Raw genomic sequence first — 144179 nt, 5'->3', positions numbered from 1 at the left:
GGCGAGCCCAGGTTGTGGTCGTTAAGACCGGCGAGAAGCAGCGCCTGGTCATCGACTACAGCCAGACAATAAATCGCTACACCCTGCTGGACGCTTACCCACTCCCCCGCATAGCTGATATGGTCAACCAGATCGCGCAGTACCGCGTCTTCTCGACCATTGACCTGAAATCAGCGTACCACCAGCTCCCTATCCGCCCTGAGGACCGCCAGTATACTGCCTTTGAGGCAAACGGCCGCCTCTATCACTTCCTTAGGGTTCCCTTTGGCGTCACCAACGGGGTCTCCGTCTTCCAAAGGGAGATGGACCGGATGGTCGATCAAAATGCATTGCAGGCCACTTTCCCATATCCGGACAATGTGACCATCTGCAGCCATGACTTGCGGGACCATGATGCAAACCTCGAAAAATTCCTCCGCACCGCCCAACACCTGAACCTGACGTATAACAAGGAGAAGTGCATATTCTGCACAACCCGCCTCGCCATCCTTGGCTGTGTTGTGGAACACAGAGTCATCAGTCCCGACCCCGACCGGATGCGTCTCCTTATGGAACTCCCACTGCCCCACTGCCTCAAGGCCCTGAAGAGGTGCCTAGGGTTTTTCTCCTATTACGCCCAGTGGGTCCCCTACTATGCGGACAAGGCCCGTCCGCTGATCAAGTCCACCTCCTTTCCCGTGACAGCAGAGGCCCGCTTAGCCTTCCACCGTATCAAGGAAGACATTGCCAAAGCCACCATGCACGCAGTGGACGAATCCATCCCCTTCCAGGTGGAAAGCGACGCGTCCGACTTTGCCCTGGCCGCTACCCTTAATCAGGCGGGGAGACCCGTGGCCTTCTTTTCACGAACCCTCCAGGGCCCGGAGACCAGACACTCTGCTGTTGAGAAGGAGGCCCAGGCTATTGTGGAGGCCGTGCGTCATTGGAGGCACTACCTGGCCGGAAAATGATTTACCCTGCTCACTGACCAGCGTTCAGTTGCTTTTATGTTTAACAACAAGCAGAGGGGCAAAATCAAAAACGACAAGATCTTGAGGTGGAGAATCGAACTTTCCACCTACAATTACGAGATCTTGTACCGGCCCGGGAAGCTCAATGAACCCCCGGATGCTCTATCGCGTGGCACCTGCGCCAGCGTGCAGATCGATAGACTGCGGGCCCTCCACAATGACCTCTGCCACCCGGGGGTCACCAGGTTCTTCCACTTCATCAAGGCCCGCAACCTGCCTTACTCCATTGAGGAGGTCAGGACCATGACCAGGAACTGCCAAGTCTGCGCTGAGTGCAAACCGCACTTTTATAGACCAGACTGGGCTCACCTGATAAAAGCCACTCGCCCCTTCGAGCGCCTGAGCGTTGATTTTAAAGGGCCTCTCCCCTCCTCCGACCGCAATGTGTACTTCCTCAACATTATTGATGAGTACTCCCGTTTCCCGTTCGCCATCCCCTGCCCGGACATGACCAGTGCCACGGTCATTAAATGTCTGAACGACCTCTTCACCCTGTTCGGTTTCCCCAGCTATATCCATAGCGACCGGGGCTCATCGTTTATGAGCGACGAACTCCGTCAGTACCTGCTCGCTAGGGGTATTGCCACAAGCAGGACCACCAGTTACAACCCCCGGGGGAACGGACAGGTGGAAAGAGAGAATGCGACAGTTTGGAAGGCCGCCCTGCTAGCCTTAAAGGCTAGGGGCCTTCCGACCTCCCGCTGGCAGGATGTGCTCCCCGATGCGCTCCACTCTATTCGGTCACTGCTCTGCACTGCCACTAACGCCACCCCTCATGAGAAAATGTTTGTCTTCCCAAGGAAGTCCACATCGGGGACATCGCTACCCGCCATGGCTGACGTCCCCAGGGCCGGTCCTACTGAGAAGACACGTGAGGACCCATAAAATGGACCCCCTGGTCGAGAGGGTCGACCTCCTCCACGCCAACCCCCAGTACACTTACATTGCGTACCCGGACGGGCGGGAGGACACAGTCTCCATACGAGACCTCGCACCCTCGGGGGCCGCAGTAACCCACTACCCACTACCACCACCCCCACGATCCAATATCCAGCCCCAGCAGACGGCAGGCCTGGGCCCCGCGACCCGCTCGACACCTACGAGGACTACACACCAGTGCCCCAGCCTACGCGGGACTCGACGCCGGAAGCTTCACTACCCCTGCCGTCGCCACGTCGATCACAGCGGCAGACAAGACCTCCAGAGAGACTCCAATACACTAACATTTAATACACTTCACTCCGCCGGACTCATTTTTAAACAAGGGGTGAATGTGGTAAACCACTGTTTGTATTCCACTGTGTACATGCCTGTACATGTCTCGGCTGACTCCTCCCACGAGTCCAGGTATAAAGGTGACTGCTCCACAGTCCCTCTATATTCTGGACCGGTCGACCACTCGAGGCACACCTTCATTCTCTTGTTAATAAAAGCCTGTTAGTTACTCGCTTAATCTCAGTCTTTTGAGTTATTGATAGCGCATCAATCAGGTATTCAGCGATGTTGTATTGTCTGTTTAGGGCCAAGTAGCAATTGAGTTTGTTTTGGGTTTTTGTTGTTTCTGCCCAATATGACAGGTATTTTTCCTTTTGCTTAGTGACAATTGTGTTGGGTTGAATTCTCTGTGCTACGATGTCACTGTCCTGGGGCTGGTTATTGTTAGTAGTGTTAGTGGTTGCTTCACTGAGTCCCAGGACTAGTTGACTGAGGGTATTCTTCTTTATGGGTCTCTCTTGGCATTTCAAGGCTTCGTAATGATAGCAGTGGGGGTTGCTCATTTTTAGGTGTTTCCAAAATTTGGTGGCTCTTTTTTGGATAGTAATTATTAATGGATATTGGCCTAGTTCTGCCCTGCATGCATTGTTTACGGTTTTCCTTTGAGTCCGGAGGATACTTTTACAGAATTCTGCATGTAGGATCTCAATTGGGTGTTTGTCCCATTTTGCAAATTCTTGTTGTGTTAGCGGTCCCCACACCTCACTGCCATAGAGTGCAATTGGTTCAATTACTGATTTAAACATTTTGAGCCAAATGCTAATTGGGATTTCTATTTGGATTGATCTTTTAATGGCATAGAAAGCCCTTCTTGCTTTCTCTTTCAGTTCATTCACAGCCAGATGAAAATTTCCCGTAGAGCTGATTTTTAAGCCCAAGTATGTGTAGTTAGTGGTTTGTTCAATTTTAGTTGTTCCTAGTGTGAAATTTATTCTGGGTCCCTGATGTCTGGATCTTTGCTGGAACACAAGGACTTTGGTTTTTTGGGGGTTTATTGTCAGGGCCCAGGTCTGACAGAATGACTCCAGCAGATCCAGGTTCTGCTGTAGACCCTCCTTAGTTGGTGACAGCAGAACCAGGTCATCTGCATAGAGGAGGAATTTAACCTTGGATTCATATAGGGTGAGGCCGGGTGCTGTAGATTGTTCAAGTAGTTTTGCCAACTCATTTATGTAAATATTAAAGAGTGTCGGTGAGATGGACGAGCCCTGCGTCACACCACGCCCCTGTGGGAAGTATTTTGTTTGTTTGTCTCCAATTTTAACTGCACATTTATTGTTTGTATACATTGATTTAATTACATCATATGTTTTTCCCCCTACACCACTTTCAATAAGTTTCAAGAATAGGCCGTCATGCCAGATGTAATCGAAAGCCTTCTGGAAATCTATAAAGCAGGCAAAAATGTTGCTTTTGTTTTGATGAACATGTTTGTCAATTAGGGTCTGTAGGGTGAAGATATGATCTGATGTTCTATAGTTTGGTAGGAATCCAATTTGGCTTTTACTCAAGACATTGTGCTCCTCAAGGAAGTTTATAAGTCTTTTGTTTATGATACTACAGAAAACCTTCCCCAGGTTACTGTTTACACAGATGCCTTGATAGTTATTTGGGTCAACTTTGTCCCCACTTTTGTATATGGGCGTTATGAGTCCTTTGTTCCAGATATCAGGGAAGTAACCGACACTCAGAACCAAGTTGAAGAGTTTCAGTATAGCCAATTTCATTTTATCATCCGTGTGTTTAATCATCTCGCTTAGGATGCTGTCTGCACCGCAAGCTTTTCCTGGTCGCAGGTCCTTGAGTTTTTCAATTAGCTCTTTTTCAGATATTATGGGGTCTATCGGGTTTTGGTTATCTTTTATGGCAAATTCTAGCTTTGCCAGTTTTTCGCATATTTGGTATTGCTCTGGGCTTAGTGTGTTTTTCTGCTATAATTTTTCAAAATGGTTTTCCCATGTGTCTCCGTTTTGAATGGCCAATTCGTCGTGTTGTTTTTTGTGTAATGTATTCCAGTTGTCCCAGAAACAATTGGAATCAATGGATTCCTCAATGGAGATGAGTGTATTCTTAATATACTGCTCTTTCTTGGTTCTGAGTGTGTTTTTGTATTGTGTTAGTGCCTGACAATAAGTAAGGCGTAATTCCTCGTTTTCTGGTTGTCTGTGTTTTTGGTTTGATATTTTTCTGAGTTTTTTCCTCATGTTCTGGCAATCGGAGTCAAATCATTTTTCGTAGTTTTTTGTTTTGGGTTTGTTCTTGCGAACTTTCAAGTTTGACATTGATGCCAAATTATCAAAAATATTATTTAGGTTATTCACTGCCCGGTTTACGCCTTCTTTATTGTGTGTGTATGTATTTTCCAGAAAGGTGTCCAAGAGAGCTTGAGTTGTTTGATTGCTAATTGCTTTCTGGTATTTTTCCATGCTGTTTTTGGCCCATCTGTAAGATTTTTTAATGTTGTACAGTTTACTGGGTTGTGTTTCTGTGTTGGTTGTTTTTGTCCTTTCAAGATATGCAGTAATTTGACTGTGATCTGACAGTGTTGTTTGTGGTTTGACTGTGAATGTTCTGAAAGAGGATGGGTCCAGATCCGTAATCATATAGTCTACAGTGCTGAAGCCAAGAGGTGAGCAATAGGTGGATCTTCCTAGGAAGTCTCCCAATAACCTACCATTGACAATGTACAGACCCAGGCTTTGACAGAGCTGCAGGAGCTGTTTTCCGTTAGCATTTGTCTGTTTGTCGCAGTTATGCCTGTGTGGATGGGAAGGGAGATCAAAGTGGTTACTCCCAAATATGTAATTATTCCCATGATCATTGGTGAAGTCTGGTTCTTCGCCTGTTCTTGAGTTGAGGTCCCCACATATCAACACATTTCCCTGAGCCTGGAATTGGATAATCTCCCTCTCTATGTTGGAGAAGGTGTCCTCTTTGAAGTACGGGGATTCTGTCGGGGGGATATAGAGTGTGCAAATGAAAACATCTTTCATGCTAGAGATGATGCCCCTCTTAATTTTGAGCAATAAGTGGTTTTCGCCTCTCCCCCCATCTCTCTCGCTCCCCATCTCTCTATCTCTCTGTCTCCCAGTCTCTCTCTCTCCCCAGTCTCTCTCTCCTCCGTCTCTCTCCCCAGTCTCTCTCTCTCTCTCTCCCCAGTCTCTCTCTCTCTCTCTCCCAGTCTCTCTCTCCCCAGTCTCTCTCTCTCTCTCTCTCTCTCCCCAGTCTCTCTCCCCAGTCTCTCTCCCCAGTCTCTCTCCTCTCTCTCCCCAGTCTCTCTCCTCTCCCTCCTCTCTCTCCCCAGTCTCTCTCCTCTCTCTCCTCTCTCCCCCCAGTCTCTCTTCTCTCTCTCTCTCCCCCAGTCTCTCTCTCTCCCCAGTCTCTCTCTCTCCCCAGTCTCTCTCTCCCCAGTCTCTCTCCTCTCTCTCCTCTCTCTCCCCAGTCTCTCTCCTCTCTCTCCTCTCTCCCCCCAGTCTCTCTTCTCTCTCTCTCTCCCCCAGTCTCTCTCTCTCCCCAGTCTCTCTCTCTCCCCAGTCTCTCTCTCCCCAGTCTCTCTCTCTCTCTCCCCCAGGCTCTCTCTCTCTTCCCCCCGTCTCTCTCTCTCTCTCCCCCATCTCTCTCCCCCAGTCTCTCTCTCTCTCCCCAGTCTCTCCTCTCTCTTTCCCCAGTCTCTCTCCTCTCCCTCCCCCCAGTCTCTCTACTCTCTCTCTCTCTCTCTCTCCCGTCTCTCTCTCGCTCCGAGTCGCTCTCTCTCTCCATCTCCCCAGTCTCTCTCTCTCTCTCTCTCTCCCCCAGTCTCTCTCTCTCTCTCCCAGTCTCTCTCTCTCTCCCCCAGTCTCTCTCTCCCTCCCCCAGTCTCTCTCTCTCTCCCCCAGTCTCTCTCTCTCTCTCTCCCCCACTCTCTCCCCCCAGTCTCTCTCTCTCTCTCTCCCCCACTCTCTCCCTCTCCCTCCACTCTCTCCCTCTCCCCATCTCTCTCTCTCCCCCCTTCGTCTCTCTCTCTCCCCCCAGTCTCTCTCTCGCTCTCTCCCAGTCTCTCTCTCTCCCCAGTCTCTCTCTCTCTCTCTCCCCAGTCTCTCTCCTCTCTCCCCCAGTCTCTCTTCTCTCTCTCTCTCCCCCAGTCTCTCTCTCTCCCCAGCCTCTCTCTCTCTCTCCCCCGTCTCTCTCCCCCAGTCTCTCTCTCTCTCTCCCCCAGTCTCTCTCTCTCCCCAGTCTCTCCTCTCTCTTTCCCCAGTCTCTCTCCTCTCCCTCCCCCCAGTCTCTCTACTCTCTCTCCCGTCTCTCTCTCTCTCCGAGTCGCTCTCTCTCTCCATCTCCCCAGTCTCTCTCTCTCTCCCCCCCAGTCTCTCTCTCTCTCTCCCAGTCTCTCTCTCTCCCCCCCAGTCTCTCTCTCTCCCCCAGTCTCTCTCTCTCTCTCCCCCAGTCTCTCTCTCTCTCTCCCCCAGTCTCTCTCTCTCTCCCCCACTCTCTCTCTCTCCCCCCCAGTCTCTCTCTCTCCCCCAGTCTCTCTCTCTCTCTCCCCCAGTCTCTCTCTCTCTCTCCCCCAGTCTCTCTCTCTCTCCCCCACTCTCTCCCTCTCTCTCCCCCCAGTCTCTCTCTCTCTCTCTCCCCCCAGTCTCTCTCTCTCTCTCCCCCACTCTCTCCCTCTCCCCCCATCTCTCTCTCTCCCCCCTCCGTCTCTCGCTCTCTCCCCCCAGTCTCTCTCTCACTCTCTCTCTCTCCCCCAGTCTCTCTCTCTCCCCCAGTCTCTCTTTCACCCTCTCCCCCACTCTCTCCCTCTCCCCCACTCTCTCCCTCTCCCCCAGTCTCTCTCTCTCCTCCACTCTCTTCCTCTCCCTCCACTCTCTCCCTCTCCCCCCAAGTCTCTCTCTCTCTCTCTCCCCCCAGTCTCTCTCTCCCCCAGTCTCTCTCCCTCTCCCCAGTCTCTCTCTCTCTCCCCCAGTCTCTCTCTCTCTCCCAGTCTCTCTCTCTCCCCCCCACTCTCTCCCTCTCCCCCCAGTCTCTCTCTCTCTCCCCCACTCTCTCCCTCTCCCTCCACTCTCTCCCTCTCCCCCCAAGTCTCTCTCTCTCTCTCTCTCCCCTCCGTCTCTCTCTCTCTACCCCCACCCCCCGGTCTCTCTCTCTCTCTCTCTCTATCTCTCTCCCCAGTCTCTCTCTCTCCCTTCCCCCATCTCTCTCTCTCCCTTCCCCCGTCTCTCTCTCTCCCTTCCCCTGTCTCTCTCTCTCCCTTCCCCCGTCTCTCCCCCAGTCTCTCTCTCTTCCCAGTCTCTCTCCCCAGTCTCTCTCCTCTCTCTCCCCAGTCTCTCTCCTCTCTCCCCCAGTCTCTCTTCTCTCTCTCTCTCCCCCGGTCTCTCTCTCTCCCCAGTCTCTCTCTCTCCCCAGTCTCCCTCTCCCCATTCTCTCTCTCTCTCCCCCAGTCTCTCTCTCTCTTCCCCCCGTCTCTCTCTCTCTCTCCCCCGTCTCTCACCCCCAGTCTCTCTCTCTCTCTCCCCCAGTCTCTCTCTCTCTCCCCAGTCTCTCCTCTCTCTTTCCCCAGTCTCTCTCCTCTCCCTCCCCCCAGTCTCTCTACTCTCTCTCTCTCTCTCTCCCGTCTCTCTCTCTCTCCGAGTCACTCTCTCTCTCCATCTCCCCAGTCTCTCTCTCTCTCTCCCCCCCAGTCTCTCTCTCTCTCCCAGTCTCTCTCTCTCCCCCAGTCTCTCTCTCTCTCTCCCCCAGTCTCTCTCTCTCTCTCCCCCAGTCTCTCTCTCTCTCTCTCCCCCAGTCTCTCTCTCTCTCCCCCAGTCTCTCTCTCTCTCCCCACTCTCTCCCTCTCTCCCCCACTCTCTCCCTCTCTCTCCCCCCAGTCGCTCTCTCTCTCTCTCCCCCACTCTCTCCCTCTCCCCCATCTCTCTCTCTCTCCCCCCTCCGTCTCTCTCTCTCTCCCCCCAGTCTCTCTCTCGCTCTCTCCCCCAGTCTCTCTCTCTCCCCCAGTCTCTCTTTCACCCTCTCCCCCACTCTCTCCCTCTCCCCCACTCTCTCCCTCTCCCCCAGTCTCTCTCTCTCCCCCACTCTCTTCCTCTCCCTCCACTCTCTCCCTCTCCCCCAAGTCTCTCTCTCTCTCCCCCCAGTCTCTCTCTCCCCCAGTCTCTCTCTCTCTCCCCCAGTCTCTCTCTCTCCCAGTCTCTCTCTCTCTCTCCCCCACTCTCTCCCTCTACTCTCTCCCTCTCCCCCCAAGTCTCTCTCTCTCTCCCCTCCGTCTCTCTCTCTCTACCCCCACCCCCGGTCTCTCTCTCTCTCTCTCTCTCTCTACCCAGTCTCTCTCTCTCCCTTCCCCCGTCTCTCTCTCTCCCTTCCCCGTCTCTCTCTCTCCCTTCCCCATCTCTCTCTCCCTTCCCCATCTCTCTCTCCCTTCCCCTGTCTCTCTCTCTCCCTTCCCCCGTCTCTCCCCCAGTCTCTCTCTCTCCCCAGTCTCTCTCCTCTCTCTCCCCCCCAGTCTCTCTCATCTCTCTCTCTCCCCCGTCTCTCTCTCTCTCCCCCCAGTCTCTCTCTCTCCCCCTCAGTCGCTCTCTCTCTCCCCCCTCAGTCTCTCTCTATCTCCCCAGTCTCTCTCTCTCTCTCCCCGTCTCTCTCTCCCCCCTCAGTCACTCTCTCTCTCCCCATCTCTCTCCCCCAGTCTCTCTCCTCTCTCTCCCCCAGTCTCTCTCCTCTCTCTCCCCCCAGTCTCTCTACTCTCTCTCTCTCTCTCCCCCGTCTCTCTCTCTCCCCCCCCAGTCTCTCTCTCTCTCCCCCCCCCAGTCTCTCTCTCTCCCCCTCAGTCGCTCGCTCTCTCCCCCCTCAGTCTCTCTCTCTCTATCTCCCCAGTCTCTCAATTCAATTCAATTCAATTCAAATCGCTTTATTGGCATGACAAGTTACATCTTATGTTGCCAAAGCATCGAAAAACATTCATGTTTGTACATAAAAATACAGATCTATCCATACAGTGTATAAACAGATATATCCCTGAGTGTATAAATATACATTCATATATTTTATATATACTCTTTTCTTATATTTAGTGGTTGTCCCTCTGTTTATGGCAAGCTGTAACATAGTGTGCCGCTAGTGTTACACAATTTCTCTCTTCCCCTAGTAGGTATGGGAGTTTTTGGTCGTCATTCAAATTTCTGAATTCCGGGCATATTTTTGTGAATTTTGGGTAGAAATTCTCCCTTATGCCCTGATATTTTCTACAAGCTGTGAAGAAGTGCATCTCTGTCTCCACCACTCCCTGACTGCAGTGAGAACATATCCTGTCCTCTCTTGGTAGCCGGGTCTGCCTGTGTCTACCTTTTTCGATCGCCAGGCCATGTTCACTAAGTCTGTACATTGTCAAGGTTTTCCTCAGTTTGCTATCCTTTACCATGGTCAGGTAATCAGCCATGTTGTATTGTCTGTTTAGGGCCAAGTCGCAATTGAGTTTGCTTTGGGTTTTTGTTGTTTCTGCCCAATATGACAGATATTTTTCCTTTTGCTTAGCGAAGATTGTGTTGGGTCGAATTCTTTGTGTTACGCTGTCACTGTCCTGGGGCTGGTTATTGTTAGTAGTGTTAGTAGTTACTTCACTGAGTCCCAGGACTAGTTGACTGAGGGTAATCTTCTTTATGGTCCTCTCTTGGCATTTCAGGGCTTCGTATTGATAGCATTGGGGGTTGCTCATTTCTAGGTGTTTCCAAAATTTGGTGGCTCTTTTTTGGATAGTGATTATTAATGGATATTGGCCTAGTTCTGCCCTGCATGCATTGTTTACGGTTTTCCTTTGAGTCCAGAGGATACTTTTACAGAATTCTGCATGTAGGATCTCAATTGGGTGTTTGTCCCATTTTGCAAATTCTTGTTGTGTTAGCGGTCCCCACACCTCACTGCCATAGAGTGCAATTGGTTCAATTACTGATTTGAAAATTTTGAGCCAAATGCTAATTGGGATTTCTATTTGGATTGATTTTTTAATGGCATAGAAAGCCCTTCTTGCTTTCTCTTTCAGTTCATTCACAGCCAGATGGAAATTTCCCATAGAACTGATTTTTAAGCCCAAGTATGTGTAGTTAGTGGTTTGTTCAATTTTGGTTGTTCCTAGTGTGAAATTTGTTTTGGGTCCCTGATGTCTGGATCTTTGCTGGAACACAAGGACTTTGGTTTTCTGGGGATTTGTCAGGGCCCAAGTCTGGCAGTACGACTCCAGCAGATCCAGGTTCTGCTGTAGACCCTCCTTAGTTGGTGACAGCAGAACCAGGTCATCTGCATAGAGGAGGAATTTAACCTTGGATTCATATAGGGTGAGGCCGGGTGCTGTAGATTGTTCAAGTAGTTTTGCCAATTCATTTATGTAAATATTAAAGAGTGTCGGTGAGATTGGCAAGCCCTGCGTCACCCCCCGCCCCTGTGGGAAGTATTTTGTTTGTTTGTCTCCAATTTTAACTGCACATTTGTTGTTTGTATACATTGATTTAATTACATCATATGTTTTTCCCCCTATCCCGCTTTCGATAAGTTTCAGGAATAAACCGTCGTGCCAGATGGAATCGAAAGCCTTCTGGAAATCTATAAAGCATGCGTAGATTTTGCTTTTGTTTTTGTTTTGATGAACGTGTTTGTCAATTAGGGTCTGTAGGGTGAAGATATGATCTGATGTTCTATAGTTTGGCAGGAATCCAATTTGGCTTTTACTCAAGACATTGTGCTCCTCAAGGAAGTTTATAAGTCTTTTGTTTATGATACTACAGAATACCTTCCCTCTCTCCCCGTCTCTCTCTCTCTCTCTCTCTCTCTCCCCCTCAGTCGCTCTCTCTCTCTATCTCCCCATTCTCTCTATCTCTCCCCCCTCAGTCGCTCTCTCTCTCCCCCTCAGTCTCTATCTCCCCAGTCTCGCTCTCTCTCCCCAGTCTCTCTCCCCCCAGTCTCTCTACCTCCCTGTCTCTCTCTCTCCCCCTCTCAGTCGCTCTCTCGCTCCCCCCTCAGTCTCACTCTCTCTCTCCCCCCTCAGTCTCACTCTATCTCCCCAGTCTCTCTCTCTCTCCCCAGTCTCTCTCTCTCTCTCCCCCCTCAGTCTCTCTCTCTCTCTCTCCCCCCAGTCTCTCTACTATTTCTCTCTCCCCGTCTCTCTCTCTCTCCCCCCAGTCTCTCTCTCTCCTTCCCTCTCTGACTCTGTCTGTCTCTCTCTCCTTCCCTCTCTCTCCTTCCCTCTCTCTCTCTCTCTCTCTGTCTCTCTCTCCTTCCCTCTCTCTCCAAACGGGGCGATACTGAATTTCTAGCCCTCTCCCTCGCTCTCCCCCCAATCTCTCTCTCTCTCCCCGTCTCTTTATCTCTCTCTCTGTCTCCCAGTCTCTCTATCTCTTCCCCCAGTCTCTCTTTCTCTCTCTCTCCCCATCTCTCTCTCTCTCTCTCCCAGTCTCTCTCTCTCCCCCAGTCTCCCACCCTCCTCCAGACTCTCCCTCCTCCAGTCTCTCTCTCTCCCAGTCTCTCACTCTATCTCTCTCTCTCCTCCAGTCTCTCCCTCCTCCCCCAGTCTCTCTACTCTTTCTCTCTCCCCATCTCTCTCCCCCCAGTCTCTCTCTCTCCTTCCCTCTCTGTCTGTCTCTCACTCCTTCCCTCTCTCTCCTTCCCTCTCTCTCTCTCTCTCCTTCCCTTTCTCTCTCTCTCCTTCCCTCTCTCTCTCTCTCTCTCTCTCCTTCCCTCTCTCTCTCGCGTCACGGGGGGCGTTTCATTCCATGTGTGGGCAGGCCTAATCTTGCAGCCTCCCGAAACGCCGCTGCCATTTTTAAAATACCGACAGCGACAGCACCGGCACAACAAACCCCCACAGTGCGGCTCCGGCACAGTATCGCGCTCCCGGCCCGCCGGAGGTGAGTTGGGGTCACTCGGGCCGGGCCTCACAACCGCTCGGCCCAAGACACAAAGCGGGGGAGCGGCAGCGGCCGGCCGTAAACCGCGCGGCCCTGTAAACTGCCGTTTTACTAAAAAGCCTTGGCAACGCCGGGCCCCCCAGCTAGTAAGTATATAAAAAGGAACAGATTAGTGAAAGTAAATGTGGGTCCCTTAGAGGCAGAGACAGGAGAAATTATAATGGGGAACAAGGAAAAGACAGAGATGTTAAACAAATATTTATCTGCCTTCGCAGAAGATGCAAAGAATATACCAGAAATTATGGGGAATCAAGGATCTAATGAGAGTGAGGAACTTAAAGTAATTAATCTTAGTAAAGGAAAAGTACTGGAGAAATTAATGCGACTAAAAGCCAACAAATCCCTTGGACCTGATGGTTTTAAAAGAAGTGGCTGCAGGGATAGTGGATGCATTGGTTTTGATCTTCCAGAATACCCTAAATTCTGGAATGGTCCCTGTGGATTGGAAGGTAGCAAATGTAGCCCCGCTGTTAAAGAAGGGAGGGAGGGAAAAAACAGAGAACTATCGGCCAATTAGCCTAACATCAGTAGTAGGGAAAATGCTAGAATCTATTATTAGGGATGTGGTAACAGGGCACTTGGAAAATCACAACATGATTAGACAGAGGCAACACGGTTTCATGAAAGGGAAATGGTGTTTGACAAATCTATTGGAGTTATTTGAGGGTGTAACTAGCAGGGTAGATAAGTGGGGAACCAGTTGATATAGTATATTTGGATTTTCAGAAGGCATTCAATAAGGTGCCACACAAGAAGTTGTTACACAAGATTAGGGCTCATGGGATTGAGGGTAATATATTAGAATGAACTGAGGATTGGTTAATGGACAGAAAACAGAGTAGCAATAAACGGATCATTTTTGGGATGGCAGGGTGTAACTAGTGGAGTGCTGCAAGGATCAGTGCTTGAGCCTCAGCTATTTACAATCTATATCAATGACTTAGATGAGGGGATCGAGTGTAATATACCCAAGTTTGCTGATGATACAAAGCTAGGTGGGAAAGTAAGCTGTGAGGAGGACGCAAAGAGGCTGCAAAGGTTAAGTGATTGGGCAAGTAGGTAGCGGATGGAATATAATGTAGGGAAGTATGAAATAATCCACTTTGGTCAGAAGAATGGAAAAGCAGAATTTTTTTTTTTTTTTTTAAAAAGGTGAGAGACTAGTAAATGTTGGTATTCAGAGGGATTTGGGTGTCCTTGTACACAAATCACAGAAAGTTAACTTGCGGGTACAGCAAGCAATTAGGAAGGCAAATGGTGTGGTAGCCTTTACTGCAAGGGGGTTTGGAGTGCAAGAGTAAGGAAGTCTTGCTGCAATTATACAGGACTTTGGCGAGACCACACCTGGAGTATTGTGCACAGTTTTGGTCTCCTTACCTAAGGAAGGATATACTCGCCTTAGAGGTGGTGCAACAAAGGTTCGCTAGATTGATTCCTGGGATGAGGGGGCTGTCCTATGAGGAGAGATTGAGTAGAATAGTCCTATATTCTCTGGAGTTTAGAAAAATGAGAGGTGATCTCATAAAATTCTTACAGGGTTTGACAGGGTAGATGCTGAGAGGATGTTTCCCCTGGCTGAAGAGTCTAGAACTAGGGTCATAGCCTCAGGATAAGGGGTCGGCTATTTACACCTGAGATATGGAGACATTTCTTCACTCAAAGGGTTATGAATCTTTGGAAGACTCTACCCCAGAGGGCTGTGGAGGCTCAATGGATGAGTATATTCAAGACGGAGGCCGATAGGTTTTTGGGCATTATGGGAATCAAAGGATATGGGGATAGTGCAGGAAAGTGGAGTTGAGGTAGAAGTTCAGCAATAATCTTCTTGAATGGCAGAGCAGGCTCGTGGGGCAGTATGGCCTACCCCTGCTCCTATTTTACATTCTCTTCCCCCGACCCTTCCCTAAGCTCGCTCCGCCTTTCTCCCGACTCTTCACATCAGCCGCTGAAACCCAAATCCACGCCTATACTGTTGTGTCCGTGTATAATAAGACACAGACTGCAGGAGAACGGTACAACAGGTGTTTACTCAACGTGGCTCACACTGGAACTGATCTGTACAGATTACTACTCAGTGCTATATACAGGTGTGGTCACTGCCGGTACTGCAGTATACATGAGCTGTAAAAGGTAGTTCCCCCCTTAAAGGTATATACATTACAATTCCTCCCCTTTTAGATTAACAGTACCATAACACTCATTTAGCAATTAAATATCAAACTAATTACAATTAACACTTTTAACATGCAACATTAGCTGAAAATAGTCTATTTATATATTCAGTCTTTGGGGAGGCTTCCTGATCCTTTCTGGATAGCGCCTTTCCCGAGTGTCTTGCTCTTGGTGCGGAGGCGATTCTGGCCCCCTGTCGTCGGTTGGTTCATCAGCTTCCGATGCTACTGTTTCTGGGGTAGATGCGACCTGTACATCGGGTTCATCACCAGGTACGTATGGGCGAGGCATGGGGTTGACTTGTTCCTGTGACTCTAGGATCTGGTCAGCATGGCGTCTCACGATGCTCTCCCCAACTTCCACTGTGTACATTAGTGGGCCCTGCCGTGTGCATATCGTTCCTGGCTGCCATTTTTCTGTTCAGTAGTCGCGGGCCAAGACTGGTTGCCCTACATTGAAGCTCCTTGTTGGCTTCTCATGGATGTGCTGGAATTGCTTACTCTCAACATCTCTTCGTACGTTTGGTCTGAGCAAATCCAGGCGAGATCTTAACCTTTGGTTAAAGAGCATCATGGCTGGGGCCTGGTTGTGTCGCATTCTGGTAGGCGAACAGGAAATTGTCCACCTTGTGCTGCAGCGGAATGTTGTCATTGTACATTGCTTTTATTGCCTTCTTAAAGGTTTGTACGAACCTCTCAGCCAATCCATTTGTGGCTGGATGATACGGGGCGGATGTGTAATGCCTTACCCCATTCTTTTTCAAGAACCTCCGGAACTCTTCGGACACAAACTGTGGTCCGTTGTCGGAGCAAATCTGTTCTGGCAAGCCATTCCTGGCAAAAATGGTCCGTAGGACTGCAATAGTTTTCTCCGTGGTGGTGGAGGACATTTTGATGACCTCAGGCCATTTCGAGTGCGCATCCATGGCTATTAAAAACATTGAGTCCATGAATGGACCAGCAAAATCAATATGCACCCGTTGCCATGGAGATGAGGGCCACTCCCATGGGTGTAGAGGGGCATGTGGTGGTGCATTTTGGACTTTCTGGCATCCTGAGCAACTCTTGGTCAGGTCCTCGATTTGTTTATCAATTCCCGGCCACCACACATAAGCCCTGGCTAGGCTTTTCATTTTTACCCCTCCCAGATGACCCTCATGAAGCTCATTGAGCACTCTATCCCTTAACTTGGGTGGAATTACCACTCGGGATCGACACATCAAGGTCCCCCGGCACACTGACAGCTGTTCTCTCCTTGTCGAGAATGCTGGCAACAGTGAGTCGCCATGTGCTGGCCATCCCTTCACCGTCAAATCATATACCCGAGACAGTGTCGGGTCATTTCGGGTTTCCTTTTCGATAAAAGCGTTAGTTACCGGTAGGTATTGAACTATAGTCGAATGGAATATTTCGACAGGATCCACTGCTGGTGCTTCCTCCGCAGTAGGCAGTGGCAGGCGTGATAGCCCATCAGCATTTCCATGCTGTTTTGTGCCCTTATATTCAATCTCATAGTGGTGCGCCCCTAGAAAAAGTGACCATCTTTGTAGTCGTTGCGCAGTCATCACCGGAACGCCCTTCTTCAGATTAAAAATGGAGACAAGAGGCTGGTGATCAGCCAGCAAGGTGAATTTCTGCCTGTGCAGATAGTGATTGAACTTTTTCACTCCCCACACTAGGCTGAGGGCCTCCCTGTCAATCTGGGCGTAGTTACGCTCGGCTGAGGTTAGTGATCGTGACGCAAAGGCTATTGGCCTCTCTGAGCCATCCGAGAATTTGTGCGACAGCACCGCTCCAATGCCGTAGGGTGATGCATCACATGCCAACCGAATTCGTAATGCTGGGTTGTAATGGGCCAATACCTCTTTCGATGTGATTAGTGTTTTGCTCTTCTGGAAAGCTCATCTACATTCGTCACTCCACTTCCATGGCACCCCAGTTTGCAGTAGGGTGTTCAGTGGGTGTAGTATTGTAGACAAATTTGGCAAGAACTTATGGTAGTAGTTTACCAGCCCGAGGAACGACCTCAGTTGTGACACATTTTCTGGTGCTGGAGCCTTGACTACTGCCTCAATCTTCTCTGGGGACTTATGTAACCCCTCTTTATCGATAACGTGGCCACAATACGAGATCTGTTTTCTAAAAAACTCGCATTTGGGGCGGTTAGCTCGGAGCCCATATTCCTGCAATCTAGTGAGCACCTGCTCCAGGTTGGCAAGGTGATCACTGTCATTTTCGCCCGTGACCAGGATGTCGTCCAAATAACACTGGGTCCTTGGGATCCCTTGCAGGACTTGTTCCATTGCCCTCTGCCAAATAGCCGGAGCTGATGCTACCCCAAATACCAGCCGGTTGTATTGGTAGAGACCTTTATGGGTGTTAATTGTGAGGTATTTTTTTGATGCTTCTTCTACCTCCATTTGTAGATACGCCTGGGCCAGATCAATCTTAGTGAAGCGTTTCCCTCCAGATAGCGAGGCGAAAATATCTTCAATCCGCGGAAGTGGATATTGTACGGTGTGAAGGATCGGGTTCACTGTTACCTTAAAGTCCCCACAGATGCGAACCTTCCTTGGTTCCCCAGGCGTGCTGCTCAACGACTTTTTCATCACAGGGACGATGGGTGTAGCCCACTCGCTCCAGTCTGCCTTGGACAGTACACCTGAACGTTCCAGACTCTCCAGCTCTGCTTCCCAGTCTGGCCTTAAAAAAATTTGGGCTTGCGTTTTCTTCAATTTTAATCGTCGCTGTCATGCCTTTTAGTGTTCCGAGTCCTTGCTAGAACACTTCTTTCGCGTCAGTTAGGATCTTTGACAGTCGCCCAGGTGTGACGTTGTCATCCTTTTTGTCAGCCACAGTCAGTGCCTGTATGGAATGCCAATCCAGTTGTATTTTCCGGATCCATTCACGTCCCAGTAATGGTGGTCCTCCATCTTGCAATACATACAGGTCTAGTTTTGGTGTTTCCTTACCGTTATATATAACCGTCACCCTTATTTTTCCTTTGGGGTAGACTTTTTGCCCCGTGTACGTCTTCAAAATAATTTTTGTGTCTCTCAAGGGTATGTGTGAGAATAGCCGCTCATAGTCCCATCGGTTTATGACTGTTAGGGCTGATCCTGTGTCCAATTCCATCTTTGCCTGGACTCCTGCTATCTTGAGAGTGACCCAAATGGTTCGGTGATCCTCCGTTGTGATCACATTATGTAGTTTCAGACAACTCAGTTCCCTGCTTTCGGAGTCGTTATCACTCTTTTGTTCGTCTGAACTATTCTCCGTCATCTTATGTACCTTCTTGTGCTTTTCTTTGGTAGGTTTCTTATTGCTGGTTTTCTTTCCCGACCTGCAGACTCGTGCTATGTGTCCTACTTTTCCACACTGTCTGCACACTTTGTCTTTGAACCAGCAATCATTCTGGTCGTGTGTTGTTCTGCCGCAGCGATAGCACTTCTCTGTTCCATATGACATTTCGTTTGTGCCATATTCTTGCGGTCTCTGTTGTATCTCTGCAGCGCCCCGTGCTGCTGCTTCATATGATACCGCAATGCTGAAAGCCTTTTCCAGCGTAAGGTCCTTTTCAGATAAAAGCCGTTTCTGGGTTCCTTCACTTTGAAGCCCACACACAAACTTGTCCCTTAAGGTATCTGCCAGTCCCGCTCCAAACTGGCAGTGTTTCGATAGTTTGCGCAGTTCTGTTAAATAATCAGCATTGCTTTCATCCTTATGCTGGTTCCGTTTGTGAAACTTGAATCTTTCTGCTATCAGCAGCGGTGTGGGGTTTAAATGTTCCTGTAGTATCGATACTATGTCTTCAAAACTCTTTTCCATTGGCTTCGTTGGGGTTACTAGATTTCGTAATAAACCATACGTCTTTGCACCCATTAAATTTAACAATACCGACGCTTTCTTGTCATCTGACACCTCATTTGCCTTGCAGTATACCTCTATTCGTTCGACACATGTAGTCCAATCTTCGACTTCATTGTCAAATGCGGTGATACTGCCACTCTTCGGCATTTTGGGTGTGGTTTAAAATGGCGTCTCCCAATGGCGTCTCCCGCACTTTCCTTCCTCCCCCGCTGCTGCCAACGCCGCTCCCGGCGGTTCTCGTGGCAATGGCGGCGCCCTGTAGGATTCGCACGCTTCCCCTGCGCTGCTACCAACGCCGCTCTCGGCGGTTCTAGTGGCAATGGCGGCGCCTCGCAGGTTTCTGCGTGTCTCTCTCTCCCTCTCTTCGACGCTGCTCGGCCCCTGAACACCGGCTGTGCCCTGTGCGCTCTGCCCTCTCTCTCTCTCTCTCCCCCGTTGACGCTGCTCGGCCCTTTGCTGTGCCGCTCGGTCGGGCTCTAGCCCGCCGCTGTCCGGGAAGGGTCTGCGCACTACCTGTTGCCAGCCCGTTTCGCTGGACCACCTCGACTGGAAAGCCAAGCCTGGCTCTCGACAGCCTCCCCTGCAATTCTCGAGTCTCTGCTGGATGACTGGGCGGTTGCCCGTGGTCGACGCCCGAGTCTCTGGCTTTGACCTCCAATCCACTGATCTCTAGGAACGAATCCTCGGGAGGTGATGCAGAGTTGCAGGTAGGTTCGAACTTGCCTTGTCGCCAATGTTGTGTCCGTGTATAATAAGACACAGACTGCAGGAGAACGGTACAACAGGTGTTTACTCAACGTGGCTCACACTGGAACTGATCTGTACAGATTACTACTCAGTGCTATATACAGGTGTGGTCACTGCCGGTACTGCAGTATACATGAGCTGTAAAAGATAGTTCCCCCCTTAAAGGTATATACATTACATATATCACCTGGTGGTTGGACTTCCTACTCGCTCCTTGCTGACCTCACGGCTTTTACAATTCATAAAGCACGTGGCACCCAGTATGCTGTGACACACACTAAGACTTCACCCCCATCACCCTGTCCTCACTCATACTAAGGCTGCACCCCCCATCACCCTGTCCTCGCTCACACTAAGACTGCACCCCCCCATCACCCTGTCCTCACTCACACTAAGACTGCAACCCCCCATCACCCTGTCCTCACTCACACTAAGGCTGCACCTGCCATCACCCTGTCCTCACTCACACTAAGGCTGCACCCCCCCATCACCCTGTCCTCACTCACACTAAGACTGCACCCCCCATCACCCTGTCCTCACTCACACTAAGACTGCACCCCCCCATCACCCTGTCCTCACTCACACTAAGACTGCACCCCCCATCACCCTGTCCTCACTCACACCAAGACTGCACCCCATCACCCTGTCCTCACTCACACTAAGGCTGCACCCCCCATCACCCTGTCCTCACTCACACTAAGACTGCACCCCATCACCCTATCCTCACTCACACTAAGGCTGCACCCCCCCATCACCCTGTCCTCACTCACACTAAGACTGCACCCCCCATCACCCTGTCCTCACTCACACTAAGACTGCACCCCCCCATCACCCTGTCCTCACTCACACTAAGACTGCACCCCCCATCACCCTGTCCTCACTCACACCAAGACTGCACCACCCATCACCCTGTCCTCACTCACACTAAGGCTGCACCCCCCCATCACCCTGTCCTCACTCACACTAAGACTGCACCCCCCATCACCCTGTCCTCACTCACACTAAGACTGCACCCCCCATCACCCTGTTCGCACTCACACTAAGACTGCACCCCCCATCACCCTGTCCTCACTCACACCAAGACTGCACCCCATCACCCTGTCCTCACTCACACTAAGGCTGCACCCCCCCATCACCCTGTCCTCACTCACACTAAGGCTGCACCCCCCATCACCCTGTCCTCACTCACACCAAGACTGCATCCCCATCACCCTGTCCTCACTCACACCAAGACAGCCCCCCCCCCCCATCACCCTGTCCTCACTCACACTAAGGCTGCACCCCCATCACCCTGTCCTCACTCACACTAAGATTGCACCCCCCCCATCACCCTGTCCTCACTCACACCAAGACTGCACCCCATCACCCTGTCCTCACTCACACTAAGGCTGCACCCCCCCATCACCCTGTCCTCACTCACACTAAGGCTGCACCCCCCATCACCCTGTCCTCACTCACACCAAGACTGCATCCCCATCACCCTGTCCTCACTCACACCAAGACAGCCCCCCCCCCATCACCCTGTCCTCACTCACACTAAGGCTGCACCCCCATCACCCTGTCCTCACTCACACTAAGATTGCACCCCCCCATCACCCTGTCCTCACTCACACCAAGGCTGCACCCCCCATCACCCTGTCCTCACTCACACTAAGACTGCACCCCCCCCATCACCCTGTCCTCACTCACACTAAGGCTGCACCCCCATTACCCTGTCCTCACTCACACTAAGGCTGCACCCCCATCACCCTGTCCTCACTCACACTAAGACTGCACCCCCCCCATCACCCTGTCCTCACTCACACCAAGGCTGCACCCCCCATCACCCTGTCCTCACTCACACCAAGACAGCCCCCCCCCATCACCCTGTCCTCACTCACACTAAGGCTGCACCCCCATCACCCTGTCCTCACTCACACTAAGACTGCACCCCCCCCATCACCCTGTCCTCACTCACACCAAGGCTGCACCCCCCATCACCCTGTCCTCACTCACACTAAGACTGCACCCCATCACCCTGTCCTCACTCACACTAAGACTGCACCCCCCCATCACCCTGTCCTCACTCACACCAAGGCTGCACCCCCCATCACCCTGTCCTCACTCACACCAAGGCTGCACCACCCCCGTCCTCATCACGCTCCACTGAGAATCAACTTTCTCATCTATGCTTTTGAATCCCTTCACCACCTCACCCGTCCCTACCTCTGTAATTTTCTCTAGCCCCAAGACTCTGCACCCATCCTTCAACATCAGTCCACCTCTCTTCCTCCAAGTCCCAGTCACCCATCACCCTTGCCCTCTCTGGCCTATACTGGGGCGGGGCGGGGAGAAGCCAAAACCTATGGTCATCCTCTTCATGGCACTGGCCCTCCCTATATAACATGCTCCAGCTCTACAACCCCTCTGAACTCGCAGCTTCGGACTCTGGGTTTTTGTGTATCCCTCCATCTCTCTGACCAAACATTGGTGACCGTGTCTTCAGTCGTCTAACCCCTACTCTTTGGAATTCCCTCGCTAAACCTCACTCTCCTCCTTTACAGATCTTCTTAAAATTGTTGCAGGGCCACAGTGCATTTGAAATAAATTCTCTCTCATCTTCCCCATCCCCCAAATAGTGATAAACCCACATCCCCCCTGCATGTGGGAGGAGACAGATAATGTCAAGCCTGATGGTGGTAGCAACAGCAGCCAAAAAGGTTACGAGGTCACTGATTGAGTAATAAAGGTGTAAATCCTCACTCAATAACCTCCTGCTACGCAGGCAAAGGTGTCACACAGGTGGCCCGACCTTCCTCTGGCTTTAACACCCTAGGGACTCCAACAGGAGTTTTGTGATGGTGGCCCCAAGGAGATGGGGAGGTCCTACATCCTTATTAATTGAAGAATTGGGTTCCCCTACCCCAGAATAAGGGTCAAATTCTTCAGAGGTAAAGAACACTAAAGGGTATCAATGTCTTGAGCCTGGCTTACCACCACCTGAGGTAACTGAGAATTGCATAGAAAATGCAACATGGAAACAGGCCATTCAGCCCAACCAGTCTATGTTGTGTTATCCTACACGTAAGGTGTTGAAGCAAAGTGGGGGAAGGCCTTGATGATGCAGGATGATGATCTTAGGAGCACCCCTTAAGTAGCATCAGCCAATGCAGACTCCCCATTATTAGACAACGTCGATTGGGACTCTACAGCTTTCTTAAAGCGCCGGCACTGGTGCTTCAACTGATGCAGTTCGTGATGACTGGGACGGGACGGCAAATCATCTTGACCAACACACCCCAATCTGCAACATCCGAGTCGGTCAAACGGTCACCCAAGCTCAAGAGTTGGGCACCTGTGGGGCAGCACCAATTAAGGTATAAAAACATAAGAAATAGGAGGAGTAGTAGGCCATACGGCCCCTCGAGCCTGCTCCGCCATTCAATAAGATCATGGCTGATCATCGACATCAACTCCACTTTCCCGCCCGATCTCCGTATCCCTTGATTCCCCTAGAGTCTAAACATCTATCTCAGCCTTGAATATACTCAAAGACTCAGCATTCTCAGCCCTCTGGGGCAAAGAAATCCAAAAATTCATAACTCTCCGAGTGAAGAAATTCCTCCTCATCTCGGTCTTAAATGGCCTACCCCTTATCCTGAGACTATGCCCCCTAGTTCTAGACTCCAGCCAGGGGAAACAACCTCTCAGCATCTACCCTGTCAACCCCCTTCAGAATCTTGTATGTTTCAATGAGATCACCTCTCATCTAAACTCCAGAGAGTACCGGCTCATTCTACACAATCCCTCATCCTAGGACAGCCCTCTCATCCCAGGACAGCCCTCTCATCCCAGGAATCAATCTAGTGAACATTCATTGCACCCCCTCCAAGGCAAGTATATCCTTCCTTAGATAAGGAGACCAAAACTGTGCACAGTACTCCAGGTGTGGTCTCACCAAGGCCCTGTACAATTGTAGCAAGACTTCCTTACTCTTATACTCCAACCTCCTTGCAATAAAGGCCAACATTCCATTGGCCTTCGTTATTGCTTGCTGTACCTGCATGCTAGCTTTCTGTGTTTCTTGCATGAGGACACCCAAATCTCTCTGAACACCAACATTTGAAAGTTTCTCACCATTTAAAAAAGTTTTTCTATTCTTCCTACCAAAGTGAATAACCTCACATTTCCCTACATTATACTCCATCTGCCACCTTACTGCCCACTCACTCAGTCTATATCCCTTTGCAGACTGTGTCCTCCTCACAGCTTACTGTCCCACCTAGCTTTGTATGATCAGCAAACTTGGATACATTACACTCGGTCCCTTCATCTAGGTCATTAATATAGATTGTAAATAACTGAGGCCACAACACTGATCCTTGCGGTACCCCACTATTTACAGCCTGCCAACCTGAAAAAGATCCATTTATCCCTACTCTGTTTTCTGTCCGTTAACCAATCCTCTATTCATGCTACTGTATTACCCCCAACCCCATGAGCCCTAATCTTGTGTAATAATTTTTTATGTGGCACCTTATCGAATGCCTTTTGGAAATCTAAATATACTACATCCACTGGTTCCCCTTTATCTACCCTGCTAGTTGCATCCTCAAAAAACTCTAATAAATTTGTCAAACACAATTTCTCTTTCATAAAACCATGTTGACTTTGCCTAATCATGTTATGATTTTCTAAGTGCCCTGATACCACTTCCTTAACAATGGATTCCAGCATTTTCCTGACGACTGATGTCAGGCTAACTGGCCTGTAGTTCTCCATTTTCTCTCTCCCTCCTTTCTTGAATAGCAGTGTTAAATTTGTGACCTTCCAATCTGCTGGGACCGTTCTTGAATCTAGGGAATTTTGGAAGATCAAAACCAATGCATCCACTATCTCTTCAGCCACCTTGTTTAGAACCCTAGGATGTAGGCCGTCAGGTCCAAGAGATTTGTCGGCTTTTAGTCCCATTAGTTTCTCTAGTACTTTGCCTCTACTGATATTAATTACGTTAAGTTCCTCACCCTCATTAGACCCTTGGTTCCCCACCATTTCTGGTATGCTTTTTGAGTCTTGTACTGTGAAGACAGATACAAAATATTTGTTTAATGTTTCTGCCATTTCCTTATTCCCCATAATAATTTCTCGTGTCTCAGCCTCTAAGGGACTAACATTTACTTTTGCTACTCTCTTCCTTTTTACATACGTGTAGAAGCTCTTACAATCTGCTTTTATATTTCTTGCTAGTTTTTTCTCATTCTATTTTTTCCCCTTTTAAATCACTTTTTTGGTCATCCTTTGCTGGTTTCTGAAACTCTCCCAATCCTCAGACTTACTACTATTCTTCGCAACATTATAAGCTTCTTCTTTCAAGCTAATGCTATCCTTAACTTCTTTAGTTAGCCACAGATGGATCACTTTTCCCATGGAGTTCTGGTTACCGCCATACCTTTTAATCTATTTTTCCAATCTACCTTAGCCAGCTCGCCCCTCATACCTATGTAATTGGCTTTATTTAAGTTTAAGACTCTAGTTTGGGACTTAGGCAAGTCACTCTCAAAATTAAGGTGAAATTTTATCTTATGATCACTCTGCCCCAGAGGATCCTTTACTATGAGATTGCTAATTAACCCTGTCTCATTACACAATACAAGACCTAAAATAGCATGTTCCCTGGTTGGTTCCATGACGTATTGTTCTTGGAAACTGTCCCGAATGCAAATGCTGGGTGATATTTGTACTGAAGGACCTTAACTCCTTCCCCACCCCTATTGGGCTGGCATGTGGCCAATAGACATTCTCTGCAGAAAATCATAGGCATAAACGAGGTGGCCGAATGACAGATAGTACAAACAGCAGTTAGGGCCACCAGCCAAGGAAAATGGCCTGGTGCTTTTCACGCTTTGCTTGAATCATTTTTGCTGGGCATTTTGGACACCATTAGACTCAATAGACCTACATGCCAAGTTGATGGTACTTACTGATGGATTCTGTATTAGGATCAATAACAATTGACGAATGACAGGCAAACAGGACAGTAGGCGTCAGGTGGTGTCGGCTGAGACGATGAGTGTGGGTCAATACCACAAATGCCAATGGACACCAAACAATGAGGCATTAATCAACACTATATAAAAAACAATTTTTGGTATAAATATCGGACAACAATCTATGAATAATTTTTCACACTATTAGCAAAAACTAGAACAGCTGTCAGCTTAAGAAAAACCTCACAAACCGCCAACAATTAGATGCAGGGGTGGAAAGCGATTGAAGAATAATTTTTATGCAGTGAGTTGTGATCTGGAATGCGCTGCCTGAAAGGGCGGTGGAAGCAGATTCAATAGTAACTTTCAAAAGGGAATTGGGTATACACTAGAAAATGATTTTTTTTTTTTAGGGCTATGGGGAAGGAGCAGGGGAGTGGGGCTAATTGGATAGCTCTTTCAATGAGCCAACACAGGCACGACGGGCCAAATGGCCTCCTTCTGTGCTGTATGATTCTACGTAAACACTGCTCCATCATGCCCAGGGGTGTTGGAGATTGTGTGGGAGCCGGGGGTCAAAGCTGCACGCCATCAAAAAACAACATGGTGTTCGCAGAATGTTGTGCAACTTAGTCCCAACTCCAGCAGAGGTTGCTGAGGAATGGGGGCTTCAAGCCATCTTCTAGACAGATTAATCCAGCCATCCATAGTACATTAAAAGTTTAGAGATGTCCGGTCTGTTTCATCCTCTTTTTCCGTGTCACAATTTGTTATGTTATGTCCATCATGCCTGGCTGTCGTATCTGGTGGTACTTTAAAACTGTAAAGTATCTATACTTCACATTAGACTTACCTTTCAGTCCTTCAGGTTGCTACGTAGCACCCGCCATTTCAATTTTGCCCGCCAGCTTCCCAATGCTCTCATACCCGTCCACTGACGTCTCTGAGACAGTGTCTTGATGCTAGTTCACTTCACCTGCCCAATGCACGCCCGACACTTGCTCCAGTCAGCTGCTATGTCATTGCTCCTCTGCCAGTCGCCAGCTCACACCCTTCCTGTCCCTGCCACCTTGAATCTTTGTGCTTTAAAGCGCTTCTACTGTACAAGTACTGTAGAAATACCTTTTCTAAAAAAAAAGCCTGTTTCCAAGCTTAGTGTTAGGAAACAGTCTATTGGTCTTTTAAAGTTTTGGGGAGGGGGTGAGATATGAAGCAGGGGGGAGAGGTGGAAAGCATGTAGAGGTGGGGGCGGTGGGGAAGACAGGGATGGTGTAGGTCTACAGATGGAGGATACAAGAGGAAGGGGAGGATATAGTGATCATGGTTGGAGGCAAGGATAGATAAAGGAAAGGGGTGTGTGCAAGGGACGATGAGTAAGGATGATTAAGAGTTTATGAGGGTGATGGTGAATGATTGAAGGGGGGGGGGGAAATCGAGGCAAAGGGGTGAGTGGGAAGGGCCGCAGGTTGAGAGGAGGGTAGGAGAGATGGCACAGTGCTGATCATGGGGCCGAAGGTGCAGAGGAAGGAATGGGCCAACTCCTTCCTCCTACCAACAATCCACCACTCACCTGAGAATGAGAAGCACACAGACAGAAGCAGATGATAGAGAGAAGCAGAAGAGGGGACCAGAGAGAGAGCGCGTGAGAATGAGCGAGATGATAGTAAGTAGAAGATGCACTCCCAGGACTCACTGCGAGCAGCACCACAGGATGAAGAAATAAACACTCCGTATTAACTCTAGACATTTATTAATAAGTCATATGATTACATCCATCCCTGTAAGTACATGACACAGAGAATATAACTTGCAAGCTAGTACAAAAAGCAACACATGCCTGTGGGAGAGGCATGTACTCAGTCACTTTACGAAACGGAAAAAAAAACACTTCTAGTTTAGTAACAGACGGTCAGGGTAACATTGCTACAGTTTTAAAATCTGATTCAGAATGACTGGGATAAATGATACAAAAAAACTTAGACAAAGAACAGAATTCTTGCATATAAACTGTACTCCAATCAACAGTATTATACTGTATTTATATATATATATAGACATTATTATATATATATAAATATCCCATTGAAGGCACATAGTAACAGGTCTGCAGCACACATGTATAGTCTGCACATACTTAACAATCAATATCCGAGTTTAACAAAATAAGGTAAAGCAGGTGCGTTTTTCTTATGTAGAACTACAGTGTGGTCAGATTTTTTTATTTTAATTTTTATATACATATATATGGCTAAAACATTCTTGTAGCTAGCTTTATTTCAGTATTCTACTTTATATTATCAAACAAGTCCAAAGGGTGTGTGTGGGGTGGGGGGGGGGGGGAATAAAAGGAAATTACATTAAACTGATTCTATCTAAACTTCCAGTGTCAAATCATCTAACACCATCTGTTTGATCATTTATCACTGGGGTCTCCAGACTATAAGCAGCCCAAGGACGCTGTCAATCCGGCCCCATGAAGCTCAGGCAACTCCCTTATTTGCACTTGTATCTCGTGCTTGCGGCTTCGCGCTGTTTGAATATTGTGGCTCTGCAGGTTTGAAAGGGGCTGTTCTTAGTCCTGTCGCCCCCATGGTGGATGAACCAGAACACCAAGACCTGTCGGTATCCGCAGGTCGGGTTATGTGTAGGTTAATAGGAACTTTATATGCGGCCCGTGAGGCTCCATGGTGCATGCCCAAGTGACCCACGAAGGCAAAAGGATTGGGCAGACACGGATTTAAAATGGTGGTGGGAAGGGGAGGAGGGAGAAACATACCATCATTATCATGATGCCACTAAAAATTCATCGGTTCTCTCTCCCTATTCGTCACGGTTAAGCTATAGGGGTGGTATCACTGCAGCAAAACAGCAGTACATGGAGTAGACCTATTGCATGATCGGGACGCCAACATATAATGGTTGATGAGACACGGCTTCTTCTCAATATCAAAGCCATTTAAGTACTGATTGGGGCTGTGTTGCTGATACATTGGCATGTAACCATCGCATTCGCTATTTGAACTCTTTCCCTGTTCCTTAAATTCTCGAGTAAACTGCCCCACATGGTGATCTCTGATTAAATTGAATCTCAATTAAGAGTTTTGGAAGGAGAGTGTTGCTACAGAATAAAAGGTTTGTTCCAACAATTGTCTTATACCTTCAGCAACCAAGCAAAATCACAAATAGAAATCATGATAAATGAATAAAGAGAAATCCCCCCTCTCCGAGTGATCGATTGACTTCTTGCGAAGTACCCTGACTGGTCCCTCGCTCGAGGTATCTTCTATGTGGCTACAGCAAATGGAGTTTCTACAGAGAGAGGGCAAGAAGGCGCTGCGTACTGTACAGAAGGCTGGAGACACTGCAGTGTTACAGTAAAGCCTGGTTTACTGTGCTGAAAAACACAGCCTACTTGGCACAGGGAAGGAGTGGACATTTAGCCCCCTGCAATGGAAATGGTGTTTGAAATTTCTGATCTGTCTCCTATGCCAAGCACACTACACGTATCCTATTTCAGGGACAGCTGAACTAGGTCTCAGTGATGGTGGTAGAGAGAATATTGCACATCTTGGATGGAGGGAGGTGGGGGCCAACAGAAGAGAGTGGCATCATTCTGCATACTTTATTTGAGTTACACCTCCTTTGATGCCCAGAGTCACTGTGCAGAAGCCAGCCTTCTCTCCTGGGTAGGAGCCAGCATGTAAGGTATCCGGCATAAAAAGGCCAACCCCACCACCAAACAACTTCAATTCCCAAAGCTGTTTATGGCAATTACCACGCACCACCGCACCCCACCCCCCACATAGAGCAATGCTCCACCCAGCTGACTGTATAAGATTGACCAAAACTTAAATTTGCTCCTGTGCAATACGTGAACTAGCTGCAAGTTGTAGCACTGTGACTTATCTGGACCCTGGAGCCTGCCATAGTATTCTGCAGCTTGAAATACTCTCTCTAGACGTAGCCCAAGGCAGGAAGGGCAACATCTGCAATTGCTACTGTGGGGGGTCTTCAGTTCAAGTGAAGAATTTCCACATGCCCACCTTTACACTTTATTGAAATCCTTGTGCCAACACTGCACTGGCATATAATTCAGTTCATAATGGTGAACGGCAGTAGATGCCAGTGGATCTAAAAGTCCAATTTACCAATAGTCAACCTAACAGAAACTGAAATGCTACGGTACAGTAGTTACTACTTTTCAAGTCTAATTAAAGTACAACCCATATAAAAGTGGAATACATAGCTTATCTGAGTGCGGGAACCCTTCAATCCATGGAGGGAAGCCATGAATAGGGATTAATGGGATTGGTCTCTCCTGTGGGATAAACTCAATAACCCACTGCTCAAACAGTTTAAAACATGGTTAAAATAATTAAGACACACAGACTACTATTAAACTTATTGAAAAAGTTGCTTTTAATTACATGGAAACACAAACTAAAAGGTAGTTCTTTAGGAGGTCATGAATACGCTAATCTGACTTCATGAAGTGTTACCCTCCTTCTCCCCGACATCCACGGTATAAAAATATTGAACAGATTACATTACATCATCTACTTTAGCTTTCTACAGTTTACAAGCCATCATAGACCAGAACAAAGGCTCTTCTCTCAAGTAGCTTCGCAATCAAGTCAGGGTCTGTACATAGTACTGAATAACCCACTGAAAGAAAAAGTTAATAACTTTCTAAACAGTCACATGATCAATATAACACATTTGTTTGCACCACGGAGGCTTGTAGCACGCACTCAGGAAATTTATCAAGTTCTACCAAACCTGTACACATTACAAGTAGAACACAGGTAGCAAGCAGTTAAAGGTATTAACAGAATGAAGGGTTCAGATATAGCGTACAAAATGGCTCAAACATTTAGCATTTAAATGCCTGTGATTTTCCCATCCACCTACCCATTACTGTACATGTTAAGAATAAAAGGACCTACACTAATGTACAATCCCCCTCTGCCAAAAGCAAAACACTCCCAGGACACATTATCCGCCATTAATGGGGTTACTGCACATGCTGGTGCCACGGCCACTGGCTCCCCTCTCCCCTGTCCTTTGCACCAGCCTTGAAATTCCTTATGCGAAGCCCTGCAGCTGCAGTGACTGCCCAGTGTATACTTTCTTACCTCGCTCTCGGCCGAGGCGGCTCATTCTTGGAGCTTCTCGTGGTGACTGAACATTTCACTCTAAAGGGGACGGACACAATGGAAGCACGCTGCCTGACTCCGCAATCGGAAACCGCTGCTCCTGCCCACAGGCGAACTGCATGGTGTCAACAGCAGCGACGCATGAGCCAATCCCACCAGCCGCACTGGAAGGGACGGCATACTGGCGAGTGCCAACCTTAAGGAAGGGAAATGGTGGGGTGGGGAGGGAGGGTTGTTTAAAAGAAGAAAAAAAGACAATAACTGCATTGAACACATATCTTACTGCTTGGTTGTGAGGAGTGGATACTCTGGTGGTGCAGCAGGTGAGATCTGTACCCTGCTCACTGTACAGTGCTGTCTTCAATGGCACATTTGCCATCAAGAGGCATTTTCATCAGTGATTCGCCAGCAGTGCTGCCGAGCGCAGGCACCAAAACCCTTCTTGGGAAGGGGCCGAGGGCTGGGGAGTTTCCACTGCCTGCTGGCAAGAGGTAAACTTCCAATCGGTCTCCCATTTAGATTCCGCCCGTATGCAGGATCAGCCACCCAGACAGGTCAGCAGAACACTTATGACATAGCTTGACTCCACAGATTCCCTCTTAACATCAAGAGAAATCTACGGGCCAGAGTGGGGAAGCTGCACAAGTTCTGCACGCGTGGAGCTGTTCCACTGCTGCCAAATCTGCCCTGCCCTGCAGACAGAGAGAATTCAGCAGGATGGACACTGACATATGCCAACAGTGCAGAGTTTGTATTCAAGCCCACATCATGCTACTGGAGTTAACTTTGGCTGCAAAACCTGCCTGGTCCAGGCTGGTATAAATTACTGGAGTGAACCCTCTTGCCATTTTCTTGCCAATAAATTGGAACCTGAATCAGGCTGGTAATGTAGCGCCAACCAGCGATTCAGGCTGGTAAACTAGTGCCATCCAGCAAATGCGCTGAAGCTAAGCATTGGAGGGGGAGCAGAGTTAGTGAGGAAGGGGAGAAGGGAGGTAGTGGGAGCGAGGAGGTGGAGGTGACTGCATTCAGTATGGACCAAAGAGAATGCTCCATCTAAAAGGCTATCATACAAATCTGTTTTAGTTTCTTCAGAAAATGCTGTAAATGAATCAATGTTCTGTAATACTACTTCATAATATTCATGGTTAATGAACATGACTATCAAATGGCAGATCTGAGTGATGAGATCACCCAGGAAAACCCATTCAACTTGATGAAGTAACCTCCACCAGTACATGGCAAATTAAAGCACCAGGAAAATTCTACGTTTAACAATGGAGTTTGTTAAATATTCAATTATATTATTATTTGCTGGTTATATAGCACAGTAAAGAAAGTATTCCAGTGTATTATGGCCCATCAACAGATGCAATTGTTTCCTAACCCTCCATACAACATGCTGCAATATTGGTTTTGACCATTTTAGAAACACAACAGTTAAATCAGCTTTGCTGAGGTTTATCCGATCAGGAAGGCAAGTGCTTGGCTCGCTATGTCACTGCCTCCGGGACTTTTTGTTTTGCTGTAACATTGCTGCACTGAGACAGCAAATCATGCTACACGTGGTACATGCAGAAATGTGCTGGATTTGCCATGCGTGTCACACACTGCCACAATCACTTGCCCTCTTGATGGAAAAGATCCATCATCGTGAAAGCTACAAAGGGACGGTGTCACCAAGTTCAGTTGGAAACAGAAGGAAGTGCACTTAAGCCAGTTATGTTACAATACTCTCAATTCATTCCATCAAACTGCTCCAACATTAGTGACTGACTTGTAATTACCAGTACTTCACTCTAGGGCCAATACAGTTCAGAATATGCTCTCCAAACTCAGGTTGGCTTTCGAAGGACAGCAGCCGTAACTGGGTTTATTAGATCACAGTTCAAGTTGACACAGCATGACGATTTCACTGTTACACTGCACACAAGGCCTAGTGACTGCATTCCTAGGGCTAGTTTTTATTTGTTGTTAGAATTCTCTATTAAGCATGAACGGACAAGAATGTATCTGCTTACAGCAGCTTTTCCTACCCTAGAGCTTGTTTTCACACAAGAGGCCAAGACATTATACACACTCATACCTCTTTAATCATTATAATCGCTCAATCTCAGATCTCGAGTCTGTTTTTTTCAGATGTGTTTTAATAAACTACTGTATTACAACAACCACAAACAGTTCTACACTGATGGAATGGGGGGGGGGGATTCTAACAGCACTAACTGTGTGCAAATGTTCCAGGAGTTTTACTAGCATCATAGGAACCAATTGCAGCTTTGATACCGACATCTCAGTAGTCAAATGGTCGATAGTGTGCAGCAAAGAAATGGCTGAGAACGCCAGGGAGAATTACTCTCAAATGGTCAGTTAGATATCTCAAAACACTAAAAAGAACTTCAATTTTAGAGGTTAATTAAAATTCCAAGCTGCCCGGACAGTCTAGAGAGTAAATGCAGCATTGTAAGTATCAATAGTCATACAGACCAGGCTTGATTTCCTGTCTGTGCTGTTAGGGCATCTCAACGGTGTATTATAATTTCAGCATCCCTGGATTCCTGCTCCTGATTGCTATTCAATGTTAGCTGGATATTATAAATGGCATAAATAAGGCAAACTCCGCCAAGTCAATGGGCATTAGTTACTTCCCCTTCAGGTCTCTCACACCAACTGCACCTCATACTGTTCACTGATGGCGACAACAGCCCTCACAAGTACGAGGAGATTTCCTCTGGGTGTTATATTTGATGCATGTTAATAACCTGGACTTGGGTATACAGGACATCATTTCAAAGTTTGCAGATGATATAAAACAATGAGGAGGATCGTAACAGACTTCAGGAGGACATAGACAGACTGGTGAAATGGGCAGGCACATGGCAGATGAAATTTAACACAGAAATGTGAAGTGATACATTTTGGTAGGAAGAATGAAGAGAGGCAAAATGAACTAAATGGTACAATTTTAAATGGAGTGCAGGAACAGAGAGACCTGGGGGTTTATGTACACAAGTCTTTGAAGGTGGCAGGATAAGTTGAGAAGGCTGTTAAAAAAGCATATGGGATCCTTGGCTTTATTAATAGAGGTATACAGTACAACAGAAAGGAAGTTATGCTAAACCTTTGTAAAAAAAAAAAAATGTTTAAGCCTCAGCTGGAGTATTGTGTTCAATTCTGGGGACCGTACTTGATGGTTGTCAAGGCCTTGGAGAGGATGCAGAACAGATTTACTAGAATGGTACCAAGAATGAGCAACGTCAGTTATGTGGAGGGACTGGAGAAGCTGGGGTTGTTTTCCTTAGAGCAGAGAAAGTTAAGAGATTTGATAGAGGTGTTCAAAATCATGAATGTTTCTCCTTATTTGCTCTATCAAAACCAGAGTGGCAGAAGGGTTGGTAACCAGAGGACACAGATTTAAGGTGATTGGCAAAGGAACCAGTGGCGACATGAGGAAACACAGCAAGATTCAATAGTAAGATTCAAACGAGAATTGGATAAATACTTGAAGGGGAAAGAGCAGGGGAGTGGGATTAATTGAATAGCTCTACCAAAGAGCCAGCACAGGCACGATGAGCCAAATAGCCTCCTTCTGTGCTGCATCATTCTATGATCTAAAAGTCACGTACCCGTTTATAAAGAACACATTTACAATTTTGCTACACAGTGCAGGAAGATCTCGTCCTCTTAGTTTTGCATAGAAGAACGATAAACAGAGCAGGGGAAGTCTATCAAAAGTCCCGTGGAAGTACAAGTGCCTCTTTTTGTACTTTGGTTGCAAATTTGCACGACAGTCTAACTGCCCTTCCACAAATTCTGCAGAGGTCAAGTCCACAGCTGATGTATAAAAAATAAATAGTCCTCCATACCTATATTCTGCAGCAGTTCTGCCTCCAGCCCATTACTGAGAAAAACTGCAAACATCAACTCCAATTGTGGCAAAGGGTCGCCACCTGGAACCTTACCCAGCTTTACAAAGGCTACATTTCTGGCTTGTCCCATCTCTTATGCCCCAGTCTGACTGCAAGCAGACCCTGCTGCCAGTTGGCTGCTAGTATTCAGGCAGCCACTAGATGGTGTTGCAGAGCAAGGGAGGTTAACTCAACTTCGCTTTAGGCCTCACCACAGAGCCCAGCTGAGGCCTACAACATACTGCACCGTTACATGAACACTTGCCTATTGCCTGATCCTTCTTCAAAGGTTTTAATGTGAAATGAGGGAGAAAATAAAAAATATACTATGTGTATTTAGTTATTCCCCACCACCCACTTCTAAAGGCACCCGCAGCCCTCCTGGACCTCAACCGAGTAGTCATTCTTCATGTTCAAGTCCCGGCAGTGAGTGAGAGCCATTCAACCACGGGGGAGGTGGCTATCGATGCCAAGCTTGAGCCTGTCCTCATCCACATTTATGCACATGCAGTTTCTAGTAGCAGTCAATGAGTGGGTAGCGATCATGAGTGGAATCTGATTTTAGTTGTTCTTAGATCAGGGCACTGAGGTCAACTGTAGCACTCCTACTGCCTTTCCTCGCGAGTTCAGCTAACTCGGTACTGACCAGGGATTAAACATGGAACCTCCTTGGTCCGTGTAGTTCAATGCAGTACCAGATGATGCCCTTACCAACGAAACCATTGGGGGCTCTTTTCTGTCATTTTAGCAGTTGCATCGCCCTGGGTGTGTTTGGCCCACTGGTTTTATAGAGAACACGCCAATCAACTGATATTGCAGGATTGAAAGAAAGACTAGTGCCTTTCAGGACCTCAGGACATCCCAAAGCGCCTTACAGCCAATGAAGTACTTTTTGAAGTGTAGTCACTGTTGTAATGTGGGAAACGCGGCAGTCAATTTGCGCACAGCAAGCTCCCACAAATAGCAATGTGAAAATGACCAGATAATCTGTTTTTTTACTGATGTTGATTGAGGCCAGGACACCAGGATAACTTCCCTGCTCTTCTTTGAAATAGTGCCATGGGATCTTTTACGTACACCTGAGAGAGCAGACGGGACCTGAATTTAATGCCTCATCTGAAAGACGGCACCTCCGACAGTGCAGCACTGCACTGAAGTGTCAGCCTGGATTTTTGTGCTCAAGTCTCTGGAGTGGGACTTGAACCCACAACCTTCTGACTCAGAGGCGAGGGTGCTGCCCACTGAGCCACAGCTGACACCTGTTGTGCATATCACTGCTCTTTCCTTAGCAGCACTGTCTGATACAGCAATGTGCTGATTTTAAAATGTGCAATTAAAAGGTACAGGCTTCAGTTCAGTATTTGGACTGCATGGAATCAAGCTTAGCTTCTACAACAGTGTTGGACTGTGAGCTCTAGGCAGCTCCAGATACATTTCCAGAGATTAGGAATACAAACTCCGATCAGAAGAGTTTCTAGAGGAATAGAATTGAAAAGCAGAGAAGTTATGTTGAACTTGTATAGAACCTTGGTTAAACCGCTTTGTCACTACCGTGCACAGTTTTGGTCTCCATATTACAAAAACGATATAGAGGCACTGGAAAGGTTCAAAAAAGATTTACAAGAATGATACCAGAACTAATAAGTTATAACCATCAGGAAAGACTGAACACGCTGGGGCTCTTTTTCCTAAAAAAAAAAGGCTGAGGGGTGACTGTAGAGGTTTTTTAAATTATGAAGGGGTTTGATAGGGTAGACGTAGAGAAGGTATTTCCGCTTGTGGGGGTGACCAAAACTAGGGGCCATAAATAGAAGATAGTCACTAATAAATCCAATAAAGAATCCAGGAGAAATTTCTTTACCCAGAGACCAGTTAGAATGTGGAACTTGCTACCACAGGGAGTGGGTGAGGCGAATTGCATAGGTGCATTAAAGGGGAACTTCAGTAAGTACATGTGGAGAAAGGAATAGGTTATGCTGATGGGGTTAGATGAAGTAGGGTGGTAGGAGGCTCGTGTGGAGCATAAACACCGGCAGAGATCAGTTGGACCGGTTTCTGTGCTGTAAATTCGATGCAACAAACCTGACCTAGCAATCAAAAGCTCCATCAGAATTAAATTTCAGATTTACCTAATTATTGGCTTGGGATTGTAATGCCGGCTGAAAGTGAAATCATCCATTCTAAAGGCAGAATGCAGTTACATTATAAGTTGCCCAAGTAGCTATGTCACACCACTGATGCAGAGTTCTGGAGCTCTAGGAATTTCAACAGTTTGAAATATTCCCAGAGTCTGATTCCATCTTTGTTTGCATGATTAAATCAGTGTCCAGCAAAAGTGTGTCATCTCTGTTCTCACTCAATGTCCATGCACACATGTGCCTTCTAGCAGGAGTCACTGGATAGCAAGCAGGAGCTGCAACCCAATTCAGCTCCCAGCCTAGGAGAGTGTTGCCACCCTATCGGCTGCCCCATCTAGCTAGACAGACCAGGACTGAACTCGCTTGAAACATGCCCGCAATATGGCCACCATATTTTATTCCAATCCAAAGCCCCGTCAGCACAGCAGGAACGGCGCAGGCTCTGGTATTAAACTAATCACTTTTTTAAAAAAAATAAAAAATACAGGAAACTTTGGTTTATCCGGAGGTTGTATGTCCGGAAACCTCGATCTACCGGCAGAAATCAGGAGCCGTTTTGTTAGGTTTTTTTTCTTCTCGTGGCTTTGGTTTTTTTTCTTCTTGTGGCTTTGTTTTCAACAGTCGGGCTCTGGAAAGTCTCTCTGAAGCTGTTGCTAAGCTACAGAGGCGCTTCCAAGGTACGGGCCGACTGTTTACAAGCTGTTGCTAAGCAACAGTGTTTGTTGTCAGATACGGAGATGAAAACCTCCGTATGCTTCAACATTAACTTTGTATGTCCGGCAGTTTTGATAGATCGGCAACAGCTCGGTCCCGTCGGTGCCGGATATAACAAAGTTTCCTGTACTGCGGATGCTGGAAATCTGGAATAAAAATAGGAAATACTGAATGCAAGGTCATCAACCTGAAATGTTAACTCGGTTTCTCTCCACAGGTACTGCCTGATCTGCTGAATGTTTCCAGCACTCTGTTTTTATTCCCAGTCATTTTAAATCCTGCTCGTTCTTTAATAGTACAAATCCATCCGCAGGGCCCCCTTGGTGTCGACTGCATGTGGTTTGGTCAGGTGGTCAGTCGTGGGCTTTGCGACGATTGCCAGTGCTTTCAACTGGCAATCTGACAGTGGGTGGCTTGTAGTGGCTACGCCAGCTTTTCCCTTTCTACAGAGCTGACGAACCTCACTCCCAACCCCAGGCCTGCCGCAGTAATAGGCAAGTTATTAAGTTCAAGCCTGAGACAAGTCGAATGGGAGGCAGGTGCCCCTGCATCAGGCCACGTCCACACTCCACTTAAATTCTGGAGCCATTCTGTGCTTCAAGTAGTTAATTTCAAAAGGGAAGGAAATGTTTTGGATTGTGGGGGGGGGGGGGGGGGGGAGGAGAAAGAGTTCTTCCAGCACAGAGTGCACCCCATCTCACTTCAATAAATGCCCCATACCTACTAGGAGATATCTTGGTTTAAATAGTGTATCTCCAGCATTACAATCCTTGCAATTGAGAGTCCATGCAATCCGCTCTAGACATGGTGCATGGGAGCAGACTGTTTGTGTCATAAGACATAAGGCGTAGGAGCAGGAGTAGGTCATTTGGCCCCTCGAGCCTGCTCTGCCATTCAATAAGATCATGGTTGATGTGATCTTGGCCTCAACTCCACTTCCCTGCCCGCTCCCCATTACCCTTGACTCCCTTACCGTTCAAAAATCTGTCTATCGCCACCTTAAATATATTCAATGACCCAGCCTCCACAGCTCTCTGGGGAAGAGAATTCCAAAGATTCACAACCCTCTGAAGAAATTCCTCCTCATTTCCAATTTAAAAAGGTGCCCCCTTATTCTGAATTTATGCTCCCGCGTTCTAGATTCCCCCACGAGGGGAAACATCCTCTCTGCATCTACCCTGTCAAGCCCCTTCAGAATCTTATATGTTTCAATAAGATCCCCTCTCATTCTTCTAACCTCCAATGAGTATAGGCCCAACCTGCTCAACCTGTCTTCATAAGACAGCCCCTTCATCTCCGGAATGAACCTCGTGAACCTTCTCTGAACTGCCTCCAATGCAAGTATATTCTTCCTTAAATAAGGATACCAAAACTGTGTGCAGTACTCCAGGTGTGGTCTCACCAACGCCCTGTACAGTTGTAACAGGACTTTCCCACTTTTATACTCCATTCCCTTTGCAATAAAGGCCAACACTCCATTTGCCTTCCTAATTACTTGCTGTACCTGCATGCTAACTTTTTGTGATTCATGTACAAGGACCCTCAGATCCCTCTGTATCTCAGCATTTTATAATCTCTCCCCATTTAAATAATAATTTGCTTTTTTATTTTTCCTACCAAAGTGGATAACCTCGCATTTTCCCACATTATACTCCATCTGCCAGATTTTTGCCCACTCACTTAGCCTATCTATATCCCTTTGGAGATTCTTCGCGTCCTCCACACAACTTGCTTTCCCACCGATCTCTGCATCATCAGCAAATTTGGCTACATTACACTCAGTCCCTTCATCCAAGTCATTAATATAGATTGTAAATAGTTGAGGCCCCAGCACTGATCCCTGCGGCACCCCACTAGTTACAGTTTGCCAACCTGAAAATGACCCATTTATCCTGACTCGCCATTTTCTGTTAGTTAGCCAATCCTCTATCCATGCTAATATATTACCCCCAACCCCGTGAGCTCTTATCTTGTGTAGTAACCTTTTATGTGGCACCTTATCGAATGCCTTCTAGAAATCCAAATACACATCTACTGGTTCCCCTTTATCCACGAGTCTTACACTGTGAAAACCATCAATGTGGGCATCACTTTGCACAGACTTCAGCACAAATTGGAATAAAATCATTTATTCAAAAGAAAACCCCACAAAATTATAAAAGCTTCAGCATGCATCACATAGGACATTGATCCTGGGAAAGATATCTTCCCCAGTCTCTTTAGCACTCAACACTTCACTCCTCTAATGCAACAACCCTAGAGGCAGCAAATCCTTGCAAACTCAGTGATTCACCTAACTTATCGAAGGTTACTGTAACTTCTGGACATTGTGTCTGTCTTCTTCCTGGCTTGTTTTGTAGCTACAGATGACCAGTGCGTAACTTTCTAAGTAGCCAGTCATTCAGTGCTTTATAGACATGGCACCTGCCAACTGCAAATCACCAGTCGCTAAAAAGCATCAATGGGGGAACAGTTGAAAGGGGAGGTGAGAAATCACCAGTTTGGAAGAATACACTTACAAATACTGCCTGAACACATCTTAAATCTCCTCTCCTCCACAGACTGGAGGGAGGACAGGTCATTCCTAGCCTGCTGAAGCAAATAGGCTCCCATTTCCAATCTTACTCTCCAACGCAGAGAGATGTGAAAGCTGCCATCCTACAGTTTGAACATAACTCAAATAAACTCTAGCAAGACTAAATCCCAGCTCAGGTCAACCCTTTCTTTGGTAACATTGAACTCACATCAGGAGCTCATCTGTACAGTTAACACTGCTGTTTCTCGAAGGTCAAGAGAGAAATTCATTTTTTTTCTGATTAAATGTATTCCTCACATTACTCTCATCCACATACATCACTATTTGAGAAACTGCATAATCTAAATATTTTCACACAAATGCTTTACAACTGTGCAGCATCAATTCCTGCTAATCACAATACCTGGTTCAACAATAGGCCTGCAACGTACTCCTTACGTTCCATCCACTCCCATTATATAGAATTGCTAATTAAAATTCCTAATTAAAATGCTCCTGTTTCTTTGTGCTGCACAGCCTTTGCAAAGGATCATGGTTTGTCTACTCGCCAATGTTCTCCCCATCTCTCAAAGGCACCGAGTCCTGCTGGGCACCATTCCGCAAGTGTAGAGCAGCCTCCAGTAAGTTGCCATCTCGGTGTGTGAACCTGGAGAGTGACTGGTAGCAGGGGCGGGGGGAGGGGGCAAATACAGCCAACCCCAATCCTGTCCTCACTTGACCTGCCCACACGAGCAATTTCTAGCAGGTATTTACCTGTGGCTGGAGGGAAATCATAGTCAACCCTGATCCCATGTACACTCAACCTCCCCACGCACTTTCCAGCAAAGGACACTGAATAAGTAATCGGGGCAGAAACTCTGGCCGACTTTTCCCCTTCCTAGCTCAGGGGACATAGTGAGGCTAGTTATGACACCCATACTACCAACTGGCTCAGATTAGCCTACTCGCCATTGACCAGGGTTCAAGCCTGGGAGCTGAACTGGTCTCATTCAGATTTGGTGGCACCATGAATAAATAAATGGGACAAAGTACATATACAATAAATTAGCCTTATAAATGTAATCAGCCTATAGAAATCTTAACCTAAACAGGACATTTACTGGGAAACGATTTCTGGTTTTTTTCAGGATATTTTTCCCATTCAGTGACAAATGAAGGATGACAGCTAATAAAAACAGTACAAACTTCTGGACTTTTAAACAAGAGGAGGGGGAAGGGAAGGGGGTGAGTCAGTAGTGTGCACACTGTCCTTTCATCTCTGAGACCTGGCTTTAAGACAGTCCCAACAGATGGGATGAAAGACTTTGCTCTCTCTGCAGGGTATGAAGCCGTTAACTGAAAGCGAATTTGGCACCATCTCCAACCAGTTCCTATGAGGTGCCTCTGAGTCACCACCAGTTAACAGCGCCACTCGGAGAAGCTGTAAGGGTAGCCGATATGGAAATAGAAAAGGTCGGACTTGATACACGTTGTGGCAGCACATGGCTTGTGCCAGACCTGACCTGAGGAAGTGCTCCAAACTCAGGAGTCACCGAAGTAGAAAAGTGTTCTATTCCCCAGTACAAAACCTCACAAAATATATAAATATATATATATATAAAAAAAGAGAAAACAACATAAATAACCACATATCCCAAGTATCCATAATAATAATTTAAATGGGAGACTACTAATGACAACAGAACTTTCATCCCATCCAAATAAATTACAGAAACTCGAACGAAAAGGTTAAGAACCAGATTCAGCTGTCCCTGCTGTCAGATGGGGGATTACACTTGAGCCTGGATCCTTTAAAAGTACATACGGTCTCCTGCATCGAAGCTCAACAGGCACCTCGAGCATCTCTCTGACCGAAAGGCAGCTTAAGTTTATTATGAGATTATAGATTTTGTAAACAACAGTGTTTGTTTTAATAAAAACGTGATCCCCCCTCCCCAAACAGGCTGATTTGTCATCATGTTTCCTCTTCCTTTCAGGTCCCACAGTCTTTCCAGCAGCTGTCAGCATCAGAGCTCCACAATCGGCCAGTAGGAAACAGATTCAAACCAGGCCAGCTGTCCACACGCTCCTCCTTCCCCCAGACATAGAATACTTGATTGCTGCACGGACACCTCATGCCGTGCCAGGAATGGACACGCAGCACCCAAACCAAGTACAACTGATGGGCAGCTCCACCACTCAAAATGACCACCCTCTGGTTGGAGTCATTAATCTGGATATTAGGACTTGCACCATACCCAGAAAATTCAGTTTCCAGTTTCATTTTAAGGTGAGACGAGGTCTATAATGTTGACCGGCGTTTACTACCATTCTACAGGAAATGCTCTTAACCGGCAAAATTCAGGAGTAGGTTCAGGTAAGTTTTACTTCATATTAGTGGCAGTTCCTGGATCTGTGGCTGTGTAACTGGGGTTCGTGCACTTGTTGCTAAGCAACAGGGACACTTGGTCTGTGGCCGGAGTTCCTGCACATGCTACTAAGCAACAGGGAAGCCTGGATTTGTTGCTGTGTACGGAGCTCTCGTACCTTTTAAACTATACCTCTCTGTAATCCGGACTTTGATAAACCGGCACCACGCCGGTCCCGGTGGTGCCGGATAATAAAGAGTTTCCTGTACTGTAATGAGGATGGTTGGTCTCACATTAGCCAAATAAACACCTAATTTGTCCTGTTACTAAATAATGATCATTCCTTTACACTGCACCTTTCTTTTAGCCTCTAGTTTCACAGTTTAAACACTTTTTAAAATGCACAACACAGGTTGAAATCGCGTTGTATGGTATTTGGAACCGAGGCATCAATGATATGAAGCTCCTTTTTCCTCTATTTTACCAATGGTGTTAATACCAGACAAAGGATCACATTAGCGTGTTAACAACATCAGACAGCCCAACTTCAGCTCCATCATTAGTCGATCAATAAAGGTCAATAAACTCCTAGGGCCCCATTTGCCTTGTCATCAACTAACTGAAGATCTGGTGCACTTGTCCCTTTGGGCTCTGAAGACTTGACCCACACTCAAAGGCCTTTTTCCTGTCCTGTGCATTTTCATTCCATATACCTTGAAGCCTTTAAAGGCAAACCTCAAGCTTCACATAACCTGGACACAAAACACTTTGCTAATCTCGAGCTCCCGTCACAGATTCCTTTTTACCAGTTCATCTACTTGATATAAAGTTTCCACGGGAATGTTTTCATCCTGCTGGAGTGCGCAGTCATTCACTGCTCTGAAGAGGTGACTAGCAGCCTGCTGGTGTCTGGTGTCAAAAGAGATCACAATCGTGGTTAAAATGCACAGGAAAACAATACAAGAATGGGGCCTTTAGTAATTTAAACTTGAGTTTCATTAAAAGCAGGATTAGATGGAAGAGCTTTTGTTTGTTAGTGAGCTATCTTGCCCTTCAGTGGAAAAAAGCATACATGAGCTGAAAAGGACTGAAATTTCCAAAAATCTGGGCCTCAAATCACGGTGTCGTGCTGGTAAAAGGCTGTGGGTTCCCTCTCCACCAACAGTTAATGATTGCAGGTAGCATTCACTTTGGAACTTGACAGTGTGCTCTGTAGATTAAAAGGTCAGTAGGATTTTGTCTTATCACTGTGTGTTAATGTGCTCGTAAATATGTTTACAAATATTTCCTCTTACTGAACTCATATAAACACCTTTTTTTTTACAATTTAGCTACAAATACCAAACAGCAGCCATCAGCACAAACACATGTGTGACGTTGCTGCACGTATAGCGATCAGCAGAAATCTTCCCCGAGATGTTTGGAGCTTGGGAGTTCCCTATTTAAGATGGAACTGTAATGGACTGTCTCTTGTCATCCAGGCTAGCCCATGGGCGACTCAAAAATCCACTCTCTATCCACAAGAGCACTCAAACAATTCTGTTTGTCGTGTATCTAAGCCATTGTAAAGAGGGCACCAAACAAGAATCAATGGCTTGTGCGAGGGATGTTCCTTGTGGGCTTTGGAGTTGCAATTTAAAAAAAAAATCAATATTTGGTATTAAACTGATCTTAACACTTGTATCTAATTCATTCCATAGCGCACTTCTTAAATTTAAAAAAGACTACTTATTGTATACTTTTAGCATTTGTTAAAAATACATATTGCTCATTTTGAACAAATTTCATTGGGCAGACACTTGTTAGCTGGCATGGGGGCATGTCTGCCGAAAGGACACGACGCGACCATCTGATTAAAAGCAGTCTAGTGGAAATATTCAGCTGCTGGAGACAACCCCAGATTCATATACTGCATGTGGTACAAATACACCTGCCGCATCCAACGTTTGGGGCAACTGACACCTACTGTGAAAGGGCAATGTCCTGGCGTACGCTACGTCTGATGGCCAGGATGGCACAGATCACACCACCCACAGGACAAGTTACCGTCAGCATTTTATCCCTCCCCCAGCCCCATTGTTTTGTTTTGGATGTCTTTTTAAAAAAAAAAATAATAATTTGTGGACATTCCAAGTACTGTCATTCACTTAACCCCAACCATCTTTTGTACTTTGAGGAGCTGCTCCTAGGTGAGGCCTCACTTCTGCTCAGCAGGGTCCTCGGTGCTCTGCTCGGGCTCCGGACCCGGATCGGGATCGGGATCAGGATCTGCCAAAGAGGCGCCGAATGCATTCTGCACAATCTGAAACCCGAACGACTCCAAGAGGGACATGTTCTGCTGGGGTGAAAAGGGCGAGCTTAGGCCAGTGGGCAAGTCAGCCAGCGGACCCCCGGTGGGCTTGACGTGGACCTTTAGCATATGCTTGTTCAGGTAGGACTTGGATTTAAACACTGAGCCGCAGTCTGGGCAGGTGTATTTCTTCGTTTCTGTGTACTGCTCAGCGTTGGCCTCGATTTTAATTTTCCCGTTGTTGAGGTCACACTGAAAGGTCTCGTCCTGGTCGTGTTTCAGAGGAGACTTAAGGTCACTGATGTCCGAAAGATCTCCAAAGGAGTCGGAATTGTCCTGCGAGTCCTGATGCTGACACTTCAGCCCGTCCATCTCACCATCTGTAGAAACACAGGAAAAAAACTGTTAGTCACAGTTTGCTATGACAGGAAATGCAAAATCAAATCAGGCACTTGCCTCTCCCTTGCACCCCCCATCCAATGTTCCGACACGATTATGGACTTAAAGCATGCTTCACTTCACAAAATATATTTTCCAATTTAAACCCTTTCCATTGATTTACAAAGGTTGTACATCAAATTCATCAACAAACACTACTTAAAACCAAATTAAGTGTTTTGGAGGAACTGCAACATTGGGATTTGGTTGAAGGGTCAGAAACAATGGGAACTTCACAGAATAATTGCGCAGCACTTGCTCCTGTACGATTACAGACCCTGAAAAAAAAAATCCTATTCTCTCCCTTCTTTCCCACCCCACCTGCCCCCCCCCCCACCCCCAAAAAAGGAATAAACCAATTATAGCAAGGGTAGAGTGATAGAATTTAGGCTAGTGTGCACAACTTGGCACAGGAAGTTTCCAATTTGAAAGGCAGAGGCCACAAGGAGAGAGGGAGAATCCAAGATCAAGCTGACTGGGCCACTCATACACAGTGTCATTATCAGAGCAACATAGGAATCTACAGGGTTGGAAAAGACAACAGAGATCAATATAGCTGGTCCCAGAGCCCTGGCAGCAGATTTCCTGTCTGCTCGCTCAACTGGGGAAAAACATGCGACAAAATTAAACAATTTAAAAAAAAGCTATATAAACTAAAAAGGAAATGTGAACAAAACAAGACATTAACAGTTGCGAATGGATATCTTATTAAAAGGCGGATTAGATTTTTTTGGAAAAAATCTACTCCGATGCCTTGTTTAGTGTCTCCAACAAAATACGGCCATTAAACATAATGTGTTACTGAAGCCCTGGCACCAAGTGTACTACAGACTGTGGGAAGCCCGTGAGGGAATCAGAACAAGCCTGTTAATGGTCATCTTTCAGGTTCACTTAACCTGAAGCAATACACCTTGAAAAGGTGGTGTGTGAATGTGAATGGGTTAAAATAGAACGCAAGGAGGAGTGGGATGTGCAAAAATAACCCTTCAAGGATCATCAGGAAACACCAGTTCCACATGAGTTGGACAATTTTTACGTGTTGCAAGCAGCTTGATCTATTTAGACAATTCTTTCTCTTTAAGTGCCGGTGACATTCATGATCGCTGGTGGCCAGAAGTTGTGCAACATCACCATTTCACTTCCAGCTGATGAAATACTTGGGACAACTCAATTTTTGGTCTGAATGACAGACACGTGGAAAAGCGTTTATTCAACAACACAAATTAAAATTTTTACAATTTAGCATTTAAAAAAAAACAAGTTTCAAAGCTTGTTGCTTTCTTTCCAAAACTGAAGAATTCTTAAAAAAAAAACTTACTGGGTTGAATTTGCACCTTGTGGTACTCAGTGAACAGTTTAGCACGTTCTCAGGAAATCCTTGTGTCTCCTACTTTGATGCTGATTAACCCATTTAAAGTAAATGATTTAAATCAGTCGCAGACTACCACTTGAAGGAATTTCATTCAAACATGGATCACGCAGTGCAATTTCAAATCCTATTTCTTCATCGAAACCTCATTTTAGGCAGTTCTTCTTGCCTTTTAGCTCCCCCCTCTACAATCTATCATCCCCTTGCCACAAGGGGCAGCTAGACCGCTGCCAACACTTCTCTGTAGCTGGCCTCCAGGAGGCATAAAAAGTGATCATTCCCCTCCGCTGGACAAAACACTATACATCGCCCCTTCTTCCTCACCCCATTTCCCAGTAAAGACCAGGAAGCTGTCGTGTGGGAGATCAGTATGTGAGCACGCGTCCCGTCACATAGCAAGTTAGTGCATCAGGCTGGCGCCATTGAGAATTGAATGCAAGTTGGTAACCACTAACAACCTAAAATCCAGAGGTGCAGTGAGGAGTGCTTTCACCGTCAAAAGAAAGTAACACACTGTTTAATGAGGAGAGAACCAGATTCTCACAAAGTCACGGCTTCTTTGACTTTCCACATGGGGAGGGGGCTCACATTAAGTTTGATTTTTAGTGGGTGACCCACACTGTGCTGGTGTAATGTCCTACTGCTCACGTGACTGCACGGTGTTAAATTGGGGGCAGGGCAGCTGAATATTGCATGGGCCCAATATTTCCCTTTAACAGTGCACGGCAGCTCCTCAGATAGTCAATGGGGAAAGTTACTGCCTGGTGCAGCACTAGGCAAACTAATCTGCATGTCGCAGCTTTGACAACATATGTGTCCCATTATCTGATCTCTGTTGGGGTGGCAGGAGGTGTGGTAGCTGCACCCCTACACAAAGGGCAAGGGAGGGGATGACAGCCAAGGTTCCTGTCTCGCATTGCTATCCATCGGTCGTTCCTAGAAAACGTGTGTGCATGGATGGATAGCACGGTCAGGTTTGTTTAGGGCTGCAGCTGAGGTAGAATATCTGCCGACACACGTGGGAAATGGCCACTTTGGCTTAGATTTGGAACCATACCTCATATGAGTTGGCATCTACATAAGGGGAGAGGAGAAAACTGACAGAGGAAAAGAAAAAATGATGAAGCTGCACAGACCTCAGAATCTGCAGAGAAGCTGGCAACCTCTGTACCAGGCCCCTGCAGAGTGGCCACTATCATAAGGAAGATACAGATAGGATAGCACAGAAACCGACTAATTGGATAGCGTCAGAGAAATCATGCCCTTTGCCCAACTGTTGCCATTAAGCCCAGTGCTGCGAAATGTTTCCTTTGAATAAATCTGCCCATTAGCACTACCCTTAGCTAGACTAGAATAGTGTCTTTGCCTTTTGGTTGGAGAGGTAGGCAATCACATCAGGGTAGATTCCACTGTCAATCACTGCACTCGCAATAACGTTTTGTCGGCAATGTTTCTCCTTCCCATCTTCTTCCGCCAACCCTCCCCTCCCCACAGTTTCCCTCATTTGTTGAATGAAGTCTCCCTGTTCTAGATACCTTCCACCAGAAAATAGCTCCCCGTAATACTGTGGTGTAAGCAGCTCCCTAGAGAGGACAAGAGACACACCAGTGGCAGTTTTTTTGAGTTATCCTCGATGACATTCCCTTCCTCTCCTTGTGGAGGAGATTACCCCACACTCAAAAAGCTCTTCTAGGCAGAGTGGGTGGGGTTGGTAAGTGAACCTGATGATGGAACTCGCAGGTACATACCTGTGCCCTATCACTTCACAGATAAGATCTTGCACAGTTATTAATGTAATCATTTATAATATCAGCCCTTTGGCAAAACATTGTTATTCCTTAGCAGGTACCTGTATAAATTTACAATAGGATTCCTGTCACACAATGACTACTTCTGCATGGTTCTGCCCACTCACACAATACAAAGAATGATGGCAGTTGGCTTGCCTTGTAACGAGCGTGTTCTGTCAAAGTGAAAAGCCATCTCCCCGCTCTGCGTTTGCTTGTGAATCATGATCTGAGGCTGGGGCTTGCACCGCCTGTCACAAGGATCAGAAGTGTGCGAGTTGGGAAGAGGGACACCATGGTGGGTTTTAATATGGACCCTTAAGTAGGAAGCAGTAGAAAAACCTGAGGAAAAAGACAGAAGAGATTCTGTCACTCCGTCAGATGAAACCCCAACCCCTCCAGCCTTTTGAACATCCAAGGTTAGAATATTCCAGCAGTCCTATCTCCATTCCTTTTCTAAAGGGGTTGCTTTATGTTTAATACACTTTCTTCTCAGCAGCTCTCCCCAGTCATTTTCTCCCCGTAGATGTGACACTTCTTGTCAGGCAGTCACCTTCGGCTCGGAGGGAGAGGCTGCAGTGTTGTCACTAGATTTATTTAGCATATTGGTACCAGGACATTATATAGGGAAAAAACACACTTAAACCATTACACTTTAATGCTTTGTGGTACACTTTGTGTCACTCATGCCCTTAAGCTGTTCCCAGCACTGCCACCACCAGTGATAGACCTGTACCTATCAGTACTTTACCCAGGGTTTTTACAGCTCCAGATACTTATTCCAGACACAAATCAAGTTTGGAAGAGCAGAGTCTAAAATTGTAAAATATTTCCCCAAAACAATAATGTATGCTGAAAACAGTTTGCTTTCTGTCTTAAGCTCCGAGTCGCAGGACTGCCCATTACTCTAATCCACCTACCTCAGATTAGTTTTAGTCTTTTTTGAATACCTAACTAGAGGGAGCACTGTGTGGAAACCAGGTCTTGGCAGTGGACAGGTGCTGATGTAGGCAGTTTCCAATTTCAGCTGAGCCATCAGATGGAGTAAGGGACGGGATAGAGAGAAGTTGAGAGAGAGAGAGAGAGACAAGGTGGTCTCGAAAGAAAATCAACTGGAGGCATTCTTCCCTTACTCCCTGGGGCTAGAACAACAGCAGAACAGACAGAGGCTGTGAAAAGACTGGTCTACCTAACCTCTCAGTGTGTGGTGACGTACAGAACAGAAAGAGGCAGCTACTAATTAGTTACAAGGGTACAGGGCTAGACTTTCGATTGAGAACCATGACTCTCAACCCAGAGTTTCAACTGGCAAACAAATCTTTCAGTCTCAGTCAGGCTGCACTGCACCACCTGGTGGAAGAGTGAGAATGCAGTGGTGGAGGAGATCCCATCCTAGCCCACACCGCTCAAACACACCTGAAGGCAGATCAGCTCAGGGATTCACCTGTGGAGATCTCTGCAAATTAGGCTGTCCTGCACTTCTGACTGAAGGCAGTAATGGAGATGCAAGGGCAAAAAACAAGACATTGAGGCATTGGAACCAGTTTTGTGGTAGGTGTGACCTATACAAAAGGGACGGTCTACACCTGTGCAGAGATGGAACTGATGTTCTCGGGGTAATTTTTGATAAAGCAGTTCGGGAGCATTTAAACTAGTATGGCAGGGGGCTAGAAACCTATGTAGTGAAATAGAGGAAAGTGAAAGGCAGACAGAAATAAATGGTAAAAGGGTGAGGAACAAAAAACAAAGGGCCAAACTAATTCATAAAAAATGTGAGCATAAAAAAAGCCTGAGGGTTTTATACCTTAATGCGAGAAGCATCAGGAACAAGGTAGATGAATTAGCTGTGGAAATAGAGGTTAATAATTATGATCTAATTGGGATTACGGAAACATGGTTGCAGGGTGAGCAGGGCTGGGAGCTTAACATACAGGGGTATTCAGTATTTAGGAAGGATCGACAAAAAAGAAAGGGAGGAGGGGTAGCATTGCTAGTAAAAGAGGGGATAAATGCAATTGAAAAGAAGGATATTAACTCAGTTAATACAGAATCTATATGGGTGGAGCTAAGAAATAGCGAGGGGCGAAAAACATTAATAGGAGTGGTATATAGGCCTCCAAATAGTAAAATAGAGGTTAGGGAGGGCATCACGAGGGAAATTAGAGAAGCGTGCAATAAGAGCACAGCTGTCATCATAGGTGACTTTAACTTACATATAGATTGGACTAGCCTAATCAGTAAAAATAATGAGGAGGAGGAATTCCTTGAGTGTTTAAGGGATGGTTATCTGGATCAATATGTCGAGGAACCAACTCGGGAACAGGCTATATTGGACTGGGTACTGTGCAATGAGAAGGGACTAATCAGTAATCTTGTTGTACGGGGACCCTTGGGTCAGAGCGATCATAACATGATCGATTTCTCACTCGAAATGGAGAGCGAAGAAATTGACTCAGAGACTAAGGTCCTGAATTTAAACAAGGGGAATTATGATGCCATGAGACGGGAACTGAGTAGGTCTGATTGGACAACGTTCCTGGGAGGACTGGAGGTAGATAAACAATGGCAAACATTTAAAGATAGAATGACAAAATTGCAAAAATTGTTTATACCAATCTGGCATAAAAGGAAATCTAAAAAGGTGACTCAACCGTGGATAACAGGGGAAATTAGAGACAGCATAAAATCCAAAGATAGGGCGTATAAAATAGCCAAAAAAAGCGCCAGAGCGGAAGATTGGGAACAGTTTAAGATAGAGCAAAGGAGGGCAAAGGGCATGATCAAGAGGGGCAAAATAGCTTACGAAAACAAGCTGGCGGAAAATATAAAAACTAACTCCAAAAGCTTTTATAAATATATCAAAAGGAAAAGACTGGTGAAAACCAAAGTTGGTCCATTGCAGTCAGATACGGGGGAATATATAATGGGAAATAAGGAAATGGCAGATCAACTAAATGCATACTTTGGGTCAGTCTTTACGAAGGAAGACACAAAAAACCTCCCTGGGATATTGGGAAAAATAGGGACATTGGCAAAGGAGGAACTGACGCAAATCAATATCTCTAAGGATATGGTGTTAAGGAAGCTAAAGGGATTGAAGGTGGACAAATCCCCAGGGCCTGATAACATGCATCCTAGGGTACTGAAGGAGGTGGCCCTAGAGATAGCGGATGCACTAAGGATGATTTTTCAGAATTCATTAGACTCGGGAACAGTGCCGATGGATTGGAGGGTAGCTAACGTTACCCCACTATTCAAAAAGGGGGGTAGGGAAAAAGCAGGTAATTACAGACCTGTAAGCCTTACATCAGTTGTGGGCAAAATGCTGGAGTCCATCATTAAGGATGAAATAGCGGAGCACTTAGCAAATGGGGACAGGATAGGACAGAGTCAACATGGATTTACAAAGGGTAAATCGTGCTTGACTAATCTATTGGAATTTTTTGAGGGAGTAACTGGTAGAATAGATGGGGGAGAGCCAGTAGATGTGGTGTACCTGGACTTCCAAAAGGCCTTCGATAAGGTCCCACATAAAAGATTAGCATGGAAAATTGAGGCTCATGGGATAAAGGGGAAAGTTTTGGCGTGGATAGGGAACTGGCTGTCAGATAGAAAACAGAGAGTTGGAATAAACGGCTCATTTTCTGAATGGCAGGCAGTAACAAGTGGGGTACCACAGGGATCTGTCCTGGGCCCCCAGCTGTTCACAATTTACATTAATGACCTGGATCAGGGAGTCGGATGCAGCATTTCCAAATTTGCAGACGACACTAAACTAGGAGGGGGGGTGGGCTCAGAGGAAGAGACCAGGAAGCTCCAGAGCGATTTGGACAGACTGGGCGATTGGGCGGATAAATGGCAGATGCACTATAATGTGGACAAGTGCGAAGTTATCCACCTTGGGTGCAGGAACGGGAGGGCAAATTATTATTTAAATGGCAATAGATTGGGAGAGGGGGAAGTACAGAGAGACCTGGGTGTTCTTGTACACCAGTCACTGAAGGCGAGCATGCAGGTGCAACAGGCGGTCAAGAAGGCAAACGGTATGCTGGCCTTCATAGCAAAAGGGTTAGAATACAGGAACAGGGATACCTTGCTGCAGCTGTACAGGGCACTGGTGAGACCACACCTCGAGTACTGTGTACAGTTTTGGTCGCCTCATCTGAGGAAGGATGTTCTTGCCATGGAGGGGGTGCAGCGGCGATTCACCAGGCTGATACCAGGAATGGCGGGAATGACCTATGAGGAGAGACTATGTAGTTTAGGGATGTACACACTGGAGTTTAGAAGATTGAGAGGGGACCTCATAGAAGTGTATAAAATTCTGACAGGTCTAGACAGACTGGATGCAGAAGGAATGTTTCCCTTGGCGGGTGAGAACAGAACTAGAGGACATAATTTAAGGATAAGGGCTAAACCATTTAGGACAGAGATGAGGGGGAATTTCTTCACTCAGAGAGTGGTGAACCTGTGGAACTCATTGCCACAGAGGGCAGTGTACGCCAGCTCATTAAATATATTTAAGAGGGAATTAGATATATTTCTACGGGCAAAAGGGGTTAAGGGTTACGGAGAGAAGGCGGGGACGGGATACTGAATTAAAGGATCAGCCATGATCTCATCGAATGGCGGAGCAGGCACGAAGGGCCGAATGGCCTACTCCTGCTCCTATCTTCTATGTATCTATGTATCTATGTATAAGGCTAATGAAATGAAATAAAACTAGGTGCATAATTGATGTGGAACAATGTGCTCAGGAACCCCTGCAGTTATAGTGCAGAGCTAATAAACTGAGGCTTAAATAGTAAAGGTGAAAAAGTCCTTTTCAAAAGGGAAAATCCTGCAGTGACTGATTTTCTAGAACAGTTGGGCCGTCCAAAAACAGTCGGCAGCCATCAACAGAAAAAGAACTACTGAATACAAAACACAGAACTGGCAGAACAACCAGCCACCGGGAGGGGCAAAGCAGAAAGAAGCCAAAAAAAATGTTTTGTTGAATGATCATAATCCACAAACTCCGCCGATCTCACAGCCCGAGAGAGAGAGCAACTCTCACTACTTAGGAAGTGTGACTTCCTCAGCAACTAAAATAACTAAAGCACACATCTGGTTTGCAGACCTTTGAGGTCAGGTAACTGCACCGTCAGGATCAGGCAAGGTGGCAGTAGGGGGTGGGGGGGCTACAACTGACCTCAACACCCTGCCCGCCTCAGGCTAGGGAGGGACGAAAACTCCATACACATCATCAGCCTGGAGTGGCTGGTTTCCACCCCCTCGCTCACCGAGTGCTGGTTTATTGGATTCTGCAACCTTTACTGTCAAGAGCATAAACTTGAGAATGGAGACATGGCCACTGGATCGTGCCTAGCTCTGGAACAAGGATTGCCCCAGACTCTTATTCCATCCTTTCAGAAGTTATTTTTTTTTTTAAACTTCCATTAAGTATTCATGCTAAATTTTAATTTCCCCACTTTTAAGCACGACTCAATTGCAGATACGATGAATAACACATTTTCATGGGCTGGCTTTCACCTCATATCAATAGCTCATATGACCTCGACCAGTTATCGACCAAACCATGTGAAATAAATGCACCCACCCATCAAAAAAGCGCCACTGTAGCACTGTGGCTGCTGACCAGCACTCCACCAAAATAGGACTGTAGTGAAAGGAATGCACTAATCTCAGGCTGCCTTTAATAATTGAACAAGCTTCACCAATGGCTCACTGGGTAAATGCATCATGTTATGGTACTGAGCTAAACAGATCAAAAGGCCCCAGGTTTGATTGCTGGTCAATGCTGGGTTTATCTAATCTCAGCCAGGGCAGTAGTTCGGGCATTACTATTGGCTTCAGTAGCCATACCTACCAATGATGGAATAGCCTGCTTGGGGTCAGGTACTAAGAATAGCTTTAGAAATGAATGACATCTTCATTCAGACGCTGCAACACAAACTTTGAATGAATTAATGTTGTTGGCAAATATTCCAGTCGTACTTGGAGTCAATACTTGCTGAGTACAAAGCAAAGGCTACAGCGGGAATTCAATTAGTTCTCCCAAGTAAACGATGACAACATATTTGAAGGAAGAGGCACATCTGCTTCTGTCACACTCAAATAAACTCCCAAAACATCAAAGAGGTATGAAAATATCAACACGAGTCACAGGAAATTTTTATTCAAACCATCTGATGTTGTCAGTGTATTACACAAACAGCCCAAATATCAGTCTGTTGCTCCTGTATGCCTCCTGGTCGTTAGCTAACAGTGACATCGTGCTGGCGTGAGGAAGGTGTACACTCTCAGGGAATAGAAAAACATCCAGTATTCATCACTGCAACTTATCTCTGCAATGCCTCACTTAACCAATATTGTATTTGCAATGCGCACAGGGATATTAAGCTGGACCTGCACTGCATGGTTTATTCTTAGTCTCCACAGTGCTCAAAAATAAACCCCACAAACCAGAGATATCTGGAAAAACTGGCTTCTGCTGGAGTTGGGTCATTGTTGGTACGATTATCGAAACAATCCCACTTCTCAAGAGTCCTTCAGTGACACCCGCCACACACTGGGAATACAACCTCTAAAGTGTTAGCCGTGGCACAGTGGGTAGCACCCTCACCTCCGAGTCAGAAGGTTGTGGGTTCAAGTCCCACTCGAGATTTGAGCACAAAATCTTGGCTGACACTCCAGTGCAGTACTGAGGGAGTGCTGTACTGTCAGAGGTGCTGTCTTTCGGATGAGACATGAAACCGGGGCATCGTCTGCTCTCTCAGGTGGACGTAAACGATCCCATGGCACTATTTAGAAGAGGAGCAGGGAGTTTCCCCCCCCCCACCCCCAGTGTCCTGGTCAATATTTATCCAACAATCAACATAACAAAAACAGATTATCTGCTCATTATCACATTACTGTTTGTGGGAGCTTGCTGTGCGCAATTGGCTACCACATTTCCTACATTATAACAGTGACTACACTTCAAAAAAAAAAGCACTTAACTGGCTGTAAAGCACTTTGGGACATCCTGAGACTGTGACAGGTGCAATATAAATGAAGTCTTTCTTTATTCTCCCATGTTGAGTGCCCAGGTTATAGTTATATGACAGGTGCTTTACTCAATGCTGTTAGATAAAAAGGTCATCACACTCAACAACCGCAATCAACATGAATTTCACTCAGAGGCCACAGGATGGCTGGTATGGGAACTAGAAAGAATGTCATACTGGTGAAATGGGGGCACGCTTCCGAGGTTGGGACCAGAGCACATTGTTAGGGTTGTGTAGCGGGAACTTTCCTCTGCATCTAAAAGTCACATACATGACCTGGGAATGCGTGAAGTCAGCACTGGTTGCCCTCAACAGAAAATGTTTCATTCCCCAGTATGAACATTCCTCATCTTGAGCATAAGATTCACGGAAACTAAGTTTGAGGGAAAAAAAGGTTATCCGATTCCACTGGGATAGACAAAATTAATTACATGGTGGGGAGGGGGGCAAGATCCCAATCAGACCCATTGAGGCGCTTTACAACACTTACTGGCTGCTATACAGAACTGAAGGCACAAGAGCGCCACTTTTCCCCCCCATACAATGATTATGCAAGCTTGGCAACATATTCAAATATTTTTGTCTTTGTATAAAGTTATGGAGTCAAACTAGTTAAGAAAACAGACACAGCGACAGCCAAATGGCTTTGTAAATTTAACACTTCATTCCTAGGGTTTTCAAAATGACAGCCAATCACCTCTGGATAGAGCAAGAGACAGGCTATGGGATACAAGAGCGTGCTCACACTGGAGAAGTATATTAAAGTCGTGCAATTCAGGAAAGGGTGGCGGGAGGCCCTGCAGTAGAGCAGCAACACCAGTTACAGGATGGACTTGTGTAGCAGTCAAATCTAGACAGACAGTGATGCTTAGTAAACATAAGGATTACTAAACGTGACAGCCTTGTAAATCTGAAGATGAGGTAAGCCCAGAAAGTGGCCATGAAATAACCTTCAATTACTCGCTAGGCTGCTGCCCTAAAAGATAGTAGGAGTGCAGAAGGCACACAGCCACCCACTTAGTTATCTGCTACTCGTCACCAATTGCTTTGGATCTTTGCACTGTTGGAGAACTATCTAGACTTTTGAAATTGCTTCATACAAGAGACATAATAGCATAGGACAATTTCTTGACCCAAATGAAACTGAGAAATAACTGTGAGCTCAAAGGACTGCCCATCAGAATGCCAAATTAAATATGGCTACGTCTACAATAAAGATTTTCAGCTCACTAACTCAGCAAAGCAAATTTAACACGAATTAACAGAACAGAAACTTAAGATCACCTATTAAAAGAGCTTTGAACAGTGGAGCACAGTCATTTGTGCAAAAATAAATCAGGGTCCTTACTGAGAACCTATGTAGGCCTAGCTGGCCATAACTGCCAGATATTTGCATAAAACATGGCATCAATGGGCAACACCCCACAAACCAAACAAATGGATTGTGAAAGACTAAAATAGCCACAATATGAACCAGAGTAGAACTGGGGTTTAACCAGCTTTGAACAAGTGCTGCAGATGCTCCAGAATCTCAGCAACTTCACACAAGATATGCGCTATCCCACTTTGTGTTATAATCAAGCCTGATTAGTAGTTGTCCTGCATAAATTGGCTCTGTATGTACCACTGTAGTTGAGATATCCAAAAGTTGTTGCTTTTGACAGCCAGGGTGATACAATATTTGAACCCCTTATGGGGGATCTCTCTCTTGCAGGGAGAATGAGATCCTGTCCTTTATCACTGCCACACAGTCTTAGAACCGTGATTTGTGTGGCCAATACAGGGTCGTGCTCCTGGTGCTCATGTCTTTTGTATTACTTGTGGAATCGAGGAATTGAAGGCAAAACGTACGGAAATGTTTGTGTCAAGGAAAAGTAGAAACTGTCCTGCCTCCAGGCTGATGCAACCTCTGACAATGAACAGAAAGTTGGGAGTTAGCAACTGTCCGAGGAGCACTGGGTGGTTTTTCTGAGCACAGAGCACAAACCACTATATCGTCTACTGCAGCTAAGTGTTAAGTGTGACCTCCTGATTCAGGTACCACCACCAATCTCTTCATGTTTACAGATACAGGGGACTACCGCAGAAAGAAGAAAACATGGACTGGCCGGTTTGGAGACTTGCAGCACCTGCTAAATGTGAAGGAGTAGAAGGACAATGGAAATTGAAGGCACTGTCCCAATTTTAAGAGCAAGAATGATGCAAGGAGCAGAACAAATGGTTAATCTGGGGAGAAAAACAAACTGGTGTAATCGAGGGCTTTGAGGACAGGCACAGGAGGTGACACGTGGAACTATCTGCAATAGCATGCAACATTTTGCGCACATACCAAGTATGTGGTTTCATGGGAACCACTAAAGTTAGATTTTCGTTCCACAATGTGTGGGAGTGACCACAACAATTTTACTCAGAATGCTTTGTTTAAACACTCAGAGCTGCCAAGTTCTATATCTAAACAGCACTCTCTGTGAGGGGATGCACTGGCACTTTGCAATGGTAGTCTAGCACCATGTGCCACTGAATGGTGCAGTGTTGCTTTCATCAACTAGAACCTTGACTGAAATGATTGTTTTCCATCAACAACTCTCACTTTGCTATGAAAAGTAAAAGTTGCTTTAAAGGGATGAAACTAAAATTATTTCTAAAAGTAAATGAACTTTTGGAACAGATGTTGAGATTGAAAGAGACAAATTAAGCCTCAGTCATCAATCAAATCCCGGTTTATTTCTCAATATTTCGCAAGATTGATATGGATTAGTAAAACTATGCTGCCATCTCAACTTAAATCTTCCAGAAAGGCTGTTCACCTCCACCCCCATCCAATCAGGACATCCAACTGTTAATTGCTTCTTACATGTTTGAGTAAACTTTGGCAACAAAAGAGAACAATTAAAGACTGCAAATAAATTACAATTGGAGATAAAGCAACTAGACTAATACCAATGGCAAAAACACAGGAAGCATGAAATTCAAGATTCTGCACCACCACCTCCCCACTGCCCCAGGAAATACCTGGGGTTCAAAGCCCAGTCTGTCCCACGTTAGCTGATCTTATCCAAGGCAACAGTAGGGGCACAACAATTGATTTAAGTGCCATTGACTCAAGGATGGGAAAAATCAGCCGGGTTTCCTACTCCTGATCACCATCTGTTAATGCCTGTTGGAGCTTTACACCAGTGTGACATCAGGATAGGACAGGACAAGACTCAGCAGTGGTGCCTCCCCATCTCCTGTCAAATAGCTGCTTAAACTCACTGTCTGGCCTCATGTACAGAGAACACCCACTTGGACCAAAGGGTTAACAGCAAGGAGTCGGTGCATTCAGGAGAGAAGGGGGAAAAGTTGCTGGTAAAAGGCAGTGGAGAGGAGGAACGATCTATGGGGATTGGTGGTTTAAAAAAAAATAGTAATATGGTAAACCTGTAATAATGATTACATCAGTGGTCAGTTTGCAATTGTTTCTTCTGTACACAAAATTCAATCACAATATATCCCTAACCAAATACATTTTCAGAACATATTTTTGAGCAATTTCATTGGCTTCCCCTTCTTTTTGCCAGTTGTTCATTGGCAGTTGCTTGATGCTCATTTATTGATAGGTGTTCTACCTTTTCAACCAATCAGCAACATTGAGTTAACAATGATTTCCAAATGCATATTTGAGCCAATTGGGTTTAAGTGTGACAAATATGTTGCATGTGACACTGTGAAGTGAGATGTATATTTCCCAAACAATCCAGGCTCATGCTAGACACACAACTTAATTACAGGAATTACATTCTTTCAAGCACAAAAGCATCCATGTTTTCTCTACCTTTTCTTACTTTACCATTAAGAGCCTTTCACAGCTTAAGCCATGATGTAAATCACTGAACATTTTTAAGGTGGCTTCACCTTTTAGGGCAGATGAAGACACAAAACCCTCGAACCAACATAGTACAGCAGATCAGAAGAACCCACATCTCTACAGTAACATCAACCTTCAATTGAGGTGAATAGCACAGCAGGTTGCGCTTTCCTTTTTTAAAAGTGACCATTCTTTTGTCCATAACTTTATTTTTTAGAAAGTTACCTTTGTTACAGATGTTGCAGATGTTATTTGGTCCTTCGTTGTGCTTTTTGACGTGATCAGTCATATAAGCTGCACGCAGATATTTCCCGCACACCTGACAGGGGACTTTTTCCTCGTGGCATGTCAAGTGAGAGCGCAGGCGGTCTTTGGTCGCAAAGGAAGCTTCGCAGGTCTGTACGAACACATGAACAATAAGGAAATCATTCTGACAGCTCGATAGTCACCATCTATTGAACGGTCTAATTTCAAATCACCATTTAGGGATTAAGCAGACAATATCACTTCCTCCTTCGGTTCAGTTGGCAAATTCCCTGCCCAGTGTGGAACTGATCCGTAGAAGCTCGGAAGGCCTCCGGTTCCATCTCTGGGCTCTACTGAGTTACCCGCTATTAGTTGGGACAGCAGTAAAGTTGCTGGAATTGACCTTAAGTGTCCCTGGGCTAGAGAAGGTTAATGTCAGCCAGGGATCCTGCGCCCGATTGCTATCCTGCGGCTCCTGTAGAAAGGCATGCATGTGCGGCTACTGGGTGAAGACAGGACGTGGCTTTCTGCAAAGCTCTCCATAGTCAAATCGTGCTGGGAGTGTCATTGGCAGAGATACGGCACATGCTATAGAGAAAGGCATGGAGTTACCTTCATTTATTGTACTTTCAAGCTTTGCAGAATGAACAATGAACAACCAACTTACCTGACATTTAAAGGGCCTCTCTGCAGTGTGCACTTGTTTGATGTGGCCATTCAAGTGATCCGGTCTGTAAAAGAAAATATTAAAATCAGCTAGGCATTGAAATTTAAGATTAAATATGTATACATCGATCAAGTATTTTGGAGAAAGTTTTTAAAATTAATTTTCAGGATGTGGGCATCGTTGGCAAGGCTGGTATTTATTGCCCATCTCTAGTTGCCCCGAGAAGCTAGTGGCGAGACCTTCTCCTTGAACTGCTGCAATCCACGTAGTGAAGGAACTCCTACTATGTTGTTACGTAGGGAGTTCCATGATTTTGACCCAGCAATACAGAAGGAATGGCGATATATGTCCAAGTCAGGATGCTGTTACCATGCACCTGCTGCCCTTGTCGTGCTAGGTGGTGCAGGTCACGGGTTTGGGAGGTGCGGCCTTGGCGAATATTCAGGTGACACCTTAAGGTGGGCGGTGAGGGAGAAAAATCAATATAAATTCCAACTGTGGGATTTTTCCATAAAAGCCTCTTTAACATAGACTATGCAATGTCAAATGAAGACGAGGTGCTTTAATGTGCTGACACACGTCTTGTGTGAATTTCTTAATTAATCCCTTCAAACTGCTCCCCCGACTGCCACCACCAGTCACAGACCTGCACCCACCAGTCCTTCGTCCCAGTGCTATAAAGTTTAAAATGCTCTTAGAATCAGATTAGTTACAGCACAGAAGGAGGCCATTCGGCCCGTCGAGCCCATGCCGGCTCTCTGCAAGAGCACTTCAGCTAGTCCCACTCCCCCAGCCCTTTCCCCGTAGCCCTGCAAATTTTTTTCCTTCAGATACTTATCCAATTCCCTTTAGATACTTATCCAATTCCCTTTTGAAAGCCACGATTGAATCTGCCTCCACCACCCTTTCAGGAGTGCATTCCAGATCCTAACCACTCGCTGCGTAAAAAAGTTTTTCCTCATGTTGCCTTTGGTTCTTCTGCCAATCACCTGAAATCTGTGTCCACTTGTTCTCGACCCATCCACCAATGGGAACAGTTTCTCTCTATTTACTCTGTCTAGACCCCTCACGATCTTGAACACCGCTATCAAATCTTCTCTCAACCTTCTCTGCTCTAAGGAGAACAACCCCAGCTTCTCCAGTCTATCCATGTAACTGAAGTTCCTCATCCCTGGAATCATTCTTGTAAATTTTTTCTGCACCCTCTCTAAGGCCTTCACATTCTTCCTAAAGTGCGGTGCCCAGAATTGGACACAATACTTCAGCTGAGGTCGGGCCAGTGTTTTATAAAGGTTCATCATATCTTCTTGGCTTTTGTACTCGATAGCTCTATTTATGAAGCCCAGGATCCCATATGCTTTTTTAACTGCTTTCTCAACCTGCCCTGCCACCTTCAACGATTTGTGCACATATACCCCCAGGTGTCTCTGTTGATGCATTCCCTTTAGAATTGTAACCTTTAGTTTATATTGCCTCTCCTCGTTCTTCCTACCAAAATGTATCACTTTGCACTTTTCTGCGTTAAATTTCATCTGCCACATGTCTGCCCATTCCACCAGCCTGTCTATGTCCTCTTGAAGTCCATCACTGTTCACTATACTTCCAAGTTTTGTGTCATCTGCAAATTTTGAAGTTGTGCCCTGTGCACCCAAATCCAAGTCATTTATTTCAAGAAAAGCAATGGTCCTAATACAGACCCCCTGGGGAACACCACTGTATACCTTCCTCCAGTCCAAAAAACAATCGTTCACCACTACTCTCTGTTTCCTGTCACTTAGCCAATTTCGTATCCATGCGACCACTGTGCCTTTTATTCCATGGGCTTCAACTTTGCTGGCAAGCCTATTATGTGGCACTTTACCAAACGCTTTTTGGAAGTCCGTGTACACATAAGAAGTAGGAGCAGGAGTAGGCCATACGGCCCCTCGGGCCTACTCCGCCATTCAATAGGATTATGGCTGATCCGATCCTAGACTCACGTCCACTTCCCTGCCCGCTCCCCGTAACCCCTAATTCCCTTATCAGCTAGGAAACTGTCTATCTCTGTTTTAAATGTTGCAGCTTCCACAGCTCTCTGAGGTAGCAAATTCCATAGATTTACTACCCTCTGAGTAAAGAAGTTTCTCCTCATCTCAGTTTTGAAACGGCAGCCCCTTATTCTAAGATTATGCCCCCTAGTTCTAGTCTCACCCATCAGTGGAAACATCCTCCCCGCATCCACCCGATCAAGCCCCCTCACAATCTTACACATCAACCGCATTGCCCTCATCAACCCTCTCGTTACCTCATCAAAAAACTCAATCAAGTTCGTTAAATACGATTTGCCTTTAACAAATTCGAGCTGGCTTTCCTTAATTAATCCACACTTGTCCAAGTGACTGTTAATTTTGTCCTGGATTATCGCTTCTAAAAGCTTCCCAACTACTGAGGTTAAGCTGATTGGCCTATAGTTGCTGGGTTTATCCTTGCACCCTTTTTTGAACAAGGGTGTAACATTTGCAATTCTCCCGTCCTCTGGCACCATCCCCGTATGCAAGGAGGATTGGAAGATTACGGCTAGTACCTCCACAATTTCCACCTTTACGTCCCTCGGTATCCTAGGATGCATCCCATCCAGTCCTGGTGACTTATCTACTTTAAGTACAGCCAGCCTTTCTAGTACCTCCTCTTTATCAATTTTTAGCCCACCCAGTATCTCAACTACCTCCTCTTTCACTGTGACTTTGGCAGCATCTTCTTCCTTGGTAAAGACAGATGCAAAGTACTCATTTAGTACCTCAGCCAAGCCCTCCGCTTCCAGGTGTAGGTCCCCATTTTGGTCCCTAATCTGCCCCACCCCATCTCTTTCTACCCGTTTACTATTTATATGCCTATAGAAGACTTTTGGATTCCCTTTTAGGTTAGTTGCCAATTTATTCTCATACTCTCTGTATGTGCCTCCTCTGAACTTTCTATATTCAGCCAGGTTCTCACTTGTATTCTCAACTGACATCTGTCATATGCCCCCTTTTTCTGCTTCATCTTACTGTCTATCTCTTTTTTCATCCAGGGAGCTGTAGGGAATGTACCTCATCTGTACCCGAACCATCTCCTCTTTAAAGGTGGCCCATTGTTTGAATACAGTTTTGCCTGACAATCTTTGATTCCAATTTACCTGGGCCAGGTCCATTCTCAACCCACTGAAATTGGCCTTCCCCCAATTAAGTATTTTTAGTCGAGATTGCTCACTGTCCTTTTCCATAGCTAATCTAAACCTTATGATCACTGTTCCCTAAATGTTCCCCTACTGACACTTGCTCCATTTGACCCACCACATTCCCCAGAACCAGATCTAACAATGCCTACTTCCTCGTTGGGCTGGAAACGTTCTGATCAAGAACGTTCTCCTGAACACATTTCAGAAATTCTTCCCCCTCTCTGCCCTTTACATTATTACTATCCCAGTGGGGGACTTCAATTATCCTAATATATTAGGATAATTGAAGTCTCCCATTATCATTACTCTATAGTTCTTGCACCTCTAATTTCTCTGCAAATTTGCTCCTCTATATCCTACCCACTAGTTGCTGGTCTATAGAATACACCTAGTACTGTAATGGCACCTCTATTGTTTCTCAACTCTAACCAAATAGATTCTGTCCTTGACCCCTCCAGGACATCCTTTCTCCAGCACTGTAATATTCTCCTTAATCAATACTGCCACCTCACCTCCTATCTTTCCTTCCCTATCTTTCCTGAACACCTTATATCCAGGAATATTTAGTACCCAATCCTGCCCTCTTTTGAGCCAGGTCTCCATTATCGCCACAACCTCATATTCCCATGTGGCTATTTGCGCCTGCAGCTCACCCACCTTATTTACCACGCTTTGTGCATTTACACACATGCACTGTAAACCTATCTTAAACCTTCTTGTAATAACAACAGAAAACACTGGAAAAACTCAGCAAGCCAGGCAACATCCGTGGAGAAAGAAACAAGAGTTAACGTTTCAGGTCGAAACCCTTCTTCAGAACTGAGAAAAAAGCAGGAAATGAAACAGATTAAAAGGCCAGTTTGGGGGCTGGGAAATGGGGGAGGGGATGAAAGAACAAAAGGGAAAGTCTGAGGTGAAGAGACATTAAGCGATATTCAAGACGAGACGAGACGGTAATAGATGGTAATGAAACGTTAACTGTTTCTCTCTCCATGGATGTTGCCTGGCCTGCTGAGTTTTTCCAGCGTTTTCTGTTGTTATTTTGGATTTCCAGCATCTGCAGTATTTTGCTATCGTATTAGACCGTCTTGTATTCTCTTATACAGCGAATACCATACTATTTCTTACTCTAGTGCTCCCTGTCTCTCCCAATCCTTTGTGCGCCTTGTTTCTCCTTTCTCATGTTACATCCTGGTGCCCATCCCCCTCTCTCCAGACACAGGTCTGAAAGGACAGAATCGATAATTGCACTGCTGGCTCTTCTGCACAGTTCAAGTGGCAAGAGTTTAAAAATGTCAAATGTCCACCGCTGCACTGCACTGAACTTGTGACATACACAGATCTTTAACAAAACAAAAAATACATCTGATTCTAAAGATTTGATGTACTGCCTTCTAATTATTGAAGCAATCGACATCCCAAACATCATCAGATAAGAAAAATTGGTGAATGCTGGAAATCTGAAACAAACAGCAAAAATGCTAGAAATATACAAAGGATCCACCAGCAAGAGAAAGGACAGACTAACACTTTGACTTAGCTGCCTCTTTGGGATGACAGTGAGCAAAGGTCTCCACCCTTTACCTGATGTTCTCCCCCTTTGTTTCGATCAGTCCTTTGAAGGGGGCTCTCACACCTTCCATTTCCAGGTCTCCACCCGAAATGTTAATTTATTATTTTTCTCTGGCACTTTGTGCTTTAATATCAAACATCAGGGAGCTCAGTAAAAATGATAATTGCTGTATAATTAGTAACCTTAAGTGGTTAGTGGAGAGAAGGGAAAAATCAGACAGTCCTGTTCGGGCAGGGAGGGGGAGAGAAAGAAAGTGAGAAACAGACAGTGAGGGTGCTTGTGCGTATATATCTCCGGTGTGGAGAGGGTCAAGCTTGGTTGTGATGCTGCCCACATTATAACAGCTGGCCGACACTCCCTGCCTCGCACCACACATGAAACCTGGCCAGTTGCCCAAGGTTCCTGAAGGCTAACATTGCCCGTGCAACTGAACACCAGTAAGAATTAGTGTCGTCAGGTGAGGAGGCGGGGAGAATATTTGGCCAAAGGAAAAAACAATTTACTGTCGAAGAACAAAACTTATAATTTTACCGTTCCAGTTGGACAAGCGCAACATTTTACTTTCAGAAAGGTAGAGAGAGACAGAGACAGAGAGAGAGGCAGAGACAGAGAGAGAGGCAGAGACAGCGAGAGAGAGACAGAGACAGAGACAGAGAGAGACAGTGAGACAGACAGAGTGAGAGAGAGAGTGAGTGAGAGACACAGACGGAGAGTGAGAGACACAGACGGAGTGAGAGACAGACAGAGTGAGAGAGACAGAGAGTGAGAGAGACAGAGAGTGAGAGAGACAGAGAGTGAGAGAGACAGAGAGTGAGAGAGACAGAGAGTGAGAGAGACACAGAGAGTGAGAGACAGACAGAGTGAGAGACAGTGTGAGTGAGAGACAGACAGAGTGAGAGACAGAGTGAGACAGAGAGAGAGACAGAGTGAGAGAGACAGACAGACGTAGCTATCTTTCGTACCCGTTGTAGTGGTGTCACTATATGCAGCCAAAGATGTCTGCTGTTAATCTTTTAACTCACTGCTTGAACCAAAGATAAAACCCATAATTCAATACAAACTGGCACTGTCACTCAGAGGCCCCAAAATGGTTGCAAGCTGTGATTTATCTTTACTCTGGCTCAACTTTTAACAGCAGCTAATCTTGATGCTGATCTGTATGAAATCACAATGTGTGTGTATATATGTATATATGTGTGTCTCCTGTGTATCCACACCCACAAGGAACCAGACCGAGCCCAAGCTCATTTCACCCAAGAGTCTTCCAGAAAATAGACAAAGACTTTTATCTATCTCGTCCATGTAGCCTGGATTGAAACCCAGGCTTAGAGGTGAAAGAACAGTCTTCTGTAATCCAGTGTCTGTATAGAGCTCCATTCATTAGCGTTACTACCATTGATCAGGCATCTAATAGATTAGAAAGGAATACGGGAATAAATCTAAAGGTACTAATGACATGCAAAAAAGAATTGTATAATTCTCCCAGTGGCCCAGTAGGTAAAGGTAGCACTTGGTGTGGTAGAGAGAGAACTACAGGCCTGAAAGTCCCCAGCTCGATCTTGGTCTGTGTTGTGTTAGCTGATCTCAGTCAGGGTGCTACAGTTGGCTTCAATGTAGCTGACCAAAGGAAGAGAAAATGATCAGCCGGCTCACACACGATAAATCGCTTTCTTGGATAAGGTGCTAGATTGACATTGGGATTTGTTGAACTGGATTCCAGAAAGACTTGGTTCTTTTAGGAGAGATTGGAGTTTGCAGGGGGGGACAAGGAGAGAGAAAACTGGAACATGGGAAATAAAAAGAGGCATCTTTTCCAATAGTGGAGAATTTTAATACAATATTGAAATTTCAAAGTCAGGGCATCCCGCTGTAACAAGTAATAGTTGAAGTCTAATCTGATCTACATCCAAACCCCATAAAAGGTGCCAATTGTACAGGCAGTTTTGTGAACATTTGTTTTATTTCCGTAATGTTCTGGATCCAGCTGTGATTTATTACAATGATGTTCTGAATGAGCATGGGCTTAACCTAAACCAATTAGTGTAGTACAAATAACCAAGCGAGGTGAAACCCACCAGAACACAAGCATGTCCACAACATACTGGTAAACCGATACCCAAGCCCTTTACACTAATTTACTTACCTCATTTAAAGTTTAGCAACCTGTTGCTCCATTTGCTTTCCTCTACGTCCCTTCTAACCCATCCTACACACCTGACATCTACACTGTTGAAACCAAGACTCATTGCACCATCTCCCACTCCAACTCATCCATTCCTAGGATTTTAAAACTATTGAATTCTTCACCACCCCCTTCCATTCACCCCAGCACCCACCCCCCGACCCCACACCTAAGCCTTCCCTTCCTCCTACAATCTCCGGCCTTGAAAATACAAGCTTGGCATCACCTCATCAGTACTCAGATTCACCGTGTTTTCGCTTTCCCCACTTGGTGGTTTCGGGCCCTTGGCTTCATCGATTGTGGTAATAATTTTTGCCCACATATGGCCAGTTTGGAAAAATATGTTTTTACATTTGCCCTGAAGGAAACAAAGTTCTACTGCTTAACGCAAGATACAAGGACAGAAAATCCACTGCACAGCCTCTGCTCCTCGTTCTGGTTTTCAATTCCTCCTTGGCCTTGCCTCACCCTATGAGGGACCTCCAGCTGTTACAACCCCACAAACACCCTTCACTTCTCAGACATCAGATGACTGCTTATCCCTCACTCCACCACCAGAGGCCAATCCTTCAGTCACTACACCCCTTTCCTCGAGTACTCGACAATATCTCCTGCTTGCCAACTCCCTTCCAGCCTTCAAAAGCCTCTTTAAATAAAACTGATCAATCCCTATGGCTTTTCTTCCTAATGTTTTCTCATTTCTTGCTCGGTGTTCTCATTCTCTGCTGTGTGAATGTTCTCAAAGATGTCTGCCTTCTACCATGAGGAGCACAATAGAAATGCAAGTTGTTGCTTTTTATACTGGTGTAGAACTACTGAGATAAGATTTACACTATGGGGCAAATCAACAATGTTCTTGCGCCAGGTAAAAGTTGATGTACAAACAGTGTCCTTAGACCTGTGGAACTGTACCCAGCAAGAACCAGACTGCTGTTGGCAAACATTTTGCACACAGCAAGATTCGATAAACTGTAATGAGGTGAATGACCAATTAATCTGTTTGTGGTGATACTGTTTGAGGGAGAAATGTTGGCCAGGACACCAGAAGAATTCCCAGCTTCTCTTTGGTTAGTGTCATGGGATCTTTAAAATCCACCTGAGCCACCCCAACGTGAGTTGGCTTCAGTTCAACATCTCATTTGATGGACAGCACCTGACAATGCAGAACTCCCTCAGTACTGCAGAGGTGTCAGCCTAGATTATGTATTCAAGTAGACAATATTAAATGGAGTTCCTTCACGAGATGGCATGGGCACCAGTTCTCCAGTGGTAGGACAGGAGTCTGCCTCTTTACCGTACGGAGGCAGCAAACGTGTAGTCTTTCTCCCCCGACTACCTTTTCACATCTTCAAGTAGCTGTCTCGAGTAACACAGGTTGGGTCTGACTGCAGGTTTGGGTGGTAAATACAGCAAGGAATCATGTCAGGGTTTAAGAGGAGAAAGGAAAAACTCTAATCCATATTTATATTGCCACAAGCTAACTTATTAACTATGTCTCTGAGACACAAACTGTTGTTTTACACTGTCGGGTGCTGATCAGTACTAAAAAGCACTGGTAATCAAACTTGTTACCATTATAAGCACAGCCCAAGGCCGCCAATTCTAGAGTTACAGAAAATGGCAGAAATATCAGTAACTATCCTGAAAAACATTATTAGTTAAAGGCGTAAGGAAATCTCGGTTTCTCGAGCACCAACCCCTCTTGCTTAGTAACACACTCTGGAATCTACTTCTGTTGTGTCCCACATGCTGGCTCCCATTATTAATTTTGCGGTGGAGTCTCAGATGAGCTCCAACCAGTGACCTGGTTGCTGTGGTAACCATGTGCGTGTCTGTCTGTGTGTGTGTCCCCATTCTGTGCTAAAGATGATCTCCCCACAAAAAAACTGCACCATGCTAAAGAGCAAGACACAATTAGTCAGTTTGTATTGCTGTCTGTGCAATGCTGCGGACAGAGTTCTGTTTAATGGATGACTGCATCAATTCCAACCCGCTCTTAAATCTCATCCGTTGTTTTTTCATCTTCCTTTTCTGGCTCCCATGTTAGCCTACAGTGTTAACAGATCTCTCTCCTCAGGTACTGGCCCCATTTCCCTCAAATCTGCTGCCATCACCCCTCTCCTCAAAAATACAACCCTTGACCCCCTCCGTCCTTGCAAACGACTCATCTCCAGCCTCCCTTTCCTCTTCAAAGTCCTTGAACATGTTGTCGCCTGCCAAACCGGTGCCCATCTTTCCTGGAGCTCCAGGTTTGAATCCTTCCAATCAGGTTTCCGCCCCTGCCACAGTACCGAAACAGCTCTCAAAGTCACAAATGACATCCTATGTGACTGCGATAAAGGTAAACTATCCCTCCTCGTCCTTCTTGACCTGTCTGCAGCCTCTGACACGGTTTGCCACTCCCGTCCATCTCCAACGCCTCTCCACAGTCGTCCAGCTGGGAGGAACTGCACTCGCCTGGTTCCATTCTTATCTATCTAATCGTAGACATAATCACCTGCAATGGCTTCTCTTCCCACTCCCGCATCGTTACCTCTGGAGTCCCCCAACGATCTATCCTTGGCCCCCTCCTATTTCTCACCTACATGCTGCCCCTCGGCGACATCATCCGAAAACACAGCATCAGTTTCCACATGTACGCTGACGACACCCAGCTCTACCTCACCACCACTTCTCTCGACCCCTCCACGGTCTCTAAATTGTCAGACTGCTTGTCGACATCCAGTACTGGGTGAGCAGAAATTTCCTCCAACTAAATATTGGGAAGACCGAAGCCATTGTTTTCGGTCCCCGCCACAAGCTCCGTTCCCTAGCCACCGACTCCACCCCTCTCCCTAACATCTGTCCGAGACTGAACCAGACTATTGGCAACCTTGGTGTCATATTTGGCCCTGAAATGAGCTTCCAACCACATATCCACAGCATAACTAAGACCACCTATTTCCACCTCCGTAACATCGCTCATCTTCACCCCTGCCTCAGCTCATCTGCTGCTGAAACCCTCATTCATGCCTTTGTTACCTCTAGACTTGACTATTCCAATGGATGCCTGGCTGGCCTCCCACTTTCTATCCTACGTAAACTTGAGGTCATCCAAAACTCAGCTGGCCGTGTCCTAACTTGCACCAAGTCCCGTTCGCCCATCACCCCTGTGCACGCTGACCTACATTGGCTCCCGGTTAAGCAATGCCTCGATTTTAAAATTCTCACCTTTGTTTCCCAATCCCTCCATGGCCTCGCCCCTCTCTATTTCTAATCTCCACTGCCCCACAACCTCCAGAGGTCTCTGCTCTCCTCCAATTCTGGTCTCTTGAGCAGCCCTGACTTTAATCGCTCCACCATTGGTGGCCGTGCCTTCAGCTGCCTAGGCCCTAAGCTCTGGAATTTTCTGCATAAACCTCTCCATGCCTCTCCTCCTTTGAGATGCTCCTTAAAACCGACCTCTCTGACCAAGCTTTTGGTCACCTGCCCTAATATCTCCTTATGTGGCTCGGTGTCAAATTTTGTTTCACAACACTCCTGTGAATCGCCTTGGGACGTTTTACTACGTTAAAGGCGCTATATAAATACAAGTTGCTGTTGTTGTTTTAATCTTTTGTAACTATGGTGGAGGCATAAGACAGAGGCAACGTACAAAATGTTCAGCAATTCCCCCCAGGGAAAAAAAAATTCCACTTCCATACAAGTCATGTTCACAACTCAACTTATTTCTCGCTTTAAAAAGCGCAAATAATAGTCAATACAAAACAGTAAAACCTCCCCAGGACTGATCCACCAAATGCACCACACTGCACATCTGTCCCACCCACACTGCACAGTGAACATCTGTCCCACCCACAGTACCACACTGCACAGTGAACATCTGTCCCACCTACAGTACCACTGCACAATGAACATCTGTCCCACCCACAGTACCACACTGCAGTGAACATCTGTCCCACCCACATTGCAGTGAACATCTGTCCCACCCACAGTACCACACTGCACGCCCAATATCTGTCCCACTCACAGTACCACACTGTAGTGAACATCTGTCCCACTCACAGTACCACACTGCATGCCCAACATCTGTCCCACCTACAGTACCACACTGCACAGTGAACATCTGTCCCACTCAGTACCACACTGCACAGTGAACATCTGTCCCACTCACAGTACCACACTGCAGTGAACATCTGACCCACTCACAGTACCACACTGTAGTGAACATCTGTCCCACTCACAGTACCACACTGCATGCCCAACATCTGTCCCACCTACAGTACCACACTGCAGTGAACATCTGTCCCACTCACAGTACCACACTGCACGCCCAACATCTGTCCCACCTACAGTACCACTCTGCACAGTGAACATCTGACCCACTCACAGTACCACACTGCACGCCCAACATCTGTCCCACCTACAGTACCACACTGCAGTGAACATCTGTCCCACCTACACTGCACAGTGAACATCTGTCCCACTCACAGTACCACACTGCACGCCCAACATCTGTCCCACCTACAGTACCACACTGCACGCCCAACATCTGTCCCACTCACAGTACCACACTGCAGTGAACATCTGTCCCACCTACACTGCACAGTGAACATCTGACTCACTCACAGTACCACACTGCACGCCCAACATCTGTCCCACTCACAGTACCACACTGCACGCCCAACATCTGTCCCACTCACAGTACCACACTGCAGTGAACATCTGACCTACCCACAGTACCACATTGCACAGTGAACATCTGTCCCACCCACAGTACCACACTGCAGTGAACATCTGTCCCACTCACAGTTCCACACTGCACTCCAAATTCCGTGCGCTTTTATTTTTGCTCATTAGCACTTGGTGGAACCTTATCAAATTCCTTTTGGAAGACCATATAAACAAGCATAGACACTCCCCTATCTACCATGCTGGTGACCTCCACAAAAAATTTAACTGCATTAATCATTACCTACCCATCACAAATCCATGCTGACTCTGTGATCAATACTCATCTGTGGGAATTTCTGCTGTGTATGGCTTAGTATCATAACATGGTACATTTGCACATTGAGCCAACGGGGAAGATACATGTTCGAATTTCATGCTGACTGCTGTGTTTTCAATGCAAGCCCGTACCAGGAAATATTTATGTATTAAATTTCCTACAGAGAATAACCTGGAGTATATTTACAAGGAGCAAAGACACAGCACCCAATTCAAAACCTCAAAACAATCACCGAGTGTAAAAATGATACATTTCCCTCTAGGCGCGACGATGCAGTGGAGAGTGCCACTTACTACAGTGTTTCTCTGGGATCTATCAGGAGACCACAAATAGGAGTTATCACACAATACATCACAATTAGTGTAGAAACAAAAGGTAGATGCAAACCAGGCAGGCGCTCCAACCACTAGAATTAGGTGGCCTTTGTTTCCCCCCGTCGTCTCCTGATGTTTATCGGTGTATACTGTTCCACAGATACCAGCAGTCCTCCAGTACCTCACCAAGTGGCCATTCTTCATGTGTAAGCCACAATGGGGAGTGCTGCAAGGCTGGTCAACCATGAAGAGCCTTATAGCCAAGCTTAATCCTGTCCCCGCCTAACATCTACATGCCCACACTTTCCAGCGTAGGTCACTGGTTAGCAATCAGGAGCAGTGACACCATGGAATTTTCCTTTCCTTAGTCTGTACGGCTCAATCCCACATTAGGGACTACCCGCTGAGTCACTGGGGCAGCGTCTTTCTCCTTTTGTCTCCTACAGGTGGGGACGCCTAGCTGCAGTCAGTTTTTTGAGATTGTGGCAACCCTCTGGTGTCTCACCCAAATAGCCATTCATCCTTTGTGAGGCTTGACACTAAGTGGTAGTTGACCGTGGGAGTATAAATATGTGCAATAATGAAACTTTACACTTTGATAAAGATGGTTTTATTCCAGTACTTGCCGTAGTGTGCAATGTCACAACGATCAATATCAATTGGCACAGTACCATGGCAGTTTGTGAACTCCTAATACAAGATGCCCAGTGAAGACAGTCAGGCATCAGGGTTTTTTTCCCCAATCAAAAGTTTTCATTCTGCGGAGTTGTGAAAGTGATTCATGAATTTTATAGAGCTGTACACTGATTTTAAGGCACATTCAGAAATATCACAGGATTTCCCAAATTCACAGATGCAACAAACATAGCCCATGAAAACCATACAGCCCGACTTATGTGATCGAATCGCTTCTGGCAAATTTATCACTTACGAGTAAAAATGATGAAAGTGTAAGCCATGTAATGTACGCATTTAATGATTTCAATGCATACGCCTGTGGGGCTTAAGTTCAATGCCCCACTCACCTGAATTGCCAATTCCATGCCACTTTGGAGAGTTATGGAGTGCAAGCCAGGTGCTACACTAGAGGGACACTGACCAAGGCCTCACAGTATCTATTTTACTTATATTTTTTATCAACACCTTTGTTTTGGCCCTCCCCCCCCCCCTTTTCTCTCTCCCACATGGCAGCTGTCTCCCATTCTGCCAGCGCATTTCACACCTAATCTAGAGCCGTCTTTTGTCTCCACTAGTCCTATCACCATCTCGTCTCGTTTTGAATACCTCTTAATGTCTCTTCACTTCTCTTTTGTTCTCTCCCAGCCCCCATACTGGCCTTTTAATCTATTTCATTTCCTGTGCTTCTTCAGTCTTGACAAAGGGTTTACCCGAAACTTTGACTCTATTTTCTCTCCACGGATGTTGCTTGGCCTGCTGAGTTTTTCCAGCATTTTCTGATGTTATATCCTATCACAGACCTTCCCTTTTGTTCTTTCCTCCCCTCCCGCCTTTCCCGGTCCTGCACTTGCTTAAAAACCTGTTGCATCTTCAGCTTTTTCCAGTTCCGACGAAGGGTCATCGACCTGAAACGTTAACTCTGTTTCTCTCTCCACTGATGCTGCCTGACCTGCGGAGTACTTCCAGCATTTTCTAGATTTCTGCTATGTCCAGTTAGTTGCAGCACTGTGTAAAGTGCTTACATATGCAACATAACAAAATCTACACTTCAATCTCAGCAGGTTAGTGCCTGAATAAGAGCTTTTATAGAAACAAAAAGGCTTATAAAGAATTAACTACGGAAACCTATTTTGTTGTTCTTCAATGAAGAGGTGGGAGATATTTTTTTTAAATATGAAAAGCTGAACCTTAGCACAAATAAAACAGCATTCCTATCTGTATTATACAGCCACAGCACTACTGCTGGAGTGGAATTCATACAATCTGCATTCTGAAGCAAAGAAACACATAAATTCCTTCTACTTGAGTTGTAACAGTACCTGTAGTGGTAGAAGTACTGGCCGAATGAGACCAAAGTACATCATTTCATCTACAGCCTGGTCTCAGGTTTCTGCTAATCACCTTCACTATTGTACATTTCATATTCATTCAGGGAAGGCATGCCTTGAGAGTGAGAGCATCATTGTAGGGCCCGAGATCAGCAGGGTACCCAAGTGCTTACTGCTCTCGACTCGCACTCAGGGGCCTGTAACCCCACTCCTGCAGAGAGCAGTATTTAGCTCTTCTGCTTTAACAATACATAATTGTTCATAATTGTGCAGAGGAGACAAATGAACAGCTGGACAGGAGTTGAAACTTTAACAGTGGCTAACAAACGGAGCTCGAGAAAATAATATAGTTGTCTGAAAGGATGAATGAGATGATGTTGTCAGAATAGGATGGCCATTGAATAATAAAAGATGACGACAAGTAGAACCACTGCTACAATGTTGGGCCAAAGGCTCTGGATTTCAATTACAGGCAGCACACATTCAGACAGCCTACACTAGGGACACACTGCCAGAGCCCTACTCACACTCTGCCTCCTTCGACAATCTGAAATTTTCGACACAAGCTACTCAAGTTGTGTTTATATGCAAAAAGATAGCTTTATTGACTGACATACACCCAAATCTGGGCTAAATGCAGACTGGTTCAGGACTGGGGGGGGGGGGGGGTGGTGGCGGCAGGGGTTGTTTAAAGAGAGACTCCTGCCAATGACCCTTGCTGGAAAGCACACGTGTATGGATGTTGGGTAAAGACAGGAACAGGCTGCTCTGTGATTTATTTCGTGGTGAACAGCATGCCAACGTCGATAAATTACCAATACCATACATGAAAGTGCACCCCAGCAACAATCAGTGGCTTTGGAAAACGGCTGGGAAATCCAGGTTTAACCAGACAAGCCACTCAAATATGAGTCATGACACCACAAGACACTGTGCATTGATGTCACTGTAACACTGGTTTATCTTAGTTACCTGGCAACAAAGCCAGCCTGTGTTCGGGCTAGGTTTTTAACGGTAGGGTCATGCAATTTTCATCTGTGGAAGTGGGTGCAATCTTATGTCAGTCAAAGATCAGGGTGTGTAATTCAATAGCGTTTAACTCTGCCAAGTTGGGAGTCCATGCTAGAATTGCTCTAGGACAAACTCAGCAACGTGCTCATGGTATTACAGGCATAATGCGAGAAGGTACAAATGGAGTTACATTTACCGGGAAAAGACCATCTCACTCGCTCTCTCTCTCCTCCTTGCTCTCCATCCCACTTGCAAGAACTCAAGAAAACAAAGCATAAGGAAAAAAAAAATTCAAATTTTGTGCTCATGAAGATGAAGAATATTAGCACTAGGAAAAAGAATGCTTTCTTGTTTCGAAAAGCAAGATACTGCGGATGCTTGAAATCTGAAATAGAAACAGAAAATGCTGGAAATACTCAGCAAGTCAGGCAGCATCTGTGGAGAGAGAAACAGAGTTAACGTTTCAGGTCGATGACCTGACCTGAGAGGTCATATTTCCAGCATTTTCTGATTTCATTTCTTTCTTGTTTGGCCACACCATGTCAGCGTCAAGTATTCCCAGGTCAGGTACAGCAAGTTAGCCCCAGAATAAAGCTCTATCTGCTCTGCCCCAACAATGCATCGTAGCCACAACTTCACTGTGCTAGTGTAATATTTTCCATTTCTGGTGCAGCCGATTCGTGCCCTCTCTGACTGGAGATCACCGATTCAGTCCCAAAATCTCGGCAGTTTTGTGCTGTGGATTCACGATCCCCAAGAGCGGAGTTGAGACTGCTCCAAACACATTTCATGCAGTACCCCTACAGCCAACAGACAGAAGAGACTTCAATCCCATTACACTTGTGCCGGAGTCTAACCCAGGTCCCATATATTTACTTGACAAGATGCAAAGATAGCAGCAACGGTGTTGTAATGTCCGTGTGTAATTGAGACACGGACTGCAGAAGTTGGTTATAACAGGTGTTTACTGAATGGAGACAAAACTGGAACTACTATACAAAGTTACTGCACAGGCTTATATACAGGGGTGGTCACTACTGGTACTGCAGTATACAGGGGCTGCAGAATATAGTTCCTTCTTCAAGGTACATACACTACAATTCCTCCCCTTTTAGCTAAACAGTACATAACATTCGATTAATAATTAAATAACATATTTACAATTACAGTTGCTATATACATTAGCTGAAGTTAACCAATTATAAATTCAGTTTTTGAGGCTTCCTGATTCTGTCCGGATAACGCCTCTTTGGGGTATCAGGTTCTTCTGGCAAAGTTGATTCGGGAACAACGTCGTTGTTTGGTTCGTCTGCTTCCAATATCACCGATTCTGAGGTAGATGCAATTGGTACTTCAGTTTCATCACCAGGTGTATAGGATCATGGTGTAGATTTGACGTTTTTCAGTGACTCTAGAATCTGGTCAGCATGGCGTCTTACAATGCTCTCTCCAACGTCCACGGTATACATTAGAGGTCCTTGCCGTGTGCAGATCGTTCCTGGCTGCCATTTCTCTGTGCGGTAGTCCCGGGCCAAAACTGGTTGACCTATCTTAAAACTCCTAGTCGGCCTTTCATTCATATTCTGAAACTGCCTGTTCTCCACATCTCTTCTGATGTTTGGCTTAACCAAATCCAAGCGGCATCTTAGTCTTCGATTGAAGAACATCATGGCTGGAGTTTGGTTGGTAACCGCATGTGTCGCATTCCGGTAGGCAAACAAGAAGTTATCCACCTTGTGTTGTAGGGGTATGTCTTCATTACACATTGCCTTGATAGCCTTCTTGAATGTTTGAACGAACCTCTCAGCCAATCCATTGCTGGCTGGATGATATGGGGCGGATGTGTAATGCTTAACACCATTGTTCTTTAAGAACCTCCGGAACTCTTCAGACACAAACTGTGGTCCATTGTCAGAGCAAATCTGTTCAGGCAGCCCATTTCTGGCGAATATGGTTCGTAAGACTGTGATAGTTTTTTCTGTGGTGGTTGAGGACATTTTCATTACCTCTGGCCACTTTGAATGTGCATCCACCGCAATTAAAAACATCGAGTCCATAAATGGACCAGCAAAATCAATGTGTACCCTTTGTCATGGGGATGAGGGCCACTCCCATGGATGTAGAGGGGCTTGTGGTGGGGCGTTTTGGACCTTCTGGCATCCTGTACAGCTCTTGGTCATCTCTTCGATTTCTCTATCGATTCCCGGTCACCACACAAACGCTCTGGCTAAGTTCTTCATTTTTACCCCTCCCAGATGACCCTCATGAAGCTCATTCAGCACTCTATCCTTCAATTTGGGTGGAATTACTACTCTGGATCCATACATCAAGGTTCCTCGGCACACTGACAGCTGTTCTCTTCTTGGTGAGAATGCTGGCAACAGTGGTTCGCCATGTGCTGGCCATCCCTTCACCGTTAAATCATAGACCCTGGAGAGTGTCGGGTCATTTCGTGTTTCCTTTTCTATGTTTGCATTCGTCACAAGTAGACATTCGACTATGGTCGAGTGGGATATCTCCACAGGATCCACTGCAGGTGCTTCTTCCACCGTTGGCAACGGTAGGCGCAACAATCCATCAGCATTCCCATGCTGTTTAGTTCCTTTGTACTCGATGTCATATTGGTGTGCCCCTAGGAAAAGGGACCACCTCTGTAGCCGTTGTGCCGTCATTATCGGTACGCCCTTCTGAGGGTTGAAAATGGAGACGAGAGGTTGATGATCAGTTAGTAGAGTAAATTTCTGACCGTGCAGGTAGTGATTGAACTTCTTCACCCCCCACACCAGGCTGAGGGCCTCTCTATCAATCTGGGCGTAGTTATGCTCGGCTGAAGTTAACGAGCGTGACGCAAAAGCTATCGGCCTCTCCGAACCATCAAGGAATTTATGTGACAGTACCGCCCCAATGCCGTAGGGAGACACATCACACGCCAGTCTTATCGGTAGTGATGGGTTGTAGTGAGCCAATACTTCTCTTGAAGTGATTAGGTCCTTACTCTTCTGAAAGGCCCGCTTACATTCATCGCTCCATTTCTATGCTACTCCCGTTCGTAGTAGGGCGTTCAGTGGATGCAGAATTGTGGACAAATTCGGCAAAAACTTATGGTAGTAATTCACCAATCCGAGGAATGACCTCAGTTGCGACACATTTTCAGGCGCTGGAGCCTTAACTACCGCTTCAATTTTGTCAGGGGACTTATGTAACCCCTCTTCATCAATCACGTGGCCACAATACGATATTTGTTTCTTAAAAAACTCGCACTTGGGGCGATTGGCTCGTAGCCCATGTTCTCTTAGTCTAGTGAGCACCTGCTCTAGGTTGGCAAGGTGTTCACTGTCATCTTCACCTGTCACTAGGATGTCGTCCAAGTAACACCGAGTCCCCGGAATCCCTTGCAGGACTTGTTCCATCGCTCTTTGCCATATAGCTGGAGCTGATGCTACTCCGAATACCAGTCGATTATACTGGTAAAGACCTTTGTAAGTGTTTGTGAGATATTTCCTAGAGGATTCTTCAACCTCCATCTGCAAATATGCTTGCGCTAGGTCAATTTTTGTAAAACGTTTCCCTCCAGATAGTGAGGTGAAAATATCTTCTATCCTCGGAAGAGGATACTGTACTGTGTGAAGGACTGGGTTCACAGTCACCTTGAAGTCCCCACAGATGCGAACCTTCCTTGGCTCCTCAGACTTATTGTTTAACGTTTTCTTCATGACAGGAACGATGGGTGTCGCCCACTCGCTCCAGTCTACCTTAGATAACACGCCTGCATTCTCCAGATTCTCCAGCTCTGCCTCGACGGCTGGGCGAATTGCGTACGGTACCGGTCTTGCTTTGAAAAACTTGGGAATTGCATTCTCTTCTATTTTTATCGAGTCGGTTATGCCTTTAAGAGTTCCCAGTCCTTGTTGAAATACCTCTTTAGCGTTAGCTAAGATTTTTGACAATCGTCCAGGTGTGACGTCGTCATCCTTTTTACCAGCCACAGTCAGTGCCTGAATGGAGTGCCAGTCTAACCTTATCTTTCTGATCCATTCACGTCCCAATAACGGTAGTCCACCATCTTGCAGTATGTACAGATACAATTTCTGTATTTCCTTGCCGTTGTATTCGACAGGCACCCTTATTTTCCCTCTGGGGTATACTTTCTGCCCTGTATATGTCTTCAAGACAATGGATGTGTCTTTCAAGGGTATGTGTGAGAATAGCCGCTCGTAGTCTCATCGATTCATGACGGTCAGGGCTGATCCTGTATCCAATTCCATTTTGACTTGGGACCCTGCTATCGTGAGGGTGACCCAAATGGTTCGGTGATCCTCTTTTGCGATTACGTTGTGTAGTTTGAGACAGCTTAGTCTCTTGTTCCCGGATTCACTATCGCTCTTCTGGTCTTCGGAACTACTGTCCGTCATCTTTTGTACTTTCCTGTACTGTTCCTTAGTAGTCTTTTTGTTGTCGTTAGTCTTCTTCCCGGACCTGCAAACTCGTGCAATGTGTCCCATCTTTCCGCATTGCCTGCATGTTTTGTCCTTGGACCAGCAGTCCTTCTGGTCATGGGCTGTTCTGCCGCAGCGATAACATTTTTCAAATCCCCGTGTCATTTCATGGGTGCCGTATTCCTGTGGCTTTTGCTGTATTTCCGCAGCTCCCCTTGCTGCTGCTTCGTACGATACTGCCACGCTGAAAGCCTTATCTAGCGTCAGCTCTTTCTCTGAGAGTAACCTCTTCTGGGTTCCTTCACTCAGGAGTCCACAGACAAATTTGTCCCGTAGGGTATCTGCCAGTCCTGCTCCGAACTGGCAGTGCTTTGACAGCTTGCGTAGTTCCGTAAGGTAATCAGCATTGCTCTCATCTTTATGCTGATTTCCCTTGTGGAATTTAAATCTTTCTGCTATCAGCAGCGGTGTAGGATTTAGGTGTTCCTGTAGGATATCAACAATTTCGTTAAAACTCTTCGCCATCGGTTTGACTGGAGTGATCAGGTTCCGCAGTAGGCCGTACGTTCTTGCGCCCATTAAGTTTAGTAGTACCGATGCCTTTTTCTCATCGGCTACTTCATTTGCCTTGCAATATACTTCGACTCTTTCCACATACGTGGTCCAATCTTCTATTGCATTATCAAAGGCAGTGATATTGCCAGTCTTCGGCATCTTGGAGATCTAAGATGGCACCTCCCGCGCTTTGCCTTCTTCCCCGATTAAACAAAATGGCGCCTCCCGCGCTTTGCCTTCTTCCCCGCTGGATTAAGATGGCGCCTCCCGCGCTTTCTGCCTTTTCCGCTGCTGCCAGCGCTGTTGCTGGCATTTTTATGCCTTGATGGCGACGCCCTATGGTCTTCGCGCGCTCCCCCCCCCCCACACTGCTGCCAACGCCGCTCTCCGCGGTCCCCGTGGCAAACTGCAGCTCCTCGCGGCTTTCTGCGCTTCTAATTTCTTTTATTTTAATTACTGTTCCCGTCGTCAGAGTAGACCCGATGGGACACTTCCCTCCCTCTTCTCTGGTCTGTACGCTGCCCGGCTTCGTAGCACCGGCCGCGCCCTGTGTGCTCCACCCTTTCTCTCCTCTTCCCGACAACGCTGCTCGGCCCCGTTGAAAAGCCACCCGATCGAGCTCTAGCCCGCCGCAGCCCAGGAAGGATCAGTGTACTACCTGCCACCAGCCCGATTAGCTGGAACACCATAGACTGGATAACCAAGCCCAGCTCTCGACAGCCTCTCCTGCAAATCTTCGAATTCGATGAATCAGAGGGCGGTTGCCCACGGTCGACGCCCGTTTCTTCTGTTTGTTTTTTTTTCTTTTTGGATTTCTTCCTTCTGGCTTCGACCTCTAATAACTTCGCTTCAGGGATGGATCCCCGTGAGGTGGTGCAGAACTGTAGGTAAGTTCGGATCTGTTCGTCGCCAATGTAATGTCCGTGTGTAATTGAGACACGGACTGCAGAAGTTGGTTATAACAGGTGTTTACTGAATGGAGACAAAACTGGAACTAGTATACAAAGTTACTACACAGGCTTATATACAGGGGTGGTCACTACTGGTACTGCAGTATACAGGGGCTGCAGAATATAGTTCCTTCTTCAAGGTACATACACTACAGGTGTTTCCACATGTCCTAAATTAAGTTATGAGGATAGGTAAAGGACGTTGGGTTTATCTTCTTTGGAAGAGAGACTTCAAGATAATCGACTGAGCAGTATGAACGGGTTCAAAAAGGCAAGTAAATAAGTTTCCTGAGAGGTCGGAATGAGGGATATGGTGAGGAGGTGGGGTTCCAATCAATCAAAAAGGGTCAGACTTGTTGACCCTAATGGCCTTTTCGTGTTCCAAAAAATTCTTGCATTCCGCCCAGTTTGAGAAAAAGTATCACCGTTTCACAGAACAATAAACTGCAAAGTCTAGAGATGGTTTGAGGTTTCGACTCATAGCTTCAAACATGAATTGGCAAAGGACTGTTAAATGTCTCAAATATAAGAGAATTGTAGAATTAATACCCTCCATGCAAAAGTTATCACAGCAGAAAAGCGCTTGTAATCCAGCTGCAACGTTTGCAATGCATATCAGAGTCATTTGCATTGCATCAGGAGCTTTAGGCTCTGGATAAAAATCACAGCGATTTGAAACTTTTGAGATTTTGTTATAAAGGAAGTTGATCATAGGCTTGGGCAAAATTGGGTCCTTTTTATTTGAAACTATTTAAACTTCTATGGAGTTCAGGTAGTTTCAGACAAAAGTGAAAAGACTTTCTGTAACTATCTGATCCTTGCACAGCCCTTCCATTCCCTCAGTATCTGTGCCTCCGTCTCTTTTTTCCTTCTCTCCCTCTTTCTGTAGCCAAAATAGGCAACCAATCCTTCTTAAATCTGTATGACTTTGATGTGATCCCATTAGAGTTCACAAGACAGGTATGGATAAGGAAGGTTATTGCGCCCATCCTTCCAGAAAAACCCTACAGTACCCCCGCTATGGCATCTAATTTTCTTAAAGTTTCCTGGGTTTTTGTTTCTACCCAGTATTCGACCCAGAGGTCCATTCCATGTGTTGGTCACACAGTGTGTGAAGAACCTTCTGACATTAGTCCTAAATTTGCCTTTCACTAGTTTGAACCTACATTTTTTTTTATTCGTTTATGGGATCTGGGCATCGCTGGCAAGGCCAGCATTTATTGCCCATCCCTAGTTGCCCTTGAGAAGGTGGTGGTGAGCCATCTTCTTGAACCGCTGCAGTCAGTGTGGTGATGGTACTCCCACAGTGCCGTTAGGGAGGGAGTTCCAGGATTTTGACCCAGCGACGATGAAGGATCAGTGATATATTTCTAAGTCAGGATGGTGTGTGACTTGGCGGGGAACTTGGAGGTGGTGGTGTTCCCATGCCCCTGCTGCCCTTGTCCTTCTAGGTGGAAGAGGTCGCGGGCTTGGGAGGTGCTGCCGAAGAAGCCTTGGCGAGTTGCTGCAGTGCATCTTGTAGATGGTACACACTGCAGCCACGGTACGCCGGTGGTGGAGGGAGTGAATGTTTAAGGTGGTAGAGGGGGTGCCAATCAAGTGGGCTGCTTTGTCCTGGATGGTGTTGAGCTTCTTGAGTGTTGTTGGAGCTGCACTCATCCAGGCAAGTGGAGAGTATTCCATCACACTCCTTACTTGTGCCTTGTAGATGGTGGAAATGCTTTGGGGAGTCAGGAGGTGAGACACTCGCTGCAGAATACCTAACTTCTGAGCTGCTCTTGTTGCCACGTGGTCCAGTTAAGTTTCTGGTTAATGATGACCCCCCAGGATGTTGATGGTGGGGGATTCGGCGATGGTAATACCACTGAATGTCAAGGGGAGGTGATTAGACTCTCGCTTGTTGGAGATAGTCATTGCCTGGCACTTCTGTGGCGCGAATGTTACCTGCCACTTATCAGCCCAAGCCTGAATGTCGTCCAGGTCTTGTTGCATGCGGGCATGGACTGCTTCATTAACTGTGGAGTTGCAAATGGCGCTGAACACTGTGCAGTCATCAGTGAACATCCCCATTTCTGACCTTATGTTGGAGAGGTGGTCATTGATGAAGCAGCTGAAGATGGTTGGGCCTAGGACACTGCCCTGAGGAACTCCTGCAGTGATGTCCTGGGGCTGTGATGATTGACCTTCAACCACCACAAACATCTTCCTCTGTGCTAGGTATGACTCCAGCCAGTGGAGAATTCCCCCCCCGATTCCCACTGACTTCAGTTTTACTCGGGCTCCTTGATGCCACACTCGGTCAAATGCTGCCTTGATGTCACGGGCAGTCACTCTCACCTCACCTCTGGAATTCAGCTCCTTTGTCCATGTTTGGACCAAGGCTGCAATGAGGTCGGGAGCCGAGTGGTCTTGGCAGAACCCAAACTGGGCATCAGTGAGCAGGTTATTGCTGAGTGCCGCTTGATAGCACTGTCGATGACACCTTCCATCACTTTGCTGATGATTGAGAGTAGACTGATGGGGCAGTAATTGGCCGGGTTGGATTTGTCCTGCTTTTTGTGGACAGGACATACCTGGGCAGTTTTCCACATTGTTGGGTAGATGCCAGTGTTGTAACTGTACTTGAACAACTTGGCTAGAGGCGTGGCTAGTTCTGGAGCACAAGTCTTCAGCACAATAGCCGGGATGTTGTTGGGGCCTGTAGCCTTTGCTGTATCCAGTGCGCTCAGCCGTTTCTTGATATCACGTGGAGTGAATCAAATTGGTTGAAGAATGGCTTCTGTGATGGTGGGGACCTCGGGAGTAGGCTGATATGGATCATCCACTCAGCACTTATGGCTGAAGTTGGTTGCAAACGCTTCAGCCTTGTCTTTTGCACTCACGTGCTGGGCTCTACCATCATTGAGGATGGGAATATTCTTGGAGCCGCCTCCTCCCGTTAGTTGTTTAATGGTCCACCACCATTCACGACTGGATGTGGCAGGACTGCAGAATTTGATCTGATCCGTTGATTGTGAGATCGCTTAGCCCTGCCTATAGCATGCTGCTTCCGCTTTTTAGCATGCATGTAGTCCTGTGTTGCAGCTTCCCCAGGTTGGCACCTCATTTTTAGGTACGCCTGGTGCTGCTCCTGGCATACTCTTCTACACTCCTTGTTGAACCAGGGTTGGTCCCATGGCTTGGTGGTAATGGTAGAGTGAAGGATATGCCGGGCCATGAGGTTACAGATTGTGGTGGAATACAATTCTGCTGCTGCTGATGGCCCACAGCGCCTCATGGATGCCCAGTTTTGAGCTGCTGGATCTGTTCTGAATCTATCCCATTTAGCACGGAGGTAGTGCCACACAACACGATGGAGGGTGTTCTCAGTGTGAAGACAATGACTGTGCGGTGGTCACTGCTGCCAATACTGTCATGGACAGATCCATCTGCGACAGGTAGATTGGTGAGGACGAGGTCAAGTAGGTTTTTCCCTCGTGTTGGTTCACTCACCACCTGTCGCAGGCCCAGACTGGCAGTTGTCAGTAGTGGTGCTACCGAGCCACTCTTGACGATGGACATTAAAGTCCCCCACCCAGAGCACATTCTGTGCCCTTGCTACTCTCAGTGCTTCTTCCAAGTGGCGTTCAACATGGAGGAGTACTGATTCATCAGCTGATGGTGGGCGGTAGGTGGTAATCAGCAGGAAGCCATGAGACTTAATGGGATCCGGAGTCAATGTTGAGGACTCCCAGGGACACTTCTTCCCGACTGTATACCACTGTGCCACCACCCCTGAGTCCTGTCCCACCGGCAGGGCAGACCCAGGGATGGTGAAGTTCGGGACATTGGCTGAAAGGTATGATTCCGTGAGTAGGACTATGTCAGGCTGTTGCTTGGCTAGTCTGTGGGACAACTCTCCCAATTTTGGCACAAGTCCCCAGATGTTGACGAGGAAGGACTTTGCAGGGTCGACTGTTCGTAGCCAGTGCCGAGGTCGATGCCGGGTGGTCCGTCTGGTTTCATTCTTATTATTTTGTTTCGTAGCGGTTAGTTACAACTGAGTGACTTGCTAGGCCATTTCAGAGGGCAGTTAAGAGTCAACCACATTGCTGCGGGTCTGGAGTCACATATAGGCCAGACCGGGTAAGGACGGCAGATTTCCTTCCCTAAAGGACATTAGTGAACCAGATGGGTTTTTACGACAATCCGATAGTTTCATGGTCACCATTACTGATACTAGCTTTTTATTCCAGATTTATTTAATTAACTGAATTTAAATTCCCCAGCTGGCATGGTGGGATTTGAACGCAGGTCTCTGGATCATTAGTCCAGGCCTCAGTGACATTACCACTATACTACCGTTCCCGTCCTTGTCCTGTCACAGTTTAGTGTGATTTATTCTGCACCTACCTTTTCTATACTGTTCACTATTTTATATACAAAGTCACTTTTCCATCACCTCCTTTCAATGTTGAAAAGCCCACATTTCTCCATTTTCTCTCCTCATAACTCAGTCCTCTAACACGAAGAATCATCCTTATGACTCTTCTGTAAACTGCCTCCAGAGGTTGACTGTCTCTCGTGTCTGGATGACCAGAAACTGGACAAAGTACTCAAGATGTAGTCTGATCAGGGTTCTGTATGATTTCAACATGACTTCTTCCAGCTTGTATTCTTGTTTTGGATATATAGTTCAGTTTCATATTTGTTTTGTTCAATGCTGTTCTACAGCGACTGGACATATTGAATTCCAACTTCATTCATAGTTATCTCAACACTACTCACTGAGTTTTTACATTGCCCACTGTTTCTTCCTATGTGCGGTATTTCACACTGGTGTGTATTAAATTTCACCTGCCATTGTTTTGCCCATTTACACTATAGCAACAGTTAGCAACTATTTCTGGGGAGGTTTCTTCTAGCAAATATGTACACATATATCAGTAAACGATGGTTTAGCTGTTCTCATTCCTGAATATTATCCCTACCTGTCACTGTGGGCATTTTCTGACAATGGAGCAGCTCATATTTTTCTTTTATTATTGAGTTTCTGTGGAAAAGAAATACCCTGAAGCATGGGCTAAAAATCTGATCCCTTGTGTTGGTAGATAGTATCCTGACAGATTGCAAGGGAGTCAAACTGCCTATTCTCCAGAAGCCAACAACACATCTTTTTCTCACTGTGCTCTCCATTTGTGATTTCATAATTTTAAGTATTTTGAATTAGCACAGCCACTAATCGCAACCTATCTCTGCCCGTCACAAAACTCTCCCTCAGCTATTACTATATCCAGAATTCTATACACCTGATCTAATATGCTGCTCTATCATAAAGGAATGTGGTATCCTGGAATCATAAGGAATGCGGTATTCAACAGTAAGGAGTTGGGGTGGGGAAAGAGTGGTAACTCTTGGCAAACTATGTCCAATAATACAGCTTTTTAAGAGATCTAGAAACCAAGATTGACTGACAAAATGTGAACAGCAATATCTAGGTGGTTTAACTGGTTTTATAACTTAAATAAACTTGGTGAAAATGTGCCTCCACAAAATGCGTGAGCCTAGTCCCGATTGTTAGCTTGATCATTGGTCGGTGCGATATTACATAAACAATCAGCTAGCTCAAAAGGGACTCAATTATTAAAAACATGCAGATGTATAGCAGAGTTCTACCCTGGTTTTAAACAAAAAAACAATGATGCATAATCAGTCCAGATTACAGTAATGCCTACATTTCATTGACAAGAACTGTATTCAGGTATTGGATAGGGTTAGAAGAGCGGTAGGAGGTTCGTGTGGAGCATAAACGCCGGCATAGTCCAGCTGGGACGATTGGCCGCTTTCTGTGCTGTAGATTCTACACAACTATGGATACCTACTCCCGCACAATGGGTACACCCACACTCATTCTTATGCCTTTAAGATGTCGCATACTGAAGACGACAGTAACGATTGTAATGCAATGTCTAGGTTGTACATCAACCATATTGAGATCATCCCTCTGTTTTTTTCAGAAAAATGTGACTTCCCAAAGCTTGCCTAGTTCATACACCATCAGCACACCTAACAATGCCTTCTACTCAAAAAAATCTAACTCTGAAGAATTAAAAAGGAACAAGTGTGCTGACAGCAGTCCATTCATGTGCCATGGAGCAGCGACATGTGGACCTGCCTGTGATTTCCCCACACGGTAAACTCTCTATCGTGCAAGCCATACTTGTACAAACACCAAATCTCAGGTGGCACACTTCTGCATGCGTGTGGGGGATTAACAAGAGAGACTGATCAGGGCAGGCTACTCTTCAAGTAAAAGGTTCACCAATGAAGTGGACACCAGCTTCATAGACTGTCAGCAGCCCATATCCTCAAGAGAGGATGGTCTGAGACATGACAGGAGGTTAACTAGTAGCACCTAATTGTCAACATGGATGCATTTTTTTTAACAAAGAACTTGCATTCATAGAGTGCCTCATTGTATCCCACAGCCCAAAAGTATTTCATGGACAACAAATTACTTTGAAGTTACAAATTAATTATCACTATGTAGGCAAACTTGGCAGCCATTTTGCAAGGTCTTACAAACAGCAATGAGGTGAATGAGCTGTTCTTTGTGGCGTTGGTCAAGACACTATCTCCCGTGGCACAGAATGTTTAACATTCACCTGAAAACGAAAATGGGAAATGGAATACTGGTACGGTAGCATAGTGGTTATGTTACTGGACTAGCAGTCCAGAGGCCTAGACTAATAATCGGGAGACGGGAGTTCAAATCCCACCATGGCAATAAATCTGGAATTTAAAAAGCAAGTAGCATGGTGACCTTGAAACTACTGGATTGTCGTAAAAACCCAACTGGTTCACTGATGTGAACCTGACCTCCTTACCCTGCGTGACTCCAGACCCACATCAATGTGGTTGACTCTTAACTGCCCTCTGAAATGGCCTAGCAAGCCACTCAGTTGTACCAAACCGCTACGACAAAGTCAGTACTGTGGGAGTACCTTCACCACAAGGACTGCAGCAACTCACCATCACCTTCTCAAGGGCAATAAAAGCTGGCCTTGCCAGTGATGCCCACATCCCGTGAACGAATAAAAAATGTTCCCTTTTTTTTTGGATGCACGGCCCATTCAAAAAACGCGCGTTTTTTCCTATTTAAAAGCTGTGCAGCCATGCAGCTTAAAGGGAACACTGAAAATGGAGCCTTGTTTTAACAGCACAGCCCAAGGAGAGCACCACCAACAGTGCAATATTCTCCAGTGCTGCATTGAATCATCAGCCTAGATTAGGTGCTTATGTCCTGGAGTGGAACTTGATTCAGAGGCAAGAGTGCTGCCAACTGGGCTGAGCGACACTTGGCTCAGTCATTACCCACCTAATAGCAATACTGAAAATTACTTTCCTTTCCGGATAAACTTTTTAATTTTGGTAAACAGACCGATATTACTTGACGTTTTACACAAGTGGATCCCTGAAATGAGTTTAAAAAGAAACATTTTTGTGAATTTTGTACTCATCGGATGACAAATGTTAGCAGTGGAGAATTAAACACTTTCCCATTTCAGGCACCCAGAATCAGCATCACGCACACTCTGGTCAGGTGTAGCATGGTTAGATGCAGTGCAAAGCTCCTGCCCTGCCTCAGCAAATCACATTGGACTGCAGAAAGAGAGCTTGCTCATTTCCCATCCTTTGATTCTACTCGTGCCAAATTAGAGTCCACTTTGTGCTGTACGCTTCTGGCCAGAGGAACTGGGCTGAGATGACCCAAACTAGTTTCACATAGGACCCTCCAACCACATGACCCAAACTAATTTCACATAGAACCCTCCAACCAGCAGTGAAGACAGTCACTATTCGTTTGGAGTGGATCCAAATGTATATGCCAAAGGTAGCTGAAGCAAGTTTTCAAATAGTGTGGTTCAAGTCAGGAACTAATGCTGCAACTGAAATAAAAATCACTAGCACCGACATCAAAAAAAAAGGTACACAAAATTGTAGTGAAGTCTAAATATGGTGAAAATCAAGGAAAATCATGCTCAAACTGTGCAGTGCTCTGCTCAGATCTTGAGTACCGTGTCCAGTTCTGGTCACTGAGACACAAGTGAGACGTTCAAAACCCTGGAAGGAGTCAGATAAGAGCCACGGGACTGAGTTATGAGAAAAGAATGGGAAAACTTCAGCTTTTCACACTTGAAAAGCAGACAACTGAGAAATGGTCTTAAAAAGATATTCAACAACAAACTGCATTTATAGCGCCTTGAACATAGAAAACATGCCACGGTGCTTCACAGTAGGGGTACAGAACATAAACGGTAAGGAAAAGTTAAATCCGGACACTACCTCAAATTGAACTATGAGAGTAACAACACCAACTTGCATTTATATAGCGCCTTTAACGTAGCAAAACAGCCCACGGCACTTTATCAATAAAAAAAACACCGATCGACAGGAGGAGATAACCAAAAGCTTTGCCAAACAGGTAAGTTTTAAGGAGCATCTTAAATGAGAGAGGCGCAGTGATGTTTAGAGAGGGAATTCCAGAGCTTAGGGCCAAGACAGTTGAAAGCTGCTAATGGTGAAGCGATTAAACTCGGGGGTGCGCAAGATGCAAAAATTGGAAAAACGCAGCGATCTCGAAGGCATGTAGGGCTGGAAGAGATTACAGAGATAGGGAGGGGTAAGGCCATGGAGGATTTGAAAACAAGGATGAGTACTTTAAAACTGAGGCATTGTTGGACCGGGAGTCACAGTAGGTTTGCAAGTATAGGAAACTTTGGTTTATCCGGAGGTTAACTGTCCGGAATGCTCGATCCACCGGCAAAATTCAGGAGCCGGTTCAGTAAGTTTTTTTTCTTTTCGTTGCTTTTTTTTTCCACCAGTCAGGCTCTGCAAGGCCTAGCTAAAGCTGTTGCTTAGCTACAGAGACGCTTGCAAGCTACGGCCAACTGTTTAGAAGCTGAGCAACAGGGTTTGTTGCTAGATACGAAGCTCAAAAGCTTCCGTATGTTTTAACATTAGCGCTGGTTTGTGCGGCAGTTTTGATGGGATGGCAACAGCTCGGTCCCAGCGGTGCCGGATATCACAAAGTTTCCTGTATAGTGGTGATGGGTGACCGAGACCTGGTGCAAGGTAAGATACGGGCAGCAGATTTCTGGATGAGGACAAGTTTATGTAGGGTGGAAGATGGGAGGCCGGCCAGGAGAGCTTTGGAATAGTCAAGTCTCGAGGTAACAAAGGCCTGGAGAGGAGGGTTTCAGCAGATGAGCTAAGGCAGGGTCAGAGTCGGACGATGTTACGGAGGTGGAAGTAGGCAGTCTTGGTGATGGAGAGGATATGTGGTCGGAAGCTCATCTCGGGGTCAACCACACCAAGTTTGCAAACAGTCTGGTTCAGCAAAAGACAGTTGCCAAGGAGAGGGATGGAAATTGTGGTCAGGGAACGGAGTTTGTGGCGGGGACCAAAGACAATTGCTTCAGTCTTCCCAATATTTAGTTGGAGGAAATTTCTGCTCATCCAATACTGGATGTCGGACAAGCAGCGTGACAAATTAGAGACAGTGGAGGGGTTGAGAGGTAGTGGTAAGTTAGAGCTGAGTATTGTCAGCGTACATGTGGAACCTGGCGTGTTTTTGGATGATGTCACCGAGGGGAAGCATTGTGGTGATTATTCCTTGTTTAGTAAAAGTATTGTGATTGGTTGTTTGTTAACTGCCTTGGGATATATGTTGTAATCTCATTGGTAGTTGATGATCACATGATGTGTTGTGGCCACCTTAAATTCAGTTCTTTTCCAGCTTTGGTTGGGACTGGATGTGGGAAGATGTGCTGCAGATTTTAAAGTTAATAAAGCCTAGCTTTGGAAGGCAAATCTATTCTTTATTTCAAGCATGTAGATGAGAAATAGGAGGGGGTCGAAGATAGATCCTTGGGGGAAACCAGAGATACGGTGCGGGAGCAGGAACCACCATTGCAGGTCATTCTCTGGCTATGATTCGATAAATAAGAATGGAACCAGGCAAGGGCAGTTCTACCCAGCTGGACGACGGGGGGGGGGGGGGGGGAAAAGGGAGAGGAGGATGGCGTAGTTAACTGTGTCGAAAGCTGCAGATAGGTCGTGAAGGATGAGGAGGGATAGTTTACCACAGTCAGAGACACATAGAATGTCATTTGTGACGCTGACAAGAGCCTTTTCAGTACTGTGGCGGGGCGGAAACCTGATTGGAGGGATTCAAAAATGGAATTGCCGGAAAGATGGGCATGGATTTGGGAGGTGACAACACATTTAAGGACTGGAGAGGAAAGGGAGGTTGGAGATGGGGCAGTAGCTTCAAAAGGACAGAAGGGTCAAGGGTTTTTTTTTTATATAAAGAGAGGGGGAGTACAGGCACAAACTAGTAAAAAAAAAACACAAATGTAGGACTGATGTCAGAAAGCTCTTCACAGAGTAGAACAGACTTTTGGGTGGAGACAAAAACCCTAGCATCATTTAATAAACAGCTGGATGTTATAGTCAGGGGAGGGGACAATCTGAACGAATGAGCTGGGATGGGCTGAATGGCCTTCCTCAACTTAATTTGTCTTGTGATTTTGTAATGAGCGTCCCACAAACCTATGTCCACAAGTATGAACCCACGATTCTTGCCCTTTAATTCGCTCACAGTTAATGGCTGTTTATACAACAAAGCATCACAGTTTTTGACCAACCAGAGGAGTCACTGTCTCACGTCAAAAAACGCCCTCAACCAAAATAGATTCAGTTTCCATAGCAACTGTCGCCCGAGCATGCAGTACTGGATTCTAGTGCTAATATTTTGACAAATGTACAAATGTAATAAAAATAACTTTTTTTTTATATATATATAGCTTTTACAGCTATTGTAATACAACAGAACTGACATGCTGCCCTGGGTGTTGACTGCCTGCCTTCTCTGGGCTCCTTTCCTTGCACAAGAGCCTGGGAATTATAACGCACAAGATGAGTTTCAAGAGCTGGTGAAATTTAAACACCAAGGAGGCTGGACATTGAAAATGGGCTCAGGGCGGGGTTAAAAAATAAAGTCAATCTCAAATTCTTGTCGGACCAACACTTTAACAGCTTGATTTGGTGACTGAGCACTTAAATAAATCTATAACTTTTGGTTTGCATAAGTGCAACAGGATTTGCGGGGGGGGAAGAAAATAAATCAGCCACAGTTATTGCTCCCGATTGCTGTTCAGCGACTCCTGCACAGTGGCTGCACATTCTCACCTAGTTGCAAGCCTGAACCGATTATATAGGCCCATGCTTAATGTTGCACCCTGACAATAGCTGACTTCAGGACAGGGTTAGCAGAAGCAGGAAAAACTGTATTTGGCTCCGTCAGTAGCCTTCTTGGCTCCAAGTTAAAAAGCTGTGAATGCAAGGCTCACTCCAGGACACTGACAGTACTGAGGAGTGCTGCACTGTCAGAAATGCTGTCTTTTGAATCAGCCTATTAGAAGAGGTGCAGGGGGTTCTCTTGGTGTCCTCACCAAAAAAAAATTCAAAGGGTCAGTTATCGCATTGCTATTTGTGGGATCTTGCGGTATGCAAATTGGCTGCTAGACAACAAGAGTGACTTCACGCTAAAATGTAATTCACTGGCTGCGAAGCACTTTGGGATGTCCAGAGGACATGAAAGGCGCTATATAAATGCAAATTCTCTCTTTAGTTCTTCATATATTAAAAGAGTTATATATACTTTACCACAGAGATGAGCACATTCATTTTTGTCTTAAAGTTGAAGATTCTTTCACTTCGTGGTACTGCTGTTAGAAGAATGCCTTAGCTTCCTTACATTCCAAAATTCCCTCCCATCTCAGTGTGAAACACTCCCTCAACACTGAAGAATTCCCTCCCACCTCTTTTTTGGCAGCATTGTGAAAATATTGAATTGTTGGACAATGCAGAACTATTTTCAATTTTAATGCTGAAATGATGGATAATGTATTCGTTTTTAAACTACAGTTAGCCACAGCAGTATAGGAGTGCACAGCCACAGTACCTGCAGAGTGTCGCAGCTTGGAAATGACCTCCCTGCCAGAGATACAGACGCACTTGTTAAAATTTACCGATTGGCATTTATCGCTAACCAGTGTAAGATGATGCACAGGAGACCTATTTCCAGGTCTCAGTTTAATAGTTTGCTAAAAAGTGAGTAGCCCAAGGGAACACAACCTCTAATATTTCACTCTTGTTGGAGAGAAAGTATCGCACATGTGCCAATCTCGTGGATTTTTCTATCTGTCATGCACTTGTCACACAGTAAACCATCCTTCCACTCAGACATGTGCTTTGTCACACAAACATGCTCTGCCAATCTTCTTTTTGAAACATCCCTGAATTTCGCTACCTTTTAACAATTCCCTGTGTACAAACCAAAATAGCCAAGTGTTGGTAAACATCTATTTTTTTTGGCAAGTCGAAAATTGTATTTTGCAGGATGGGAAATTTGGGTTTCGGCTAAACTGTCGCCAAATCGAATCATGACATTTGAGATAGATCCAGAGCAGGCTGCGCTAGATTTTCCACCATGACTAAATTCTTCCACTGTGAAATTTTGAATTACGCAAAAAGGATTTTAAAACTACATTACTACAAAGAACAAAAGCATTGCATTAAATACATTACTGAATGCAGTGTACAATTATTTTTACATTGTGAGTGCTAACATTTTACAACTTAAACCTCACCAAAATGAGGACACTGCTGCATTTGGTAGCCAATAAAAGTTTGTGAAAAAGCGACACAATCCAAAGCACAAGCAACATTTTATACAAATGGACCACTGCACACAGGTATTACATGGAACAGACAGTTCCAGGGCCATACCTCAAGTAACATTGCCAAATTAAATCTCATGAGCAAATTTGGATGAAATGAGAAAAAAGACAGCAACAGCTGACAAAGAGAGACACAGGACAAGGAGATGATAAATACAAGACCTTTCTGATCATTCTTAAAAGATTTATTTGCAATTATCATGCAAAATAACACAATGGATTATATTCCAGCATTTTAAGAAATTACTTGAATAGGCAAGGGGGGGGGGGGGGGAAAGAGAGAAGTAAAACAAAGAATAAAAAGGTAACATGACATTTCACTGCTCTTACAGATGACATCTTCAACAGGGACAACAAAACACTACTGAGGTAAGCGGTTAAGTAGTAGCAAATGCAGGGCTGCCAAAACAGCAGCAAGTGTAATGAATAGCAAGTTAAAATCTCCAAGCCATTGCCTAGGTAACTCCCAATTACAGACATCCAGATATATCAAATAATTTAACTCCAACCTTTGAATGAACAACTCAGGTTGTCATCTAGATATTAACAGTGATGGTGGCAATTCATATCTGAGCAGATGATCAGTTTCTGTTTGTGGGAGCTTGCTGTGCGCAAATTGGCCGCTGTGTTTCCTACATTACAACAGTGCCTACACGTCAAAAAGTATTTCATTGGCTGTAAAGCGCTTTGGAACATCCGGTGGTCGTGAAAGGCACTATATAAATGCAAGTCTTTCTTTTCATCTCGTATGTTCAGAAGGAACATTTTTCCCTATAGAGGGGAGGAGAAATTCTTTTGCAGTGAGTTGTGATGATCTAGAATGCACTCTGAAAGGGGGTTCAAAAGTAACTTTCAAAAAGGAATTCTGATGTACTTGAAAAGGAAAATATGTGGTGGGGTGAATTGGATAGTTCTTTCAAACAGGCACAGGCACAATAGCCCAAATGGCCTCCTTCTGTGCTGTAAGATTCTAACTTCTTGAAAAGCTATGGTAATGAAATTCAACACCCACAAATGCAAGCGATGAGCAGGGTGGCCATGGGGCTGCTCTCTTCCCTTAATTCCGTGCAATACTTCTCTCGTCCCCAATATTGACAACCAGAGACCCAGGCCACTAGAGCCATTTGATATTCATTGTAGAGACAAGCTCCTTTCACATGATACAATTCTGCACCGAGTGAAAGTGGGTGGGAGGTGATGCGGGCTCCAATATTCAGCCCTGTATGGTGATGTGATTCAAAGTGCAAATAATGGCCCAGTAACACTGCTGAAAGAGCCGCTTGGAAGAGCAGTGCGATATTGAGTTTTATCTTTACATAGAAAGAGAGGATAGAAGTAGGCCATTCGGCCTCTCGAGCCTGTTCCGCCATTCAATGAGATCATGGCTGATCATCCAAATTCAGTACCCTGTCCCTGCCTTCTCCCCATATCCCTTCAGCCTTAAGAAATATATCTAACTCCTTCTTGAATATATTTAATGAATTGGCCTCAACTGCCTTCTGTGGTAGAGAATTCCACAGGCTCACCACTCTCTGGGTGAAGAAATTCCTCCTCATCCCAGTCCTAAATGGCTTACCCCTTATCTTTAGACTGTGACCCGATTCTGGACTCCCCCGCCATCGGGAACATCCTTCCTGCATCTAGTCTGTCTAGTCCTGTTAGAATTTTGTAAGTTTCAATGAGATCCCCTCTCATTCTTCTAAACTCTAGCAAATATAAGCCTAATCAACCCAATCTCTCCTCATACGTCATTCCTGCCATCCCAGGTATCAGTCTGGTGAATCTTCGCTGCAGTCCCTTCATGGCAAGAACATCCTTCCTCAGATAAGGCGACCAAAACTGCACAGAATACTCAAGGTGTGGTCTCACCAAGGCCCTGTACAACTGCAGCAAGACATCCTTGCTCCTGTACTCAAATCCTCTCGCTATGAAGGCCAACATACCATTTGCCTTCTTAACCGCCTGCTGCACCTGCATGCTTACCTTCAGCGACTGGTGCACAAGGACACCCATGTCTCATTGCACTTCCCCTTTTCCCAATCTATTGCTGTTCAGATAATAATCTGTCTTCCTGTTTTTGCCACCAAAGTGGATAACCTCGCATTTATCCACATTATACTGCATCTGCCATGCATCTGCCCAATCACCCAACCTGTCCAAATCATACTGCAGTTTCTCTGCATCCTCCTCACAGCACACACGCCCACCCAGCTTTGTCTCGTCTGCAAACTTGGAGATATTACATCAAGTTCCCTCGTCTAGATCATTAATATATATTGTGAATAGCTGGGGTCCTATCAATTTCAATTTTATTTGTTACATAACCAAATACAACAAGTGAAATCCAGTCAGTGAAATGCCTTTTTCTTAACGAGCCGAGCGCACCAAGCAGCAAAAGGACACTTTGCTGCGTGGTACGCACGGAGCCCGCAAGGACGGCAGCCATCTTCATCGGCGCCATCACAATAGGGTCCGCTCTCGCCTCGCTCCGCTTTTCCCGCACTCCTGCCCGACAATCTTCAGCTGCCGTGGTACCGACGTCCCGGGGCCTGCTTCTCCCTGGCTCTCCTTCCACCCGGTCTGACCTCCGAGCCTCCTGCCGAGGAGCTGCCGGCCACCGTGCTACAGCGGGTCGTCGTGGCCTCCATCGCTGCTTCTGCTGCCTCCCCGCCGAACTCATCAGCGCCGATGCACAGCATCTGTAGCGGGAGTGGGCCAACTGACTCAGGGAGAGCGCTTACCCTGCGACCGCCACGGACGCCATCTTGATCTGTTTCCTAGCACCGATCCCTGCGGTATCCCACTAGTCACTGCCTGCCACTCGGAAAAAGACCCGTTTATTCCAACTCTTTGCTTCCTGTCTGCCAACCAGTTCTCTATCCAAGTCTGTACCGTACCCCGAATCCCATGTGCTTTAACTTTGCATGCTAATCTCTTATGTGGGACCTTATCGAAAGCCTTCTGAAAGTCCAAATATACCACATCCACTGGTTCTCCCTTATCTATTCTACCAGTTACATCCTCAAAAAATTCCAGATTAGTCAAGCATGATTTACCTTTTGTAAATCCATGTCGACTTTATCCGATCCTGTCACTGTTTTCAAGTGCTCTGCGATTATATCTTTTATAATGGACTCTAGCATTTTCCCCGCTACCGATGTCAGGCTTACTGGAGGGTACCATTTTTAAATAGTGGAGTTACGTTAGCTACCCTCCAATCCGTGGGAACTGTTCCAGAGTCTATAGAATTTTGGAAGATGACCAGCAATGCATCTACTATTTCTAGGGCCACTTCCTTAAGTATCCTAGGATGTAGATTATCAGGCCCTGGGGATTTATTGGCCTTCAATCCAGTCAATTTCCCCAAAACCATTTCCCTACAAATATTAATTTCATTCAGTTCCTCCCTCTCATTAGACCCTATGTTCCCCGACATCTCTGGGAGGTTATTTGCGTCCTCCTTTGTGAAGACAGAACCAAAGTATGTATTTAATTGGTCTGCCATTTCTTTGTTCCCCCATTATAAATTCCCCTGATTCTGACTGCAAGGGACCTACGCTTGACTTCATCAATTTTTTTTCTCTTCACATATCTATAAAAGCTTTTACAGTCAGTTTTTATGTTCCCTGCAAGCTTACTCTCATACTCTATTTTCCCCCTGTCCTCCTTTGCTGAATCCTAAACTGCTCCCAATCCTCAGGTTTGCTGCTTTTTCTGGCCAATTTATATGTCCTCTCCTTGGATCTTATGCTATCCCCAATTTCCCTTGTTAGCCACGGTTGAGTCACCTTTTTTGTTTTATTTTTATGCCAAACTGGGATGAACAAATTCTGTAGTTTATCCATGCGATCTTTAAATGTTTGCCATTGCCTATCCACCATCAACCCTTTAAGTAACATTCCCCACTCCATCCTAGCCAACTCGCGCCTCATACCATCGTAGTTTCCTTTATTTAAATTCAGGACCCTAGTCTCTGAGTCAACTACTTCACTCTCCATCTTAATGAAGAATTCTATCATATTATGATGGCTCCTCGCACAACAAGATTGCTAATTAATCCTTTCTCGTTACAGAATACCCAGTCTAAGATGGCCTGATCTCTAGTTGGTTCCTCGACATATTGGTCCAGGAAACCATCCCATATACACTCCAGGAATTCCTCCTCCACAGTATTGTTACTAATTTGGTTAGCCCAATCTATATGTAGATTAAAGTCACCCATGATAACTGCTGTGCCCTTATTGCACGCGTCTCTAATTTCCCATTTAATGCCATTCCCAACCTCAGCATTACTGTTTGGGGTCTGTATACAACTCCCACTAACGTTTTCTGCTCCTTGGTATTTCTCAGCTCTACCCATACAGATTCCACATTATCAGAGCTAATATCCTTCCTTACTACAGGAAACTTTCTGCTATCCGGCACCGACGGGACTGAGCTGTTGCCGTTCCCTCAAAACTGCCGGACATTCCAGCACTAATGTTGAAACATACGGAAGCTTTTGAGCTCCGTATCTGTCAACAAACCCTGTACAGCTTTTAAACAATCCAAGCGTCTCTGTAGCTTAGCAACAGCTTCAGCGAGACCTAGCAGAGCTTGACTGTTGAGAAAAAAGCAACGAGAAGAAAAAAAAACTAACGAAACGGCTCCTGATTTTTGCCGGTGGCTCGAGCATTCCGTTCAGCTAGCCTCCGGATACCACAAAGTTTCCTGTATTGTGTTAATCTCTTTAACCAGCAATGCTGCCCCACCTCCTTTTCCTTTTTGCCTGTCCTTCCTGAATATTGAATACCCCTGGATGTTGAATTCCCAGCCTTGGTCACTCTGGAATGGATAGTTGAGGGGGTGTGCTGGAGTAGGTTAGAGGGTGGAAGAATGTGGTAGGAAGTTCAGCTTCGTGTCAAGTATGATGCCAAGGTTGCAATCAGTCTGGTTCAACCTAAGACAGTGGCTGGGAAAAGGGATGGAATTGGTGACAAGGGTATAGAGTTTGTGGCGGGAAACAGCTACAATAGCTTTGGCCTTCCCAACATTTAACCTTAGAAGTGAACAAATATTCAGTCTTGCCACATGCCATGTCCTCCCTTCAAAAGCACCTGTGACAGATTATAAGAGTTAGCCATTAGATTTAGAAAGTTCATGTTATTGTACTACTGGCACTACTGTTTGGTGCTGACTTTTGGATTCTATAATTGGCACCAAACCAGTGACTCAGTATTTGACATACAATGCCACACTGCCAACTCCACATCAACTGTCAACGCATCACAAATGTTACCTGTAGTGTATGTACCCGTCTACCTTTAAGAGAACTATTGTATGTAACCGTTCACCTTTAAGAGAACTACTTTAGGTGTGGCACTACTTGTTTGGCTTCTGTATACTGTAATACCGACGGTGACCACACCGGTATATAAGTGTTGTGGCATGATTCCTTGGGCAGATTCGCCCTGACCTTCAAATAGTAAAGACCTGTTTGTTTGTTATTCCTGAAGTCTGTCTCGTTATTAACTGTACAACCCACAGACTTTACAGTGGCGACGAGTCCGATCGTACCCTGCGGCAAGACTACCAAAGCAACTAAAGAGCGTCGAAGAGAGGCAACCGCCCTCGTCGTTCTGCTGGAAGAAAACACGAGGCTGCAGCAATAGAAAGGAGGAAGACTTTAGCAACAAAAGCTTCCATCAGCAACAGGCACTGACTACCCTTCTACCACGGTGCGGAGTGAGCCGATCAGCAGGAAACAAGGCGGCCGCGGAGACTGTGAGTAGGGAAAAGTGTAACGAAATCCGGAGGATAAGGGCTGTGCACTCGACCACGGTCGAGGGGGAGCAGAGCTGGTCAGGAAGGCAGGTCCAACAGCGTCGTGAGATAGCCGGACCGCGATCGGCGGGAAAAGCCGGGCAGCGACTGAAGCCACGAAGCGCTGAGACCGGGAGCAGGCGCGGGAAGAGAGAAACTCAGCCGCAGCCGGGGAGGGAAGCACCGGACTGCGTGAGGGCTGGGAGGCGAACGGGAGCCGGACGTGTGGGAGAGGCAGAGCCGACCAAAGGAGGCTGCGCGAGAGCCAGTCCAGCGGCTGAACTGTTCTCCACCAACGGGGTACCCAGCGCCGGTAGAGCCGAACGTGGGGGAGAGAGAGACAGAGCCGAGCAAGGGGAGAGAGACTGCGCGAGAGCCAGTCCAGCGGCTGAACTGTTCTCCGTGAACGGGGTACCCAGCGCCGGTAGAGCCGTGCGAGCGGGAGAGAAAGACAGAGCCGAGTAAGGGGAGCTGTGCGGAAGCCAGCCCAGCGGCTGAACCTGTCCGCTGTGGGGAAAGCGTACCCCTCCCACCAGGGAAGAAACGCGGGAAGCCGCCATTAGGCGGAGAAGACGACAGACGCGGGAGACCGCCATTGAAGGGGCGGGGAGAGAAGGAAAGAGCGGGAAACCGCCATTTTCGCGGGAAAAACCGCCATCTTAGAAATAAATAAATAATAAATAAGAATTTAAAGAAATACTTGTGCTGCTCCCAAGGAAAGGAAGATGCCTAAGCGAGGGAATATTAACGATTTTAATTCTGAGATAGAAGACTGGGCCACGTACGTGGAACGCATCGAGATCTATTGTGAAGCCAACAAAATAGAGGAAGACGACAAAGCGATAACATTGCTAAACTCGATGGGCGCAAAGACATACGAGCTCTTGAAGCATCTACTAGCACCAGCTAAACCGGCGGATCAGACTTTCGAAGGGATTGTGGCTGTTCTGAAGGACCACTTGAACCCCACACCGTTGATGTTGGCTGAACGATTCAAATTCTATGCAAGAACGCAACGGAAAGACGAAAGCAATGCGGAATATTTGGTCGAACTGCGTAGGCTAGCGAAATGCTGCCAGTTCGGAGGGAATCTGACAGAGGCACTGCGAGACAAGTTCGTATGCGGATTGTCCAAGGAAGGGACACAAAAGCGACTACTCGAAGAGAACGACCTCATACTTGACAGGGCTGTCCTTATAGCCGCATCGCACGAAGCCGCAGCGAAAGGAACGGCGGAAATGCAGCTAAAGGCGGCGGCACTCGGGGTGGACCAAATTACCTCAAGTACAACAAAATGCTATCGTTGTGGGAAGACAACACACGACCAGAATCAATGCTGGTTTAAGAACCAAGAATGTAGGAAATGTGGCAAACTGGGTCACATCGCTAAGGTATGCCGGTCAGGGAAGAAGACCAACAACCAAAGGAAGCCACCACAAGAAAAGTACAACAAGGTAGCTGAGAAGAGTTCAGACGAACAGAATTCAGACTCAGACCCAAACAGCCAGGAGCTGGGTAGTCTGAGAATTCACAATGTGAGTAAGGAAGCTGACCTACAAACTATCTGGGTCATACTAAAAATAGCTGGAGTCCAAGTAAGAATGGAGTTGGACACTGGATCAGCTCTATCAGTCATAAATCGAAGGGACTACCACCGGCTATTCTCTCACATACCCTTAAGAAATACCAAGTTCGTATTGCAGACATACATGGGGCATAAGGTATACCCCATGGGGAAGATAAGAGTCAAGGTGAGAGATAGGGGTAAAGAACACCCAAGAATGAACTTGTACGTATTATCTGAGGGAGGACCACCACTTCTAGGACGAGAGTGGATCAAGAAAATAGACATGGAATGGCACTATCTAAAAGCCATAATGAGTGAGGACTCGGTGCAAGCTATCAGCTCAGATTCTGAAACGGATGACGATAAGACCAACTCAAATATGGAAGACAAGGCTAAAATGAACTTGCCGACTATGGTGGAGAAAACGAAGACATGCATAAAGGCTTATGCTACCGAGAAGAATAAAGCTTCAGAGCAGAACTCCAGTTTGACAGAGAATTCTGAGCCTGTTCCAAGTTAAGGACTTATCCACGACGGAAGAACACCGAACTCGGACTCAAACTTATTTCAAAGTACGACAACAATTAGAACAGTTGAGTTACCGTCTCGTACAAGAGATGAAAACAATGGAAAAGTTCTGGGACACCGAATGGGAGAACCTGGAAAGACAGCAGAGGCAGCTAGCTCAAGCAAAGAGCGACCATAGAGCCATCGTGACCAATTACCGATCACATCTCCCTTATGATGTTCAGGAGTTAGAATATTTGCATGATCTAGAGATACAGCATAAAGGCAAACCACGCTACACTGAGGATTTTGTTCTGCAATTGGAGATGGAGCTAGTGCAAGCAAGGTTAAGAGAAGCTGAATCGCAGTGTGCACTTAAAGATATGCAGAAAAAAATCTTGGACATGGAAAAGAGAAACGCTTCTTTACCTGATGTGAATAATGTGGCCATGTTGCAAGAGGAGCTTATAGGGGCGAAACTGAAAGAAGCTAAGCAAAGGATGTTGGAACTTGAAACACAGAACCAAATCAGCAGTAACCAGCTATGTCGAGCAGAGAAGGAGTGCTATGGTCTACATGAGAAGGTGCAATATCTCTCAGCCCAGAATAAGGGACTACTCACTCAGTTAAATGAAAGTAATCGGAAAATGGCTGAGATAGACTGCAAGAATAAAGAAGATTTGATGGCAGTGAGACTTCGAGAGGCAGATAGCATAGCAGCCTTGGCTGAACTCCAACAGGAAATTGCGAAAGAAGCAAATGAAGAGGAATTTTCAGGAAGCCAGGATGTTATTCCAGTTCTTCTCTACGACTCCTTACAAGCAGAGTGTGAGAAGTTGAAAGAACAGTATGAACAGGCCCAGGCTACAATTCTGGAGGGGGTTAACTCAGCAACCTCCGAAAAGCTAGTTTCAGTAGAAGCATATGAACAACTAAAGGTTGAACATGAGCAAGAAGTCCAAAGGCTGCAGGAAATTCTTGATGAGCTCAAGGCCAAGACAGACTCATCGGTACAAGTTCCATCCATAGATGAGAAATTAGAGGTGAAAGACATGGCAGAACATGAAAGACAAGATGTCCAAGAACTCATAAAAATATTGAAGGAAACCCAAGACAAATATGAGGCGGCAATGTCCGAGGTTCAACAACTTGAAGAACAGATTCAACTGGGAATCCTTTCAGTGGAAGAAAAGGAAACTGTAAGAAACAGAGACTGTAAGAATGGTCCCTGAACATGAGCTAGAGAGCATCAGGGCGCAACTTTTCCGAGCGCTGAAAGCCAAAGTACAAGAGGAACAGAAGGTGGAAGCATTGGAGGAAAAGGTGGATAAAATGGAGAAGACTCTGATCCACAGTGTTCCCGTGGAAGAGTTAACGGTCAGCCAACTCCTTCATATGCTGAGGGAAAAGACTCTGCAATGGGAACAATCTGAACACGAGCTTCAATCTTCAACGGGAAGGAGTTCGGAGCTCTCAAAAGTTTGGGAAATAGCTGAGGTTGCAAAACAGACTTTACTGGGATGCCAAAAGTACGCTGAATCGCGTCTGTGAACAACAGAATGTTGAAACAGCTGCTCCAGTAGAAGGATTGAATAGCCCGATCAATCAATCCCCGAGGGAAGGGGAAGTATTGAAATCACAAATGAGGTCATTAGTGAAGGATTTGCAGGAAACCCAGGAAGAGCGGGATGAAGATGAATGCATGAAGAAGTCTTTTCAAGAAAGATGTCTAGGGAAGGAACCACAGTCAGCTAACGTCCAGATGGGTAAGGAGGAAGTAGAAGGCCCTCTCGCTGGCCTAACTCAGGACGAACCCGAATATTACCATGACCTGTTGAGTGACACTGAATATTACGAGGATGTGGTCTGCCCAGTTTGTGATGAAAACTCCCAAAGTGCCGAAATCAGGATGAAGCACTTAAAGTCGAAGGAACATAGAGAGAGTTGGTGGCGCTACAGCTGGCAGCTGATAAGGGAGCCCCGAGAGTCTCCAAAAAGCAGAAAAGAAAAAGAAGCAGAAGATGATAACTATCGCAAATATTATCACTTCTACCAGATCATGCGTGGACCCTACGAAAGGAGTTAAATCAGTTGGGAAGTAGGAAAATATCAAGGCAACCCAGTTGTTGTAAAAGTCAGCACTGCTGGTTCAGCAGGACGAAAGTTCAAGCTGTTACGTCAAGAAAAGGATATGGAGGAGTCACGCTAGCAATGTGAACCATCTACACCAAAGAGATGTTGTTCGGACCGAGTCAAGATCAGAGACTGAATCTGTGAACTGTTCCCGCAGAGACTGAACCTGTGAACTGTTTCCCACCGAGACTATGTCTGTAAATTGTTTTATATGACGTTGAAGATATGTTTGTTTAATGGGGACTCTGTATGTAATAAGCTAAAAAGGGAGGATTGTAGTGTGTGTACCCGTCTACCTTTAAGAGAACTGTTGTATGTAACCGTTCACCTTTAAGAGAACTACTTTAGGTGTGGCACTACTTGTTTGGCTTCTGTATACTGTAATACCGACGGTGACCACACCGGTATATAAGTGTTGTGGCATGATTCCTTGGGCAGATTCGCCCTGACCTTCGAATAGTAAAGACCTGTTTGTTTGTTATTCCTGAAGTCTGTGTCGTTATTAACTGTACAACCCACAGACTTTACATTACCGTCCATCAGACTGACCCTGATCCATTCCCTGCCACACTGGCCAGCCTAGCATTATGAGACTTTGGAGATGCTCATAGTAGGTGTTCAATAATCAGATCTTTGACCAGCAAGGAAGCATCCACGTGGATGAGCAAATGCTTGCTGGACTGATCACTGCTCGAGCCACATTTGGGACTTTGGTGTACAATTCTAGTTGCTGTACTACAGCGAGGATATTCAGGTTTTGGAGGCAGTGCAGAAACAGGCAACTAAACGGACACCGGACTTGAGGCATCTGAGCTATGAGGAGAGGTTTAAGAGCAAACAATCGGCTCCGGGGAGATTATTCTTCAGGTATTTAAGATTCTAAAGGGAACAAATAAATTGAACCCCAATAATGTCTGAGATTACCACAAACTTTTAGAACAGGGAACATGAGGGAAAGCTTAAAAGTGGAAGGCAGTCAAGATTTAACTACTTTAGAGGGTGTGACTGTGAACCTATGGAATTGGACAGCCTAAAGAGGCAGATAATCTGGAAAAATTGAGAAAATTGGATAGATTTTCGAGGGAGTGGGAAATTGAGGGGTATTTTTGGGAAAGGCCAGATGGACTGTAGATAGGGCGATGCTGCAGAGGTGGAACTAAATAGTCTTGATGATAGATAGGATATGGGGGCGTGAAGCTCAGCTCGGGATCAAACAGGACACCAAAGTTTCACATAGCCTGGCTCAGCCTGAATGAGTGATCAAGGAGGGAGAATTGGAGTCAGTGACAAGACAGCAGAGCTTATGGCAGGATCCAAAAATTATGGTTTTGATTTTCACAATGTTCAGTTGGAAAAAATTGTGACTCATCTACAACTGGATACCAGGCAATCTGGCAACATAGAGGTGGTCAAGAGATCAGGGAAGTGGAGGAAAGATACAGCTGGGTATCATAAGCATACGTGTGGAAGGTTACCCCATGGCTGCAGATGGGGTCACCGAGCTGCAGCATATAGATGAGGAAGAGGAGATGGTCAAGGATAGATCCGTGGAGACCTTCTGCAGGTTACTCTGCAGAAAATGCATTGGGACAAGAAGGAATGGAACCACACAAGGACGGTCCCACAGGCTGGACACCAGGGGAGAGGCAATGGAGGAGAATGGCTTGGTTTATCTTAGGAAACACTGCAGAGAGGTTGAGTGCAACTGGGAGGGATAATGCATCTGTGATTTTGGCCATAGTGGTATTGGTGCTGTGAATAGGGCAGAAAATGGACTGAAGAGAATCAAACTATGAGTTTTGGGAAAGATAAGCATGGAGGCAACAGGTAATCTGAGGATTTCAGAGAGGCAAAGGGAGTTTATCATGGAGCAGGAGTTGGAAAAGGCGGATGGCCTCAAGGGTAGACCTTTTGAGGAGGGTAGTGATGATACGGGTGAGTTTAAAAGCAAGAAGTATGGTGCTTGAACAAGGAGATCCATGAACAGTATCAGCTAGCATTGGAGATATGAGGGGTAACCGAGTGGTCAAAATTTAAGCGGGGAAAGGATCAAGGTGGGGTTCATGGAAGAGATGAGCTTGGAGCGACCAGGGTTCTGGGAGGGAGAGATGGAAGAGAAATTGGATCAGACGTAGTAGAGGGCAAGTCAAAAGGAAGTGAGGCCTCAGCAGAGCCAGCTACAAACATGGCCTCAATCATAGAGACATAGAAATCCAGGAGCTCTTTGCACGTGGTATTCAAGGTGACATGAGGGTGGGATGGGGACAAAAGAGATAAAGGATTTGAGGAAGGTGTTGAACATGGAGAAAGGGAACTTTAGCTTGTCCTTACCTGTCAGGGTGATCCTGAGGAGGAGGAGGATTTGGCTATGGAGAGTGAGGCATGAAAGTGTTTATTAGAAATGTATATCTAATGAACAACTAGACCAGTCCTGTTTCAAGTGCTTGAGTTTGCAACTCTGACTTAATTTAAAAATGGGACTGTACTCAAACATACTGCAGTGTTTCACATACAATGAATTACTTTGAAATACAATGACTTTTTATGTAGGCAGATTGACTGAAAATACTACTAGTAAGATGCATTTACATGGCAATTACCAATCTGAGACTGTAACTGCAGTTCGCTGAACCGTTTTCACACTGCTTGGTTTGTGCCTGGCTGGAACTCCAACCTTCCTGCCTAGGATCATTTTCCGGTTGGCAAACTGTAACTAGTGGGGTGCCACAGGGATCAGTGCTGGGGCCTCAACTACTTACAATTTATATTAACGACTTGGATGAAGGGACCGTGTGTACTGTAGCCAAATTTGCTGATGATAAAGATAGGTAGGAAAGCAAGTTGTGAGGAGGACACAAAGGCCACGATTTTCCTATCGATGCAGCTTGGGGGCGGGACAGCTGCCTTCCGGGTTCCAAACCCGCCCCCAACGACATCAGACGCATAGACGCGATTTTGCGTCAATTGGCTTTGTTAAGCCCGCCCTGCGGGCTTGCCAGCCAATTAAGAGGAAGCCGGTGTCAGATGACGTCAGTTGATGACGCATCATCTGCCGCTTTTCTTAACGGGGCCACGTACAATTTTTTTGACAGCTGATTTTTCAGTGTTTGACAGCATTGAGGTGCTGCAAACACTGACAATCACTGTACAAAGGTGAGCCCTTGCACCCAAGCTCTCCAATGACTCCCTCCTTAGGCTAGAACAGATGGCAGCTGCAGGTGAGGTTACAGAAGCGATCTGTCACTGGTGAGAGAGGTTCACCCAATGAGGTGGGACGACACCCACAATCCAAAACTTGTCACCTACAGAAAAGTGTAAAAGTATGAAGTGATTTTCCCAACATTTTCTTACCTCAAACTCACCAGTGCACTACTGGATCCTTCACACCACTTCTGCAGCTATCATCAATGCAGAAACATTACAGTAGACCCACAGCACGCCACATTTACCTGGTGTGGTATCCGGACATCGGGAAGCCCGCAGTAGACCAGTCAAAATTGCAAAAAGCCTCTTAACTGCCTGTTAACAACCTGTTAACAAGCAGTTAAGTGCCTATAATTCTCTTCCCGCTGCTAGGTGTTGGGTCCATGTGCAAATCGGGGACCCGACACCTGGGAAGATTGTTTGGAGGCGGCTTGACAGCGGGTTTCCGACCCGCTGTCAATCTTTGCAATTTTGCCCGATGTCCCGCCTCCAAACCCGCCCCGAGCGTGGGCAAAATTCCAGACAAAGAGTCTGCAAAGGGATATAGGTAGGTTAAGGGAGTGGGCAAACATTTGGCAGATGGAGTATTATGTGGGAAAATGTGAGGTTATTCACTATGGAAGGAAGAATGAAAAAGCAAATTATTATTTAAATGGAGACTACAAAATGCTGCGGTAAAGGGGGATCCTCGTACATGAAACAGAAAAAGTTAGCATGCGGGTACAGCAAGTAATTAGGAAGGCAAACGGAATGTTGGTCTTTATTGCAAGGGGGATGGAGTTTAAAAGTAGGGAATTGTACAGGGCGTTGGTGAGACCACACCTGGAGTACTGCGTGCAGTTTTGGTCTCCTTATTTAAGGAGGGATATACTTGCATTGGAGGCAGTTCAGAGAAGGTTCACTAGGTTAATGTCACTGAGCAGCTGCAGGACACTCTGAGGGGGGAGGGTGATCAGCCAGAGGTTGTTGTCTATATCGGTACCAACGACATAGGCAGAAAGAGGGAGGAGGTCCTGCAGGCAGGCTACAGGGAGCTAGGAAAGAGATTAAAAAGCAGGATCTCAAAGGTAGTAATCTCTGATTACTCCTGGTGCCACGTGCCAGTGAGTACAGGAATAGGAGGATAGAACTGTGGTGTATGTGCCTTTAAGAGCCACCTGTGTACTGTAATGCCGGTAATGGCCACTCGGGCTATATAAGCCTGTATATTGTGTTGTATCAGTTAGTGCACCTCCAGACTTTGTTCAGTAAACACCTGTGAAACCAACTCCTGCCTTCAGTGTCTCTATTAACACACGGACACAACAAGAACAGATGAATGTGTGGCTGGAGAGTTGGTGCAAGAGGGAGGGCTTTAGATTCCTGAGGCATTGGGACCGTTTCTGGGGAAGGTGAGACCTGTACAAGCCAGACAGGTTACACCTCAACAGAGCCTGGACCAATATTCTCGTGGGGGGGTTTGCTAGTGCTATTGGGGAGGGTTTAAACTAGCTTGGCAGGGGTATGGGCACCAGCATATAGGAATAGAAAAGAGGAATAAGGTGCATAAAAGAGTGAGCATTGGATAGTACTAGAGAAGAAAGTAGTACTAGAGGCAGTAGTGCCATATTAGATAGCAGACTAAAAAAGACTACGAAAAATTCAAAAATGGGTTTAGAATGCATGTACGTAAACGCACAAAGTGTGGTGAATAAGGTTGGTGAGCTACAAGCACAATTAGCCGTGTGGCAAAATGATGTGGCAACAACAGAAATGTGGCTTAAAAACGGAGAGGACTGGGCACTTAATATTCAAGGGTACAAGGTGTTCAGAAAAGATAGGGAAGGTAAAAAGTGAGGTGGGGTGGCAGTGCCGATTAAGGAAGACATTGTAGTGTTGGAAAGAGAGGATGTTCTTGAGGGAGCAAGGACAGAATCCATTTGGTTAGAGTTGAGGAGCAAAAAGGGTCCGATCACGCTATTGGGGGTATTCTATAGGCCTCCAAATAGTGAGAGGGAGGTAGAGGAGCAAATCGCAGAGGTATGCAAGAGCTATAGAGAGTGGTGATATTGGGGGACTTTAATTACTCAAATATCGATTGGGATAATGCTAGGGTAAAGGGAAAGGAGGGGGGAGGAATTTCTGAAATGTGTTCAGGGGACTTTCCTTGACCAGTATGTTCTTGGCCCAATAAGGAAGGAGACATTGCTGGATCTGGTGCTGGGAAAGGAGGTGGGCCAAGTCGACCAAGTGTCTGTGGGACAACACTCGGGCACGAGTAATCATCGCATCATAAGGTTTAGATTAGCAATGGAGAGGAGCAAGGAACAATCTAGAGTGGAACTTCTAAACTGGAATAGGGCTAACTTCAATGGGATGCGAAAGGATCTAGCCAAGGTAAAATGGAACCAAAGACTGACAGGAAAAACCGTAACAGAACAATGGGTGATCTTTAAGGAGGAGATGTTCCAAGTACAGGCTAGGTACATTCCAACAAGAGATAAGGGTAAGGGAACCAAAGCAAGGGCTCCTTGGATGACAAGGGAGATAGAGAAGATGAAGAAACAAAAAAGAGGGTGCATGATGCATGTCAGGTAAATTCTTCAAGTGAGAACCAGACCAAATACAATAAGTTGAGGGGAAGTGAAGATGAAAATATGATTGGCAAAGAGAGAATATGAGAGTAGAATGGCAGTTAACATAAAAGGGAACCCAAAAATCTTCTACCGGCATGTAAACAATAAGCGAGTAGTAAGAGGTGGAGTGGGGCCTATTAGGGACAAAGGTGGTGATATATGCTTAGAGGCGCAGGGCAAGGCTAGAATACTCAATGAGTACTTTGTATCGATGTTTACTAAGGAGGTGGATGCTGACAAAATATCGGTAGAAGCGGAAAAGGTAGAAACAATGGAAGGGGTGACAATTGATAAGACAGGATGTACTAGAAAGGCTAGGTATGCTTAGAGTGGATGAGTCGCCTAGTTCAGATGGCTTGCATCCCAGGTTGCTAAGGGCAGTGGGGGAGAAGATAGCGGAAGGGCTTGCCATAATTTTCCAATCTTCCCTTGATGTGGGGGAGGTGCCTGAGGATTGGAAAGTGGCAACTGTGACACCATTGTTCAAGAAAGGGTGCAAGGACAATCCTAGTAACCACAGGTCAGTCAGTTTAACATCCGTGGTGGGTAAAGTTTTAGAAACAATAATCAAGGAAACAATTAACAGGCACTTGGAGAGGTTTAAGCTAATTAAGGAGAGCCAACACGGATTTGTAAAAGACAGATCATGTTTGACTAATCTAATTGAATTTTTTGATGAAATAACAAGGAGGATTGATGAAGGGAATGCAATGGATGTTGTCTACATGGATTTTAGGAAGGCGTTTGACAAAGTACCACATAGAAGGCTGGTTAACAAAATTGAGGCTCATGGAATAGGTGGGTCAGTGGCAGCTTGGATGAGGAATTGGCTTAAGGACAGAAAACAGCGAGTTGTGGTAAATGGCTGTTTTTCAGACTGGAGGATGGTAGACAGTGGTGCTCCCCAAGGGTCAGTGCTGGGGCCACTGCTTTTTTTGATAAGTTACCTGGATATTGGAAAACAGAGTAGAATTTCTAAATTTGCCAATGACACCAAACTTGGGGGTGTGGCAGTGAGGATAATACCAATCAACTGCAACAGGACATAGACAGGCTAGCAGAATGGGCAGACAAGTGGCAGATGGAATTTAATACGGAGAAGTGTGAGGTGATGCATTTTGGCAGAAGGAACAGAGAGAGGCAATATACACTTAATGGCAGTTTTAAGGAGTGTGCAGAGACAGAGGGACCTGGGAGTTAATGTGCATAAGTCCCTGAAGATGGCGGGACATATTGAGAGAGTGGTTAGCAAAGCATATGGAATCTTGGGCTTCATAAATAGAGGTATTGAGTACAAAAGCAGAGAAGTTATGCTGAACCTTTATAAAGCACTGGTTAGGCCACAACTGAAGTATTGTGTCCAGTTCTGGTCACCACTTTAGGAAGGATGTGAAGGCACTTGAGAGGGTGCAAAGGAGATTTACCAGAATGGTGCCAGGGATGGGGGATCTTAGTTGCAAGAACAAGTTGGAGAAGCTGGATTTGTTTTCATTAGAGCAAAGGAGGTTGAGGGGTGATTTGATAGCGGTGTACAAGATTATGACAGGTTTGGATAGGCTAGATGGGGAAAGGCTGTTCCCACTAGTTGATGGCAAAAGGACTAGGGGACACAGATTTAAGATTTTGGGCAAAAGATACAGGGGGATAGGAGGGAAAACTTTTTTTACGCAGCGAGTGGTGAGGACCTGGAACTCGCTGCTGACGAAGTGGTGGAAGCGGAGACAATCAATGTTTTCAAGGGGAGACTAGATAGGCACTCGAGGGAAATAAACTTGCAGGGCTATGGGGACAGAGTGAGGTAGTGGGATTGATTTGATTGCTCTACAGAGAGCCGGCGCGGACTCGATGGGCTGAATGGCCTCATTCTGTGCCTTTATGACTCTATAACTTTCAAAAGACAATTGGACAAGTACTTGAAGAGGACTAATTTGCAGGGTTATGGGGGGAAAATATGAGGCGTGGGACTAAAGTGGACAGCTCATTCAAAGAGCCAGCACAAGCACGACAAGCCGATTGGCCTCCTTCTGTGCTGTAAGATTCTATGATTCAGCTGATTCTACAAAGGTCGACAAGGCAACATCCCAGCACAGTACAGATATTAAATGGAAAAGTCTCACCAGGGTGGGGGTCACTTTGACGAGAGACAATATTCTCCAGCAACCGAACACCACAATATTGTAGAACATTTTACAACCCAACACATCTAGCCTCCAATGTATGGAGCAAATTTCTTCCTCCAGCGTGCTCTGGCCGTGTAGCATGAAGATGAATGGACATCAACTGTCCGCTCTGGTTGACTTATTGCTTTCACCTTTTGCAGAGGATAGTTCCATATAAAAGACTGATTCCTACTGCCCAACTGAACACACAAAAGTTCTGCTTTCCATGAGGATTTGGTTGCGCAGATGTCTTCCGTTGCCCTCCTTTCGTCAGCCACCAATATTCCACAAACTCTCCTCCAAGGTCACTACAGATTGCTGCTGTCCAACCCTGGAGACAAAGGCTTGGACAAATCATCTCTGTAGATACAAGAAAGGCAAAGTTTGGCTTTAATTGATGGTAAACTATATTTAGTTGTACATAAACTGAAGAAAAATTGGAAGACTGAACTGATTAAGAGCAACCAGCATTTATCATGCATTACAGTGGATACTGAAATACATGTTATACAACGATAGAGACTATTATATGTGAAGTAAGAAGAGCAGGTTTCATATCATGAAAATCTTACCAGACCAGTGGAGCCAATGGATGGATTAAGTCTCTTTCCCCAGGGTGGAATATTTAGCTCTCCCTTACTTCTATCCACGTTAACCAGTCTCTCCTTGAAAATATCCGGGTCTTGCACAGCCAGTGTCTGCCTTGTTGAACTCCATTTTCTGCCAAGCCACTTAATGTGACTCACCGCCGTGCTTCCTGCAGCTTCAGGCATCCTTTCTTCGCAGCTTCAGAGACTTTGCTGACCTTTTGGCTACAGTACACTAACTGTATCAACAGGTGCAACCTGGAGGCATTTGGCTTTTTGTATCTAGAAATAAATCTCCACATTTTACATATTAAATAGTTTAACCATTGCAGTTAGCTGTAGTGTACATTCAACATCATTTTTCATTCTTTGCCACAGGTGTGGAGTAGGAAACTAGTCGTCTGCACGTCAGGCAGTTCATTTCTGGTAGTTCAGACTGTGATTGATATGATGATTATTGCGCCATCGAACTTGCATCTTTTTACTGTAATTATACCTCTGTGCAGTGATGTTTTTCTACATTAAAGGCACTATGTATATAGGCAAGTTGCTGTTATCTATCCTAAGCTCCAAATATACTCTTCTACATGCTCTTTCTCTCAGCACTGAAATCAAGACTCAGTCTCCTATTTCAACTCATTTATTCCCAGCACCTCCAACTTGTACAACTCCTCACCTCCTTCGGTCTTCACCATCTCCTGCAAACTACATGCTTTTAAAACCGAAGCTTAGTATCATCTAATCACTACTTCTAGGTTTACCTCAACTTCTCTTCTCTTTTCAACCCTGGTGCCTGTCTTGCACTGTGGACTCTGGTTTCCACAAAGGTTTCTTCGAACAAGTGAGCTTTGATTGAAAGTCTCAATTTCCTTCCAGCAGACTTCAGTTTTGTTGTGGCAGACAACACATCTACTTTCTCCATGACCTACCAATCTACCCCTATGCATTTTAGCCAGTTAATCCCACTGATAGAGTGTTACATTCTACCCTTTGAGTTATGTTCTGAACCAAACTTGGAATTTCTACCTGGTTTACATGGACAGCCAATGCCAAGACAGTTTACCTTTTGGTTTTTTTTTTTTTTTAAAAACAGCATAATCGGCACCTCATACTGTACTTAAAAGCCATCGGTGCAAGGACACAAGGCCATAACTAGAACCACAACGTATTACGACATACAATATGAGAAACAAACGTCAATACTTGCAAAGGTACAATGGAATGTGTCAATCAGAAAAACACCATTAGCCGAGAATGAAAGGTTAGTGCTGGAAAGCCACAAAAATATCTACTAGCTTAAGTTCACTAAGCAAGAGGTTATATTAAAAAAAGGAAATCACATCATTTAAAAGAAAGCTCTCTATTCAATTAGAATTAAAATTAAATTGTCATAAAATCTGTTAAAGGGCATTATTTTAGCAGATTTCTATGGGCTGTTATACCTCCAGTGATGCAATGTCAAGGGAAAGTACTGATTAGCAGAGTCCAAGGGACCAGCTGGTATCATAAAGGGAGTTCTACCCATAATCAATGTGCAAATTAATCATTCGGGCCCCTGACTGAACAAGTCAGGTTTCAACATACACTTTTCTTGTGTTGACTTGGGGTAGTTCTTTTAAAATCACTATATTTGATTAACCTTACTAGGGCACTATTTTGGAACTAGCCTCCCAAGAGCTGATCTGCCCAGTATATATTTAGTATTGCACAACCTCGTTTTTAAAGTGGAAGGAAGCAATCCTGTGTCATTGTGAAGTTTGTTACTCTGCTTGGGACATCTCTTTTTTAAAATGTACTTATTTATAGAATTTTATTATTTGTAGTTACCAGCAACTTTCTAACCCAGAAGTTTATTTCCCATTCTGTATCAGGTTTAAGTGCTGGCCGATTCACGGTGCACTGCAGAGTTTGTTGTACGAGTCGAAGGCATCTGCAGCTAGTTCGGAAGGTGCAACACTCAGCCAGTTAGATCTTAGCGCTCTCTAAAGCAATGGTAGTCATAATATGGCTCTGGGCCCAAGTCATAATATGGCTCTGGGCCCATTTACAGGCCACCACCTGCACCCCCCCCACTCCCCTCACCCTGTGGCCTTTGGCAGACTTGCTGTTCCATGTGCCTCCTTTCATGGCTCGCCCAGCTGTGAGATACTAACGGAGCTAGAATCCAGCGGTGTCGGCTCCTTTTCTAGCTCTGCAGCAAAAGTCAGGAGAATGCAATCTGGAGGCAGGGACATCCTAGCTTGTTAAAATGCAACTGCTGGTCGCACAGTTATCTCCACCTCTCCCATCTTCCTGTGGGGGAGGGGGGGAAAGTGCTTCGCCTCCACTGGATAAATGCCCACAGTAACATAACTGAAATCAGGAGTTCACCGTGTGGGCAGATCACAGGCTCTCTGTACCAGTGACTGGAGATTCACTGGCCTTGACATAGCATTGCTGGAAAGTCACAACTAAACAGACAGGCAAACTCCAGTGCGGCAAGTGCAGCAGCATGAAAGCTAAAAGTTCCAGTGATGGTGAAAGAAAGAACTTGCATTTATCCAGCGCTTTTCATATCCTTAGGATGTAACAAACTGCTTTACAACTAATGAGTTACTTCAGAAGTGTAATCTTTATTTTCATAATGTTAGAACTATAAGCCCCGTCAAATCAGGCCCTCGAAGCCCAAAAGAATCAGTCCCAATTGTGCTGATATTATTTGATTTGTCCTTCTTGAATTTTATGGGCCTGGAGCATTTAAAAAGGCTGTTCTTAATGTTCCTCATTGTTGGATAAATCTTAAAATCAGAGCACCAAGGACTATTAGTATCAACAAGTTAACGGGAACACGGATTTAGACTTTGTGGGGCCCAAGGTATACACGCAAGTGGCTCACAAAGGCAAAATGCTTTGGTACTCCTGCACAGACTCACTGTGGCTTCAACAATGTTTTATTGGGGGAAAATGAAGGGAAGTGCTCTTTTCTGTTAGCCTCCCCATCTCATATTCGGAGTTACTCGTAAGCCCCATCAAAGAGGAGGGGTAATCAGCCTGCTCATAGGTCACCGTCGCTGCTGCTCTTCAATCGGCCACTGGGAGACACCCAAGTGGCTTCTGGTGACTGGCTGTTCATTTTCTCTCCCAACACAGAAATGCCTCAGCTCTGCTCAACTTCCCCCCCCCCCAAACACCTTTTACCCACTTGGGACCACATGGCCACGATGAAGAATTCACTGTGGGGTGGGGCAAGATGGAGGAGGAACTGCAGCAAACCCCATCCAACCGCTCTGCCACGTGAAGCACTTTGCTGGCACCCGAACTCCTTGGCTGCACTCTGTTGCGATTATGCTTGCTGACTGACACAAAATTTCAACAGGCTGAAGAGTCATGTATATTAAATCTTGACCTTCTCATTGTGCCTGAACCCAAACGTTCATGTACCTGTAAAGTTGGGGCAGGAATCTTCAGCGTTGACACAAAGCTTATTTAATGTATTGTAAAAACAATCTAGAATAAAAACTGCACTTAAGCCCAATACACTTTGTTGACCAACACATTTCTTATGTGATGCTCTTAATTCATCCCCTCAAATTGTTCAAACCTCCAGATACACATCTGTAACCAGCAATATGTCACGCTAAATGTTCTCCACAAACACAACAATGAGAAGATCAGAGGGCCAGATTCTCCATCTATAAATCGAACCCAAAATCCGTAACTGTACGGCTGGTGTGTCTGACAGTACAAATATTTCACAGCTCCATGAGACACTTATCGAATCCTAGCAACAACACCGACTCAATCTGAAACACGGGTAAAAATTAAATATCAAGCACAAGGATTAAAAAGGGAATATAGCGGCACAGCACAAGTACCAATGCATCATGCCATAAAATGACAGGCTGCGGCTTTATATATGGTTTCCCCCAAACCCTACACTGCCAGTCTCAGCTACGTTACTGCGGGAAGGCCCTGAGCCCAGGTCAGCTGCCTACTGGTGAGCAGGGTGGGGTGAAGCGAGAGAGGGGGGGGGGAAAATGGACAATGACTTGCCCCCATGCCCAGCAGCTGGTTTTACGGTGCCATTAGCTAAGCCTGGGAGCTTACTGCTTGCCCAGCCGACTCTCCTTGCCAAACCCAAAGCCTTGGGGAGCAGAGGAAAACAACATTAAAAAATATATAGTCACAAGAAAGAGAGGGCAGGCCAGTGGCACAGCAACAAGGTGCATTAATGTGTAGGCTAGCAAAACATAAGTTTCTAAAATCTCAGCTGGGCAATCTTGGAAGGGGAAAGAGAGAAAAAGAAAAAAAAGAGACAAAATTCAGAAGTTGAGTTAAGCAGTGCTGCTCACACACTCCTGGTTGTTGATGGCTCATTGACAATCACAGAGCCCTGTGAGCAGTGTGCCTACCAATGCTCTGTGAATAACGCTGGGGGGCGGGTGGGGGAGGGAGTGAGTGAATGTTAATGTTAGCAAATAGCTTCCAAAATGGTGGAAACTGAGGGGGGAAAATTGAGGATTGTTTTTGTTAAACAAGTACTAAATAAGGAGCGTCACAGATTTTCAGAAATGAATGCTGCCGCCTTTTACTATAGCTCCCAATTCAAGTTCACAGATTCGAACTTTTTGTCACTGAAAAACAATAGGAGCTTTAACTCCGTGCTGCTTCTTTGTCTAACAGTCTCTGTGTTGTCTCTGTTTAGATAGTCATGCACCAGGATTCCTGAAATTTAATGGTACATAATATTGAATATTTTCCTTTTTTTTGTCTCCAAACTACATCTAGGATTGAAATACACAATTGTCCACAAGCATGGCACTGAAGCACAAAGTTTGAGAGCTGAAGCAGTGCACTACACGTGTTTTGCAATGGTAAGCAACAGGAGAAGACTTCCTGACAGCAACAATTCTGCTTAGGAACGCTGTCCACAGTTAGAATGTCCATCGTTTTAAGTGCCAGTCACACAGGGTGACACTTTTTTTGATGGAATATTCAAACCTGGTTAAACAGGACTTTCTCATTCAAATACTGATCAACCTGTTGTCAGTTTACATAATTCACACTTTCTAATTCACATTTCCAGCAGTCACAATTTTTCTATCATTGTTTTCTCCAGGGTTACATGGCGAATTGATACCTACAATATAAGGCATGGGGGGGGGGGGGGGGGTGTGAAGAGAAACACAATTAAGATCTTTTGCAATATGCTTAATTCAGCCCTGAAACTGCTCTCACCACCAGACTTGTGCCCAGTGTTATGCAGTACAAAAATACACTCAAAATACACGAGTTTCAAAGCTCGGAATCTATGATTGCACTGCTAGGTATTTTTCACAGTTCAAGTAGAGATAATATGAAAATTTCACACTCGTACAATTACAATTTCACTGACCACCACTGCATTTTCTGTTTTTTTCCCCCAGACTGGCTTGTTCCCATCACTTGCACAGTACTTGCTGTGCTAACCAGATGGAGTTCCTTCTTATTCAGCACAAGAGTTAGGGAGAAATTAACCCTTTCTACTCACCTGGAAAAGCCCTTTCCGCAGCTGATGCAAATGTAGGGTTTGCCCACCGCGCCGTCGTGAGACCGAATGTGATAGGTCATCCGATCCTTCCGCTTGAACCGCTGGTGGCAGATGGGGCACTCAAATGGCTTTTCCCCCGAATGCGACAGTTTGTGGCGGTTCAAGTGGTAAACGTCCCTGAAAGCTTTGCCGCAGAGCTCACAGGCCACATTTTTCCGCATTCTGCCTCTCTTACGAGGAAGGTCGAGGCCGCTCGAGGACGCAAGCAGATTGTCCCCTAGTCCCGGCAGCTGATTCTCCCCCGACCCCAGTTCCATGTTCAGCCCGGTGTGCTGCGCCTCGTGGAGTAGCAGGCGATTGGCGTTCTTGAACACTTTCCCACAGAAGCTGCAGGGGTAAAAACCCTCGTCCCTCATGGCCAGCGGGGCCGCCAGCAGCGGCAGGTCGAACAGGGAAGTCTTGCGGGGCCGCCCGCGCCCCCTCTTGACGACCTTGCCGTGGTCGGTGCCCACCGAGTTCAACGGGGCCTGGAACTGACCGGCCACGAGGGACGGCGCGGCAGGCGAAGTAACCAAACCGTCCAGCGCTGGCAAGGAGCCCTGCAGGGATGGCAGGGCGCTGGCGGCGGGGGCACCGGGGCTACCTACCTTGACATCGCCGGCGCCCTGCAGGTGCCCGTTCTCGCCCACAAAGTTGCCATTGGCACAGGCGGCCGCGGCCAGGTCCAGGGCGAAGCCAAAGTCCACGCTGGCAGGGCGGAAGAGCATCATGTCCCCCCGGGCGGGTGGCACCATGATCTGGACGTTGGACTGCTTGATGACCTCCTGGCAGATCTCGATGATGGACCTCATGAGCAGGAACTTGGCGGCCGTCATGAGCTCGGGGAAGCTCTCCAGCCTCACCACGATGCGGGAGGTGTAGGCGAAGTCCAGGATGTCCCTGAAGACCTTGGCGCTGATGGTGTGCATCTCCAGCTCGCGGCCCGGGGCCTCGTCGGCGGCCGAGCTGAACACCGACTCGAAGTAGTCGCTGCAGGCGGCCAGCACGGCCTTGTGAGCCGGGAAGCTCTCGTCGCCCACCCGCAGCACCACGTCGCAGAAGCGGCCGCCGTTCTTCCGCTGGCCGTTGAGCCTCTTCAACATGTCGGCGCTGTGCTGGCTCACCTGGTAGGTGTAGCTGTTCCAGGACTGCTCGGCAGCCCTTTCCATCGCAGCCGCCAACTTACAGCGAGGGAGAGAGAGAAAAAGGAACAAAAAAAAAACACAACACAAACCACCTCCTCGCCTCTCCACAAACTCAAATAAATAAATAATAATTAAAAATAAAAGGACAGAGAGAGAGCGCGGGATCCCCCAAAAAAACTCCGCCTCACGCCGCGCCGACAGGGAGAAGCTGGGGGCAGCGGCTTTTGTTCGAGCTCACACCCCGGGCCCCCTCCATCGAGAGCGGGCTCCAAACAACATGGCAGCCCCGCCGCTTCCTGTCAACTCCGACCCCTCCTCGCTCCCTCTGCTGTCTCCCCCTCCCTCCACACATCCTCCCCCCACAACACTCACTCTGCCGGAGCACCACATCGCTCTCTCGCATTATTGGTTTTTTCCGCTCAATGCAAAGTTTACAAGATCATGCACTTTAAGTGCGTTTGCTTTCTTTTTTAAGCATGCCATATAATATGTACACACCATGCATAATAGATATAATCAAAGAAAGACTTGAATTGATATAGCGCCTTTATATATAAACAAAGAAAGACTTGCATTTACATAGCGTCTTTCACGACCACCCGACGTCTCAAAAGCGCTTTACAGCCCATTAAGTACTTTTTTTGGTCGTACCAACATCACTCAAAACAGACGATCTGGTCACTGTCACGTTGCTGTTTGTGGGAGCTTGCTGTGCGCAAATTGGCCGCCGCGTTTCCCCACAGTGACTCCACGTCAAGCATGGGCTGTGAAGCGCTGTGAGACGTCCGGTGGTCGTGAAAGGCGCTACATCAATGCAAGTCTTTCTTCTAGTCACTGTTGTAATGTAAATCAAATTGGCAAAAGCATTTATTTCCGAACAGACCCCTCTAAGCAATGTCCCCCACCCACAGAGAGAGAGAGAGACATACACTCACTCACATTCAGCTGGAGCAGTGGGCGCCACTTGCTCCTTAGAAAGATGCCTTTCTGCATCCCCTTTTAATGCAGGGGGAAAAAAAGTTTGCACAAAAAAGGGGTGAGAGGGTGTTCGTGCACTAGAGCGTCTTTAAAGAGCAAGAGAGACAAGGAATTGAATACAATCACATTCCCTGTAGAAGAACGAACCGGGGGGAGGTTCCGCGAGAGTTGGATGTTAACCAAAACATACTTTTTCAAAAGATAGCACTCTTACATGATTTTTTCACTCAATGCAAAGTTTATATGATCATGCGCTTAAATGCGTTTGCTTTCTTATTAAGCATATAGTATAATATATACATGCACACCATGTATTTTATATATATATATATCAAATTGGAAAAGCATTTATTTCCTAACAGACCCCTCCTCCCCTCTAACAAAGACACGTCCTGTCTTTCGGGTGGGGGATAATGTTTCCTTAATTGCATTTCGTGTGCTTTTGTTGTTGGCATTTCCACATTTTTAAAATCAGACAAGGATTTGTGCATTTTGCAAGTATGGAGTTATAGATTGCAAAAAAAAGCAGCGCGCAATCGATAAATTCACTAAATCGTACTGCGAACGCATGCTGACCAAAGCGGAATCCTTTTAACACGGTTCCTCCCCCACCGCAAACACAGCCATGCGTTTCTCACACCCAGGAAAGTTACTTGCTGCCTGTGGTTTGTTGTTAGTTAGGTAGCGGAGACAATATTAAAAGACAAAATGCTGCAATGTTCAAAAATGTTTTAAAAAACAATAGATTTGCATTGAAAATGTAGTTTGAGTAAAGTTACGCTTCATTTTAGGCACACACACGTACATTCCTGTTACAATAGACGCAAAAACAAAGCTAAATATTCTCTATTTTGACGCAACGCATGCATGTCGACCACGTTACAGTTATATTCCAATATAAACAATCTGCGCGTTTCTACGCAAGTGCAGCTTTATATTAAAAACTCAGTTTTACAAGTGTTAATGTATCCATGAGCTCATTGGTGCCAATACATTGCAGTTTTAAAAATAATGTCCTGGTTACAAAAGGTGAAAGTTTTTTTTTGTTGATACTGCAATTGCATTCTGTATTTAAGTACTTCGCTCATTGGTGCTTTATGTTACCAAGTGCTGCCCTTTGCCCTCATACACACTGGTACCCCACACCCACACACATTCCAGTCCAAGTCAGGCATGATACTGATATATATAAAATAGAAATATAGAAATATAGAAAAGAAACGTTCTCCTACACCCTGATCTTTGAAAAGCCAAAATTCTTCTGAAAAGCTCAGATTGATTCACTGACTGCAAAGAAGAAAATGCGTTGAAAGACAAATTTGGATTTATGTAGCGTTCTTCATATCCCTGGGATGCCTCAAAGTGTTTCACAGCCAGTGAAGTACTTTTGAAGTGTAGTATTGTGTAGGCAAACGTGACAGTTAATTTGCACACAGCAAGATCCCACAAAAAGCAATGACCACATAATATGATTCAGTTGTGGCGGAACCACTAAGGGACTCCGATCATCAACTGTATATAATTCCCTTTAACAACATGTTAACTACAGCCTGAGTCTGTATCTTTGTATATACTGTTTGCATGTACAGAGCGCGGTCCCTTTAAGAGCGCGGGCAAACGCGATGATGTCACGCCGTTCATCACGTGATCCCCCACCGGCGGGAAAAACGTCATGATGTCATGACGCCATCCACGGGACCGCCCAAGCAGTCCTTGTGGAGCCTCTGAACTGACTAGACCTGTATTCGTAGTTCTCGTGCATTTGTTTGTTAAACTCAGTTTGTTTTACATCAAACATCGTTTGTTTGATCGCCTGAGTCGACCTCAGTCTCTTGATAGGAACTAGACATTCCTACATTGGTGACCCCGACTTTTGCGAACGGTTTTCGCAGAAGGAACGAAGCATGGAAACAAACGCCGTTGCATTGAAGCTACCGCAATTCTGGGAGCAACAAGCGACCTCCTGGTTCATCCAGGTCGAAGCCCAGTTTGCGCTACGGAACATTGTTGTGGATCAGACCCGTTACTTTTACGTGGTCTCCGCACTCGACAGCGCCACCGCCTCGTGGATCGTCAGCCTGCTTGAGAACCCCCCGGATGACCGTAAGTATGAAACAATCAAGGCGCGGTTGTTACAGGTCTTTGGGCTCACGAAGTCGGAGCGCGCCCGCCGACTGCTCGCTATGCCCGGTCTCGGGGACTCCAAGCCGTCTGAGCTCATGAGCCAAATGCTCACGCTCCTTGGCTCCGAACCGGAATGCTTCATCTTTAGGGAGCTCTTCCTCAGTCAGTTACCGGAGCCAATACAAGCTGCCCTGGCCAGGTCCGAAGTCACAGACTGCGCAGCGCTTGCTGCCGAAGCGGACAAGATCTTCGCGGTGACGCAGCAGTACTGCGCTGCCACGAGGTGCCCATCCCCCACAGACGCCGCCCCAGCTCCTCAACCTGCGGGGTTGTGCTTCTACCACGCCCGTTTTGGCGCGAAAGCAAGATGTTGCCGCCCTCCCTGCAGTTTCTCGCCCCCCAAAAAAACAGCAGCAACTCTGGCTGCGATGACAATCGGAAATTCTGGAAAACTCCTGTTTATCACCGACTCCCTCTCTGGTCGACGTTTCCTATGCGACACCGGGGCGCAGTGTAGCATCCTACCCGCGTCAAATCTTGATATTCAGGCCGGGAGGCACGGCCTCTCCCTCGAGGCGGCTAATGGCGGGGCTATTCGGACCTTCGGCAGATGGCGGGTTCAGGTGTGTTTCGGCGGCCAGCGGTTTTACTGGGACTTCATCACGGCCAAGGTCTCTCAAGCCATCCTCGGTGCGGATTTCTTGTGCGCCAACAGCCTGTAAGGCACCAACGGTTAACCAATGCGGCCACGTTCCACTCCATCCCTTGCCACCGCAGCAACACCATGTCGCGCACCATCTCCTGTGCGTTCCCGCCTCCGGATGAGTTCGCTCACCTGCTAGGTGAATTCCCAGACCTGACCAGACCCACCTTCTCCTCCACAGCCACGAAACATGGTGTCGAACATCACATCACCACTACTGGCTCCCCGGTCTACGCACGGGCCCGGCGCCTCAAACCTGGCAAGCTCGCGGCTGTGAAAGCGTTGTTCGCCACAATGGTACGGCTAGGGATTATTCGCCGGTCGAATAGTTCCTGGTCTTCACCTCTCCACATTGTCCCGAAACATGGCGGCCATGCGGCGACTACTGATGCCTAAACGACGCCACTACTCCTGATCAGTACCCGATCCCTCATATTCAAGATTTCTCTGCCCATTTGGCAGGAAATACCATTTTTTCCAAAGTCGACCTTGTTTGTGGCTACCACCAGGTCCCCATGCACCCGCAAGACGCCCCGAAAACGGCTGTCATCACCCCATTCGGCCTTTTCGAATTTCTGCGGATGCCGTTTGGACTGAAGAACACTGCACAGGCTTTCCAGCGCCTGATGGATTCCATACTTTGGGACCTCAAGTTTATATTCGTCTACCTCGACGACATCCTCATTGCCAGCACTAATAAAGAGGAGCACATCTGCCATTTACGCACCTTCTTTAGGTGCCTCAGCCAACACGGCCTGATCATCAACCCGGCCAAGTGCCAGTTTGGCCTGCAACAGATTGATTTCTTGGGCCATCGCATCACATCAGACAGCACAATTCCTTTGCAAACGAAGGTGGAGGCAGTAACATCTTTTCCATGTCTGCAGACCATCAAGGCCCTGCAGGAGTTCCTCGGGATGGTAAATTTTTACCACCGATTCGTGCCTAAGGCAGCGCTGCTCATGCAGCCCCTGTACGAGGCCCTCAAGGGCAAGTCTGGCAAGGATCCGGTAAGCTGGACAGTTGACATGGACCGGGCGTTCGTTGACACAAAAAGCACCCTTGCCAACGCGACCATGCTGGCGCACCCGCTGCCGGGCGCCACCATCGCCCTCACCACCGACGCGTCAGACTACGCCATCGGCGCAGTGCAGGAACAGTGGATAAATGGAACGTGGCAACCGCTGGCATTCTTCAGCCGTCAACTACGGCGAAACGAGCGGAAGTACAGTACCTTCGACCGGGAGTTGCTGACTCTTTTTCTGGCCATCCGCCATTTCCGGTTCTTGCTGGAAGGTCGTCCCTTTACTGCTTTTGTGGACCATAAGCCACTAACGTTCACTATGGCCAAGACCGCCGAACTGTGGTCAGCCCGACAACAACGTCAGCTAAAGTTTATCTCTGAATTCACGACTGATATTCAGCACGTGGCCGGTAAAGACAACCTGGTGGCAGATTGCCTCTCCCGTGTGACCATTCAGGCAGTCCAGCTCGGCATCGACTACGCCCTCATGGCTGCGGATCAAGCCTCGGATCCAGAGTTGCAAGCTTACTGAACCAACCCCTCTAGCCTCCAAGCGGCCGACGTCAAATTCCATGCCGCAGGCACCACGCTACATTGTGACGTCTCCATAGGAGATCCTCGCCCTATCGTGCCGGTCGCCTGGCACCGCAAAGTTTTCGACGCCATTCACGGATTGTCCCACCCTGGCATGAAGACCTCGCAACGGCTGATGTCGTCCAAGTTCGTTTGGCGGGGCATGCATATGGATGTCCGCGACTGGGCCAACACCTGCGTGGTCTGCCAAAAGGCCAAGGTGCAGCGTCATGTCAAAGCTCCATTGGCCACTTTCGCGGTTCCAGAGCAACGATTCGATCACGTGAATGTGAACCTGGTGGGGCCACTTCCACCTTCTCATGGGTTTACACATATCCTTATGATGGTAGACTGCACCACTAGATGGCCAGAGGCAGTTCCCTTGTCATCCACCACTTCGGCAGACGTGGCCAGGGCATTCATCTCCTCTTGGGTCGCCCGTTTCGGGGTACCGGCGGACATCTCTTCTGATCGTGGACCGCAGTTTTCCTCTGAGCTCTGGAATGCAGTGGCTCAGGGGCTCGGCATCAAGCTACATCGCACCACAGCCTACCATCCACAGGCGAACGGCCTGTGCGAACGATTTCACCGGTCGCTCAAAGCCGCACTGAGGGCCAGCCTCCAAGGCGCTGGATGGGTTGACAGGCTACCATGGGTCCTGTTGGGTCTTCGCACGGCACCCAAGGAGGATCTTCGCTCGTCCTCGGCAGAGCTCATCTATGGCCAGCCGCTATGCGTACCAGGAGATTTCCTTCCAACTCTAACAGAGCCATGGTCCGCATCCAATCAACTCATCAGCCACCAAGAGGCAGCCAGATGTTTTGCACCAGTACCAACGTCGCATCACGGCTTTCAGAGCTCCCACATCCCAGCAGAGCTGAAGAACGCCGAATATGTGTTCATCCGCCACGACGCTCATCGGGATCCGCTCAAGGCCCCTTACACTGGTCCTTTCCGCATAATAGAGCCGGGAGACAAAACTTTCTCATTGGATATCGGAGGTAAACCGAACCACATTTCGGTTGACCGGTTGAAGCCGGCACACTTGGACCTTGACCGCCCGGTCGAGACCGCACAGCCGCCAAAACGTGGCCGACCGCCCACAGTCACCGTGCCAGATCAAGCACAACCATCCGCCAGCCCGCCCGCTGTCCAGCAGCTTCCACTTCAACTGTACAGAAGTCGCTCTGTCATGCTTGTCAGGCCTCCTCGCCGTTTCACTTTTTCTGTTAAAGACAATTCTGGGGGGGCGCATGTGGCAGAGCCACTAAGGGACTCCGATTAAATGTATATAATTCCCTTTAACAATATGTTAGCTACAGCCTGAGTCTGTATCTTTGTATATACTGTTTGCATGTACAGAGCGCGGTCCCTTTAAGAGCGCGGGCAAACGCGATGACGTCACGCCGTTCATCACGTGATCCCCCACCGGCAGGAAAAACGTGATGACGTCATGACGCCAGCCGCGGGACCGCCCAAGCAGTTTTCGTGGAGCCTCCGAACTGACTAGACCTGTATTCATAGTTCTCGTGCATTTGTTTGTTAAACTCAGTTTGTTTTACATTAAACATCGTTTGTTTGATCGCCTGAGTCGACCTCAGTCTCTTGATAGGAACTAGACATTCCTACACAGTGACGTTGGTTGAGGGATAATGATACCATGGCTTTGAGGGTTAAATTATGAGGGCAGGTTGCATAAACCTGGCTTGTATTCCCTCGAGTACAGAAGGTTGAGGGGTGATCTGGTCGAGATGTTTAAAATGTTGAAAGGAATTGATAGGTTAGATATGGAGAAACTATTTCCTCTGGTGGGGGAATAAAGAACGAGGGGATATATAACCTAAAAATTAGAGCTAGGTCATTTGGAAGTGAAATCGGGAAGCACGAAGGGTAGTACATAACCTGGAACTCTCTCCCCCAAAAGGCTATGAAACTTTCAAGACTGAGATTGATAGATTTTTGTTTGGTAAGGGTATCAAGGGATATGGAGGAAAGATGAGAAAATGGAATTGAGGTGCAGATCAGCCATAATCTAACTGAGTGGAGGAACAGGTTCAAGGAGCTGAATGGCCTACTCCTGTTCCTAATGTTGGCCAAGACACCAGGAGAACTCCCTGCACTTTTTCAAATAGTGCTGTGGCATCTTTTTTGCTCATCTCAACAGACGGAGCCTCAATTTGACGCCTCATCTGAAAGACAGCACCATCAACAATGAATGCACCCCTCTCTCAGTGCTGTAATGGAGCGTCAGCCTAGTTGATGTGCTCAAGTCCCGGAGTGGAGAATGAACCCACAACCTTCTGATTGATAAAATGGGCAGGAAATGCAGAATATATTTCCAACATACCAAGTGAACCTAAGGGGAAAAAATGTGACCTGGGAATGGACTCGTTCCCAGGTATCATAGTGAATTTAATTAATTCTGAAGTTTCCTTTAAACAGTATACCTATACAGGTAGACTATCCTTTATCCGAAAACCTCGGGACCAGCCGTGTTTCGGTTTTCGGAAAATTTCGGATTTCGGAAGGTATTTTATAAGACTGGGAAATTTGTCGGGGGTGGGTCGGCGGGGGTCCGCGGCGGGGGTCCGCGGGAGTTGGGGTCCGCGGGGGGGTCCGCGGGAGTCGGGGTCCGCGGGGGTCCGCGGGGGGGTCGGCGGGGGTCGGGGTCGGCGGGGGGGTCGGCGGGGATCCGCGGGGGGGGGGTCGGGGTCGTGCGCCACTCTGGTCATGTCGTGCGCACGACTTACGCTGAACGAAAAAACCTTCGGTTTTTAGAGGGTTTCGGTTTTCGGAAGTTCGGATAAAAGGTAGTCTACCTGTATTACACGTATTTTAATTATGTGAAAGCTGGTGGGGTTAAATGCAGAATGTGAGATTCAGTTCAAATAATTCAAGTCGATGATAATAATGCAGTATTCAGTACTACTTGTGGAAGGATGACTGATACGTGCATCAGGTCATTCGCCCCACGTCCCTGCCTCATGTCGCCCGGTAACAGAGTTTGGGAGGGAGAGCTTGTTGCAGCACAGAAACTATGGAAATACAAGTTTTGCAGAGCCTGAAGAGAGTAAATGTAAGGAGTAACATGAGAAATGTGACTGTGTATTGTTAATGAGCCACTGGATTCTCACTTACACTAATTTCGAATCTGTTTTCTCTAAATACTTTTCACAAAAGATAAGTACAGATGACGGGGGTCAATCGTCCTTCCAGAGAAACCTATGGTTGTTCCATCATAGCGTCTAACTGCCTTTGAATGATTGCTGAGTTTTTGGCTCCACTACCCTAGCCACAAGTCCATTCCAGGTATTAAGCACTCTTTGTGTGAATAAGTACTTCCTAACATCATCATCATCAACAACAACTTATATAGTATCTTTAACGTAGTAAAATGTCCCAAGGCGCTTCACAGGAGTGTTATAAAACTAAATTTGACACCGAGCCACATAAGGAGAAATTAGGGCAGGTGACCAAAAGCTTGGTCAAAGAGACAGGTTTTAAGGAGCATCTTAAATGAGGAAAGAGTGGTAGCGAGGCGGCGAGGTTTACGCAGGGAATTCCAGAGCTTAGGGCCTAGGCGACAGAAGGCACGGCTGCCAATGCTTGAGCGATTAAAATCAGGGATGCTCAAGAGGCCAGAATTAGAGTAGCGCAGATATCTCGGAGTGGTTCTGGGGCAGGAGAAGATTACAGAGATAGGGAGGGGCGAGGCCATGGAGGGATTTGAAAAGAAGGATGAGAATTTTAAAATCGAGGCATTGCTTAACCGGGAGCCAATGAAGGTCAGCGAGCACAGGGGTGAGGGGAGAACAGGACTTGGAGCGAGTTAGGATACAGGTAGCTGAGTTTTGGATGACCTCAAGTTTACATTGGGTAGAACATGGGAAGCCAGCCAGGAGTGCATTGGAATAGTCAATACTGTATTCGCTGCTCACGATGCGGTCTCCTCTACATTGGGGAGACCAAACGCAGATTGGGCGACCGCTTTGCGGAACACCTCCGTTCAGTCCGTAAGGATGACCCTGAGCTTCCGGTCGCCTGTCACTTTAATTCTCCGCTTCACTCCTCGGTCTATTACATTCACAGAAATCACAGAAATCACAGAAACCCCACAGTGCAGATAGAGGCCATTTCGGCCCATCGAGCCTGCACCGACACATATCCCACCCGATTCCCCGTAACCCCTACACCAACACATATCCCCGTAACCCCACGTATTTAATCCCCCTAACACTAAGGGTCAATTTATCATAGCCAATCCCGCACATCTTTGGACTGTGGGAGGAAACCGGAGCACCCGGAGGAAACCCACGCAAACATGGGGAGAATGTGCAAACTCCACACAGACAGTTACCCGAGGCCGGATTTGAACCCGGGTCCCTGGCGCTGTGAGGCAACAGTGCTAACCACTATGCCACCGTGCTGTTCCAATGAAGCTCAACGTAAGCTCGAGGAACAGCACCTCATCTTTCGATTAGGCACTTTACAGCCTGCCGGACTCAACATCGAGTTCAACAATTTCAGATAATAATCCCTGCCCCCATTTTTCATGCTGTATGATTTTTGCCACTCCCATTTGCAACATTTTATCTTTCCTGCTTCTTACAAAAGTACAGGATGTTCTTTCAATTCCTTCCTCCCCTCCTAACCCCCCCCCCCCCCCCGTCTCTGCACCTGCTTAATCTCTGTTTCATCTCCAGCTTTTTCCAGTTCTGATGAAGGGTCCCAGACCTGAAACGTTAACTCTGTTTCTCTCTCCATGTTTGCTGCCTGGCCTGCTGAGTATTTCCAGCATTTTCTGTTATTATTTCAGATTTCCAGCATCCGCAGTATTTTGCTATTGTACTTTAAATGTATGCCCCCTGGTTATTGACCCCTCTGCTAAGGTGTGATGAAATAACTCTGTGTTCTGGCATTTGTATTGTCTGTTGTTGTTGTACTTGCTAATGTCTGGAATGTTCTACAGATGTAACCACTAATGCTCCTCCCTAGCCCCGCCCCTCTGGATCCTCCGGATTGGTGTGAGTCTTACTCATAAGGGCTGGGTCGGTGATGAATGATGGCTGCCTGTGTTAACTCGATGCCATGTTCTTACTTAATAAAAGCCTTTAGTTTTAAGCTTTAACCTCTTGGATTCAGGCAGTTATTTGGCACATCAATTTTATTAAGTAACAACTTTTGGAAGATGGATCGATTTTTGAAACCAGAGCGTCTGGATATCGATCCCCATTCGGCAGGTGCGTTGAAGAAATTTACGCATTGGCTTCGATGTTTTGAACACTTCATCGCATCGATCGATCCGACGGTTAACAAGTTGGGTCTTCTAACCCACTTGGTAAGTCATCAAACTTACTCTATAGTTGAAGATATTACTACATATGAAGAAGCCCTCGCAGCTCTTAAGGCCCAGTACCTTAAGTCGGTTAATGAAGTATACGCCAGGTATCTTTTGTCTACTCGCAGGCAATTACCTGAGGAATCCTTGGACGATTTCCTGCAGGACCTTAAGGCTTTGGCTAAGGATTGCAACTACAAGGCTGTCTCTGCCATAGTGTATCAGGAAGAAGCCATCCGCGATTCTTTCATATCTGGCCTCCGATCTAATTATATTAGACAGAGACCCCTCGAGAAAGACTCGTTAGTTTTAAAAACGGTCGTCGCTACTGCTCGATCGTTAGATGTAGCCCAGAAGAATTTAGAAGTGTATGCATCAGCCCATGCGTCTCTCTCAGCCTCGTGTGTTCTGAGTATGGAGGCATCCATAACACCAATGGACCCTCCACTGAATCCTATTGTTGCGGCTGTACCCCATGGGTCTAAGTGTTATTTTTGTGGCCAATCTAAACACCCCAGGCAAAGATGCCCAGCCAGAGAGGCTACCTGTTTTAAATGTAAGAAACGGGGACATTTTAGTAAAGTGTGTAAGGGTAATCCTGTACCCGATGTCTTCTCTGCTGCCGCCTATCGTTTTACTCTAGCCTCGGCTACGGTTGACCAGACCATACCGTGTTCCTTGTCGAAATCTATGATGGACATCAAGATTAATGGTCATCCTACTGGGTGTTTGATAGACTGTGGCAGTACTGAAAGTTTTATACACCCCAACCTTGTTAACTCCTGTTCATTGAAGGTGTATCCTACTCGAAGTGAAATTGTGATGGCGTCCAAGTCCCTTACTTCGGAGGTAACTGGATATTGTAAAGTCACATTGACCATTAAGGACACGGAGTATAAGGACTTTAAACTCCTCATATTACCTCAGTTGTGTGTGAACTTAATTTTAGGCTTGGACTTCCAGTGTCAGCATGAGAGCGTTACCCTTAAGTATGGTGGATCTCAGCCTCCACTCACAGTCTGCGGCCTTTCTACTTTAAAAGTAAGTCCGCCTTCTTTGTTCGTGAACCTTGCTCCTAATTGTAGAATTGTAGGCCTATAGCGACTAAGAGTCGACGGTATAGTTCAGAAGATAAAACATTTATAAAAGAGGAAGTGAAAAGGCTTCAACGGGAGGGAATCATCGAACACAGTAATAGCCCGTGGCCTGCCCAGGTGGTGGTGGTTAAAACTAATGAAAAGAAAAGACTCATGGTCGATTATAGCCAGACTATAAACTTGTATACCCAATTAGACGCCTATCCTTTGCCTCGTATTTCTGAGATGGTGAACCAGATAGCTCAGTACCGCGTGTTCTCCACCATTGATTTAAAGTCTGCCTACCATCAACTCCCCATCAAAATAGAAGACCGACCTTATACGGCCTTCGAAGCTAATGGGCGCCTGTACCAATTCCTTAGGGTGCCCTTTGGAGTGACGAATGGAGTATCCGTCTTCCAACGGGAGATGGATCGTATGGTGGATGAATACGCGTTGGAAGCAACATTCCTGTACCTGGACAATGTTACTATCTGTGGGCGCAACCAACGGGAGCATGATCAAAATCTCGCGAAATTCCTAGAGACTGCAAAGAGGTTAAACCTGACCTACAACGAAAACAAGTGTACCTTCAATACTAAATGTTCGTGTATTCTTGGTTGCGTTGTGAAGAATGGGGTAATCGGGCCAGATCCTGAAAGATTACGCCCACTTAAGGAATTACCTTTACCTCACACTGTAAAAGCTTTAAGAAGGTGTCTGGGATTCTTCTCGTACTATGCCCAGTGGGTGGCTAGCTACTCAGATAAAGCCCGACCTCTTATTAAGTCGACGTCTTTTCCGCTATCGGCAGAAGCTCAGGAGGCTTTCTTTAACATCAAACGGGACATTGAGAGGGCAGTGGTATGTGCCGTGGATGAGAAGATCCCTTTTCAAGTGGAAAGTGATGCATCTGATTTTGCGTTGGCAGCAACTCTTAACCAAACTGGTAGACAAGTAGCTTTCTTCTCTCGTACATTGCAAGGACCAGAAGTTCGACATTCTTCAGTGGAAAAGGAGGCACAGGCGATTATCGAAGCAGTCAGGTATTGGAGACATTATCTCGCTGGCCAACGTTTTACGCTTATTACGGACCAGCGATCTGTGGCCTTTATGTTCAATACTAAGCAGAGAGGCAAGATCAAAAATGATAAGATTTTAAGATGGCGAATAGAACTGTCAACATATGACTATGATATTCAGTACAGGCCTGGAGTATTCAATGAGCCATCGGATGCTTTGTCACGAGGAGTATGTGCTAGTCTAGGTATAGATAAGCTTCAAAATCTCCACGACGCACTCTGCCACCCTCGGGTTACCAGAATGAACCACTTCATTAAGTCCCACAATCTACCCTACTCTATTGAGGAGGTCCGGACAATGACCAGAACCTGTCGTGTTTGTGCTGAATGCAAACCTTGCTTCTATAAGCCGTCCGAGCCAGCTCATCTTATTAAAGCAACTCGACCATTTGAGCGTTTGAGTCTCGATTTTAAAGGTCCCCTTCCATCGAGCGACCGTAATGTCTATTTTCTTAATATTATAGACGAGTACTCTCGGTTCACTTTTGTTATCCCCTGTCCGGATGTGACCAGTGCTGTTGTAATTAAATACCTCTGCCAACTGTTTTCCTTGTTTGGCATGCCTAACTATATACATAGTGATAGGGGTTCTTCCTTTATGAGCGAAGAATTGCGACAGTTTTTGCTATCGAAAGGGATTGCAATGAGTAGAACTACCAGCTATAACCCTCGTGGTAATGGGCAGGTCGAGAAAGAAAATGCGACAGTGTGGAATGCTATCGTACTGTCTCTGAAGTCGCGAGGCCTACCGACCTCTCACTGGCAGGATGTCCTGCCAGATGTGCTGCATTCCATAAGGTCTCTTTTGTGTACAGCGACGAATGCCACCCCTCATGAAAGGATGTTTAGCTTTCCAAGAAAAGCTACTAATGGAGTATCGTTACCCACATGGCTGATGACCATGGGCCCTGTGCTGTTGCGCAGACATGTGAGAGGCCACAAGACTGATCCACTGGTGGAGGAAGTACAACTCCTCCATGCTAATCCCCAGTATGCGTACATTCAATATCCGGATGGGCGAGAGGATACGGCCTCTTTTAAAGATCTTGCACCTGCTGGAGCTCAAAAAGAGTTCGACTCTGAGAATAGAGTTTTCAATCGTGGTATTGGACCTTCAGAGACACAAATCCTCAGTGTGGAAAACACTGATGATTCTGGGAATTCGAATGAACCGGAGTTAGTACTCCGGGAGGAGCCTCAGCAAGAGTTACGTCGTTCCCAGAGGATTATCAGACCTCCTGACAGACTGAATCTATAGCAGGGGGTGAATGTGATGAAATAACTCTGTGTTCTGGCATTTGTATTGTCTGTTGTTGTTGTACTTGCTAATGTCTGGAATGTTCTACAGATGTAACCACTAATGCTCCTCCCTAGCACCGCCCCTCTGGATCCTCCGGATTGGTGTGAGTCTTACTCATAAGGGCTGGGTCGGTGATGAATGATGGCTGCCTTGTGTTAACTCGATGCCATGTTCTTACTTATTAAAAGCCTTTAGTTTTAAGCTTTAACCTCTTGGATTCAGGCAGTTATTTGGCACATCATAAGGGAAATAGATCCTTCCTATCCACTCTATCAAGGCCCCTCATAATTTTATACATCTCAATTAGGTCTCTCTTCAACCTCCTCTGTTCCAAAGAAAACAACCCCAGCCTATCCAATCTTTCCTCATTGTTAAAATTCTCCAGTCCAGGGAACATCCTCGTAAATCTCCTCTGCGCCCTCTCTAGTGCAAGCACATCCTTCCTGTAATGTGTTGACCAGAACTGTACGCAGTACTCCAGCTGAGGCCTAACTAGAGTTTTATACAGTTCTAGCATAACCTGCCTACTCTTATATTCTATGCCTCGGCTAATAAAGGAAAGGATCCCGTATGCCTTCTTAACCACCTTATCTACCTGTCCTGCTACCTTCAGGGTTCTGTGGACATGCACTCCAAGGTCCCTCTGTTCCTCCACAGTTTTCACACTTATCCTACAATTTATTGTGTATTCCTTTGCCTTATTAGCCCTCCCCAAATGCATTACCTCACACTTTTCAGTATTGAATTCCATTTGCCACTTTTCTGCCCACCTGACCAGTCCATTGATACCTTCCGGCAGGTTACAGCTTTCTTCCTCACTATCAACCACACAGCCAATTTTTGTATTACCTGCAAACTTATTAATCATGCCCCCTACATTGAAGTCTAGATCATTGATATATACCACAAAAAGCAATGGACCTAGTACTGAGCCCTGCAGAACCCCACTAGAAACAGCCTTCCAGCCACTGAGCCAATTTTGGATCCAACTTGCCACTTTCCCTTGGATCCCATGGGCTTTTCTTCTTCTTAGGCAGTCCCTCGGAACCGAGGATGACTTGCTTCCACACTAAAAATGAGTTCTCAGGTGACTGATGAGTCTAATGCGGGACCTACATTCTCTGTCACAGGTGGGGCAGACGGTGGTAAAAGGGGCGGGTGGGTGGGGTGCTTGGGTTGACGTGCGCTCCTTCCGCTGTTTGCGCTTGGCTTCCGCTTGCTCCCGGCGAAGAGACTCGAGGTGTTCGGTGCCTTCCCAGATGCTTCTCCACTTTGCACGGTTTTGGGCCAGGGATTCCCAGGTGTCGGTGGGGATGTTGCACTTTTTCAAGGAGGCTTTGAGGGTGTCCTTGAAGCGTTTCCTCTGCCCACCTGGGGCTCTCTTGCCGTGTCGGAGCTCCGAGTAGAGCGCTTGTTTTGGGAGTCTCGTATCGGGCATGTGGACGATGTGGCCCGTCCATCGGTGCAAATAGGGGTAAACGAATACGATTTAGTTGGGATTACGGAAACATGGCTCAATGATGGCCAAGACTGGGAACTCAACATCCAGGGGTATTCGATATTCAGGAAAGATAGGCAAAAAGGAAAGGGAGGTAGGGTAGCATTACTGGTTAAAGAAGGGATTAACACAATTGTAATGAAGGATATTAGCTCTGATGATGTGGAATCTGTATGGGTAGAATTGAGAAATACTAATGGGAAAAAAACGTTAGTGGGAGTGGTATATAGACCTCCAAACAGTAAGGCGGAGGTTGGGGATGGCATTAAAAGGGAAATTAAAGAAGCGTGCAATAAGGGCACAGCAGTCATCATGGGTGACTTTAATCTACATATAGATTGGGCCAACCAAATTAGTAACAATACTGTGGAGGAGGAATTCCTGGAGTGTTTACGGGATGGTTTCCTGGACCAATATGTCGAGGAACCAACCAGAGATCAGGCCATCTTAGACTGGGTATTATGTAATGAGAAAGGATTAATTAGCAATCTTGTTGTACGAGGCCCCTTGGGGCGGAGCGATCATAATGTAATCGAATTCTTCATTAAGATGGAGAATGAAGTAGTTGACTCAGAGACTAGGGTCCTCAATTTAAATAAAGGAAACTACGATGCTCTGAGGAGCGAGTTGGGTAGGATTGATTGGGGAATGGCACTCAAAGGGTTGACGGTAGATAGGCAATGGCAAACATTCAAAGACCGAATGGATGAGCTACAGAATTTGTTCATCCCAGTTTGGCATAAAAATAAAACAAAAAAGGTGACTCAACCGTGGCTAAGAAGGGAAATTAGGGATAGCATAAGATCCAAGGAGAGGGCATATAAATTGGCCAGAAAAAGCAATAATCCCGAGGATCGGGAGCAGTTTAGGATTCAACAAAGGAGGACAAAGGGATTAATTAAGAAAGGGAAAATAGAATATGAGAGTAAGCTAGCAGGGAACATAAAAATTGACTGTAAAAGCTTTTATAGATATGTAAAAAGAAAAAAATTGGTGAAGTCAAGCGTAGGTCCCTTGCAGTCAGAATCAGGGGAATTTATAATGGGGAACAAAGAAATGGCAGACCAACTAAATACATATTTTGGTTCTGTCTTCACAGAGGAGGACACAAATAACTCCCAGAGATGCCGGGGAACATAGGGTCTGATGAAAGGGTGGAACTGAAAGAAATCAGTATTTGTAGGGAAAAGGTGTTAGGAAAATTGATGGGACTGAAGGCCGATAAATCCCCAGGGCCTGATAATCTACATCCCAGGGTACTTAAGGAAGTGGCCCTAGAAATAGTAGATGCATTGCTGGTCATCTTCCAGAACCCGATAGACTCTGGAACAGTACCCATGGATTGGAGGGTAGCTAATGTTACCCCACTATTCAAAAAAGGTGGTAGAGAAAAAGCGGGGAATTATAGACCAGTAAGCTTGACATCGGTAGTGGGGAAAATGCTAGAGTCCATTATAAAAGATGTAATGGCAGAGCACTTGGAAAGCAGTGACAGGATCGGACAAAGTCAATATGGATTTACAAAAGGTAAATCATGCTTGACTAATCTACTGGAATTTTTTGAGGATGCAACTGGTAAAATAGATAAGGGAGAACCAGTGGATGTGGTGTATTTGGACTTTCAGAAGGCTTTTGATAAGGTCCCACATAAGAGATTAGCGTGCAAAATTAAGGCACATGGGATTGGGGGCAAGGTATTGACTTGGATAGAGAACTGGTTGGCGGACAGAAAGCAAAGACTTGGAATAAACGGGTCGTTTTCCGAATACATAGAAGATAGGAGCAGGAGTAGGCCATTCGGCCCTTCGAGCCTGCTCCGCCATTCAATGAGATCATGGCTGATCATCCAAATTCAATACCCTGTCCCTGCCTTCTCCCCATATCCCTTGATCCCTTTAGCCTCAAGAAATATATCCAACTCTTTCTTGAATATATTTAATGAACTGACCTCCACCGCCCTCTGTGGCAGAGAATTCCACAGGTTCACCACTCTCTGGGTGAAGAAATTCCTCCTCATTTCAGTCCTAAATGGCTTACCCCTTATCCTTAGACTATGACCCCTGGTTCTGGACTCCCCAGCCATCAGAAACATCCTTCCTGCATCTAGTCTGTCCAGACCTGACAGAATTTTATAGGTTTCAATGAGATCCCCTCTCAATCTTCTAAACTCCAGTGAGTATAAGCCCAATTGACACAATCTCTCCTCGTACGTCATTCCTGCCATCCCAGGTATCAGCCTGGTGAATCTTCGCTGCACTCCCTCCATGGCAAGAACGTCCTTCCTCAGGTAAGGTGACCAAAACTGCACATAATACTCAAGGTGCAGTCTCACCAAGGCTCTGTACACCTGCAGCAAGACATCCTTGTTCCTGTACTCGAACCCTCTTGCTACGAAGGCCAACATACCATTTGCCTTCTTAACCGCCTGCTGCACCTGCATGCTTACCTTCAGCGACTGGTGCACAATAACACCCAGGTCTCTTTGCACTTCCCCTTCTCCCAATCTATTGCCATTCAAATAATAATCTGCCTTCCTGTTTTTGCCACCAAAGTGGATAACCTCACATTTATCCACATTATAGTGCATTTGCCATGTTTCTGCCCAATCACCCAACCTGTCCAAATTCTACTGGAGTTTCACGACATCCTCCTCACAGCTTACCCTCCCACCCAGCTTTGTGTCATCTGCAAATTTGGAGATATTGCATCCAATTCCCTCGTCCAGATCATTAATATATATTGTGAACAGCTGGGGTCCTAGGACTGATCCTTGCGGTACCCCACTAGTCACTGCCTGCCACTCGGAAAACGACCCGTTTATTCCAACTCTTTGCTTTCTGTCTGCCAACCAGTTCTCTATCCAAGTCAATACCTTGCCCCCAATCCCATGTGCCTTAATTTTGCACACTAATCTCTTATGTGGGGCCTTATCGAAAGCCTTCTGAAAGTCCAAATACACCACATCCACTGGTTCTCCCTTATCTATTTTACCAGTTACATCCTCAAAAAATTCCAGTAGATTAGTCAAGCATGATTTACCTTTTGTAAATCCATGTTGACTTTGTCCGATCCTGTCACTGCTTTCCAAGTGCTCTGCTATTACATCTTTTATAATAGACTCTAGCATTTTCCCCACTACCGATGTCAGGCTTACCGGTCTATAATTCCCTGCTTTTTCTCTACCACCTTTTTTGAATAGTGGGGTAACATTAGCTACCCTCCAATCCATGGGTACTGTTCCAGAGTCTATCGAGTTCTGGAAGATGACCAGCAATGCATCTACTATCTCTAGAGCCACTTCCTTAAGTACCCTGGGGTGTAGACCATCAGGCCCTGGGGATTTATCGGCCTTCAGTCCCATCAATTTTCCTAATGCCATTTCCCTACAAATACTGATTTCTTTCAGTTCCTCCCTCTCATTAGATCCTATGTTCCCCGGCATCTCTGGGAGGTTATTTGTGTCCTCCTTTGTGAAGACAGAACCAAAGTATGTATCTAGTTGGTCTGCGATTTCCTTGTTTCCCATTATAAATTCCCCTGATTCTGACTGTAAGGGACCTACGCTTGACTTCACCAATCTTTTTCTCTTCACATATCTATAAAAGCTTTTACAGTCAGTTTTTATGTTCCCTGATAGCTTACTCTCATATTCTATTTTCCCTTTCTTAATTAATCCCTTTGTCCTCCTTTGTTGACTCCTAAACTGCTCCCAATCCTCAGGATTATTGCTTTTTCTAGCCAGTTTATATGTCCTCTCCTTGGATCTTATGCTATCCCTAATTTCCCTTGTTAGCCACGGTTGAGTCACCTCTTTTGTTTTATTTTTATGCCAAACTGGGATGAACAAATTCTGTAGCTCATCCATTCGGTCTTTGAATGTTTACCATTGCCTATCCACCGCCAACCCTTTGAGTGCCATTCCCCAATCAATCCTACCCAACTCGCTCCTCAGACCATCGTAGTTTCCTTTATTTAAATTGAGGACCCTTGTCTCTGAGTGAAGAATTCGATCATATTATGATCGCTCTGACCGAAGGGGCCTCGTACAACAAGATTGCTAATTAATCCTTTCTCGTTACATAATACCCAGTCTAAGATGGCCTGATCTCTGGTTGGTTCCTCAACATATTGGCCCAGGAAACCATCCCATAAACACTCCAGGAACTCCTCCTCCACAGTATTGTTATTAATTTGGTTGGCCCAATCTATATGTAGATTAAAGTCACCCATGATGACTGCTGTGCCCTTATTGCACGCTTCTTTAATTTCCCTTTTAATGCCATCCCCAACCTCCGCCTTACTGTTTGGAGGTCTATATACCACTCCCACTAATGTTTTTTTCCCCTTAGTATTTCTCAATTCTACCCATACAGATTCCACATCATCAGAGCTAATATCCTTCATTACAATTGTATTAATCTCTTCTTTAACCAGTAATGCTACCCCACCTCCCTTTCCTTTTTGCCTATCTTTCCTGAATATCGAATACCCCTGGATGTTGAGTTCCCAGTCTTGGCCATCCTTGAGCCATGTTTCCGTAATCCCAACCAAATCATATTCGTTTACCTCTATTTGTGCAGCCAATTCATCCACCATATTACAAATGCTCCTCGCATTAAGACACAAAGCCTTCAGGCTTGTTTTTTTAACGCTCTTAGACCTATTAGAATGATTATTTACTGTGGCCACGTTTGATTTAAACCGTTGATTTCTCTGACTGCCACTTTTGTTTTCTCCTTCCTATCTTTTGCATTTATCCCTGTTTTCCTTTCCTCTGTCTCCCTGCTCAGGTTCCCAACCCCCTGCCATTTTAGTTTAAACCCCCCCGAACAGTGCTAGCAAACCTCCCTGCAAGGATATTTGTCCTGCTCTGGTTCAGGTGCAACCCGTCCGACTTGTACAAGTCCCACCTTCCCCAGAAGCAGGCCCAGTGATCCAGGAAACTAAAGCCCTCCCTCCTGCACCAACTCATTAGCCACGCATTCATCTGCTCTATCCTCCTATTCCTATACTCACTAGCACGTGGCACTGGGAGTAATCCAGAGTGACTAGTGGGGTACCGCAAGGCTCGGTCCTAGGACCCCAGCTGTTCACAATATATATTAATGATCTGGACGAAGGAATTGGATGTAATATCTCCAAATTTGCAGATGACACAAAGCTGGGTGGGCATGTATGCTGTGAGGAGGATGTCGTGAAACTCCAGTACGATTTGGACAGGTTGGGTGATTGGGCAGAAACATGGCAAATGCACTATAATGTGGATAAATGTGAGGTTATCCACTTTGGTGGCAAAAACAGGAAGGCAGATTATTATTTGAAATGCAATAGATTGGGAGAAGGGGAAGTGCAAAGAGACCTGGGTGTTCTTGTGCACCAGTCGCTGAAGGTAAACATGCAGGTGCAGCAGGCGGTTAAGAAGGCAAATGGTATGTTGGCCTTCGTAGCAAGAGGGTTCGAGTACAGGAACAAGGATGTCTTGCTACAGTTGTACAGGGCCTTGGTGAGACCGCACCTTGAGTATTGTGTGCAGTTTTGGTCGCCTTACCTGAGGAAGGACGTTCTTGCCATGGAAGGAGTGCAGCAAAGATTCACCAGGCTGATACCTGGGATGGCAGGAATGATGTATGAGGAGAGATTGTGTTAATTGGGCTTATACTCACTGGAGTTTAGAAGATTGAGAGGGGATCTCATCGAAACCTATAAAATTCTGTCAGGCCTGGACAGACTAGATGCAGGAAGGATGTTTCTGATGGCCGGGGAGTCCAGAACCAGGGGTCATAGTCTAAGGATAAGGGGTAAGCCATTTAGGACTGAAATGAGGAGGAATTTCTTCACCCAGAGAGTGGTGAACCTGTGGAATTCTCTGCCACAGAGGGCGGTGGAGGCCAGTTCATTAAATATATTTAAGAAAGAGTTGGATATATTTCTTAAGGCTAAAGGGATCAAGGGATATGGGGAGAAGGCAGGGACAGGGTACTGAATTTGGATGATCAGCCATGATCTCATTGAAAGGCGGAGCAGGCTCGAAGGGCCGAATGGCCTACTCCTGCTCCTATCTTCTATGTTTCTATGATCGAGCGTGGTCAAAGCTTCGATGCTGGGGATGTTGGTTTGAGCGAGAACACTGACATTGGTGCGCCTATCCTGCCAATGTATTTGCAGGATCTTGTAGAGGTAGCATTGGTGGTACCTCTCCAGTGCTTTGAGGTGCCTGCTGTACATGGTCCATGTGTCTGAAGCATACAGGAGGGCGGGTAACACTACTGCTCTGTAGATCATGAGCTTGATGCTGGGTTTGAGGTCCTGGTCTTCAAACACTCTCTTCCTCAGGCGACCGAAGGCCGCACTGGCACACTGAAGGCGGTGTTGGACTTCGTCATCGACGTCTGCCCTTGTTGACAGTAGGCTCTCGAGGTATGGAAAGTGGTCCACGTTGTCCAAAGCCTCATCATGGATTTTGATAATCGGGGAGCAGTACTGTGTGGCGGGGGCAGGTTGGTAGAGGACCTTTGTCTTACGGATGTTTAGTGTAAGGCCCATGCTCTCATATGCTTCGGTGAAGGTGTTAACGATGGTTTGGAGTTCAACCTCAGAGTGTGCGCAGACGCAAGCATCATCTGCATATTGTAATTCGATGACAGAGGATGGGACGACCTTGGATCTGGATTCGAGGCGACGGAGGTTGAACAGTTTCCCGTTTGTTCTGTAAATTAGCTCTACTCCAGCGGGGAACATTGCAGCCAGGAAGATCGAGAAGAGCGTTGGTGCGATGACACAGCCTTGCTTGACCCCGGTCCATACGTGAATTGGGTCTGTGGTGGATCCATTGGTCAGGATCATGGCTTGCATGTCATCGTGAAGCAGGCAGAAGATGGTGACAAACTTTTGAGGGCAGCTGAATTTGAGCAGGACACTCCATAATCCCTCACGGTTGACGGTGTCGAAGGCCTTTGTGAGGTCAAAGAAGGCCATGTACAGCAGTTGGTGCTGTTCCCTGCATTTCACTTGTAGTTGATGCGTGGTGAAGATCATGTCCATTGTGCCCCTTAGTGGATGGAATCTGCATTGCGACTCTGGGAGGAGCTCTTCAGCCACTGGGAGAAGGCAATTGAGGAGGATTTTTGCGATGACTTTCCCTGTGGTAGACAGCAGGGAGACTCCTCTGTAATTACCGCAATCGGATTTGTCACCTTTCTTGAAGATAAGATAGTCATGATTACAGCGTCTCGGAGATCCCCTGGCATGCTTTTACTTTTCTGACCAACCTACCATGTGGTACTTTGTCAAAGGCCTTGCTAAAATCCATACGTCAAATGCGCTACCCTCACTGAGCCTCCTAGTTACCACCTCAAAAAATTCAATCAAGTTAGTCAGACACATACTTCCCTTAACAAGTTCATGCTGACTGTTCCTGATTAATCCGTGCCTTTCTAAATGATGATTATACTGTCCCTCAGAATTTTTTCTAATAATTTTCCCACCACCGAGGTTAGGCTGACTGGCCTGTAATTACTTGGTGTATCCCTTTCTCCCTTTTAAAACAACAGTACCATGTTAGCAGTCCTGCAGTCCTCTGGCACCACGCCTGTAGCCAGAGAGGATTGGAAAATGATGGTCAGAGACTCAGCTATTTCCTCCCTTGCTTCTCATAACAGCCTGGGATACATTTCATCCGAGCCTGGCGATTTATCTACTTTCAAAGATGCTAAACCCCTGAATACTTCCTCTCTCACGATGTTTATCTTATCTGATATTTCACACTACTCCTCCTTAACTACAATGTCTGCATTGTCCCTCTCTTTTGTGAAGACAGATGCAAAGTATTCATTAAGAACCATACCCACGTCTTCCACCTCCACACACAGGTTACCTTTTTGGTCTCTAATCGGCCCTACTATTTCCTGAGTTTTCCTCGTACTCTTTATGTATTTATAAAACATCTTTGGGTTTTCCTTGATTTTACTTGCCAGTATATTTTCATGCCCTCTCTTTGCTTTGCTAATTTCCTTTTTAATTGCCCCCCTGCACTTTCTATATTCCTCCAGGCTTTCTGTGGTATTGAGTTCTCGGTATCTTGGTATCTGACAAAAGCTTCCCTTTTTTTCCTTATCCTACCCTGTATGCTCCTTGTCATCCAGGGGGCTCTAGATTTGGGAGTCCCACCCTTTTTCTTTGCAGTGTGACAAGGTTACACAGGCACGTTTCATTTTGAATATGGACACAGGAATTTATAATGGAAAAAGCTAACAAGAAGTGCATGTAGATGTAAAATTTCCAATATATGATATACAGACAGGGAGTTTGAAAGTGACATGAATGAGGAAGCGTGTTAGATTTTAAGTACAAAAATCCAGTTTGCAGACTTCATGAATGCGCTTTGGGATGTCCTGAGGTCATGAAAGGCGCTATATAAATGCAAGTCTTTCTTTATTTCTTTCCTTTATTATGCCTCAGTTTGTACAATATAAACACCAACAGAAGAACTAGATTTTTCCATCCAGATTCCTCCTACCAATAACGTCCTACTGGTTAGTGCAAATTTTAAGTAACCACAGCCCAATTGATTGATCCAGATTGTAATATATCAAATAAATTGAGAGTGATAAAAGACAAGCCAAGCAGTTTTATGCAGATTTATCTGTTTATATCAATTTTTTAAATTGTTTCCATCCTTGTCTGTCGTGTTCCTCAAATTTGATTGGTCCGTGTAAACCACATGGACATTAAAATTCATGGATGAACAAATCAGAGACTGGGGGCCTGCAATTTCCTGACCGGTGCTCCCTGTGAGACTGCTCCTCGCTAGGAGCACCCAATCGCAGAATCAGCCCTTAGATCTCCTTTCTGTGTGGTCCATGGTAACCAGTTCACCCTTCTAAACACTGTTTGCTTTATAGCTCTAACCACACTGCAATTTTTGAAGATGGATCACTTGAAGAAGGGTCCAGTCTGAAGAGCTGGACAAGTCACTGCAGAGACTGACCGAGCTGGAAGGCGCCAACTCCAAGCACCAGCTTGGTTTTACAAAGTAACTCTTGCTGAAAATCTCCCTCAGGCAAAACACTTCCTGACTCATAGCTTGATCCTGTTTTAAATTATGTCCCATACACCTGTGTTAGTCGTGGCTCAGTGGGTAGCACTCTTGCCTTTGAGTCAGAAGGTTGTGGGTTCACGTCCCACTCCAGAGACTTGAGCACAAATCCAAGCCAACACCCCAGAACTGAAGAAGTACTACTGTCGGAGGTGGCGTCTTTCGGAATGAGATGTTGAACTGAGGCCCCGCCTGCCCTCTCAGGTGGACGTAAAAGATCTTAAAGCAATCAACATCACTAAAACAGATTATTTGGTCATTATCTTATTGTTGTTTATGGGACTTGGCTGCCGGGTTTCCTACATTACAACAGTGGCTACACTTTAAAAGGTATTGCATTGGCACTTTGGGATGTCCTGAGGTTACAGAAAGCACTATATATAAATGTAAGTCTTTCTTTCAATCAATTCACTCACAAGTATTGACATTTGATATTTTTTAGTATTATACTAGCCTTGGCTCAGTTGCTAGCATTGTTACCTCTGAGTCAGAAGGTCATGAGTTCACACCCCACTCCAGAGACTTGAGCACATATTCTAGGTTGACACTTCAGGGGAGTACTGTGAGAGTGAGAGGTGCCGTCTTTCGGATGAGACATTAAACTAAGGCCCAAGACCCGCTCAGATGGATGTAAAAGATCCCATGACATGACTCAGGGAAGAGCTGGGAAGT

At 46.1% G+C, this 144179-nt stretch overlaps 1 protein-coding gene across 3 annotated transcripts; it reads right to left on the bottom strand.

Annotated features, from left to right (window-relative positions):
* Positions 1-29354: 29354 nt before the first annotated feature.
* On the bottom strand, positions 29355-119039 carry patz1 (POZ/BTB and AT hook containing zinc finger 1). Of its 3 annotated transcripts, XM_085962041.1 has the most exons (5): positions 117534-119039; positions 59453-59516; positions 58765-58936; positions 47803-47985; positions 29355-44429 (listed from the first exon to the last, which is right to left on the bottom strand). In XM_085962041.1, exons 1-5 carry the CDS (start codon positions 118739-118741, stop codon positions 43957-43959), a joined length of 2100 nt encoding a protein of 699 aa, XP_085818167.1. In that variant the 5' UTR covers positions 118742-119039; the 3' UTR covers positions 29355-43956. The 3 variants fall into 3 exon arrangements, with proteins under 3 accessions (XP_085818167.1, XP_085818165.1, XP_085818166.1); XM_085962039.1 differs by lacking the exon at positions 47803-47985; XM_085962040.1 differs by lacking the exon at positions 29355-44429 and having other exon boundaries at positions 47670-47985.
* Between the last annotated feature and the right edge of the window lie 25140 nt (positions 119040-144179).

The sequence above is a fragment of the Somniosus microcephalus genome, chromosome 19 (genome assembly GCF_052327205.1).
Source record: "Somniosus microcephalus isolate GS21.2 chromosome 19, FLI_Smic_1.0, whole genome shotgun sequence".
NCBI classification, from domain to species: domain Eukaryota; kingdom Metazoa; phylum Chordata; class Chondrichthyes; order Squaliformes; family Somniosidae; genus Somniosus; species Somniosus microcephalus.
Note: the sequence above shows the minus strand (reverse complement) of the source record. Positions and strands in the feature narration are given on the sequence as shown.

Coding starts and splice junctions, on each gene's coding strand:
- patz1 (XM_085962041.1), bottom strand. CDS start 118,741: ATGGAAAGGGCTGCCGAGCAGTCCTGGAACAGCTACACCTACCAGGTG. Junction 59,517..117,533: donor TGCGGAAAGGGCTTTTCCAG/GTGAGTAGAAAG, acceptor TTTCTTTTACAG/ACCGGATCACTTGAATGGCC. Junction 44,430..47,802: donor CAGAACACGCTCGTTACAAG/GCAAGCCAACTG, acceptor GTGTTTCTACAG/ATGGTGAGATGGACGGGCTG.